At 40.7% G+C, this 144,179-nt stretch overlaps 4 protein-coding genes and 1 long non-coding RNA gene across 9 annotated transcripts; 3 read left to right on the top strand and 2 right to left on the bottom strand.

The window, feature by feature from the left end:
• Nucleotides 1–1,381: 1,381 nt before the first annotated feature.
• LOC124137679 (SH3 domain-binding glutamic acid-rich-like protein 3) lies at nt 1,382–21,264 on the bottom strand. Its single transcript, XM_046504081.2, has 3 exons — nt 21,089–21,264; nt 3,480–3,647; nt 1,382–1,489 (listed from the first exon to the last, which is right to left on the bottom strand). Exons 1-3 carry the CDS (start codon nt 21,146–21,148, stop codon nt 1,403–1,405), a joined length of 315 nt encoding a protein of 104 aa, XP_046360037.1. The 5' UTR covers nt 21,149–21,264; the 3' UTR covers nt 1,382–1,402.
• Nucleotides 9,512–10,060, top strand: LOC125377694. The gene is made up of 2 exons (XR_007219768.1): nt 9,512–9,820; nt 10,030–10,060. It is a non-coding gene; the product is annotated as an uncharacterized LOC125377694 (long non-coding RNA).
• A 23,292-nt stretch (nt 21,265–44,556) lies between the features above and the next one.
• On the top strand, nt 44,557–63,938 carry LOC124137680 (mitochondrial 2-oxoglutarate/malate carrier protein-like). The gene is made up of 9 exons (XM_046504082.1): nt 44,557–44,654; nt 49,906–49,967; nt 50,798–50,972; nt 52,617–52,736; nt 54,296–54,386; nt 57,658–57,748; nt 59,720–59,819; nt 60,593–60,644; nt 63,408–63,938. Exons 1-9 carry the CDS (start codon nt 44,575–44,577, stop codon nt 63,582–63,584), a joined length of 948 nt encoding a protein of 315 aa, XP_046360038.1. The 5' UTR covers nt 44,557–44,574; the 3' UTR covers nt 63,585–63,938.
• Nucleotides 63,939–71,340: 7,402 nt separating this feature from the next.
• LOC124137681 (Parkinson disease protein 7 homolog) lies at nt 71,341–80,559 on the bottom strand. Its single transcript, XM_046504084.2, has 5 exons — nt 80,375–80,559; nt 76,512–76,673; nt 74,713–74,782; nt 74,211–74,294; nt 71,341–72,600 (listed from the first exon to the last, which is right to left on the bottom strand). The coding sequence occupies exons 1-5, from the start codon at nt 80,456–80,458 to the stop codon at nt 72,440–72,442; spliced, it is 561 nt and encodes a 186-aa protein (XP_046360040.2). The 5' UTR covers nt 80,459–80,559; the 3' UTR covers nt 71,341–72,439.
• A 2,954-nt stretch (nt 80,560–83,513) lies between these two features.
• On the top strand, nt 83,514–137,012 carry LOC124137682 (forkhead-associated domain-containing protein 1-like). Of its 5 annotated transcripts, XM_048391638.1 has the most exons (28): nt 83,514–83,887; nt 85,258–85,464; nt 92,925–92,969; nt 97,260–97,572; nt 102,057–102,172; nt 103,716–103,955; nt 108,081–108,251; nt 108,600–108,611; nt 109,206–109,229; nt 111,640–111,732; nt 112,688–112,780; nt 113,947–114,159; nt 115,599–115,838; nt 116,765–116,963; nt 118,388–118,576; nt 119,677–119,804; nt 121,089–121,416; nt 121,590–121,704; nt 122,562–122,828; nt 123,695–123,827; nt 124,905–125,043; nt 126,354–126,583; nt 127,878–128,098; nt 129,212–129,263; nt 130,978–131,091; nt 132,215–132,289; nt 133,219–133,359; nt 134,560–137,012. In XM_048391638.1, the coding sequence occupies exons 1-28, from the start codon at nt 83,792–83,794 to the stop codon at nt 134,599–134,601; spliced, it is 4,236 nt and encodes a 1,411-aa protein (XP_048247595.1). In that variant the 5' UTR covers nt 83,514–83,791; the 3' UTR covers nt 134,602–137,012. The 5 variants fall into 5 exon arrangements, with proteins under 5 accessions (XP_048247595.1, XP_048247596.1, XP_046360041.2 ...); XM_048391639.1 differs by lacking the exon at nt 92,925–92,969; XM_046504085.2 differs by lacking the exon at nt 108,600–108,611.
• The last annotated feature ends 7,167 nt before the right edge of the window (nt 137,013–144,179 follow it).

Genomic DNA, 144,179 nt, shown 5'->3' with positions numbered 1-144,179 from the left:
TCAACATACCTCATTACACAATTATGAACTGGTTTATCACTGGCTTATTGGATACCTTGTACTACCGCTCTTCTTTTTTGATCATGTAAATTCAAAGCTATTCTACAATGTACATCTCTATACATTTTGGCGTGATGAAACTCAGAACATGTACAAATATAAATATATTCTTATGGACAATAAATGACGTTTGAAAGTTGTAACAAAATAGGCTTCACATCTGACAATACAAGATACGACAGAAAATACCCTTTACTGGTAAAGAGGAAAGTATATGTACATGTACAAGCGCGTCGCGTGACATCTCCGTGATGAAGAATGCATGTCCAAGCACTTCCGTTGTGGAGGTCGCCTCTCCGGCCTGTTGTTTCAACTGGATCTGTATTGAATTCAATATTGCATCAAATCCGGATAATAAAAATCTGAAATAAGAAACAAGGATTTAAGTTAGATTTTCAACGTGTCAGCATTTCGCATACGTTAATTGCATTGCCATAGCAGTACGGCGGTCACACCAACACGCCCAGTCGTGGGATACATACGGTGCAAAATTATTTGAAAAGACGCCTATTGCAAGTCTAGATCGACCCACACAGCTCTCGTGCTTAACGCCGCACTCACCAATATTCAAGCTATATGACGGAGGCCTGTAAATAACCGAGTCTGGACCAGACAATCCAGTGATTGACATCATGAGCACCGATCCAAGCAGTTTGGATACGATGACATGCATCAAGCAAGTCAGCGAGCCTGACCATCCGATCCCGTTAGTCGCCTTTTACGACAAGCATGGGTTGCTTAAGACCTAGTCTAACCGGGATCTTCAGGGTCCGATACAGCTCTCATTCACATAGCACTTCCATTTCTCAGATTTTCAAAAAACATAAATCAGTTTTCGCTGGATGACCTGACCGAGTTGGTTGAGTGAGTGAGTGAGTTGGGTTTAACTCCGCTTTTAACATTATTCCAGTTATAACGCTGCGTGTCAGCTTAATGTGAGAGGAAAGCCCGAAGTGATGCAGGTCTTAGACGTTTACCACTTCGGTGAAACCCACGAGCACGGCTATGGTGCTGACAAACCTAGAAACATAATCGGGGTGAACCGGGATTCGAACCCACAATCATAGGTTTCTGGCGTGTCCAGGGGACGCAAATCTGCACAGCGAATCGCGGCGCCTTAGACGACTGGGCCACCCGCGCCCCGCTGACCGAGTTGGACCTGATTTACTCATGTTTTAACAGGCCATTTCGCACCCACAAGAATCGTCACCCACTGAATAAACCATGGATTAGAACCCTGGTCTGACTGTAGCGAGTGGAAGCAGCAACTACTGTGCTACCTGCAAACAGTACCAGTGCCTTTGTAAACAGACAGCGTTACCTCAGTAGCTTGACTTGTTCCTTAGCTTTGTTCTTGGACTGGGCTCGGGAGTTTCAAGAATTCAAACAGCGTGCCTAATTCAATTGCGTCAGCAAACGTTTCATAATTCTGTAACAGAGTGAGTTAGTTAGTTAATGTCCTGTCGAACAACATTTCGGTAACATCATACAGTGTCAGAGTGATGCAGACCTTAGACGTTTACAGACGAGCATGTGTCTGTGTTGTGACAAACATGGAAACAAAATCAGACCGAGGGAATCGAACCGTGTACAGAGAATGCGCCTTAGACGACTGGGCCACCTGTGCCCCCTAATTATTTAACAATTAGATAAACACCCAACGCTGTGACAATCAGATAAATACCCAACGCTGTAACAATCTGACAAACACCCAACACTAACAATCACATAAACATTCAACACTGTAACATAAAGACACACCCAACGCTGTAAAAATCAGACAAACACCCAACGCTGTAAAAATCAAACACCCAACACTGTAACAATCAGATAAACACGCAACACAGTAACATTCAGATAAACACCCAATGCTGGAACAATCAGATAAACACACACCACTGTAACAATCAGATACACACCCAACAATGTAACAATCATACACAACCAACACTGTAACAATCACATAAACATTCAACAGTGTAACAATCACATAAACATTCAACACTGTAACAATCACATTAACACCCAACACTGTAACAATCAGAAGATACACACACAACACTGTAACAATCAGATTAACACCCTAGAAATAAAATATTAAACAAAAAAAAGTTAATTTGGTGTGGCATAATTAAATCCAAATGTTTTCTCATGGTAATGTTTTGCCGCCATTTCCTGGTGTTAAATAAATCGCCTTGCTTGACCTTTAATCTGAAGACAAAATGCCACACCAGGGGCATGGACAACAGATAAGTCTGCAAGATTTGTTTCCCCTACACCACTTTCATAAGGATTCTATATTTCGCCCTAATGGTCACTCGAAAACCACACCACCAATGTCGACGGAAGATTTCTAAGAACTGAATTAATGTAGGTTTAATGATATCAAGAAGTAGCAATTTTGTATGAATGTCAACTTCTTCACTCACACTGTTGTCCTCCATACAAACTGTTGCTACCTAACCCATGTTCTAGGCCAATCATGGAATACTGAGTGTGTATGCCATGGCGTTATTGTAAACAAAAGCCGGCGATTTTAGATGCATACTTATATCAACATTATTCATAACAATGGTCCCATTACAAAATATTAATAAAGCTGAAAACATATGTGTTAAAATAGTTCATACAGCATAAATATTCAAAAAGGTAAGTTTTAAATATTAATTACTATCCAATAAATAATGAAACGTAATTACTTCCACTACTAAAAACTGACTGTTCCCCTGGGATTGTTTTGTTGTTGATCGCACGAAGCATCATTCCTGGGGTATCAGTACATAATCGAGCCTGGACCAGACAATCGAGTGACTCATATTATAAGCAACGATCCACGCCATCGGGGTTCATTGACACACAATCAACCAAGCGCAACCACCCGATCCATTATTTTCTTTAATTTTTAAATGGTTAAACGTCGCACTGAGAAATATTCCAGCTATATAAATCTGGACCTGACAATCAAATGAGCGATATCATGAGCAACGATCCCCACCGTCGGGGTACAAGGACACGCGATCAACCAAGTCACCGAGCCTGGCCTCCCGTTCCATTGAGTAGCCTCTTAATGTAGCCTTCAGCAACCAATGCTTGCGTAAAAGGCGACTATGCTTGTCGTAAGAGACGACTAACGGGATAAGGTGGTCAGGCTCGCTGACTTGGTTGATGCATGTCATCGATCCCAATTGCGTGGATCGATGCTAATGATGTCAATCACTGGATTATCTGGTCCAGACTCGATTAATTTACAGACTGCCGTCATATAGCTGGAATATTGGTGAATGCGGCGTTAAACAGCAAACAATCTTACAAACAGGAAAGGTTGCTAGGGACCTATTCTAACCCGGAACCCCCTAGGGTTGAATCATAAGAATTTAATCAGAGCATGGTGTCACTACACTACTGATTTCAATACTTACTCCACAATACTCGTTTCCGTTACAGATTTGAGGAGCAAGTCCGCGTTCATCCCCCATGATGGCCCTCATCTCGTCCTTGTAATCAGGATTGGAAGCTATGTCGATCTTAATAAAGCTAACTTTCTTCGCCTCGAGCACCTGCTCGATCTTGTTTTGCTGGCATACCGTCTGGAAGGAAACACACACATAGATAAGTAAATGAGTGAGTGAGTGAGAGAGTTTAGGCCGAAGTTTGTATAATTCCAGCTATATCAGGACATGGTACTCCTGTAACGGGCTTCACAAATTATAATTGAAGGAAAATTAAGAACAGAATCAAAGGTCAAGGTCATGTAAAGTGTTAAGGAAAGAGGTCAAAGTCATGTAAAGTGTTAAGGAAAGAGGTCAAAGTCATGTAAAGTGTTCAGGAAAGAGGTCAAAGTCATGTAAGTGTTCAGGAAAGAGGTCAAAGTCATGTAAAGTGTTCAGGAAAGAGGTCAAAGTCATGTAAAGTGTTTAAGGAAAGAGGTCAAAGTCATGTAAGTGTTCAGGAAAGAGGTCAAAGTCATGTAAAGTGTCAAGGAAAGAGGTCAAAGTCATGTAAGTGTTCAGGAAAGAGGTCAAAGTCATGTAAAGTGTTAAGGAAAGAGGTCAAAGTCATGTAAGTGTTCAGGAAAGAGGTCAAAGTCATGTAAAGTGTCAAGGAAAGAGGTCAAAGTCATGTAAAGTGTTCAGGAAAGAGGTCAAAGTCATGTAAGTGTTCAGGAAAGAGGTCAAAGTCATGTAAAGTGTTCAGGAAAGAGGTCAAAGTCATGTAAAGTGTTAAGGAAAGAGGTCAAAGTCATGTAAGTGTTCAGGAAAGAGGTCAAAGTCATGTAAGTGTTCAGGAAAGAGGTCAAAGTCATGTAAGTGTTCAGGAAAGAGGTCAAAGTCATGTAAAGTGTTCAGGAAAGAGGTCAAAGTCATGTAAGTGTTCAGGAAAGAGGTCAAAGTCATGTAAAGTGTTCAGGAAAGAGGTCAAAGTCATGTAAGTGTTCAGGAAAGAAGTCAAAGTCATGTAAAGTGTTCAGGAAAGAGGTCAAAGTCATGTAAAGTGTTAAGGAAAGAGGTCAAAGTCATGTAAGTGTTCAGGAAAGAGGTCAAAGTCATGTAAGTGTTCAGGAAAGAGGTCAAAGTCATGTAAGTGTTCAGGAAAGAGGTCAAAGTCATGTAAAGTGTTCAGGAAAGAGGTCAAAGTCATGTAAGTGTTCAGGAAAGAGGTCAAAGTCATGTAAAGTGTTCAGGAAAGAGGTCAAAGTCATGTAAGTGTTCAGGAAAGAGGTCAAAGTCATATAAAGTGTTAAGGAAAGAGGTCAAAGTCATGTAAAGTGTTAAGGAAAGAGGTCAAAGTCATGTAAGTGTTCAGGAAAGAAGTCAAAGTCATGTAAAGTGTTCAGGAAAGAGGTCAAAGTCATGTAAAGTGTTCAGGAAAGAGGTCAAAGTCATGTAAGTGTTCAGGAAAGAGGTCAAAGTCATGTAAGTGTTCAGGAAAGAGGTCAAAGTCATGTAAAGTGTTCAGGAAAGAGGTCAAAGTCATGTAAAGTGTTAAGGAAAGAGGTCAAAGTCATGTAAAGTGTTCAGGAAAGAGGTCAAAGTCATGTAAGTGTTCAGGAAAGAGGTCAAAGTCATGTAAAGTGTTCAGGAAAGAGGTCAAAGTCATGTAAGTGTTCAGGAAAGAGGTCAAAGTCATGTAAAGTGTTAAGGAAAGAGGTCAAAGTCATGTAAAGTGTTCAGGAAAGAGGTCAAAGTCATGTAAGTGTTAAGGAAAGAGGTCAAAGTCATGTAAGTGTTCAGGAAAGAGGTCAAAGTCATGTAAAGTGTTAAAGGAAAGAGGTCAAAGTCATGAAAATTGTTAAAGGAGAGAGGTCAAAGTCATATAAAGTGTTAAAGGAGAGAGGCCAAAGTCATATAAAGTGTTAAGGAAAGAGGTCAAAGTCATATAAAGGGTTAAGGAAAGAGGTCAAAGTCATATAAAGTGTGAAAGGAGAAAGGTCAAAGTCATATAAAGGGTTAAGGAAAGAGGTCAAAGTCATATAAAGTGTTAAAGGAAAGAGGTCAAAGTCATATAAAGGGTTAAGAATCGGATGAGCTTCCGAATGAGAACATAGTAAAGGAACTGAAACCCATGAAGTGTTCATGTGACATAACTTAAGTCCTCATTCATAAGAGGGTTTGAATCATCCTCGATGATCCAGGAAATTATATTTCTAGTCTATTTAATACATAAAGACATAATACGCCGGATAATCGATGATGGGAATGAGACCGGACTCAGCTTGTAGCCCCTAATGCCCCAAACTCCAAGTAAGACGGCAAACATTTGTTTAGTAAAGATACCAGCCAACGCTAGCACATCCCCCGTACGTGACGCAATGCCAGCAGCAGTGTGACAGGCTCGTGATGTGTTCACACGGAGGCTTAAACAATGTCTATCATTTTTGTCAACAAAAACTAAACATCCGAGCCCAACCTTTGCAGAGATGCGCATCTGACCTGCCATGGGACGTGTGCAAGTGGCCTTAGCCAGAAACGTTCACGCCATAAATGGTTATGTTGTCTTTTACTTTCCGAGATTCATTTGAAGAGAGGATAGGGTTGTCATAAACATTCCCTTCCTTATTTTTTAATATTGTTGCCAACATGATACAGAACCGTGATTAACATCTGTTTTAATACCGAAACTTAACGCAGGTCGGTGTATTGTGATTTTGTATCGAGATCAGATATTTTGTCAGCTTCAGCTACAAAACCAGATAACACCTTGCAATAATGTTATTATTTTTTGCAAGAAGTATCAATAAAAAATGCCCCCGCCCCTCATCCAACGAATATCAAATGATCGATCCCCAACAGCCAGCTGCGTAGGTTGATGGGGACATACTCTCACCAGGACTCCGCACTTTGTGATACCGCGTATTCATATACAGTAAACTACGGTTATAACGAACTCAAAGGGACTACTAATTTTAGTTCGTTATAACCGTAGTTTGTTATATGCATATATACAACATAACTACAGCAAAAAGTCGGGACCAAAAAAGTAAGTTCGTTATATCCGTCGGTTCGTTATAAGTGTGTTCGTTATAACCGTAGTTCGTTATATCCGTCGGTTCGTTATAAGCGTGTTTGTTATAACCGTAGTTCACTCTATGCACTCGAGTAAACATGCAATGAAGGCTACACTGCGTTTCATTCGTAAACACGGCAACAAGGAACAAACATGGAAACTTGGCCAAAAATATTTCTCTGCAAGGAGATGCCTGCATGCGGCAAGTTTGGGTGGCACGGGGCATCAAATCCCTACGGAAGGGCGCTAATCCCCCGCTAATCCTTGCAGTCTTGGCACAGTGACGTGACAGTCTGCAACACACGTCCCTGTCCGTCAACACCGTCCGAGTCCAGAACCCGATCTACAGTTGTCAATGTCCATCGGCGAGGGCGTTACGCTGATTCCGTCATCTAGAAGCTATTCGCAGCGAGAACAGGCATTAGCTTGAATGAATGAATGTAGTTTTACGACGCAGTTAACAGCATTCCAACCATATTACATTTTCCCGAGGCAAGTGCGTTAACTGACTATAAAAGTCCAGTTTCCACCCTTGCCGAACTAGGCTGGTATTATGGAGTTACATTTTGGCTGGACTAACGAGTCTATGCATAGTCCAATCAAAATCGCGCACCGAAATTGAAATCCGGTTCGTAAACTGTCGCGCAGATTTCGGTCGATTGCAGGATTTGCAAAGCATATGCACCACCAAATCGTTGTCAGCAGATATTTTCCAAATCTTTTCATGTTTTTAATCAAGATGCTCACGTGATTTGATGCATTTCGCGATGTAAGACCCGTTTTTTAACACAACAGATTTTGATTATCGATCAGATCGTCCTGACCGGGCGCAACCATTTTGTGTGAAGCAAACGCAAGTGATCCGAGAGGTGGAAGCTGATTGGTCCTTACGGGAGGTTTAGAAGGGACATAATTGGCAATAGCCACTGGTGGCGCTACGATCGAGCCCAGTAATTCCAGCCTAGTTCGGCAAGGGTGGAAACTGGACTTTTAAAGTCAGTTAACTCTCTTGCCTCGGGAAGATGACCATATTAGGGCGACCTGTAAATATTCAAATCGACGTCAGACAAACCGTCGTCTGGGTAAGATGACAAGGTCAAACTTGGTAAAATCCGATGTCATTGGAATCAGCTCTTATGGTGAGGTGAAATGGGGTTTAACGTCGCGTTCAAGATTATTGTACTTTTATAAGGTGTGTGTGTGTGTGTGTGCGTGCGTGCGTGCGTGCGTGCGTGCGTGTGTGCGTGCGTGCGGGTAGCCTAGTGGTTAAAGCGTTTGCTCGTCACGCCGAAGACTCGGGTTCGATTTTCCAGATGGGCAAAATGTGTGAAGCCCATTTCTGGTGTCCCCCGACGTGATATTGCTGGGATATTGCTAAAAGCGGCGTAAAACCATACTCCCACTCTAACCGAAAACGCGTTCGGTTTAATAGAGGGATGAGACACTATATTCCCATATATACTAGTCATTGACAGAAATTCTAGCCGAGGCAACTAGCCGTGCTAAACGCCCTCTGGTGACAAATATACTACTCATAAGAAGTTAAGAATCACTATATTCTTTCGTATTCTATTTATCTGTTACGGAATAACAGATTAACTATAGTAAACTACGGTTATAACGAACACGCTTAAAACGAACTTACGGATATAACGAACTTACTTTTTTGGTCCCGACTATTTGCTGTAGTTGTGCTGTATATATGCTTATAACGAACTACGGTTATAACGAACTAAAAATAGTAGTCCCCTTGAGTTCGTTATAACCGTAGTTTACTGTGATATGAAAGTATCAGGTGGACCTTAACTTCTTTTGAGTGGTATAGCTTCAGCCGATTCAAACGTCTCGCATGCAGAGATACACAGATTGAGGTATCCAATACGCTGGGTCATTACTTTCATATGTCTGGTGTATAATAACGGTATACAATGCCCTACACTGGCAAATATGCCATTGATTATCAAGCTGGTGGCACAGCTGGTAGACTGACACCACCTACAGTCATAGAGGACCTTCGCCATCTGCTGGCACACTGTGTATACCATGAATATATTGCACAATACGAATAAATTTCACAAAAGAAAATTGGTTCCAAGACCAAGCCGCTTATATCTTTAATACTAATACAATATTGATTAAGCGTGGATACAGCTTTTTGATGGAGTTGGGGATAGTATTCCCTCTATTTCACAGATGCCTGTATATAATCGAGTCTGGACCAGATAAACCAGTGGTTGATATTACGAGCAACTCCATCAATCAAGACACCGAGTCTGACCATTCGATCTAATCTCTTCTTACTATGAGCTGGTTAAAGCGTTCGCTCGTCACGCCGAAGACCCGGGTTCGATTCCCGACATGGGTACAATGTGTGAAGCCCATTTGTGGTGTCCCCCGCCGTGATATTGTTGGAATATTGCTAAAAGCGGCGTAAAACCATACTCACTCACTCACTCACTTACTATGAGCATAAGGTTTTGGCGACAGACCGCCTCCGTGGTCTACTGGTAGAGCGTCTGCCCGGAGAGCGGGTGGTTCGAGGTTCAATCCCCGGCTGCGTCATACCAAAAGACGTTAAAAGATGGTACTTGTTGTTACCCTGTCTGGCGCACGGCATTAAGCGGCTATGTTGAGTTATGTTAAATATGTTATACTTATAGTATATACTTTGTACCGGGTCCCTTGGGGATGTTTTGTACAAAAAGAAATCTTGAACATGCTTCCCCACAGGAGTGGAGAGGGCAGAAAACAAGTGCTCAGCATTAAATCAAGTGGGTGAGTGAGTATGGTTTTACGCCGCTTTTAGCAATATTCCAGCAATATCAGGCGTTAACCACAAGGCTCCCCGATCGTCCAGTCTTTAATTAAACGTACAAAGTATAGGCAAAAAACAACACCATTAAGGGTGTAGACGGTCCATGTGAAAAACATTGACCACAGTGCACTGTCAGTACGAGCTTGCCCCTTTAACTGTTCTCTAGATCAACAACGTTGACGTGATTGCATTGAAGTATTTTATCAAGATCAGACCTCAACATTCTGACCTGGCGGTAAGATAGTTGAATTTATCTTAAGTCGTCTGGCATTTCCAGAAACCGGAAGCGACTCATTCAACAATCTGAGTCACCGGAAGCAACACTTCCGCCATTTTGCAGTAATCCTTATCTCAGAAATACAAAGCCATCAACAGTACGAGAGCGCCTCAATGTGGAGTTGTTGGTGTGATCAACAGTACGAGAGCAACTATAAGTGTGAGGTATTTCTGTATGATCAAGACGTCAACGCTATTTGCAGTGAAAATACATGAGAAGAAAAAAAAGCAAATTATGTCTAAGGCCAAACTGTTATTCTCTGGATCACGGATTAGCATACTCGGGTCTGGGCAAGGATCTGTTCGTACAACACTCACATTCTTTACTATTGTTAGTGAGTCGTGTTTAAGTCTGTCTCGGACACTATTTTCAGTTTATCACAGCCGATCAGCTCATGTGGGAGGGAAAACAAACAGTTTGGTGGAACCCACGAGCACACAAATGGTGCAGGCAAACCAATTATCACAATCAGGGAGAATCCAGGATGCGAACCTAAGATCAGCGAATCCTGTCAACGAAAGGATGACACTCAAAACAGCGACCACCCAGCATCATATCGTAAACAGACTTTAAATAGGCAGAATGCTGTAGCGATTTGTAAAACCGAGCCCATGGCCTCGTTAAAATAAATGCAGCTCAACTCAACAAACAAGTCTATGTTACGGTATGGGAGTTTTAGCACTGACGTCCCTCAGTGACCACGGTCTAGGTGCGGCAATATAGCAAACAGTGCATGGCCAACATGGAAGAGTGTATTGTAGTTTGTCTGTGTGTTTGTTTGTTTGTTTGTTTTACGCCGCACTCACCAATATTCCAGCTATATGACGGCGGTCTGTAAATAATCGAGTCTGGACCAGACAATCCAGTGATTGATATCATGAGCATCAATCTACGCAATTTGAACACGATGACATGCTTCAACAAAGTCAGCGAACCTGATCACCCGATCCCGTTAGTTGCCTCTTAAGACAAGCATAGTCGCCTTTTACGGCAAGAATGGGTTGCTGAAGACCTTTTGTAAACAGCTTCTGAGTTTGTTCGCAATGCCTCTTCTCTGGACACTGAGAACAATTTCCTGGTACTTTCTCTTCTGATGTTAAGTTTGTTTGTTGTTTAACGCCACACTCAGCAATATTATTCCGGTGGCATGTACATAATCTAGTCTGGGCCATACGATCCAATGATTGATATTGTGAACAACGATCCTCCCCGCGTCTGGGAGAAGATGACACGTCGTCATCCAAGTCACCTAGCCAGACCACACCTGATTTGATCGCCTTATACGACATGCATAGGTTTCTGGGGACCAATTCGAACCCGGAATCCGCACGGATTAGAGTCTGGGGTACGTGATCCGAATGCAATTAGCACTGGCTTAATGGGAATACGTCATGAGTGAGTGAGTGAGTATGGTTTTACACCGCTTTTAGCAATATTTCAGCAATATCACGGCGGGGGACACAAGAAATGGGCTTCACACAGTGTGCCCATGTCGGGAGTCGAACCCGGGTCTACGGCGTGACGAGCGTACGCCTCAACCACTAGGCTACCCGACCGCCCCGAATAACACATGATACTCAACAGATACCAAACGCTTAGAAGAACCTCGTGGGAAACAGATCCGAATTTAAGAGGTATCCTATTTTCAGGCTTCAGGAGTGACAAGCATCCCCAGTATGCAGACGCAAAAGCTAACACACACAGATCGAAGAATGAGTCATTATTTTGACGGGACACAAAAAACGTTTACACCGGTTCCTCCAAGGCGCAGTGTAATTCAAGGACACAGCTGACGGACCCCTAGGTCACCGTGACCTTCATACATATCTGCAATGAAAGCAGGTCTTAAACCGAATGAACGTCTCTTGAAATAGACTTTGGGAAATTTTACATATCTATTTAACTACATAATATGTTCTCAATGTGTTGCTGCGTTGTATACAAGTGTTGACATTGTTATGGTATGTGCCTGGTTTATGAGCTGTTTAAATACTGTTTGAATATGTTAATTGCTGAAATCATAGCCACCCATAAACACCTAGTATGATTCATCTCGGCCCTGGCTCGGCACATTTGTAGTCGCCGCAGGTTAAAACTGAAATGCAGCATTGCGACATTTAAAGGCCAGTTAGTATCGTGATTTGAAACATATTCATGTAGACCAATCTCTTTGATCTAGTTTTCAATATTATATAATCTTACAAAAAGTCAGTGTGAATTTCAAAATACTAGAGACTATCCGTAAATTGTGTTTATTTTGTCAATAGGTGGCAAGTCTAGATTACTGCAGTATCAGGAAGTCTCCAGGCTCCTTTTTATTACATTGTATAACTATAATTTAACAACTGTATTTTTTCAGCATTATAGTTCCGAGACTAGATCTTAGTCTAAATCGAGACCACAAAACCACGTGGGTACACACAGGCGGACGAGGCCCCCGGGGTGTTAAGCTCGACGTACGAGTCGACTGTGAGTGCGTGAGTTGGGTTTAACGCCGCTTTGAACAATATTCAAGTTATATCACGGCGTGTCAGCTTAATGTTGCTGTTATTTCTTGTTCAACGCCGCAATATTCCAGCTATATGACGAGGTCCGTAAATAATCGAGTCTGGACCAGACAATCGTGATGGACATCATCTACGCAATTGGGATCCGATGACATGTATCAACCAAGTCAGCGAGCCTGACCACCCGATCCCGTTAGTCGCCTTTTACGGCAAGCATAGTCGCCTTTTACGGCAAGCACGGGTCGCTGAAAAAAACCTATTCTAATACAACGACCTTTAGACCGGGGAAGGAGGAAGTGGAAATAAAGACGAACAGGAAACCGTTATAAACTCTGAACTTACAATGCGTTGAAATCATAAAGTCATATCCCTTGGTTCTTTCTAATTCACAAGACCTCCTATGAAATACACATATACGTCTCAAGCTAAAGAAAATAAGTGTGTTTCAATATTTGCTAAGACATTCCTCAACGCCAAGAGTACTTTAATATATATACATAGCATACACGCCTCAAGCAATGTCAACACTTGAACAACACCCACCAGCTTTTTCATGTAGGGCACAGCGAATTTTTAATGTCATACATCTCAGATACTAGTATACGGCCCAAGGCCTACATGTTCCTGTGCGCTTTCAAACAACTGTTCATAGATAATATGTCGTGTGGAAATTATTATCCTTGTCAGAAAGTATTGTTAATGAATGTACAACGCACAGGCCATAAATCAGGACAAGTTAAGCGCTGTTGGTCGTGGAGGGTTGACGGGCAGCTTCAGGCCTGTCCACACACTGAAACACCTGCTACACATTCTACATGTAGGATCACCTGGGGCATTTGAATTTGTTTGAAATATTTTCCTATTCGATAAGCCTTTGGGTCTCCATCGATAAATCGACAAATGTAATCAAACATAAAACAAAATCCACGATGGCACAACACAGAGAGATTACCGAAAACACTAAATAACGGGGGCGGTCGGGTAGCCTAGTGGTTAAAGCGTTCGCTCGTCACGCCGAAGACTCGGGTTCGATTCCCGACGTGGGTACAATGTGTGAAGGCCATTTCCGGGGTCCCCCGCCGTGATATTGCTGGAATATTGCTAAAAGCGGCGTAAAACCATACTCACTCACTCACTACATAACGGAAATGGACACCAGAGAGTAGAGCAGAGTATCCCTTTAAAGTGTTCACGCGTCATTGGGTATTCCCAGTAGAAGGCGTGGTGTGTGATAGACATTAACACATATGGGTCAAGACACATACGAAATTGAAGGGCAGGTATTTTTGCCTGGGGGATATTTATCATAAGACATGGAGGTCTAATGTTTGTTTCGGGGTAAAAGGCGCGACCCACTGTGCTGGGGGCGCAATAAAAGGTCAGTATACATAATCACTGAATCGACTTGTCTGTGACAGGGGTGTTTGGTTCAACGTCGCTTTTACAACCAGTATTTCTGTTACACGTCGGCGGGTCAGATTTATGTTGGAAATGACTTTTTGAAACCTAGAAACATGATCATGATCTTGGATTCGAGTGAGTGAGTGAGTGAGTTTGGTTTTACGCCGTTTTTAGCAATATTCAAGCAATATCACGGCGGGGTACACCAGAATTGGGCTTCACACATGTCGGGAATCGAACCCGGGTCTTCGGCGTGACGAGCGAAAGTTTTAACCACTAGGCTACCCGACCGCCCCTCTCGGATTCGAACCCACGACCATAAACATAAGAGAATTAAATTCCTAAAGCGAATTGCAGCACCTTTGAATCTAAGTTAGTTAGTCGACTGTGTCCGCCATGGCCCGTCATATTAAGGAGGTCTCACGGACAGTGTGTCACTATATTACATCTCGACGAGCCTAGGTGAGGTGAAATTGGGTTTAACGTCGCGTCCAAGATTATTGCACTTATATAGCGACGTGCATTCACGTGTGTGTCTGTGGCTGCTTGTACTAGTCCGGACTGATGCCGATTTATAGTGCTAGCTCACTGACATACCATGCCGCAGTTTAACATGAATACCCCACTCAGACACAGTATACTGACTCCGAGCCGACCAGTCCTTGTTTTAGCCCCTTAATGTCGAGCGCCAGATAGGGTAACAACAAGTACCATCTTTTAACGTCTTTTGGTATGACGCGGCCGGGGATCGAACCCCGGACCTTCCGCTCTCCGGGCGGACGCTCTACCACTAGACCACGGAGGCGGCCGACGAGCCTAGGTATTTCAATCAATAAATATAGACGTGTATCAAACATAAAAAAAATATGATGGCACACAAAGAGGAAATTACCGAAAACAGAAAAAAATGCCACCCGTACATGACGAGGGTTTACACAGATGTTATGTCAACCTAGCAATAGATCTACGGCCCTACTTATCTCGTTGTTACTACGACATGTAGATGAGACTACACTATTCAAGAGCAGGAACGGGTACAAAAGACAGCTGCTTAGCGTGAGGTCAATGTCACGCTAGGTTTGTTGACATTCTTTGCTGGCCTCTCTTCTTTCGCGGCCAACTCGTGTCATTCCGAGCTTACTTGTACATGTAGGTTACGGAAACGTGCGAGTGGTGCCGAATGCTTCCCTCCGTTGTTGGATCACCATTACTCTGCAGTCGACACTCGAGAGAGTGAGTAAATGTTGTCAGCACTTTTCAACCCATACCATGCCACCTTTAAATAATCCATGCCCAGACTTGGCAATCAAGGAAGTAAAGCATGAGCAACGATCCACGCCATTGGGCGATAGTGTGAGTGAGTATGGTTTTACGCCGCTTTTAGCAATATTCCAGCAATTACACGGCGGGGACACCAGAAATGGGCTTCACACATTGTACCCATGTCGGGAATCGAGCCCGGGTTTTCGGCGTGACGAGCGAACGCTTTAACCACTAGGCTACCCGACCGCCCCTTGGGCGATAGTGGCAGAGTAGCTGGTTGATTGGTTTAAATGGAGGTGGACAGTTCTCTTGGAGGAGTTACCAACTTCAATAATAACCAAATATTAATTGTGTTTGGTTCTCTTACACAAAGGAGCGATTGTGTAGGGTTAACGCCGCTTTAGGCATTAGTACAATCCCGGAGAACCAAAAATGGGCTTTACACAGTCACTGTATCCATGTGGGGCTTCGAACTCGGACCTTCGGCGCGACAAGCGAACGTTTTAACCACTAGGCTACCACGACACACCTAAAATAATGAGCGTTGGTGACATTGAGCAAAGACCCTTTCACAGAAACCTATCATTGCCATGGCAAGTGTCAGGGAGAAGTTCTAAACCTCCACCGGGTGAAAAACTTAATTCCTCGGAGTGAGCGAATGAGTGAGTGAGTTTGATGTTTCGCCGCTTTTCAATCAATCTTTATTCATGGTACTTATGAGGCCAAAGGCCTATAGTACAATGCGTGGGGCGTGTTACAAATTCATACATTTTCTTAGTTTCATGGCATGATAAATGAACATTGATAGATTTCTAATAGTTTCTGTACAATCACAAGTCATTAATTTACAAAATTTGTTACCGTTTGGGTTGCGGTAGAAATAGTTATTTAGATATTTTGCTCTTAAATCTTCATACACTGGACATACACATAAAAAGTGATATTCATCTTCAGTACAATCAGTTTTACAAATCCTACAAAGTCTGTGTTCTCTTGCAAAACCTTCATATCTGCCTGTTCAATAAATAGATAATGTGAGCCACAACGGAATCGAGAAAGAGCTGTTCTAAACTTATGTAAATTTACACTTAATAGATAAGGTTCTAGTGTAATAGTAGTCTTAAATGTAGTGTAGTATTTTGCTTTTCTAGAACTGGACAAAGAACAATGCCATTTTTGAATGTACATATCTTTTAAAGTCTGTGTCAAACGGGAGAAGAAATGTTGTGGCATATCTACATGTTTTTACGCCGCTTTTGGCAATATTTCAGCAACATCAACAGAAATGGGCTTCACACATTGTACCCATGTCGGGAATCGAACCTGGGTCTTCAGCGTGACGAGCGATAATGCGTTGTAATCATAGAACAATTGTATTAAACAATTGCCAAAGCATATAGCACATCAATGTATCCGCTCCCAGTAAACATGCTGAAATGGCATAATCTTTCTTGTATTATTTCACACCGTTTTACCTACGACAATGACGTATATTTCTTGTGTAACAATGTCCCCGACATAAAAGGCTCAAGTTGTCGGATAGAAAACTCGCAGACCTGTTTAACCCCCAGATTCCGGGAATTAATATTTTTATCCGACATGTAACTTTTGAACTGATCCCTAGTATAGCGGAAGACCGCACATCGGGCCATCCGTCAACTTCAGATGAAAGAGGAACACTGTCAACAATATCAGAGCACTACGACCTAGTGGATCAATGGAGAACTGGTCTTCCAGACTCCCTCACTCGTATCTTCTTCACCTTATCAAGAAATAGGGCTGCATATATCATATTTGTATATATTACATTACGAATTTGTAAAGCCCACACCACGATAGATAGTATTATTATCCACCACTGGATCAGTGTGCACTCGAATTCCATTCTCAGCTCCCTGGGGAGTATACAACCCAAGGCGCCTCTGAGGCGCTAGTAGGTTGCCACACTACCATCTCATCTTACCGGGTACCCATTCATTGCCGGGTGTACAGAGGTATATGCCTAGCAAAGTCACTTGTCTAAGGGGACACAACATTAATTGTGCTTCCGTGTGGGGTCGGACCGGCAACCAAGAAACTCAGGAGTGGATGTGCGACAGTCGGTCGTGTACTAACTAGTGTTGCTGTTGGTACATCTTCCCGAGGCAAGTGAGTTAACTGACTATAAAAGTCCAGTTTCCACCCTTCTCGAACTAGGCTGGTATTATAGAGCTACATTTTGGCTGGACTAACGAGTCTATGCATAGTCCAACGACAATCACGCAACAAAATTGAAATCCGGTTCGTAAACGTCGTGCAGATTTCGGTCGATTGCAGTATTTACAAAGCATTTGCACCGCCAACTCGTTGTCAACATACATTTTCTAAATCTTTCCATGTTTTTAATCAAGGTGCTCACGTGATTTGATGCACTTCGCGATGTAAGACCCGTTTTATCACAATAATGATCTTGATTATCGATCATATCGTCTTGACTGGGCGCCGGCATTTTGTTTGAAGCAAATGCAAGTGATACGAGAGGTGGACTCTGATTGGTCCATAGGAAAGGCATAGAAGGGACATAACTCGTAATAGCCACTGGTGGCGCTACGGTCGAGCCCAGGAATTCCAGCCTAGTTCGGCAAGGGTGGAAACTGGACTTTTAAAGTCAGTTAACTCTCTTGCCTTGGGTAGATGCTGTTGGTATTACTGGTTCAAAAACACGAGCGCTCTGCGAACTGGAGAATAATAACTACCTGTCTTGAGAGACGTGCGGGTATTAGAGCGTGTTTGAAAAGAGGTGAGGTGAGGTGAAATTGGGTTTAACGTCGCGTCCAAGATTATTGCACTTATATAGCGACGTGCATGCACGTGTATGTGTGTGTGTGGCTGCTTGTACTAGTCCGGACTGATGCCGATTTATAGTGCTAGCTCACTGAGATACCATGCCGCAGTTTAACATGAATACCCCACTCAGACACAGTATACTGACTCCGAGCCGACCAGTCCTTGTTTTAGCCCCTTAATGCCGAGCGCCAGACAGGGTAACAACAAGTACAATCTTTTAACGTCTTTTTGTATGACGCGGCCCGGGATCGAACCCTGGACCTTCCGCTCTCCGGGCGGACGCTCTACCACAAGACCACGGAGGCGGTCTGTGTTTGAAAAGAACATGTCGTACCAGGATAATTATAGTTTGAAACGTTCTACCAACTGGGGCATATACAATCTGAAATATTATGTCCAACTATCTGTAAAGCCTTTATTCCCCAAAATATACTTCAATATTCATGTATCTAAATCTAATAGTCGCTGAAAGCCTTTAGATGTCCCGGCATATATGGCCTCGTAAAAGCTGCGAGGATTTATTCGTCAGTGTCGATCTTCACATATGCTGCAAAATTCATACGTCAAGGTGTTTCTTCACAGGTGAGACAAGTACTCATACGTCAAGGTTTTTCTTCACAGGTGATGCAAGTATTCATACGTAAAGGTGTTTCTCCACATGTTAGACAAGTATTCATATGTCAAGGTCTTTCTTCACAGGTGAGACAAGTATTCATACGGCAAGGTGTTTCTTCACAGATTAGACAAGTATTCATACGTCAAGGTCTTTCTTCACAGGTGAGACAAATATTCATACGTCAAGGTGTTTCTCCACAGGTGATGCAAGTATTCATACGTCAAGGTGTTTCTTCACAGGTGAGACAAGTATTAATACGTCAAGGTGTTTCTTCACAGATGAGACAAGTATTCATACGTCAATGTGTTTCTTCACAGTTGAGACAAGTATTCATACGTCAAGGTGTTTCTTCACAGGTGATGCAAGTATTCATACGTCAAGGTCTTTCTTCACAGGTGAGACAAGTATTCATACGTCAAGGTGTTTCTTCACAGGTGAGACAAGTACTCATACGTCAAGGTTTCTCTTCACAGGTGATGCAAGTATTCATACGTCAAGTTATTTTTTTAATAAATCATCCCATGCCCTGTCACCGCGCATGCTTTCCTCAAGTATTAGCGGATGACCTTGTTTGGCCAAAATGTAAATCATTAAATTCTATAATTTCCCGTGAATGCGGACTAACTATAAACCATTTAATTCAAGTAAACGTGACGACGCTGTTGGTGGGATAGCTTCGGGAGGTAGTATGTATAAAACACGAGTGGAGATAGCTTCCGTTCTCGACACGGAAACCAGTCAAGAGGAAGCCTTATATGAGGAAATATCAGTACGTGGTTGGCGTTTTAAACTGAGTAATATAACAACCTTATCACAAGAAATTACAATAATCGGGCTTCGACTATACATAAACAGGCGCGGTTGGGTATCCTAGTTTTTTTGGGTTTTTTTTGTTGTTTAACGACGCACTCTGCAATATTTCCAGCTATATGAAGGCGGTCTGTAAATAATCGAGTCTGGACCAAACAATCCAGTGATCAACATCATGAGCATCGATCTTCGTAATTGGGATACGACTACATGCATGAACCAAGTCAGCGAGCCTCACCACCCGATCCCGTTAGTCGCCTCTTACGACAAGCATAGTCGCCTCTTACGACAAGCATAGTCGCCTCTTATTTTACCCCAGAGGGTATCCTAGTGGTTCTTACTGGTTAACTTAATACCCGGTTTCGAATCTCCAGACGGGCACAGTTTGTGATGCCTGTACGTCCCCTGTTGTGATTAAGATAGACTGTCTTCAAGATCCTAGAGAATACATTAAAAAGGATTTGGCAAGTCTAGACTGCCTCCGCTCCTGAAATAGGCATTGTTCTGGACTCCATTTGGATTTTATTTTCCTATTTTGTAAATATATTTCTTTAAATAATATTTCTGGGACTAAATATTAGTCTATGATTTTGCTTTAATATTTCTTTAGAAAGTGACGTTAATTTACGAGGTACAGTCGCAATCACCTACGGCCGTCTACTACATTGAAGATTACACAGTTGTATATATCAACGAATTGTTTGAGGGGTATTACTTTGAAGTTGGCGGATGACAAAGTAGACAATTTATTGATAACAAGCAAATCTTGACAACGGCATAAAGATCTATACCGAAACGTCGCCTTTACAATAATTGAAAAATTTGATATCCATAAATTGTGTCTACTTTAGCATATATCACCATCTCAGTAAATTCCGTTCAACCGTGCAGAGGGATTCTGGGTTAAAAGAAGTCCCCAGTAAATTGTCGCTTGTCGTGAGGCAAGTTGCTGCACCGGACGTCAGACTCGGTGACCTGCTTGATTGATTGACGTCTTAACTCGATGTCACTGGATTGTCTGGTCTAGACCCAATCTTATTTACATGTTGCCGTCACATAGCTGAACTATTGCTGAGTTTAACAACTAACAAACAGTCCGTTGTTTCTCGTGACAAGCATGTTGAACGTGGAAATCCTTCTGACAAAGAGACGACCCACAGACGCGTGCAGATGGGTGATATTTCAAAGATATAAAACTGGCAACGAGTCTTTTACGAACTGGGCACATCGAGCTTGTTAATAGCAGTAATAACGCCAATAATAGTAATATATTTATGACAATGATGGTTATTAAAAATCAAAAATTGGTGACATTATCAATTGAAGCTTTCAACTGCGTTTGTTAATGATAGCGTTTATGAACGATCACAGGATAATGACACACACAACCCCTCCTTGAGATAGACGATAAGGAATTGACAGTAGATGAAATTGCAGTTTGTCGGCCTTGTCATGTAAGAAACACAATGTTATCTTTGAGCACACAAAAAATATACATATATATAATAGCTCCCGGTGTAGCTGAGGAAAAGAGACACGCGTCTCCCGTTAGCGTTGATAGCGTCGCGCTATAACGGGGTGCATCTGGCCATAACAGGTTTGGGAGCAGACGAAACTATGCGGTTCAGTCTGTCACGTCGGTGAGAATGTCGGAGACAATACCCCTCCCCGCCCAGCATGTTCCCATGGATAATAATACCACAAGCGTTCACCCTCGGGTCACCAACAGTTAGCACTGACCCCGTTTCTGTCAAACGCCGTCTGTCGATTTAAATTCTATTTCATCGGCGGTGGCACACGTGTGAGTCATTGTTCAACTATTACGATTCGGAAATTAGAATTATGATATAAATTATTAATATAATATGTTGGTGACAAAGAGGAAAAACTCGGGAGGAAACTGCTCCGAATTCACATCCTTGTATATATGGGTGTCGTCCTGTGGCTTGAAACAGAATGGATTTTTACATGTTCAGTTTAGGCTAATTATGATAAACGGATGTACTCACATTCGCATTCGGCGACATGGAACTCACATAAACCTTTATCTGTGCGTCTCCGTTCGACATTTTCAATTTGAGATGGTACAGTTTTATCCACAACGTCCGTCGACAATATTCGCCGTCTATCGATGTCAACAAAGGCCTAGTGTCCCCTCACGCCTGACAGACGACCTAGATAACACCCGCCGTTATAACGTTATCGATCGTAGTGATATCTATTATTAAAAGGGAGACAACTGGTTTGGTGATTTGGGGAAATCTCATTCTATTACCACTGGAAAGGATAAACGGGCCGGTTTATTCTGTTTAGGGGGATGCAGGTTGTGTTTTAATATTAATGCTTGAAGTTTTTACTTTACACTGAAATTGTACCAATTGTTTTCAAACTGGAGGTATTCAAAAGGTATGGCTCTAATTTAGCCATTTAATCAATGACCATTAAATAAGTATGATTAATTAAGATTGACTTACGACGAATACATTGCCCCTTACGTAATACACATGGACGAGCGAGTAAGTCGCGTGTTGCACGTTACTGACACAAAAAAAAGAAACAACTTGTTCGTTTTGATGTCGAAATAAATCACAGTGTATGCTAAGGTCTGGGTTGACATAAGCAAAATAGTCGACTTTCTGACTACAAAACGACATGCTACTGCGTTCAGTTCATGTAAAGAATCGCTGATTTTTAGCAGATTTGGTCAGATTTTCGAGGGTGCCAACCCTCCCTCTCCTGAATCCCGATTATCATCTTATTTTTCACTCTGAGTCTCATTGCTAACCCCCGAATCCCGAATATTACTTTACACAAATCTCAAAAGCATTGCGAAAAGGGTGTTATTTAAAGTTAAATTTAAACCACCTCGGATCAGAAAGTCAGTGATTCGAATCCCATCACGGGACTCGGACATTTTATAGCCGCTATACATCTAAGGTTTGTTTGTTGTTTAACGCCGCACTCAGCAATATTCCAGCTATATGTAGAGGTCTGGAAATAATCGAGTCTTGGCCAGACAATCCAGTGATTGACATCATGAGCACCGAACCTTGTAATTGGCTGCATCTACCAAGTCAGCGAGCCTGACCACCCGATCCCGTTAGTCGCCTCTTACGACAAGCATTGTCGCCTTTTTACGGCAAGCATGGGTTGCTGAAGGCCTATTCTACCCCGGATCTTTATTTCAGTCTCGACGTGACAACTTCATGTGGGAAGACAGCCCGAAATGATGCGGGTTTTAAACGTTTAGCACTTTGGTGGAACTAATAAACACGGTTATGGCCCCGAGAAAGCAAGAAACATAAACAGGTGGGGTCTGGATTCGAACCCAGTATCAAGGGACACCTAAAGCAGTCGCCTAAGAGAGCGCCTTAGACGACAGGGCCAACCGTGCCCCAGAAGAGGAACGTGACAAACAAACAGACAGACAGACAGACAGACAGGCAGACAGACAGACAGACAGACAGACAGTTTATTCAGTATGCAAGGCCATATGGCCCATAGTACAGTTCAGTTTGAACAGATACGGGGCGGTCGGGTAGCCTAGTGGTTAAAGCATTCGCTCGTCACGCCGAAGACCCGGGTTCGATTCCCGACATGGGTACAATGTGTGAAGCCCATTTCTGGTGTCTCCCGCCGTGATATTGCTGGAATATTGCTAAAAGCGGCGTAAAACCACACTCAGTCACTCACTTTAACAGATACATAAAAATCAACGTGATCTTGAACATAGCATAATATATTCACCTGAGTCTAAATACATGTTTCAAATACATTGCTAAAGATTTGATAACTTCTTCATTGGTTGAATTCAATAAATTGATAATTAATTGATTGTCTTTGTGTGTCATATCTAAATTAGGTAGAAACTTTAATCTCAACGTTTTATATTTTTCACACATAAAAAGAACATGAATCTCGCCTTCAATCTCCTGGTTGGTACAGTTAGAACATATATAATTTTCAAAATCACTATCCTTGGTTCTACGATATTTATTGACAAGGACGTTATGGAGAGACATTCTAAATTTTCAAAGAGCTCTCGATAGAGTTTATCTTGTGATATGCTTTAATATTTTTCTGGTTGTAACAATGATTTCATACAAGCATAATGCTTGACAAAGTGTGAAGAGTAAACTTGTTGGCGTCAGTTTTGCTGAAATATATCTAATAACCTTTGTTCAAATGTATGTAAAAATAGTTTTTCATTACCAATGTCTTGTGAGATCCATATAAAGGTAAAAATATTAAATATTAAATAATATACTTCTTACACCAGACACCCAATTCGTTTTCCCTTCACCATCTAATTGTTTTCGCATTTTCTAACATTGAAATGGGTACCTGTGAGCTTCCATTTTTAACAATTACAGTCAACTACGGTTATAACGAACACGCTTATAACGAACTGACGGATATAACGAACTTACCTTTTGGTCCCGACTATTTGCTGTCGTTATGCTGTATATATGCTTATAACGAACTACGGTTATAACGAACTAAAATTAGAAGTCCCTTTGAGTTCGTTATAACCGTAGTTTACTGTATATTTAATATTTAACACCGCGCAGCTGGCTCTGTACGTATATACTACAGCGACCAGTTTCACCAAGTACTGCCTATTTGAAGCATATTTACCCATGCATAAAAACTGCTTAAAATACAAAGTGTGAACTTTCTCAATGGATTCAAAATATTAAATGCCCCATACTGAATAAACTGTCTTTCTGAATATGGCATACCAACATACCTGAGATACCAGCATCTTAGGCTGACCTACATACGTGGTCAGTGATGCCTGGGTATGACTATGTAGATATACAACTAGAATGTATAAGCCGATGATTGATTCAGTCGGCCAGAAGGGAAGGGTGTGTGTGTGTGTGTGTGTCGTGTGTGTGTGTGTGTGTGTGTGTGTATGTGTTTCAATATATATGAAATATATATATACTTGCACGCAAAAGAAATGCAAGTGGTTTTAAGCAAATAGGTAACAAACACGAAGGGGGGGGGGGGGGGGGAGTTTTAGCATGTAGTGAAGCCTGATGGTGTTATCGATATTTATGGTTGCATTTTGGAAGCCCCGAGTAAAAACGCAACATAAAAAACGAATCGCCAAAACGCACCATTTCAATGAATATGTGGGTATCATGCACCCATTTCTCGCGAAATCGAAAATGCACGAACTGTCACGAACTGTAGTGGGTATAAAACTGTGGCCGATTCTTGGACCTACCAATCCTTGGTCAACAATGCCAAGCCTAACTCAAATTCAGAGAAACCAGGCTGTCGGACGTTTGGAAGCTGGAGAGTCTGTCCAAGATGTTGCCCGTCATTTCAACGTTAACATTAACACAATTTACCGTCTCCTGCATCGATACAATGCTACACAGACCACAGATGATCTTCCTCGGAGCGGTCGTCCTAGGGTCACCACACCTCGACAAGATCGGCAGATTACCTGTCAACACCAGCGACATCCGTTCCTAACTGCAAGTGTAAGTGCTCGACAGACCATAGGAACACATTATCGACACATTAGCCGGGACGCTGTGATCCAACGTCTCCGTTCCAACAACCTCAGATGTCGCCAACCAGCACGTCGTCCTGTTCTCCAACCACGGCATCGACAAGCACGACTTCAGTGGACACAGGGTCCACACAATTGGCGTCATCGTGAGTGGAGACGTGTCATCTTCTCTGATGAAAGTCGCTTTTGTGTCTCCCATGCAGACGGAAGAGTCAGAATTTGGCAGCGTCGAGGTGATCGTTTCGCTGACAGAAACGTTGTGGAAAGGGATCCATGGGGTGGACCTAGCGTCATGATATGGGCAGGGATTGGACTTCATGCGAGACTTGGACCCATGTGCCTTCTGAATGTTGGTCAAGGTCGGGGACACGGCGTCACTGCTCAACGGTATATCGACCAAGTGATCAGACCCCACGTTGTTCAATTTTTTGCACAACATCAACAACACATTTTCCAGCAGGACAACGCTCGTCCCCATGTTGCCAGAGCTACCATGGCCTTTCTGCAACAACACAACATCCGTGTTCTACCGTGGCCAGCCCTCAGCCCTGATCTGAACCCCATCGAACACTTATTGTGGGATGAGGTTCAAAGGCGTCTGCACAATGTGCGCCCAGTCCCTACAACTGCCGATGAACTACGCACAGCAGCTCTGGATGTGTGCAGGAGGATCCCTAGGGCCTTCACAAATCGTCTGATCTACTCCATGTACAGGAGATGTGTGGCACTGATCAATGCTAATGGTGGTCACACCAGGTATTGACTGACTTTTGGGTATTGCCCCGAAACTCTGTAAGCCCTTAACATTTGAAACATTTATGTCATCTGCCTTTTAATCCATTTAACTGTCTTCAGTCAATTTTTTGTCAATCTTGCCCTATTAGTATTTCTTGTCTTTACTGTTGAACATAAATAACATGTATACTGCATACTCGACTTGCGTTTCTTTTGCGTGTGAGTATATATAAATATATGTCAACGTGCGCATGTACGAAACAACACCATATATAGACATGAGGATAACAAGTGTCATTAAAGCTAAGTTTATATATCTTAGGGAAGAGTTCTCCTCGCATGTGAACATGAACTCGGGCAAGTTGTTGGCTCCAGCTGATTCTGCAATATTGTTCATACTTAAATATTCTGCAGGCGAACCACGTCATCGATATTTCTACATTTTCACTACTTTAGCAAAGCCCGTGTGCTTGACCACTGTATTTGTCCCCATGGTGGTCAGTCATGAAACACGTCCGATAACTTTCCTAAACATTGCTACCTGTCAAGTGTGATCCTTATCTCAACTTAACTCGTCCTACGTCATTGAATGTTCACTTATGCCACCGCCCCCCAACACACATACTAATTAAAAGAAATATTCCTATAGTTAAGTAATATTCAGATATATTATAAAAGAGAATTTGCGATGTTAAAGTGCAATGGTTTAAGTATACCATGCCCTGCTTTGTTTAAAATCAAATATTAGTCAATTTTTTCTGTAGATTATCATTAACATATAAGTAATGAAATCTCACGTATTACAGTTCATTCATCTCTTCTGTAGCTAGATTTGTTTTCTTTATAATATAGAAGCGCAGTAAAATCATTCTCCAAATCTTCGCAACAAAATGCGCTGTAATCTGGTCAGAGTTACTTCCCTTGGTTCGGCTTTCTGTACAATTTTGGGGGTAAAATTTAACATTTAAATACTGACGCTATTAATTATTTGAACTACAATTAATTGTAAAATAACTTATGACAAAATATGACAGTGTATTAAATCTCGTTTCAATTCACTCTCATTAAAATCAGATTTTTAACTCCGATAGGATTCCTCTCCGTGTGATGTTGGTTTTTTTGTTGTTGTTTTTCTAACGCCGCACTCAGCAATATTCCAGCTATATGAAGGAGGGCTGTAAATAATCGAGTCTGGACCAGACAATCCAGTGATTGACAACATGAGCATCGTTCTACGCAATTTGGATACGATGACATGGATCCTGAGCCTGACAACCCGATCCTGTTAGTCGCATCTTACGACAAACAAAGTCGCATTTTACGGCAAGCAGACTTACTCTCGAACCGGATCTTCCTCTCGGAGTGAAGATCTGAGGACACAGGAGGTCACACCAGGTAAATTTTCTTTGTTTTGTTTGTTTGTTGTTCAACGCCGCACTCAGCAATATTCCAGCTATATGACGGCGGTCTGTAAATAATCGAGTCTGGACCAGACAATCCAGTGATTGATATCATGAGCATCGATCCACGCAATCGGGATCGATGACGTGCATCAACCAAGTCTGCGAGCCTGACCACCCGATCCCGTTAGTCACCTTTTACGGCAAGCATGGGTTGCTGAAGACCTATTCTACCCCGGATCTTCACGGTACGGTAAATTTTCTAATGAGTCGGTCAGTTTGAAAGCTCTATATTCTTGGTGCTGGTGAACCAAGCATTCTAAAAGCATATATGATTTCTGTATCGCGGTTACGAATGTAATCGAGCAATTCCGAATGAAAACTCATATAGCAACTCTATTGTAATGCTGTGGATATGGTATGCACCCTGTCGTTTCTGAGCGCCATGCCCAAAAGGTTGTTTAACGCCGCACTCAGCAATATTCCAGCTACATGACGGCGGACTGTAAATAATCGAGTCTGGACCAGACAATTCAGTAATTAATATCATGAGCATCGATCCACACACTTGGGATCGATAAAGGGATGTACTATCCTGAGTATATTCGTGTTCTGCACTTCCCTTTAGCGAAGTTCGAAATTGGTGGTTAAAAAATGAAGTCGATTCGTATAAAAAAGCTAACATCTGACTGGCTCCATCTTCCCGAGACAAAGGAGTTAACTGACTATAAAAGTCCAGTTTCCACTTTTAAAGTCAGTTAACTCCCTTGCCTCGGGAAGATGGACTGGCTCAAATTTATGTCAAGCATCCTTCATTCAGATTGGGCGTTCAAGGTTTGCCTGACGCGACCTTCTGCAGAGAAATCCTCAGAGAATCAGAGATGTCGTATCGGAATAAAAGATGTCAATGAGAGGGCTTAATAGTATGCTCATACCTTGGACCCATTCGCTACCATAGCCTCGTCACCAACTTCATCTATCGAGTTATTCGATTGGACGACAAGATTTACCGTCACATTTAAAGAGTTCAGTTTTTTCTAAATTTGATATTTACACATCTTTGATTATTCAGCATTTTTCAAACATCGTCAAATAGTAAACTTAATATAAACAAATGCGGTCAGTTGTCACGAGTGCCATTTCTTGTATTTCCATTCAGATCTCTGACAAGAATTCGTAGTAATTGTTCAAAATGGCTGTTGCGGCGTAAAACACTCTTCACTTACTCTCAAAAACAACCTGCTCTTTTTGAGTGTCTCGTGGGAAATAAATAAGTTCATAGCAATACAAAAATGTTAAAGTATTAAATTGTGTAATTTTTAGGAAACGTGTTAACCATATTTTAAAGTCATTTTATCACTGACGCCAGCAAACACTTTTTGGATGCCAAAGTTCATACAGTGGAAATATCCTAGTCTGTCTTACAGACCCTGATACAAATATATATCAAATACAGCCCATGCAAGTCTATAATGTTTGGCAAGTCTAGATCACTGCAGTATCAGAAAATGAAGAGAGTCACTGGGCTCCTTTTTATTATATTTTTATTAAGATAACTGAACAACTGGTTTTTTTATGTAAGATGTGTTCATTTCAGAGACTAGATGTTAGTCTAGAAATAGCCATCAGTGCCAACATACACATTAAAACGAGAACACAGACGCACCTGTAATATAGTTAAAGTTGCAGTATACGCAAGAGGAATGTTGTTTTTTATTTAAACGTAAACATAAACTAAACAGTCAATCAGTCAACATGGCATGGGGTCTTCGTGTGCCTGAGGGCAAGCTAGTACGGAATTCATATATTATCAAAGGATATCTTCGTTGATAAATATGCTATGGAATTGAGTGCACCGTGGGGTACTCACTGGCGTTCTTTGTAATGTCAGGATACTGAAATGGGATCGACATATATTTGTTGCAACGGGATTATATCGTCGCTATAATAAACACCATAAAGGATATGTCGATAGCCTTGTGAATGCGTGTTTACTTACATTGACTGCTCTGACACAAATAACACAATCCATTTTTTTATCAGAGTTGCCATTTTGTTTCCAAAACAACAGCGCGAGTGGTATACACAACTTTGACAGAGCATATGAAACTTGTGGTCGGTTGGGTGAAATACAATTTGAATCAAGTGTTTGTTTGTTGTTTAACGCCGCACTCAGCAATATTCCAGCTATGTGAAGGCGGTCTGTAAATAATCGAGTCTGGACCAGACAATCCAGTGATTGATATCATGAGCATCGATCCACGCAAATGGGATCGATGACATGCATCAACCAAGTCAGCGAGCCTGACCACCCGATCCCGTTAGTCGCATTTTACGACAAGCATAGTCGCCTTTTACGGCAAGCATGGGTTGCTGAAGACCTATTCTACCCCAGAATCTTCACGGGGAGATTGACATCATGAGCATCGATCCACGCATTTGGTGAGTTGCTTGTGTATGATTCGCTTTTATTAATATTCCAACAATATGAAGACAGTGACACACCAGAAATGGCCTCCATCCATTGTATCCACGTGGGAAGTCGAACCCGGACCTCAGGCGTGATGAGGGAGAGCTTTAACCACTAGGCAACGCCGTGCGTGTGATGTGCCGAAGAGTTACTTCCCTTCCCACGTCAACTATTTTTCCCCCTATTACTTAGAGTGACATCTAGTCTCTGATATGAACATATCGTACAGAAAAACACAGTTGTTCAATTATCTTAATATAAATACAATAAAAGGGAGCTCAGAGACTCTCTTCATTTTCAGAAACTCCTGTATTCTAGACTTGCCAAACATTATAGACTTGCATGGGCTGTATATTTGTATCAGGGTCTGTAAGACAGACTACCTATTACTAAGTCATCATATTCTAAAGGAAGATAGAATTGCGTTCTAAGAGTTGTAGTTTATATACATATTTAATTTTGGATCTGCAGAGCGCCAAACCAAATATTAAGGAAAACGCTGAAGCATTTACAGTGATGGAATCCGCATGCTGAGATTTCAAAACCCAATACACATATATCTATGTACATCTAAAACTCGTTAACCCGAACACTGTTATGACAATGTCTCTGTTAAGACGATATAAATTTATGGTCTACAGGCCCAGTTCCACAAAGTCCTACGCTACGACTGCTATATATCTGTGTTATGCTATGGGTTTATACAATCGACTTAATACGATCGCTACACATGCACAGTGGCTTAATAGAGAATCTCACCCTCGTGTCTTTTGATATCAAATATATCAACTCGAGTTGATAAAAGTGGGAAAACTCCGAGGCTTGCCGAGGATTTTTGTCACTTTTATCAACAAGTGTTTATATATTTGATATCAAAAGACACGAGGGTGAGATTTTATTTATCATCCAACATCATTCTTCCAACTTTTTCAATTTGTAGACAATAATTAGCAGTGTCTTCGGTGTAAAAAGTACTGCTAACAGCTTCAGTAGCAGAGCCATTAGTGATGTCATTTGATTGTGATGTCATGGTATCCAGTGACGTCACAATGGTCTGCAAAGCATTGTGATGTAATTTCATTGCAGCCATATCTACAGTGTAGATATCGCTTGATCTCATCCAAGCCACATCTCCTGTGGGAACCAGTTTTGGATGATAATATCGCTTCTCCGCTTGCCTCGAACTGTCGCGAGCTGGAAAAGAGTTCTAGTGTCCCGTACACTTCAAACCAAAAAGGTTTCACTGAACCCTTCAAATACGTATAGGTTTGGGAATGAGTGAGTAAAAAAATTAGATTAGACTAAAAAAAACATACGTTATAAAAACGTTACTAGGCTGAAAACACTGCAAAACACCCCAAACACAACGATGATACCCGTATCAAATACATCACCATCGAATAACCATTTTTTGTTTGTTTCATTTTTAGCCTCCATCAAACATGGGTGTATAGTTTCTTTTCCCCGGCAGTATATTTGAAAGATTGAGTGAGTGAGTGAGTTGGGTTTAACGCCGCTTTTAACAGTATTCCAGTTATATCACGGCGTGTCAGCTTAATGTTGGAGGAAAGCCCGAAGTGATACAGGTCTCAGACGTTTACCACTTCGGTGAAACCCACGAGCACGGGTATGGTGCTGACAAACCTAGAAACATAATCGGGGCGAACCGGGATTCGAACCCACAGTCATAGGTTTCTGGCGTGCCCAAGGGACGCAACTCTGCACAGCAAATCGCGGCGCCTTAGACGACTGGGCCACCCGTGCCCCCCTTAGAAAGTTTGAGTGGTGGGCTATTATTCTTTGAGTATCGTATCTGTGACTGGTGTTATTAACACTGCCATATGATACTTGTCATGTATGTACTATGTATAACATGTCACATGGCCATGTATAAAAGCAAACAAAGCATTGCATATCATAGCCCAACAAGAGGTGTGACATAGGTGAGACATATTGACACACGTGCAGCATATGCAGAGGGCTAAATGCTTCAACAGAAAAAAACTGCCATATAGCTTGACGTGTGCGCATTCGATAACAAATTCAACAGATAGCCTATTTTGTAATGCTTAATCAGGGCACAAAGTTACCAAGTGGGAGCCCCAAACGTGGACGTGTTCTCGTCTCTGCCAAAGTGTGAGTCACGGTTACTCAAATCCTGACTTGATGCGTACAAGCCTCCATATTTATAGGAATGACGTACAGCTATTTTTAGAACGTCTTTGTTTACGTGGATGTTTCTGAACGATACTCCAAAATCACCATCCATTGTCCACGAATCAATATTATCACCACTTTTTTCTATTTTTATTTATTTTTTATTTTTATATTTTTATATTTTTATTTATTTATTTTTATTTTATATATTTTTTTATTTTATTTTATTTTTTTATTTTTTTATTATTATTATTATTTTATTTTTTCGGGGGGGGGGAGGGGGGGGGGGGGGGCTTATTAATAAAGGTATAAAAAGGAAAAACAACCTTTTTTCCACGCCCCTTTTTGATATCGTATCGTCGTTATCTATTTCACGACGGAACCAATGGATGTTTCACTGTGCAATGAACTACATTCGAATAATTTAGAAGGTTTAACAATACCATCTTGTTGAACATCAGATGTGGTGAAAATCTCGTAAATACAGAATTTAGTACATGTCTACATCGTTTCTTGTAATGGTGAGTCATGACATCGAGACTGACCGACCCATCGGAACAGAACTTTGTTTGTTTGTTGTTTAACGGCGCACTCGGCAATATTCCAGCTATATGACGGCGGTCTGTAAATAATCGAGACCAGACAATCCAGTGATGGACATCTTAAGCATCGACCCACGCAACTGGGATACGATGACATGCACGAACCAAGTCAGCGAGCCTGACCACTCGATCCCGTTAGTCGCCTCTTAGGACAAGCATAGTCACCTTTTATGGCAAGCATGGGTTGCTGAAGACCTATTCTACCCTGGATGTTCGACTAACTATCTAATCTCGTGTCCCGACAAAGTTGATATTTCCATGATCACGAAAGACACAGTTACTTGCTGCAATATCACGCTGACTTACGCTGACTCTCTATATGTTATCCTACTGATCTCAGACAGAAATCCATTGTGTGAATCAAGTCTTTAGAAGGTGAGGTGAGGTGAGGTGAGGTGAGGTGAGGTGAGGTGAGGTGAAATTGGGTTTAACGTCACGTCCAAGATTATTGCACTTATATAGCGACGTGCATGTACGTGTGTGTGTTTGTGTGGCTGCTTGTACTAGTCCGGACCATTATGATACAGAAGTTGACATCCATAAATTCTCTTCCTCATAGTGTCAATGATGCAGACTGAAAGTAGTCCCGGCATAAAATGAACAGATAAAACATCTTCTATTATATCTCCACCGCTAGATATACACTAATAATATAGCCGTTACCTAGCAACAGATAACGCCATACAACAGGGAAAACAGCAAAGTAGTAACAGTAAAATAGAAACGGGAAGTCGAATCGCCAAACAACAACAATATCATAGTTACCGAAAACAGAACTCCTTGAAACTGTACATAACCCGGAAGTGATAGGTCTTGTATGGGAACCAGATGTGGTACGTCATATGCCAGATGACCTCAGCGCGTGACCTGGACATATGGTCAGCGTGACCTAACAGTGACCACGAGTGTCGGTGCTTCCCGAAAGTTACAAGATCCACTTTTAGGATGAATCTCTTGTGGTTTTACTCCTTTGTACATAACGAAAAGGTGCTTTGAAATATATATACTAACGAAATTAAAGGAACCAATCCTCTCTCTCTCTCTCTCTCTCTCTCTCTCTCTCTCTCTCTCTCTCTCTCTCTCTCTCTCTCTCGTGTTTCCAACAAAAGGATGTGTTGATTAGGTAACTCCTATATAGTAGTTTATGATGTAAATGTATTTTGTACAATGGGTCAATAGGCCCTTGTACAAAGAAATTTGACTGTCTGTCAGGTATCAAACTTAGCACATATTGAAACGTATGTCATCACACATTTATTTATTTCCTAAAAATAATTCTTCAATACATACCTAATTAATTTCATGTTTTCATTACATTCGGTGACTATTATGTTTACATTTGACTAAGAAGTGTTGGGCGAACAAATGACTAATAAAGAAAGTTATAAATAAGTAGAATGCCAAAGCGAATCAAAATGAAATTGACCCCATGCACGTGAACAAAACGTTTTGAAATCAACAGACATTATACAGACCAAACAAAGTCTGGATCATGACAGGACCCGACTCAAGGCCACGGCCAAAGCAGCTGTCTTGAGACGCCATGTTTTTCTCAGTCTACCCCGTATTCCGATGCTACCAGCAGAACTAGGCCAAATTGTCAGTTTGATCAGAAGAGTTCGAAAGTGATCAAATTCTTACCTTTTTGTTGAATGGACACGATGTGTAATAGAATATGATCGCCATGGTGGAATGTTGTGTCTAAACTAACACGGATGGTACACAAAGTTCCTCCAGTTTACTTATCAGACCCCCCTCGACGGTCACGTGATCTGAGCTTCCACCGACTGGCTTCTGTTGCAGCCACTGTGCAAGGATGCCGTTGCTTCTGTTTGCGGGGGAGGTGGGACGGGAGGTAAAGGGGGGGGGGGGGGACATGGAGCAGATGCGGTGGTCGTTTGGATGAGGCAGAGGAACTGGTGGCGAACTTGTGGTTCATCGCAATAATAACATCGCCACAGAGCTCTGGGTAACCATGCACGGGGATGCTGGAACCGAGTTTGAACTCCCGGTGCTGCCAAACAACGACAATCACGTGGGTGTATGCAAAACACGCCATGTAGATGTACTATAAACATGTTCAAGACATATCTTCGACACCCAGTCCTCAATAAATTCCGTGTAGACTCCACTTAAATAAATTTAGGGGACATCCTCGGCAGTCAGGTCTGTAATTATTCCATGTATCCCACGTCGTTCCACATTGTCGGAACTGGTCTATAAAACGTCGTTACACAAGCTGTAGGTCCATTATATTCGATACACATTCTCGGCACCAAGGTCTATAGTATAGACATGTGTTCAATAGAAACCCACTAGTTCCACTCTCCATATTCACGTAACATTCACTCCCTCCGGCACCCAGGTCTATATATTCAATATATTCCCTCTAGTGTCACTATATATATTCAGAAGACGTCTCCGGCACCCAGGTCTATATATTCAATATATTCCCTCTAGTGTCACTATATATATTCAGAAGATGTCTCCGGCACCTAGGTCTATATATTCAATATATTCCCTCTAGTGTCACTATATATATTCAGAAGACGTCTTCGACACCCAGGTCTATATATTCAATATATTCCCTCTAGTGTCACTATATATATTCAGAAGACGTCTCCCACACCCAGGTCTATATATTCAACATATTCCCTCTAGTGTCACTATATATATTCAGAAGACGTCTCCGGCACCCAGGTCAATATATTCAATATATTCCCTCTAGTGTCACTATATATATTCAGAAGACGTCTCCGGCACCCAGGTCTATATATTCAATATATTCTCTCTAGTGTCACTATATATATTCAGAAGACGTCTCCGACACCCAGGTCTATATATTCACTATATTACCTCTAGTGTCACTATATATATTCAGAAGACGTCTCCGGCACCCAGGTCTATATATTCAATATATTCCCTCTAGTGTCACTATATATATTCAGAAGACGTCTCCCACACCCAGGTCTATATATTCAATATATTCCCTCTAGTGTCACTATATATATTCAGAAGACGTCTCCGACACCCAGGTCTATATATTCAATATATTCCCTCTAGTGTCACTATATATATTCAGAAGACGTCTCCGACACCCAGGTCTATATATTCAATATATTCCCTCTAGTGTCACTATATATATTCAGAAGACGTCTCCGACACCCAGGTCTATATATTCAATATAGTCCCTCTAGTGTCACTGTATATATTCAGAAGACGTCTCCGGCACCCAGGTCTATATATTCAATATATTCCCCTTAGTGTCACTATATATATTCAGAAGACGTCTCCGGCACCTAGGTCTATATATTCAATATATTCCCTCTAGTGTCACTATATATATTCAGAAGACGTCTTCGACACCCAGGTCTATATATTCAATATATTCCCTCTACGGACTATATATATTCAGAAGACGTCTCCGGCACCCAGGTCTATATATTCAATATATTCCCTCTAGTGTCACTATATATATTCAGAAGACGTCTCCGACACCCAGGTCTATATATTCAATATATTCCCTCTAGTGTCACTATATATATTCAGAAGACGTCTCCGACACCCAGGTCTATATATTCAGTATATTCCCTCTAGTGTCACTATATATATTCAGAAGACGTCTCCGGCACCCAGGTCTATATATTCAATATATTCCCTCTAGTGTCACTATATATATTCAGAAGACGTCTCCGACACCCAGGTCTATATATTCAATATATTCCCTCTAGTGTCACTATATATATTCAGAAGACGTCTCCGGCACCCAGGTCTATATATTCAATATATTCCCTCTAGTGTCACTATATATATTCAGAAGACGTCTCCGACACCCAGGTCTATATATTCAATATATTCCCTCTAGTGTCACTATATATATTCAGAAGACGTCTCCGACACCCAGGTCTATATATTCAATATATTCCTTCTAGTGTCACTGTATATATTCAGAAGACGTCTCCGGCACCCAGGTCTATATATTCAATATATTCCCTCTAGTGTCACTATATATATTCAGAAGACGTCTCCGACACCCAGGTCTATATATTCAATATATTCCCTCTAGTGTCACTATATATATTCAGAAGACGTCTCCGGCACCCAGGTCTATATATTCAATATATTCCCTCTAGTGTCACTATATATATTCAGAAGACGTCTCCGGCACCCAGGTCTATATATTCAATATATTCCCTCTAGTGTCACTATATATATTCAGAAGACGTCTCCGGCACCCAGGTCTATATATTCAATATATTCCCTCTAGTGTCACTATATATATTCAGAAGACGTCTCCGACACCCAGGTCTATATATTCAATATATTCCCTCTAGTGTCACTATATATATTCAGAAGACGTCTCCGGCACCCAGGTCTATATATTCAATATATTCTCTCTAGTGTCACTATATATATTCAGAAGACGTCTCCGACACCCAGGTCTATATATTCAATATATTCCCTCTAGTGTCACTATATATATTCAGAAGACGTCTCCGACACCCAGGTCTATATATTCAATATATTCCCCTTAGTGTCACTATATATATTCAGAAGACGTCTCCGACACCCAGGTCTATATATTCAATATATTCCTTCTAGTGTCACTGTATATATTCAGAAGACGTCTCCGGCACCCAGGTCTATATATTCAATATATTCCCTCTAGTGTCACTATATATATTCAGAAGACGTCTCCGACACCCAGGTCTATATATTCAATATATTCCCTCTAGTGTCACTATATATATTCAGAAGACGTCTCCGGCACCCAGGTCTATATATTCAATATATTCCCTCTAGTGTCACTATATATATTCAGAAGACGTCTCCGACACCCAGGTCTATATATTCAATATATTCCCTCTAGTGTCACTATATATATTCAGAAGACGTCTCCGGCACCCAGGTCTATATATTCAATATATTCCCTTAGTGTCACTATATATATTCAGGAGACATCTCCGGCACCCAGGTCTACATATTCAATATATTCCCCCGAGTTTCATTATATATTATTCAGGAGACGTCTCCGGCACCCAGGTCTATATATTCAGTATATTCCCCGGGTTTCACTATATATATTCAGGAGACGTCTCCGGCACCCAGGTCTATATATTCAATATATTCCCCTTAGTGTCACTATATATATTCAGGAGACGTCTCCGGCACCCAGGTCTACATATTCGGTATAATTCACCTAGTATCACTATATATATTATTGGAGACGTCTCCGGCACCCAGGTCTATATATTCAATATATTCCCTCTAGTTTCATTATATATATTCAGGAGACGTCTCCGGAACCCAGGTCTACATATTCAATATATTCCCCCGAGTTTCACTATATATATTCAGATGACGTCTCCGACACCCAGGTCTATATATTCAATATATTCCCCCTAGTTTCATTATATATATATTCAGAAGACGTCTCCGACACCCAGGTCTATATATTCAATATATTCCCTCTAGTTTCATTATATATATATTCAGGAGACGTCTCCGGCACCCAGGTCTATATATTCAATATATTCCCCTTGTTTCACTATACATATTCAGAAGACGTCTCCGACACCCAGGTCTATATATTCAGTATATTCCCCCGAGTTTTATTGTACATATTCGGAAACGTCTCCGGCACCCAGGTCTATACATTCAATATATTCCCCCTAGTTTCACTATATATATTCAGGAGACGTCTCCGACACCCAGGTCTATATATTCAATATATTCCCCCTTGTTTCACTATATACATTCAGGAGACGTCTCCGGCACCCAGGTCTATTTTTAGTATATTCTCATATTATTATTATTTACTCAACCGGTTTCACGCATGTGATTTTCAAGAGCACAGTTATACCGTTACGCCGTTTTGACGTCACAGTGCACTCTAACATAGTATGACGTCATAGTACAATCTAACTTTGTGACGTCACAATAAGACAGGCGTACGGCACATACAGAAATAAGTATTGTAGTGGCAGTAAAATGTACAATACATGTAATTGTATAAAATAATTAAATTATTTCAGGCCATTTAATTTTGGTTTGAAAGTATTAATAAAAAAACGTTCCTCTATCTTTCTCAGTGCATCATTGTCACATTTGTAAAACGGGAATATCACAAAATTTGGTGCATTATTCCCGGCACACTGATCAATGTGTTGACTGAGTGGGATACACCGACAAGAAGGGTCCCTTATTTTTTGTCGGTGGACCCTCACTCTCACTCTTAGGGTGTGCCCTGTCTGTCCAATGTATTCGGCCTTGCATCTAGCACATTGTATGACATTAATCAAGTTTTTTGAAGCACAATTCATATTTTCATGGACATAGAAAGTTTTTCCGTCTTTGAATGTAAAAGAACAACATTGTTGTGGCAAGTACCACAATTTGGTCTGTTACACGTTTGTACTGTTTTACATCCTTGTTTTCCATTTGAAAAAGAAGCCCTAGTAAGAATCTGTTTCAGATTTTGTCTCTCTCTTTTACTTTTAATAAGTTTATTTTGTGATATTTTTTTGTTTTAGTTCTTTACACTTATTTAAAGAATACAGTGTTTCCCGAACACTTCCAAATATTTCCGGGTTTGGGGGATTAAAGGTTGTAACAAAAGGGAGAACACTCTCGTTAGGTTTATCTTTAGGTTTTAAAAGATCACAACGGTTATGTGATTTAGCCTTGTTTATTGCGTGTTCCGGTATTTTTCTAGGGTAGTTTCCTTCTAATATAGACTCACTCAGTTCATCGAGTCTATATTGGGCAGGATCTGAATTAGATACTATCGCGCAGATTATACGTGCTAATGAGTAAGGGACACTGGTTTTAGTATGACGGGGGTGACAGGAATTGTAATTGAGGTATTGTTTGGAATCGGTTGGTTTGTAATATACATCTGTTTTAATGTTATTGTTTGAAATTGTAACCATTACATCTAGAAACGATAGATTGTTATCGCTCATCTCTAAAGTAAAGATTAAACTTGGATGGAGTGTCTGAAAAATATCTATCAAATTAAACACTGTAGATTGTTTTCATTCCGATTTCACAGAACAAAATAATCATCTAAAAATCTTTTCCATTAATCTTGAAATCCCTGTCCAAATTCAATGCCGAATTTTTCTTCAATTTTTGAGTGCAGTTTTTCCTCCAAATAACCAAGTACAAGGGTTGCATAAGTAGGGGCCATTTTGTCCCCATTGCTGTGCCTTTAACTTGTTTGTAATGAGAACCATCAAAATTAAAAGTATTATTGTTTAGAATAAATTAAATACTATCGATAATGAATTCCGAGGTAATGTCTTCTCGGATTTCCGAACGGTGTTTATTTATCCAGTATTCAATAGCTTCCATGCCGAGATCATGGGGAATGTTTGAATATAAACTAACTACATCAAAACTGACCAACTTTGTACCATTTTCGACTGAGGCGGGAAATATATATATATATACCCAGGTCTATATATATTAGGACAAATTATGTTATACTTTTTCTGTCACGGGGTCCCAGAGACACATCTTCACCTTCCAATTCCTGATCTTTAACGGGTTTTGTTTAGCCCCGAGCTGTCACTTTATCTGTCAGTTCCTGTTAAAACTGTTTATATTATGGACTTTTCCTGTCACGTTGTGCCAGCAACACACCTTCACTTGCCAATTCCTGATCATTAACGGGTTTATTTAAGCCCCGGGCTATCTTTTCATCAGTCAGATCCTGTTAAAAAGTGGGTGTGAGTAAAACTGCCTGTCCGTTGTGTAAGATGACTTTTCAGAATCTTAAACCTCTGCTTGGTCGAAGTGGTTAAAGCGTTCGCTCGTCACGCCGAAGACCCGGGTTCGATTCCCGACATGGGTACAATGTGTGAAGCCCATTTGTGGTGTCCCCCGCCGTGATATTGCTGGAATATTGCTAAAAGCGGCGTAAAACCAAACTCACTCACTCACTCACTGCTTGGTCGAAAGAGTTCCTATCTGGTATACATAAACTGACAAAAGCAATTAAAATAAGAAAGGATATTTTATAACTGATATTTGACCACAAAACTTTTCGCTTAGTCTTCAGTTCGTTTTGGAAGAGAGGATATATTTTTACATTTAGTCAGTCTTTGTAAAACATCTTTGAAAACATCGTTAACACATGTTTCTTTAATAAATTTATAGGTTTTGCATTTTTTTATCCCTGACTATTGGGTAATACAGACGAACGGGAAAAGCGGAATGTTTTCACAGGGGACTATCGATAAATATACACCTGAACACTAAGGGGGACCCGTGAAGATCCGGGGTAGAATAGGTCTTCGGCAACCCATGTTTGCTGTAAAAAGGTGACTATGCTTGTCGTAAGAGGCGACTAACGAGATCGGGTAGTCACGCTCGCTGACTTGGTTGATGCATGTCATAGTATCCCAATTTCGTGGATCTATGCTCATGATGTCAATCACTGGATTGTCTGGTCCAGACTCGATTATTTTCCGACCGTCGTCATATAGCTGGAATATTGCTGAGTGTGGCGTTAAACAACAAACAAACAAAGAACCAATGAAGTAACGGGTTACGGGTAAATTTAGAATAAATGTTCCAAAATGATTATGACGTCAGAGAAGCGTTTATTAACCATAGGGTTAGAAATAAGCGAGTTCGTAAACATCGTATATTCGTACAACTTTCTTCGTGCAGTATCACTTCACGCGCACCAGTGTATTGTTCACGTCATCCGCACGGCATTGTTGACGTTATTCGAATCTTAGTCTGACGTCAAGTCTGATGGACGTCACACTACGAACGACGCCATAGCTGAAGATTGTTGACGTCATTGGGCAATGGTAGTTTACTGAGACAGTAGTTGATCAGTGTATTTTTCGAAACCTATTAAAAGGATTAAGAAATAATTAGTGATGAAGAAATTATTTCATTCGCATGTGTCTCACACTGATTTTTTTTACATCCGTGTAAGAATTCACGTATTACCTTCGCTCTCGCTCGGGAAATACAAGAATTCGGACACTCGTTTCGTAAAATCAGTAAATGACACACATGCTCGATAAGTAATCTCTCTGTGTAACGTCCTTGAACAAAAGGTTATCAGTGGTGAAGTCTCTTCAATTGTGTTACTTAATAACATTAGCTGCGTTCGATTGGCTATTTGCAGAAATAACGGCTTTTGGTTTGTGTCATACATCTTGCTATAGGGTATTTAAAAGTTATCAAACCAACGCCGAAAGTCACAATATTGCTTATTATTGCTGACGTGATTTGGAAATCACTCACCTAACGACGTCAGCGACGTCAATGGATCCAGGTTCATGGTCTGAGTGTTGCAGTACGTGATTTTATTTACAACGTTTTTTTTTATATCTTGGGTAACATCTCCGATGGAACTCCCGGCACCCAATACTTGTCTATCAGTCTGTCTGTCTGTCTGTCTTCAGAGCGGACTAATGAGGGGTGGGGTACAGTTGTACAAAAGCCCCGTGAAGATCCGGGTTAGAATAGGCCTTCACCAACCCATGCTTACCGTAAAGTTCGGCTATGCTTGTAAGAGGCGACTAACGGGATCGGCTGGTCAAGCTCGCTGTCTTGGTTGATGAATGTCATCGTATTCCAATTGCGTAGATCGATGCTCATAATGTCAGTCATTGGATTGCCTTGTCCAGGCTCATTTATTTACAAGCCTCCGTCATATAGCTGGAATATTACTGAGTGCGGCGTTAAACAACAAACAAACAAACAGTTGTAAAAAAACAACTACAACTGTCGTATGTTAAGGTAAGGGAGTTACGATCACCTTAGCGCTAAGATCGCTTTGTACAACGAAGGACTGGTAGCTGCAATGTTTGGCTGTCCCAGAACTTGCACGTGCAACCAATACATAATTCAAATTTGGTTGTTTGTTTGCCGTCTAACGGGACCCGTGAAGATTCCGGGGTAGACTATTTGTTGTTATCATTGCCGGATCTCTCCCAAGAATTTCTTAAAACATTAAATAACATGCTCTTTAAGTTTTTTGTGGAACGGAAAGACTGATAAAGTTAAAAGACTAAAAGTCTATTAAGATTACTTGGATATGGCGATTATTATGTGGAGATACCAAAAAGTGGAAAGACATCCACAAGGCTGCATTTCCTTTTGTTAATGAAGTCGAAGAGTTTGGATCTCATTTTATAGAAAAGAAACTGTGTTTGTTTTATAATTTATTTTGGAAAAACTGTTATGAAGCTTTTGTAGATTTTGATAAGAAGATTGTACCAGATACTTTCAGCAGTTTTTTAGCTGAACCTATTTTTTTCATTCGCAACATCAAAGTTAATAAATTACCAATATTCTTGAAAGATTGGGTTGATAAAGGTATCACCCAAATAGCAGACATTGTAAATCATAATCATGAATTCATATCTTTTGAAGAATTCAAAGACATGTACAAGATAAAATCTACTTTCTTGGCTTTTTATGGTATTGTTTGTGGTATTAAGAGATATTTGACCAGTTTGAATTTGACTAAACTCCCTACTGACTCTGTAGAAGAACATCGCTGTGCTATTAAAAAGATCTTCTCTCAAAGGACAGGCTCTAAATATATTTATAATCTTCTTGTATTTGTTGATATGAAAACAAGAGGCCAGGAAAAGTGGGAGTTACAGTTTGGAAAATTGAATTGGAATATTATTTGTGTTAAGCCTTCTAAAGCAACACAAGAGGTGAAATTGCGTTGGTTTCAGTATCGAATCATACATAGAATACTTGCAACTAATTCTTTGTTGTTTAAAATGAATATTTCTGATACCACGCTTTGTTCTTTTTGCAAATGTTATGATGAAACTATTGTACACATTTTTTGGGAAAGTGAACTTGTACAAGTATTTTGGAAAACCTTCTTAGATTGGATAAATAAATGTAGCCATATACATCATATGAAATTAAGTGCTGAACTTGTTTTATTTGGTGTTAAAGAAAATATTGTTACTGACAAAGTTTTTTATCTTCTTATTTTAATAGCTAAATCTTTTATATATTTTTGCAGATTAAAAAAAACAAATCTTTGCTTCGCAATATTTCAAAAAGATGTTAGTCTGAGATACAAAATTGAGAAGAATATAGCCTTTACAAATGGTAATGTAGCTACATTTTATAAATCATGGATGTTTTATCACATATTGTTTGAAGAAGCAGAACAGCAATAACATATGTATCTCTTTCTCATATTTGTTTCTTGCCAGGATCAGTGTTTGAATAATATTTTGAATGCTTGACTGTGTGTATGTTTTGTTATATTTCTTAAAAATCACCTTGGCACCATTTCCAATACTTGTATTTAATTTTCCCCAAATGTATACATACATTGTCTTCAGAATGTGAGGGTGACCATTGCCCTGGATTGCCATCCTCCTCATGTAACGGGGAAAAGGTGAAATAAAATGCTAAAAAAAAAAAAAAAAAAAAAAAAGATTCCGGGGTAGAATAGGTCTTCAGCAACTCATGCTTGCCGTAAAAGGTGACTATGCTTGTCGTAAAAGGCGACAAACGGGATCGGGTGGTCAGGCTTGCTGACTTGGTTGATGCATGTCATCGTATCCCAATTGCGTGGATCGATGCTCATGATATTAATCACTGGATTATCTGGTCCAGGGTCGATTTTTTACAGACCGCCGTCATATAGCTGGAATATTGCGGCGTTAAACAACCAACCAACCAACCAACCGTCTAACGGGACTCAGAAATATTCCTAGCATCTTAACGTTAGGGTTAGGGGACATGGCTGAATGATTGTCACCAGAACCCGACGGCCTGGATATCTGCTATCTGCTATCAATCACTGGTTTAACTGGTCCAGGCTCGATTACTTTCACGACGCCGTGCTGAGTGCCAATGTTACAGACGCAAGCAGCGTTCTGTTTTGGTGTCACATGCAATTTAATTGATATTCTACCATGAATTTGGAATTTACTCGATTCTGATTGGTCAATCAGAGGCTATTAAATCACAATAAACCCCCTCTGATTGAAACAGCTGGTTTGACGGCCGCATCACCGCGGAAGCTAATATTCATAGAATAGCACTTTTTTCAGTCATTGTCGGTAGGCCTATTTAAATAATTATCCCTTTTTTTCACCAAGGCAGGTATAATAGCTGTCTCACTTGTGGAATTGCTAGTTTTGCTTACCAGAAGATAAGCAAACGATCGCTTAAATTGTGACAACAATAAAGCATATATAGATCTTAATTGTAGGTGAAATAATCTATTTTAAGTACACAAAAACAGTTAGTTATACACCAGTTAAAGTATATACACAAAAGCCACAAATATTGTTACGTGTTGTTAAATATATTAATGCACATGTAGATCTATGTGCACTGAAAAAATACGCACACAATAATTTAATGTTCCAAAAATACTGAGCTAGTATCAAAATCAAAGGTCTTGCCATGCAATAAATCCAAATGTTGAATAAATGATATTCGCATATAATATTCTTAATTTATATTCATGCGTGAAAGATTTTTCATTTGAATCAGGACGCAACACCGCACGCACGGGTAGGTTCCGTGTCGACATGAAGTTCAAGGTGGTATAGAGGTCAAGGTCAAAAAGCACATTGACAAGATGTCTGCTTCCAGTGCACAGTCGAAACCAGCGGCTAAAATCCCGAAAGGGATTAAGTTCTTATTCGGGGGCGTGGCAGGGTATGTATAAGTAAAGCGAGAACGAGTCGTCAACACAGCGTCTGTTACTAAAATTATGTATTTTTCAACCGCTCACCTTCATTAGTGCATATTCATTAACTGTTCGCGTGTCGTGCAAGTTCACAGACTGGTAGTCGCATGAACACTTTAGGCCTAACAGATTACTCAATTCATGTGTTTTTCTCCGTGTCAGTAGTGATTTTAAGTTGCTAACCGAACACCCGTCATCCACATTCAGTGCAAAATATAATGAATGAAAATTCTATTTATATATGTTAGATTGAAAATTTATTGTCTGTTGCATTCTCGCTTGTGTGCCGACGTATTGGCTATTAGCGATGCTCTATGTTAGAACGACTTTGGGGCAGATTTAGTCTTTCAAGGAGACTAGGGCTGGGACGAGGCCAAATTTACAACCACGGGTACCCATCCCCCTATTACCCGACCCTACCCGGGTACCCACTGTAGGTCTCAGGAGATGTCTCAAAATGTCCGATTTGGAACATTTTTAGCATAGCCCTGGCAAAATGTATTTAGATACATGTATTTAACAATTTGGTCATTCATACACTGAAGTTGAATTAAGTTATTCAACCATATGAGAAATCAGAAGGAATGGGTGCATAGTAAGAAAGAAATGCGAACATTAGTGACTTGTAGTGTAACCATAGAGTTCCAGATAATTTGTGTCATTAAACAATATATCACATGACTAACCACGGTCCGGTTAGTCCTGTGGGTACATTGTTGATACTGATCTTCTGATCAGTTTTAGGTCATTTGTTCTACATTAATACATGTAGAATTTGCCATTTGAACATTAGAGTGTGACTGAAATGGTTGGTTAGAAACTGAATATGATTGATGTTAGGGACTGGTAATTTATAATAGGGGTAGGGTGTTGGGGCTTAGAACTGCCTCTCATTGTGCTGACTTGGTTGATGCATGTCATCGCATCCCAATTCCGTAAATCGCTGCTCATGTTGCCAATCACTTGATTGGCTGGTCCAGACTTGATTATTTACAGACCGCTATCATATAACTGGAATATTGCTCACTGCAGCGTTAAAAACTATACACACATGGAGAAAATATTTTTAAAATCCACACTGAAACATATCATTTTGCTTCACACTGTTATATATTGTCAGAACAGAATTAATTAGATTCTATATAAAATTCTATAATTTTCGTCAGCTTGTAGGGTATTCTCAAATTCAATCACAACAGTGGAGTTATATTTCTATCAAACATTTAGTTTAACATATTTAAAAACTGGTCATTTAATGTTACCTGTTCAAAATCAAGAATAAAAGGCCCCTCACCATAATCATGAAATGAATTTTTTGGAGTCCTTCGTTAGGTTAAGGACAGAGATGTTTAGCAAAGACAAAGCTCAAGTAGGACCATGATTATTAATTGAGACCACCCAAAAATCCCAACACCATGATTTAAGTTTTTAGAAAATTACCACTTCTAATTTAATACGTCCATGTAGTTAAGTCTGTTTGGGGCTTGTATGATATCAAAATACAGTATTCGACGTATTAAGCGTCCCGCTCTAATAAGCGCCCATGGCGATATTTGCTAATATATTGGCGAGTGAACGGTCCCAATTAGCACCCCTTCCGATTAATAAATGTACACAGGACTTATTTATTCTTGTATAATATGTGTGTTATATGCATCCTTATTTATGAGGAATTAAATTCTGGAAAAATATATCTGTCGTATATAAACATTTCAGGTTGTCAGCATAAACCACGAAATTTACGATCTTCAACTCTGTTGTTTTTCACCAAAATAATATTCTAATAAGAGCCCCCTATTTCTAATTTTGAGAGCGCACTGGGCGCTTAATATGTCGAATACGGTAAACACTTGTATCCTTGATGTAATATTTGAGAGGCCTTTTCAAGGAATGTATAAACTGACATATTTATTCATTTATATCATCAATTCTCTAGTGTTCCTGAATCTATGACAAACATTTCTGAATATATCAAGATATATTGTGCATCAAGGCACTTCTGATGCTGCTTCTAAAAATGTTGGTTTAAAAACCTTTCTGTAAGGTTTTTATTTTCAAGTTTTGAGCCACCTCAGAAACAATGTTGCATCCAACCATTCCTTGTTCAAATACAAGAGTCAAGTGTTGTGTGCAGACCCTGCCTTAGCCCTGCTCCGGGCGTAAGCTCGTCACAGTGTGTGCTACCTGTGGAACAGTGTAATGGGTTTTCGCACCTTGGTATTGACAGGTGTTTGACATGAATGTTTTGTTTGTTTCTATTTTGAATGAAAATATTTTTAAAAAAGATATGTGCTGGCGCCTGGTTATTGGACATTTATATCATAAACTACATAGGTGTAGGTCGGTGTTATTAATTACTTGTGATATTTGGTTTCAGTTATTATAAACATGTCATTTCATCATGAAATAATGGGTCTACCAGGTGGTGTCTATGCTGTGAGCTGACTGTAACTGTAAAATACCGTATTCGACGTAATAAGCGCCCCACTCTAATAAGCGCCACGGCGATAATTGCTAACTTATTGACTAGTGAACAATCCCAATTAGCATTCCTTCCGATTGATCAATGTACACAAGACTTATTTATTCGCGTATAATACGCACTCGTGTGTTATATGCACCCTTAATTATGGGCAATGAAATTCTAGAAAAATATTTATCTGTCGTACATAAACATTTCAGGCTGTCAGCATTAACCACGAAATTTATCTTTGAACTCTGTTTTTTCCCCCAACAAAATATTCTAATAAGAGCCCCCTGATTCTAATTTTGAGAGCGCCCTGGGCGCTTATTGCTTCGAATACGGTATATCACACGTTCTGGACCAGTACATCAACAGAGGATGTGCATTATCCAAGATGGAGTAATGTATCCCTCACCAGAAAATTAATGCCCGTTAAATATGATCCAAACCAGTAGTTTTATTTTCACAAGGATTTATCAAGTCATTGAACCAGGGCTCGATTTTGCCATATAAAACATGCACCAGCGCAACCTATAATTGAAAAATGCAACTTAATATTTTATGTTTACATGCAACAAAAATCAGGTGTTTGTCTAACCAACGGTTATTTGTCCACACAACAACAATCTGTGAACACACTAAATACCTGTCACTGTGTAATTCAAGACACATGACACTGTCATCTGTGATTTTACTTATGGGTATGCCCCGTGAAGATTCCGGGGTAGAATAGGTCTTCAGCAACCCATGCTTGCCGTAAAAGGCGACTATGCTTGTCGTAAGAGGCGACTAACGGGATCGGGTGGTCAGACTCTCTGACTTGGTTGATGCATGTCATCGTATCCAAATTGCGTGGATCGATGCTCATGATGTCAATCACTGGATTGTCTGGTCCAGACTCGATTATTTACATACCGCCATCATACAGCTGGAATATTGCTGAGTGTGGTGTTATTAACAAACCAACCAACCACTTTACCGGTACTTAGACTAGTTAATGCATCCATGTTTCAACTTTGATAAGTTTATGGGACGAGGGTGCAACCTGGTTTTGTCTGATGCAACTGGACTTTAATGGCAATATGCACCTGGTGCAAATTAAATCAAGTTGCTTAAATCGAGCCCTGCATTCTCAATTAGGCCTGATCCAGGGCTTTGGCGCATGTCATTCCCTCGACTAGAACACCTGACAAACATACAAACATGTAACTATACTCGTAACTCGCAATAACCTTGAACACAACGTTAAGCCACATTTCACCTCACATCACTTTAAGAGGCAAGGGAATGGGGGTCAACACTTCTTTATTCTCATTTGCAGAGCTCCAGATAACTTTTTGAGCAATTGAGTTTTTACTCGAAGGTTTCTATTTTTATTGGGTTATTACATTTTCATTTGGGTAACCAATATTTTTCACTCATCTATTCATCACTCTTTTTGGTTTTTCCAAAAATGAGCTAAGATTTTAAGATTTAAAAAAAAAAAAAAATAATGTTTTAGATGTATATGAGAGTTCTAAATATAGGCTTGACTCGGAAAGTAAATTAGCTCGTAATTGTGTTTCGGAAATAAGCTCCATTGTACACTTGCTGATTAAAGCTTTATTGGATATTTTTGCATGCTGTTTTTATACATTTGAGTACTGTAAATCTTAAAATTAAGTACTCTACTCAGCACTAAAAAGCGGTGCTATTTGGTGTGTGATTGGATTAATGTAAGTTTGGATTAAAGTGAGGATTCTCCTGTATTTTCTTTGGATACAGTATCAATCCACTGATGCTTGAGAGGAGGGGGATGTCGCATTCATATTGAGTCGCATTTTTGGCTCGGGGCCAGCGCTCGCATTCTTTTGGAGACAAATTAATTTCACGATTGACAGTATTTCATTTAATGAATGCATTTCTGTACACAGGTTAACTGAAAGTAATTGGGTTTTGAATATTTTTGGGGGTATTTTACGCAAATATGCAGCTTATCTGTAGCTCTGCTTTTGCATATGTTGTTCTAGAGAGTAAATACCAATGGATCTTTCTGACAAACTCAGTTTGCCAGCGGGGCGGTCGGGTAGCCTAGTGGTTAAAGCGTTCACTCGTCACGCCGAAGACCCGGGTTTGATTCCCGACATGGGTACAATGTGTGAAGCCCATTTCTGTGTTCTGGTGATATTGCTGGAATATTGGTAAAAGCGGCGTAAAATCAAACTCACTCACTCACTCAGTTTGCCAGCAACAACATTACTATTGATCCATATTCATGTCATTTCACCATGGGGTGTGTGTGTGTGTGGGGGGTGTATGTGTGTGTGTGTGTGTGTGTGTGTGTGTGTGGAGGGGAGAGACCCGGGTGGCCCAGTCGTCTGAGGTGCCGCAATTCGCTGTGCAGAGTTGCGTCCCTTGGGCACGCCAGAAACCTATGATAGTGGGTTCGAATCCCATTGGTTAGTGGGTTCGCCCTGATTATGTTTCTAGGTTTGTCAGCACCATACCCGTGCTCGTGGGTTCACCGAAGTGGTAAACGTCTGAGACCTGTATCATTTCCGGCTTTCCTCCCACATTAAGCATGTTAAGCTGACACGCCGGGATATAACCGTAATACTGTTAAAAGCAGCTTTAAACCCAATTCACTCACTCACTCACTCATTCCACCATGGACTAGTTTGATCATTTCGTTTTGTTGAAATAACTTTTCAGTTGAATGTCGAGGATTACTTGGTGAATCAGTACATTAAGCATGTCACCCATTTGTCTGTATTCAGGATGGGGGCCACCGTTTTCGTCCAGCCCCTGGACCTGGTCAAGAATCGCATGCAGCTCAGTGGTAGGTTGACTTGCTGTATTATTTACTAAACAATGTCCTCATCTATTTCACAATTAAGCGGGGGCACGGGTGGCCCAGTCGTCTAAGGTGCCGCGATTCGCTGTGCAGAGTTGCGTCCCTTGGGCACGCCAGAAACCTATGATTTTGGGTTCGAATTCCGGTTCGCCCGGTTATGTTTCTAGGTTTGTCAGCACCATACCGTTCTAGTGGGTTTCACCAAAGTGGTAAACGTCTGAGACCTGCATCACTTCGGGCTCACCTCCAACATTAAGCTGACACGACGTGATATAACTGAAATATTGTTAAAAGCAGCGTTAAACCCAACTCACTCACTTATTCACAATTAAGCAACTAAAATGATACACTTGATACAGTATGTCGTGATATTATGTTCTGTATATGATCAGAGTATTTTGTTTAGTAGTTATGGTAATAGATGCACCAAGATATATTTTAACTAATATGTATCAAGCTATTTTGTTCAGTATACAGCATTAGACCCGTGAAGATTCGGGGGTAGAATAGGTCTTCAGGAACCCATGCTTGCCGTAAAAGGTGACTATGCTTGTCGTAAAAGGCGACTAACGGGATCGGGTGGTCAGGCTCGCTGACTTGGTTGATACATGTCATCGATCCCAATTGCGTGGATCGATGCTCATGATATCAATCACTGGATTGTGTGGTCAAGACTCGATTATTTACAGACCGCCGTCCTTTAGCTGGAATATTGCTATATATATATATATATACAATTTATTGTAAAACTATCAATATTATGTTTGTAACAAAATATAACAATGATGTGGGCTGAATGAGGATGTATCTTCCAGGTGAGGGTGGCAAGGCGAGAGAACACAAGACAAGTTTTCACGCTCTGCGTCACATCCTGAAGACAGAAGGGATCAGTGGGATCTACACGGGGCTGTCGGCCGGTCTCCTACGTCAAGCAACCTACACCACAACGAGGCTCGGCATCTACACGACACTGTTTGAGATGGTTTCAAAGTAAGCAGCACCTTACAGTTGTTTTTAAACCAACTTGTCCATCAGTGTTTCTACCATTCTCCCGAGGCAAGTGGGTTAACTGACTATAGAAGTCCAGTTTCCACCCTTCTCAAACTCGGCTGGTATTATGGAGTTACATTTTGCCAGGAATAACGAGTCTGTGCATAGTCCAATCGAAATCGCGCAACGAAATCGAAATCCGGTTCATAAACTGTCATGCAGATGTCAGTCAGTTGCAAGATTTGCAAAGCATTTGCACTGCCACCGTTGTCAACAGATATTCTCCAAATCTTTTCATGCTTTTAATCAAGGTGCTCACATGTTTTGATGCACTTTGCGATGTAAGACCCGTTTTATCACAATATAGATCTTGATTATCGATCAGATCGTCTTGACTGGGCGCTGCCATTTTTTTTTTAAAGCAAATGCATGTGATACGAGAGGTGGAATCTGATTGGTCCATAGGTGAGGCATAGAAGGGACATAACTCGTAAGAGCCCAGAAATTCCATCCTAGATCAGTAAGGGTGGAAACTGGACTTTTAAAGTCAGTTAACTTTCTTGCCTCGGGAGGATGTGTTTCTACTTGCCCAACAATCCAACTGTATATGCCCCTCCACCCACAAGAAACTTTCTAATGTCGGTCATTCATAATTTGACAAGTTAGCATCAGTAGCCAGTTGCTTACATCAACAAAAAAGCTATATAAAATTACCTCCCTTGGTAAGCCTTTTGATTGTAGCGACACACTTATTTTTATAGTTGTTGTTGGCGAGTACACGTTAAGAAAATAATTGATATTTTCACAAATTCCAATAACTAATTAATAATACATATAGATATTATTATATAATATTTTCACTTAGCCCTGACATGTATTAAGGTGTGGCACTCCCTGATTGTTTCTCCGCACGATACTTATTGTTTTGAAATGGCTTTCTGTCATAAATGGGATATAAAAGAAACCCTTTAGTTTTGAAAATTGTACAGGTTTACGTATAGTCGCAGAGCTACAGATAAGCTGCGTATTTGCGTAAAATACCCCCCCAAAAATATTCAAAACCCAATTGCTTTCAATTAACTTGCGTACAGAAACACAGGCATTAAATGAAAAACTCGATTGTATAAAAACAGCATACCTAAATACCCAATGAAGCTTTTTCAGCATGCGTACAAAGGAGCGAATTTACTTTCTAAAACAAGCCTATATATTTAGAACAGTAATATACATCTAAAACATTATTTCATGTTTTTAAATCTTAAAATGTTCACAAATTTTGGGGGGCGGTCGGGTAGCCTAGTGGTTAAAGCGTTCGCTCGTCACGCCGAAGACCCGGTTTCGATTCCTGACATGGGTACAATGCGTGAAGCCCATTTCTGGTGTCCCCCGCCGTGATATTGCTGGAATATTGCGTAAAACCATACTCACTCACTCACTCACAAATTTTTCGAAAATTGATGAGTGAAAAACTATTGGTTTGAGTATAATCTGCAACTATAATGAATTGGGTGTAAAAAGCAGCTTCAATGGATTGGATGGTCAGACTCGGTGACATTGTACCCAGAGGGTGAGGATCGTTTGAGGCAGACATTGTGGACTGCAGCATTAAAAATGATTCACTCACTATGTTGACACTATTTTCAGAGACGGCAAGCCTCCCAACTTTCTAGCAAAGGCTGGTATAGGAATCACGGCCGGTGCTATTGGAGCTTTTGTTGGAACGCCAGCCGAAGTGGCTCTCATCAGGATGACGGCAGATGGCAGGTTGGTGGTGGACCTCTTGCTTCCCTGAACTATTTTTGGGGTGGTGACGTAGCCTTGGGGTGACACTGTGGTCACAAGGCGGCTGTGATAAAACTGCAGCTGAGATGAGATGGTCTTAAGAAAAACTGCAGCTGGGTTCAGATGGTTTTGAGAAAAACTGCAGCTGGGTTCAGATGGTTTTGAGAAAAACTGCAGCTGGGTTCAGATGGTTTTGAGAAAAAACTTCAGCTGGGTTCAGATGGTTTTGAGAAAAACTTCAGCTGGTTTCAGATGGTTTTGAGAAAAACTTCAGCTTGGTTTCAGATAGTTTTGGGAAAAACTGCAGCTGGGTTCAGATGGTTTTGAGAAAAACTGCAGCTGGGGTGAGACGGTCATGTAAAAACTGCAGCTGGGTTCAGATGGTTTTGAGAAAAAAATTCAGCTGGGTTCAGATGGTTTTGAGAAAAACTTCAGCTTGGTTTCAGATAGTTTGGGGAAAAACTGCAGCTGGGTTCAGATGGTTTTGAGAAAAACTGCAGCTGGGGTGAGACGGTCTTGTAAAAACTGCAGCTGGGTTCAGATGGTTTTGAGAAAAAAATTCAGCTGGGTTCAGATGGTTTTGAGAAAAACTTCAGCTGGGTTTCAGATAGTTTGGGGAAAAACTGCAGCTGGGTTCAGATGGTTTTGAGAAAAAACTACAGCTGGGTTCAGATGGTTGTGAGAAAGCTGCAGCTGGGTTCAGATGGTTGTGAGAAAGCTACAGATGGGTTCAGATGGTTTTAAGAAAAACTGCAGCTGGGTTCAGATGGTTTTGAGAACTGCAGCTTGGTTCAGATAGTTTTGAGAAAAACTGCAGCTGGGTTCAGATGGTTTTGAGAAAAACTTCTGCTGGGTTCAGATGGTTTTGAGAAAGCTGCAGCTGGGTTCAGATGTTTTTCAGAAAAACTGCAGCTGGGGTGAGACGGTCTTGTAAAAACTGCAGCTGGGTTCAGATGGTTTTGAGAAAAAAATTCAGCTGGGTTCAGATGGTTATGAGAAAAACTTCAGCTTGGTTCAGATAGTTTTGAGAAAAACTGCAGCTGGGTTCAGATGGTTTTGAGAAAAACTGCAGCTTGGTTCAGATGGTTTTGAGAAAAACTTCAGCTGGATTCAGATGGTTTTGAGAAAAACTGCAGCTGGGTTCAGATGGTTTTGAGAAAAACTGCAGCTTGGTTCAGATAGTTTTGAGAAAAACTGCAGCTGGGTTCTGATGGTTTGAGAAAGCTGCAGCTGGGTTCAGATGTTTTTGAGGAAGCTACAGCTGGGGTGAGATGGTTGTGAGAAAAATTGCAGCTGGGTTCAGATGGTTTTGAGAAAGCTGCAGATCGCCAAATCGGAAATGTCTAAGACCTGCATAACTTTGTGCTGATTAAGATTACTGGTTTGTCAGCTCCATGTGCCTGCTCATGGGATTCACCATATAACTGAAATACTGTTGAAAGCTGTGTTCAACCTGAACACATACACCCACCAGACACCAACCCACCCTCTTTGTCATACCCACCTACTCTCTTACTCACCCACTCACTCTCTCTTTTCAGGCTACCAGCTGACCAGCAGAGGGGTTATAAGAATGTGTTCAATGCGCTGTCCAGGATCATCACAGAAGAGGGCGTGGTCACTCTATGGCGGGTACGTGGAGCATTCATGACTTGACCACAAGGGACATCTACGGAGAGGCTGACAACGTTCACTGACGTATCTGTGCACCACAAATGTACACCTCACAATACGATCGAAGTGCCTACCCTGTATTGATTCATGTATATCATGGTTCATGTCATTTTTCGAAAAGTGATAAGACCACCTCCGTGGTCTAGTGGTAGAGCGTCTGCCCGGAGAGCGGAAGGTCGGGGGTTTGATCCCTGGCCGCGTCATTCCAAAAGACGTTAAAAGATGGTACTTGTTGTTACCCTGTCTGGTGCTCGGCATTAAGGGGCTAAAACAAGGACTGGTCGGCTCGGAGTCAGTATACTGTGTCTGAGTGGGGTATTCATGTTAAACTGCGGCATGGTATCTCAGTGAGCTAGCACTATAAGTTTGCATCAGTCCGGACTAGTACAAGCAGCCACACACACACACATTTGCATGCACATCGGTATATAAGTGCAATAATCTTGGACGTGACTTGAAACTCCATTTCACCTCACCTCAAAAAGTGATATTAACCAACTCTTGCAATAAATTGTTTGTAAGATTGTTTGCTGTTTAACTCCACACTCAGCAATATTCCAGCTATATAACGGCGGTCTGTAAATAATCAAGTCTGGACCAGACAATCCAGTGATTGACATGATGAGCATCGATCCACTCAGTTGGGATACAATGACATGCATCAACCAGGTCAGCAAGCCTGACCACCCGATCTTGTTAGTCCCCCGTTACGACAAGCATAGTCGCCTTTTACGGCAAGCATGGGTTGCTGAAGACCTTTTCTCCCTCGGATCTTTATGGTTCCAATAAATTGGTATAATAATTACTTGCACATGTGTTACCGTCCCTGTCACACAACAAAATGCTAAATCTGCTTGCATGATACTGTTAGATGATTTGAACTCTCTGATATATGCTCACCATGGGGATTCCGGGTTAGAATAGGTCCCATTGACCTATGCTGGTCTCACTGTGGGGATTCTGGGTTAGAATACAGTAAACTACGGTTATAACGAACTCAAAGGGACTACTAATTTTAGTTCGTTATAACCGTAGTTCGTTATAAGCATATATACAGCATAGCTACAGCATATAGTCGGGACTAAAAAGGTAGTTCATTATATCCGTTAGTTCCGTTATAACCGTAGTTTACTGTAGGTCCAATTGACCTATGTTGATCTCACTGTGGGAATTCCAGGTTAGATTAGGTCCCATCAACCTATGCTGGTCTCACTGTGGGGATTCTGGGTTAGAATAGATCCCATTGACCTATGTTGGTCTCACTGTGGGGATTCCAGGTTAGAATAGTTCCCATCGACCTATGCTGGTCTCACTGTGGGGATTCCAGGTTAGAATAGTTCCCATCGACCTATGCTGGTCTCACTGTGGGGATTCCAGGTTAGAATAGTTCCCATCGACCTATGCTGGTCTCACTGTGGGGATTCCTGGTTAGAATAGGTCTCTCTGTGGGGATACTGGGTTAGAATAGTTCCCATCGACCTATGCTGGTCTCACTGTGGGGATACTGGGTTAGAATAGGTCCCATCGACCTATGCTTGTCTCACTGTGGGGATTTCGGGTTAGAATAGGCCACCATCAACCAATGCTGGTCTCACTGTGGGGATTCTGGGTTAGAATAGGTCTCTCCGTGGGGATTCCGGGTTAGAATAGGTCCCATCAACCAATGCTGGTCTCACTGTGGGGATACCGGGTTAGAATAGGTCCCATCGACCTATGCTGGTCTCACTGTGGGGATTCCAGGTTAGAATAGGTCTCTCACTGTGGGGATTCCGGGTTAGAATAGGTCCCATTGACCTATGCTGGTCTCACTGTGGGGATTCCAGGTTAGAATAGGTCTCTCACTGTGGGGATTCCGGGTTAGAATAGGTCCCATTGACTATGCTGGTCTCACTGTGGGGATTCCAGGTTAGAATAGGTCTCTCACTGTGGGGATTCCGGGTTAGAATAGGTCCCATTGACCTATGCTGGTCTCACTGTGGGGATTCCAGGTTAGAATAGGTCTCTCACTGTGCGGATTCCGGGTTAGAATAGGTCCCATTGACCTATGCTGGTCCCACTGTGGGGATTCCGGGTCAGAATAGGTCCCATTGACCTATGCTGGTCTCACTGTGGGGATTCCGGGTTAGAATAGGTCCCATTGACCTATGCTGGTCTCACTGTGGGGATTCCAGGTTAGAATAGGTCTCTCACTGTGGGGATTCCGGGTTAGAATAGGTCCCATTGACCTATGCTGGTCTCACTGTGGGGATTCCGGGTCAGAATAGGTCCCATTGACCTATGTTGGTCTCACTGTGGGGGTTCCAGGTTAGAATAGGTCCCATTGACCTATGCTGGTCTCACTGTGGGGATTCCGGGTCAGAATAGGTCCCATTGACCTATGTTGGTCTCACTGTGGGGATTCCAGGTTAGAATAGGTCCCATTGACCTATGCTGGTCTCACTGTGGGGATTCCGGGTCAGAATAGGTCCCATTGACCTATGTTGGTCTCACTGTGGGGATTCCAGGTTAGAATAGGTCCCATTGACCTATGCTGGTCTCACTGTGGGGATTCCGGGTCAGAATAGGTCCCATTGACCTATTCTGGTCTCACTGTGGGGATTCCGGGTCAGAATAGGTCCCATCAACCTATGCTGGTCTCACTGTGGGGATTCCGGGTCAGAATAGGTCCCATTGACCTATGCTCATGATGCTGGTCAAAGAGGTGACTTTATGAATCGGGTGGTCACCCCAAGTGACTTGATCGATGGCATGTCATCGTACCCTGACGATGTTGGTTGTTGTTCACAATATCAAATACTTGATTATCTGGTCAGGATTTGAAGACTGACAGACTTCCGTCATATGGCTGGAATATTGCATAGTGTGGCATTAAGCAACAACCAACAAACAAAATTGATATTTGCAGGGACTGCCGCTATGAATACATGTGGCCCAGTCGTCTAAGGTGCAGCGCTGTGCAGAGTTGCGTCCCTTGGGCATGCCAGAAACCTATGATAGTGGGTTCGAATCCTGGTTGGCCCCATTTATGTTTCTAGGTTTGTCAGCACCATACCTGTCTTCGTGGGTTTCACCAAAGTGGTAAAACGTCTGAGACCTGCATCACTTCGGGCTTTCCTCCCACATTAAGCTGACACGCCGTGATGTAACTGGAATACTGTTAAAAGTGGCGTTTAACCCATGATTTAGCTGATTTTATGTCATATTATGAATGTAAGTTTTGTATTTCCAGGGTTGTTTACCTACAGTCGGACGTGCTATGGTTGTCAATGCCGCTCAGTTGGCGTCCTACTCACAGGCTAAACAAGGGCTCATGTCCACAGGTGAGTTGGTTACACAAGGGACAGTGGATGAAGGAACCCCTTCATCTTAACCCCACTGTGGACATAAAGTGAGATTACCGTATTCGACGTAATAAGCGCCCAGCTCTAATAAGCGCCCACGGCGATATTTGCTAATATATTGGCTAGTGAACAATCCCAATTAGCACCCCTTCCGATTGATCAATGTACACAAGACTTATTTATTCGCATATGATACGCACTCGTGTGTTATATGCACTTTAATTATGGGCAATTAAATTCTGAAAAAATATATCTGTCGTACATGAACATTCAGGCTGTCAGCATAAACCACGAAACTTTTCTTTAAACTCTGTTTTTTTCACCAAAATAATATTCTAATAAGAGCCCCCTATTTCTAATTTTGAGAGCGCCCCTGGGGCTTATTACGTCGAATACGGTAGGTCCCTAGGAACCTGTGCTGGATGCTAAAGGCAACCAAATGGTTCGGGGGTTCGTAAAGGGCGTGTCATCGTTGTTCACAATATCAATCACTGGATTGTTCGTCCTACTTGATTGTTTCCAGGCAGCTGTCATATAGCTGGAATATTGCTGAGTGCGGCAGTGGATAAGGTCATATAAGGGCTCTTTTAGTTCCACAGGATTGGCATAATTTATGTATCACAACTTTTAGAAATCGTTATGCAAATTCATGTGATTTGTTTATACGAATGAGAATCGATCTCATTAAAATCAGATCTTAGTTCTCGCTACGGCTAAACAAAGATCTGAGGACATCACATTGGGGGTCACGTCAGACCGACTTTGCGCGAACTTTGACCGACCAATAGAATGACCAATCAGAAGGCAGCTTTCTCGTGCTTCATGGCACTAATTTCAAATTGGTGACTACGCTTCGAAACATAATTTGACAAATTCTCAATTACAAATTTGAAACCTGAACAAAAGAACATTCTGGAATGGCTAATAGATGGTCTAGATTGTATGGATTCAGTCGATAAACCCGTAAATATTGTTCAGAGTTAAAGTTTTCGAGGTTGCATGATAAGAAATCACATTCCGACTGTCACTTTCATAATCTGGTAAGTGATGCTCTGATTGGTCGGATGAAAGGTCTTTCTGACGTGACCCCTAATGGGATGTCCTCAGATCTTTGTTTAGCGGTAGCGAGAACTGAGGTCTGATTTTTATGAGATTGAATGAGAATATGACTTTTTTTCAAAAGTTGCATATTTTGGACTAACAGCAACACTAAATGGAATAAATGTAGAGTTGAGGTTTGAATTTGTAGAACTGGATGATTTAGAGGATTTAAGGAAGAGTTTTTTTGTATTTATAATGATAAAGTCTTTGAAGCAATCTGACTGACGCTACTGATACAAACAAATAGTAAAATAATCTTACTTTCCACAAATCAGCCTTGTTCACTCTTTTTAGACCTGCCTATGTACTACACCATATCAGAAGTAAAACCATTCAAATTTGGGAGTGTAAGAAAGAACTAAGGCTTGTTGTCAGCTAACTGGAATGAAAATTTCATAAATATTTCAAAGTTTCCAGTGGTCCTTAAAAAGCCCTTATCCAACACGCCACGATATAACTGGAATACCGACAAAAGTGGCGTTACACCCAACTCACTCACTCACTCGCTCACTATGTTCCCTTGTTTCACTTTGAAAGAGTACAGGTACCATTTTTTGTAGATTGATGCTCATGAGGTCAATCACTGGATTGTCTGGTCCAGACTCGATTATTTTGAGGCTGCCATCATATGGCTGGAATATTGCTGTGCGCGGTGTTAAACTAACAAATCAAAGAGAATAGATATAATGTTATAATTTTGATTGACACTTGCTGTTAAGCATCATTAATGTACTTCTCACGAAATATTCTGTCACCGTGGAAACAAATTTTGGGGAAATGGTTTTGACCACCATGTTGACTATTGTGTTGACGACAACATAAATGTTTTAATGTTTTGTGTATTTCCAGGGTACTTTGGGGACAACTTATTTCTACATTTCTGTGCGAGTATGATCAGTGGCCTGGTAACAACAGCTGCGTCCATGCCAGTAGACATTGCAAAAACCAGGTCAGTGGGCCACCAACACTGAAATCAGATAAGGGACTGGTCATTTATTGTAAAGGTCATGTCATGTCACGTCACGTCACGTCACGTCACGTCACGTCACGTCATATTGTTTTATTACATATATAATTGTGATAAAGTTTTTTTAATATTTTTTCATATTCTTTTAAAATATATAGTAATAAAAATAATATAGTTTTTGCATTAAATTGAAACTCCTTTCATATTCTTTTTAAATATATAAGTTTTTGCATTCAATTGAAACTCCTATTTTACCCAATATTGAACTAAATGTAAACTGCATAATCTCGGTCAACTGGTTACCATGGCAGTGATTTACAAATTGCAGGATTCTTTGATTTATATGTTTGTTTTTTTTATATAATAATACACAACCCTGTTTACCCTATTGTTTTTGTCTTTTACGACATTACATTGATAGTCTTACCTTGTTCTGGGGCAGTGGGGTAGCCTAGTGGTTAAAGCGTTCACTCGTCGCGCCGAAGACTAGGGTTCGATTCCCGACATGGGTACTATGTGTGAAGCCCATTTCTGGTGTCCCCCGCCATGATATTGCTGGAATATTGCTAAAAGCGGCGTAAAACCACACTCACTCACTCACTCACTTACCTTGTTCCTGTCATTCTTCAAAAAAGAGGTGTTTGGATGCGAACATGGACCAGTACTTCAGTTCAAATATTGTCATTAAGCAGACAATTTAAACAGGCAGCCTGTTTCGGAAGAACAAAAAGATGATGACATTTTTCTCATTCCAGAATCCAGAACATGAAGATGATAGATGGCAAGCCTGAGTACAGGGGTGGATTGGTAAGTCCCACGGTGTAGTACCCTTTGTCACATACCACCACACATACCACCACACATCCAGGGTTAAAGCCACACTAGGCTGAGTACAGGGGTGGATTGGCAAGTCCCATGGTGTAGTACCCTTTGTCACATACCACCACACATCCAGGGTTAAAGCCACACTAGGCTGAGTACAGGGGTGGATTGGCTAGTCCCATGGTGTAGTACCCTTTGTCACATACCACCACACATCCAGGGTTAAAGCCACACTAGGCTGAGTACAGGGGTGGATTGGTAAGTCCCATGGTGTAGTACCCTTTGTCACATACCACCACACATCCAGGGTTAAAGCCACACTAGGCTGAGTACAGGGGTGGATTGGTAAGTCCCATGGTGTAGTACCCTTTGTCACATACCACCACACATACCACCACACACACCACCACACATACCACCACACATACCACCACACATACCACCACACATACCACACACGTACCACCACACGTACCACCACACGTACCACACACGTACCACACACGTACCACCACACATACCACCACACATACCACCACACATACCACCACACGTACCACCACACATACCACCACACATACCACCACACGTACCACACACGTACCACCACACATACCACCACACATACCACCACACACACCACCACACGTACCACCACACGTACCACCACACGTACCACCACACACACCACCACACATACCACCACACGTACCACCACACATACCACCACACATCCAGGGTTAAAGCTGCTCTAGGCTTGTCAATTTGGCAGTCCTGGATACTTTGGTTGAAGTTAAAAATCAACTGTGCTTGCCTGCTATCTAAGAGACTAAAAGTTGATAATTATTGTTAATCTGGAAAGTTTTGCGACCAGGAACTGCGAAAACTGCGAGCAACACACACTTGCAATAGTTCCATAACGCAATTAATTTTGCATACAAAAAACCCAAAAAAACCCAGAAGGAGGCATGTTGCTTTTGTTCACTTGCTTCCATTGTCAAACCGGCTGGTACATAATTAAGTAAATAATCCTTGCCTCTATATTACCCTTTTCCTAATCAGGGGGGTTAACCAACCTGCCCCATCTCGTCAGTTCGCGTACATATCACTGAGTAGTCCAGACATTCGCCAGCCAGTCAAAACTTTCAGATGAACACGCTACTCCAACCTTCCTTGTCAACAAAATATTCATGCAACAGCAGCTTTGGTAATCTCATACACTGGGTGTCACAAAACTTACCAAATTTAGTTAATAGTTAAGGCTATTATCAACCACTCGCAATTTCAAAAATTCTAAAAAATTACCAGATTTTCAGTACAACTAGACAACTAAGCTCTTGAACAACGGACGATAGTTCCTCTTAAGACGTGCACAATAGCTACTAATTAATAATGGATGATGTTAAACGTCAAGTGATGTTAAACCGTTTATCCCCTAGCGCTCTTGTCATAAGTGGCGACCAAATTGATCAGTGGCCTCTTGCACGAAGCAATGATCATAACTCCCATTCTTTAACAAAGGCTTACAATAGTCATAGTGCTAAGATTGCTTTGTGCAAGTGGGCCCTGGTGGCCACTCTCAGTGACATGGTTGGTGATACCATCATGACAGACGGAGTGGGATGTTGCTCATGCTGTCAATCACTGGTTTGTCTGGCGCAGTCCTGACTATTTACAGACCACCATCATACTGCTGGATTATGGATTGTGTTGCTTATATTGGCATACTTGTGTGTTTCACCAAACCAATAAATGTTTTAAGAGCTGCGTCACTTTGGGATTTCCACCACATTAAGTTGGCACACTGTGAAAAAAAAAAGATGATAAAAACCAAACTGAAATACTGTTCAAATCGGGGTTAAACCAAACACGCACAGTTTCGTGCAAAAACAATTATTCGACTGTGTTCGTGGCCCGCCCAGAAAGCAGAAAACGTTACCAAAAGACGTTAAAAGATGGTACTTGTTGTTACCCTGCCTGTGTGCCTGGCTCTTGCCATTAACGGGCTGAAACAAGGACTGATCTGCTTGGAGTCAGTATACTGTGTCTAAATGGGGTATTCATGTTTAACTGCGGCATGGGTATCTAAGTGGGCTAGCACTATAAAATCGGCATAAGTCCGGACTAGTACACACACATGCACATCACCATATAAGTGCAATAATCTTGGACGCGACATTAAACCCCATGACATTAAACCCCATTTCGAACTGTGAAGATCCGGGGTAGAATAGGTCTTCAGCAACCCATGCTTGCTGTAAAAGGCGACTATGCTTGTCGAAAAGGCGACTAACGGGATCGGGTGGTCAGGCTCGCTGACTTGGTTGATACATGTCATCGATCCCAATTGCGTTGATCATTGCTCATGATATCAATCACTGGATTGTCTGGTCCAGACTCGATTATTTACAGACCGCCGTCATATAGCTGGAATATTGCTGAGTGCGGCGTTAAACAACAAACCAACCAACCAACCGGGATAGAATAGGTCTTCATCAACCCATGCTTGCCGTAAAAGGCAACTAACGGGATCGGGTGGTCAGGTTCGCTGACTTGGTTGATGCATGTCATCGATCCCAATTGCGTGGATTGATGGTCAAGATGTCAATCACTAGATTGTCTGGTCCAGACTCGATTAGTTACAGACTGCCATAATATAGCTGGAATATTGCTGAGTGGCGTTAAACAACAAACAAAATTAAACCCTGTTTCACCTCACCCTATTACAATTATTATATTTCCTTTCAGGATGTGCTATCCAGAGTAATCCGGAATGAGGGTTTCTTCAGTTTATGGAAGGGCTTCACGCCGTACTACGCACGACTCGGCCCCCACACCGTCCTCACGTTTATATTCTTAGAACAGATGAACAAGTCTTACAGCAAATATGTTCTAGGAGACATGCGGGCTTCAGGAGGATTATAGAAGTGTGTGTGTGTTTAGCCCCTTATATATCACCAACAACCTATGTTGTTACCATGGTTACGTACATGTGATAGGGTAGCAGGATGAGAGCTCAGTTTATGTTTGTTAACAATTTCTGAAGAACACAGTATGTGTTCCATGAAATATTTTTGTTGAAATATTTTAGAGATGGATTAACACAGTACTGACATTTTGGGATATATTATATCCTCCTTGAATTTCAATTGTTTGTTATGTCTTGTGGTATAAATATTCAGGATCAGTTTGAATTATAATGACTGTTAAAAAAAAAAGCACTCTTGAATCGGGTAACCAAAGTACATGTAGATAACAGTCAGTAGGTGTGTCATGTTTGAGGTCTGCGTGTCATTTGGGGCGCACGGGTGGCCGTGTCGTCTAAGGCGCCGCGATTCGCTGTGCAGAGTTGCGTCCCTTGGGCACGCCAGAAACCTATGATAGTGGGTTCCAATCCCGGTTCACCTCGTTTATGTTTCTAGGTTGGCACCATACCCGTGCTTGTGGGTTTCACCGAAGTGGTAAACGTCTGAGACCTGCATCACTTGGGCCTTTCCTCCAACATTAAGCTGACACGCCGTGATATAACTGGAATATTGTTAAAAGCGGCGTTAAACTAAACTTACTCACTCACTCCGTGTCATGATCAGGTTGAAGGGGGACCGGTGGCTTAGTCGCCTAAAGCACCGTAATCAGGATTGTGGGTTTGAATCCTTGCTCTGATTACATTTCTGGGTTTTGTCAGCACCATGCCTGTGCTTGTGGTGTTTGACACAGTGGTAAACGTCTAAGACCTTCATGACATTCAACTTTCCTCGAACATCAAGCAGGCATGCCGTGATATAGTTGAAGTACTGTTGAAGGAGTAGTAAACCCATCTCTCTCACGATTGGGTCGTATCTGATAGCCTTTCGTATCAAGGTGTAGCAGTGGCTATAAATTGCTCAACACGTTCGACCTGGTACAAATATTTTATCAACAAAAGTTTGCATTTAGTTTGGATTCATGGTCAGTAGACAAAGAAGCTTGATCATATTTATGAAAATGTCGGTTTATTTCATGTTTTGTTTCAAATAGGAACACGTTTGAAATTCTTTTGATTTTATCACAAAAAGTGGTTATTTTAGGGATTTTAGAAAAGGGAATATTTGGTATTCTCTTGACTTCTGTGGAATGTGTGAGAATATTGTTAAAACGTTATTTTAGAGGTGAAAGATGATGATCATGAAGAAAACGTTTTTGTTGGTTGTGACATTGTGTTGCCGTGTGGAAGCTTTATATGGACATATTGTGTCATTTTACGAGAAATGTTTCTCTTGACTTTTTCTCAGGATTAAATTCCCATGCATCATGGTTTGAATCCTGGATAATGAACCTTGGTTTGTCGGCACCAACCAGTGCTCTTTCGTATCCCCAAAGTGACACAATTTATGGATTATAACTTCTTTAATCACTGTGAAGGCCACGTTTCGATATAGATGCTTATACCGTTGTCCCCAAAGTGGTAACCTGGTGTCAATTTGAGCTTGCCACCCACAAGCTGAATATAAATAACCATGCAAATTACAAAGGGATTAGATGTTCGAATCAACGAGTCATAATTCACTTTGACGTCCCAGTTTGTTGTGTGTGTTTTGTGTTTGATTGAATGAAGCAGACTGGTGTAGATATATAGTGTTGGAAGTCCCGGAGATTAAGATCCTGGTGATATTGAGTCTTTGATAGGCACTTAGAAGTTGGAAGAACATGAAGACTTGCATCTTCCTGAGGCAAGGGCATTAACTGGATGTAAAAGTCCAGTTTCCACCCTTGCCGAATTGGTCTGGTGTTATTTTTTGGCTGGACTAACGAGTCTATGCATAGTCCAATCAAAATCGCAAATGAAATCGACATCCAGTTAGTAAACAACATGGATTTCAACGTGCAGAATTGGATGACTGCAGGATTTGCAAAGCATGTTTACCGTCAACTGGATTTTGACAGATATTTTCCCAATATTTTCATGCACCATACCCGTGCTCGTGGGTTTCACCGTAGTGGTAAACGTCTGAGAACAACATCACTTCGGGCTTTCCTCCCACATTAAGCTGACATGCCGTGATATAACTGGAATACTGTTAAAAGCGGCGTTGACCCAAACTTGCTCACTCTTCAAGTGATATTGAGGCAACATGTTGAACATGCATTGTACTCGGACAATACATATTTACTTGGGTGGAGATGAGGAACTATGTAATACGAGTCGAAGAGATAAAATCATGATGATATGTACTTCTTGGATCGTTAATGCTTCACACGTTTGTATGCACGACGACGTTCCTCAGTCACCTGTCAATATATACGGTATAGCATCAACGTGTCAGGTTTTTTTGTAAGTTGTTGAATGTGACTGTAAATATGTCACCGAAGTCAAGTGAGTCTTTCTCTATATTGAAGTTTGTATCCCTGTGGTCAGGTAGATAGAGCGTCTGCCCTGAGAGTGGAAGGTGGTGGTTCGATCTCCGGCCGCGTCATACCATAAGACGTTAAAAGATGGTACTTGTTGTTACCCTGCCTGGTGCTCGGCATTAAGGGACTAAAACAAGGACTGGTCAGCTTGGAGTGGGTATTCATGTTAAAATGCGGCATGGTGTTCACAGGTGATGGGGGGGAACATGTTGTATACAAACACGGGAAGTATTGACGATGTTGTTTGTGAAGGATCAACAAATTCTGTTTGTTTGTTTTAAACATCTGAATACATGCTAGAGTGCTGTATGTTTAGCGATGTCTAAAATATTTTGTTTGCTGGCATACTGATGGTGAATTCTGGAATATAGTTATATGTTTGTTTATATGTTTGTTTGTTTAACGCCGCACTCAGCAATATTCCAGCTATATGATGGCAGTCTGTAAAAAATCGAGTCTGGACCAGACAATCCAGTGATTGATATCATGAGCATCTATCCATGCAGTTGGGAAGATAGTTATAAGTATTACTGAGGAGTATCCATTATTTATTGTGTGTAAATGTATTAAGCAGAGTGTTACCGATTAATGGGATCTATCCATATTGTTTCCTGTAAAATGATGCATAATATGACATATGTTTTGTCAGAAAGATATTTAATTTTATTGTAATATTTGTGTTCATCTTTGGATATATTGTTTAAAGGATTGGCATCAGATTCAAGCCCTTACCTGTCACAGCCTTAGCAAATGCTGTAACATTATGTGTTTCATTTGTTCTAATTACAAATACACCTATTGCAGATCTTATATCAGTTACCATGGTTACCAGACTCCATGAAGCCAGCATCATGCTTAAAAAACAAATATTCCTAATGCCAATGTGATGTAGCACATTTCAAGAGCAAACGCTGCCATTAGTCGAAAGCGCTGCAGCTCACTGTGCAGTTGCCTCCCTTAGCTGTTACAGGATCATGAGTTCGAATTATGGCTATCAGCATTATACCATTGTACCAATAAAGTGGTAATGTAATATGCCTCACTTTGGGCTTTTCTCCCACATCAAGCCGACACGCCATGACAGAACTACGTACAATACTGTTCTAGGTGGCATAAAAACCAAGAATCGGGTTTCCAAAATAATCATGAACTCAATATCAGTTATGTAGCACCAAGGCTGGATTTTGAAGTTTTGGGTTGCCATATTCTTTGATTCATTTCCATGCAATAAATACTGTTAAACCCATATCTACAGAAGGTAATATAACCTTAATACATGCTGTTTTAGGTGTATTGTATGTCTGTGTATCCCAGTGTGATATTCACACCTGTGTTCAAAATTAAGGGGGTCCTGGGGTCATTTGGGTGCTCCCAAAGTATACTACTCAACTTTTCTTAGGGACAATCAGATAGGACATTCTATTTATATATACACTGGACATGTTATAGAGTCGTTTTTGTGTATGAAAAATAAAAATATCCTTAGTATCATGGAAAGATAAAATATCCCAATCAAAAGCTGAGTAGTATATTTGAGTGTTGGGATAGCCTACATAGGGTACATGGACCCCCTCACTTCAATGCTTCATTTCGAACACTGTACAGGATATAATACATGTTCTGTCATTATAATTGATGAAATTATGTGTACATCTGATTATGCCTCTTATGTTTGGATCCCATGTGGGTTAGTGTACACTGTGTATACCACTCAACCTTTGACAGGGATAATCGGATAGCAGATAAAACTGCCCCTGTCAACTGTGGAGCAGTATACATCTGATTATGCCTCTTATGTTTGGAGCCCATGTGGGTTAGTATACACTGTATACCACTCAACCTTTGACAGGGATAATCGGATAGCAGGTAAAACTGCCCCTGTCAACTGTGGAGCAGTATACATCTGATGATGCCTCATGTTTGGAGCCCATGTGGGTTAGTGTACACTGTGTATACCACTCAACCTTTGACAGGGATAATCAGACAACTGATAAAACTACCCCTGTCAACTGTGGAGCAGTATACATCTGATTTTGCCTCTTATGTTGGGTAATTGTATAGTGTTCATATACCACTCAACCTTTAACAGGGATAATCAGATACCCCTGTCAACTGTTGAGTAGTATACATCAACAAGTGTCCACTGTAGCTGTAGGGAGTTGTTCAGGTAGTGCCCCGTGTGATGTGATTCTATGGCACAATGACTATTTTCAGATTCAGAACCTTGAGATGCCATACTTATACAATCTGAGATCATGTAGAGATGATGAAATATACATGAGAAACTAGTTCTGTGTTTTGTTCTCTGTGACGGCCATAACCATGTGGATGATGATCATTGTTTGTTGTTTAACGCCACATTCAGCAATATTCCAGCTATATGATGGCTGCTGTAAATAATCGAGTCTGGACCAGACAATCCAGTGATTGATATCATGAGCATCAATCCATGCATTTGGGATACAATCACATGCATCAACCGCGTCAGCGAGCTGGACCACCCGGCAAACATAATTGCCTTTTACGACAAGCATGGGTTGCTGAAGACCTATTCTACCCCGGATCTTCTGGGGTCTTATTGTTATAAACCCTCGACCTTCCGCTCTCTGGGCGGACCCTCTACCACTAGACAAACATGGCGTATGAATACAAAAGAGTTTTTAATTGCAAATGTACACGTCAATGCACCGGGAATTGAAACAGCAACATATAACACATTAGACGACTGAAATAAACTAAAGTAAAACAATCGTAGCACTAATCGCCACTTCTGGCATATATTGCCATACAGAATATGACCACAAATTAAAATGCAAACTGATTCAAATAAAAGCCTTGTGTACCTCAGTTTGACAAAGAACTAAACACTTTGTAAGTTTCCATAGCTACAATAGTAAGTAAGTGAGTTTGGTTTAACGCCGCTTTTAACAGTATTCCAGTTATATCATGGCGTGTCAGCTTAATGTGGGAGGAAAGCCCAAAGTGATGCAGGTCTCAGACGTTTACCACTTCAGTGAAACCCACAAGAACGGATATGGTGCTGACAAACCTAGAAACATAATCGGGGCGAACTGGGATTCGAACCTACGATCATTGGTTTCTGGTGCGCCAAAGGGACGCAACTCTGCACAGCGAATCACGGTGCCTTACATGACATGACTGGCCCCCTCCATCTCTACAATAAGCAGCATGGCCAATAAATAAGTACCAAGGTGTTTATCAACATTTTCATCAACAGAGGAATTTAACACCACTTTTCTTTTGTGCAAAAAAGACCTCTCGTCATGCTTGTTTGTCAGTATTCGGTAAATCATGAAATTAATGCAAAAAATGTGAGTGCCCCTAAGCTTGTCCGTATGAAGTGGAAAAATTATATCTGGATATATTGTCATGTCTCCTCAGATCGTTGTTTGGAACCTCGGTGCCGTTGTATGAAACAACCTTAGCGCTAAGACTGTCGTAAGTCTATGTTATGGTATGAGAGTTACGATCACCTTAGCGCTAAGATCCCTTTGTACAACGGCACCCTGGACAATACTCATTGGTGACCTGAACTATCTCATTTGCATATGCCTTATTTAGAAATGGCTTCTTTTGATTTCATGGGAGTTAGACCACACATCAAGCAGTTGAAATTTATGATGACATTATTCAGTCGAACTGCTATATATCGCCCCGCACTACATCTTGGATTCCAAGTCTTCAGTTTGGTGTTATTGATTGCTCATCAGTTCTCAACTACATCTTGGATTCCAATTTTTTTTTTAAGTCTTCAGTTTACATGGTTTAGTAATTGATTGCTCATCAGTTCTCAACTACATCTTGGATTCCAAGTCTTCAGTTTAGTAATTGATTGCTCATCAGTTCTCAACTACATCTTGGATTCCAAGTCTTCAGTTTAGTAATTGATTGCTCATCAGTTCTCAACTACATCTTGGATTCCAAGTCTTCAGTTTAGTAATTGATTGCTCATCAGTTCTCAACTACATCTTGGATTCCAAGTCTTCAGTTTGGTGTTATTGATTGCTCATCAGTTCTCAACTACATCTTGGATTCCAAGTCTTCAGTTTGGTGTTATTGATTGCTCATCAGTTCTCAACTACATCTTGGATTCCAAGTCTTCAGTTTGGTGTTATTGATTGCTCATCAGTTCTCAACTTCATCTTGGATTCCAAGTCTTCAGTTTGGTGTTATTGATTGCTCATCAGTTCTCAACTACATCTTGGATTCCAAGTCTTCAGTTTGGTGTTATTGATTGCTCATCAGTTCTCAACTACATCTTGGATTCCAAGTCTTCAGTTTGGTGTTATTGATTGCTCATCAGTTCTCAACTACATCTTGGATTCCAAGTCTTCAGTTTGGTGTTATTGATTGCTCATCAGTTCTCAACTACATCTTGGATTCCAAGTCTTCAGTTTGGTGTTATTGATTGCTCATCAGTTCTCAACTTCATCTTGGATTCCAAGTCTTCAGTTTGGTGTTATTGATTGCTCATCAGTTCTCAACTACATCTTGGATTCCAAGTCTTCAGTTTGGTGTTATTGATTGCTCATCAGTTCTCAACTACATCTTGGATTCCAAGTCTTCAGTTTGGTGTTATTGATTGCTCATCAGTTCTCAAAGTTCAAAAGTAGGCAACATGCAATCAGTTCATGACACATTTCAGGCCAGGGATCAATACTCAAATTAATTTCATGATTTACAGTATACAGACTTGTGGCAAAACCTAAGGGTCAGTTTCACCTTGATCTTGCTTATTGTAAATTAAAAAAAACAAATTCAAAACACACACACAGCCTTAACAAAAACAAAAATTGCCCTTATATTAACATAAGCCCTTTTCTTCTAGATTAACAACTAACCATGAAATTCCACTATTTCTAGACACCACCTTTCTCTCATGTTTCAACTCAGAACATTTGTTTTAATGCCATTCCACGCAATTTGATAATCGCTGCAACAAAATGGCTGCCACATTCTCGAGGCATGATTACCAGCTCAACTCAAAGGTAGTTCATTGTCTTTACTTCATGGGCTTGTATAGTCTATGTTCCACCCAATCTCATTAAAATCAGACCTTAGTTCTCGCTACCACTAAACAAAGATCTGAAGACGTCCCATTAGGGGTCACGTCAGAACGACCTTTCATCCGACCAATGAGAGGTTTAACGACTGAATCCATACAATCTAGACCATCTATTAGCCATTCCAGAATGTTCTTTTGTTTAGGTTTCAAATTTGTAATCGACAATTTGAAATTAGTGCCGTAAAGCACGAGAAAGCTGCCATCTGATTGGTCATTCTATTGGTCGGTCAAAGTTCACACAAGGTCGGTCTGACATCACCCGTAATGGGATGTCCTCAGATCTTTGTTTAGCGGTAGCGAGAACTAAGATCTTATTTTAATGAGATTGTGTTCCACCATCCCCTGAGACTTGAGTAGGGCTGGGATGGGTAACTAAGGTACTTTGGTTGGGTGGTTTTGAGTAGAACCCGGGTACCTAGAACTGCCCAGACCCGTGGAAAGTCATATGATATATTGTTTAATGACAATAACAATCACTATTACACTACAAGTCGCGTCATGTTCTGGGCCACTCAACTTCAGTGTATGCATGACCAGGTCATCTTGGGCGTGCATATCTAACTTGAGACCAACAGCGGGTATTCAGGTAGGGTCGGGGAATAGGGGGTTGGGTACCCAGGTAATACATTCGGACTTGTCCCAGCCCTACCATACAGTGTAATCATGATAACCAAAAAACAAGCACAGGCCTGCATGGTGCCATTGTTCAAAGGGATCTTAACGCTAAGGTGATCCCAACTCCCATACTTTAAGGAAGGCTTACGATCATCGTAGCGCCACGGTTGTTTTTTACAATGGCACACCGGTATCTTTACATGCACAAATGGCAATTGTTGTTTAGTTTGTTGTTTAACGTCATGCTCAGCAATATTCCAGCTATATGATGGGGGTCTGTAAAAAATTGAGTCTGGACCAGACAATCCAGTGATTGACTTGACAAGCATCACATTTGGGATACGATGACATGCATCAACCAAGTAAGCGAGCCTGACCACCTGACCCTCGTTAATCGCCTATTACGAGAACCATAGGCGCCTCTTCCGGCAAACATGGTTTCTGTTCCAAGTCTCTATTCCAGACAACCCATGCTGTCAGGGTACGATGAAACGCAATGAACCGTGTCACCGAGGCTGACACCCCCCCGACCCATGGGTTGGCCTCCAGGGGGTCAGGGTCACGAGTACACTGCATGGGGGTCGTATGTAGTCACAGGTGATGGAGGTTGTAGTGGATCCAAACACGCGAAGTATGGACAATGAGGGGAACTGTAAATCTCTGGAAGGTTTGGTAGCGGTTCACATGTGATCTACATCTTGACCAACATTGGGGCGACCAGAGAGCTGGCCTTCTCAGCTCCCTGAATAGCCTCCACAATCTTCAGGGCAAACTCAAAACATGTTCCTGGCCCTCGGCTTGTGATCAGCTTGCCGTCCTGGACAACTCGGTCTTCGGAATACTTGTAGTCACCTGGAGAAGAGGAGAAGAGTAGAAAAGGAGAAGAGATGAGTAGAAGAGGAGAAGAGTAGAAGAAGAGGAGAAGAGAAGAGAAAAGAGTAGATGAGTAGAAGAATAGAAGAGAAGAGGAGGAGAGTAGAAAAGAGGAGAAGAGTCTAAGATGAGAAGTGTAGAAGAGGAGAGGAGAAGAGAAGAAGAATAGAAGAGTGGGGGGGGGAGGAGAGCCAAAAGCTGTAAGGATCAATGCCACAAAAAGGTATAGGCCATGGTGTATATGTTTCATTTGAAGATAAACACAGGAGATGATCTTTGTTTTATATAGAAATACATAGTCAGCTGTGCTTCATTATTTTCAAGGCGTAAACAAGAATATGGTGTATGGGTCAGCTGCTTTGTATGGCAGATACAAATAATTACTTAGAGAACTCACCAACATGAAAAATCAGACATAGGACCTGAGTGAGTGAGTGAGTATGGTTTTAAGCCGCTTTGGTAATATTCCAGCAACATCACGGCGGGGAATATGAGGTGATATGGCACTTTTATAGTGACGTGCATGCACATGTGTGTGTATGGCTGCTTGTACCGGACAGATGCCGATTTATAGTACTATCCCACTGAGATACCATGCTGCAGTTTAACATGAATACCCCACTCTGACACAGTATACCGACTCTGAGCCGACCAGTCCTTGTTTTAGCCCCCTAATGTCGAGCGCCAGACAGGGTAACAACAAGTACCATTTAACGTCTTTAGGTATGATGCGGCCTGGGATCGAACCCTGGACCTTCTGCTCTCTGGGCCGACCCTCTACCACTAGACCACGGAGGCGGTTGGGAACAAGGGAAGCCGGCTCCACACATTGTACCCATGTAGCGTAGTACACAGGGACCTCAACATGAGGAGCAAATGGTTTCACCACGAGGTTGCCCTACCACTCCTGAGACAAGAAGAAGTTGTTCTTTTGTTGAGATCGAAATTTATGAACTGAGGTGGTGAAGAAATTAATTTGATTGGCTCAAGAATCGTACATCCCTCATTTTGGCCACTCATTTGGGCAGCAGGCCCAAGAAACAAAAAATAAAAAATGTGTGGCCTTAGATTGGGTGGTCAAATTGCACTCAAGGGGGACCTGATCGGACCTTCTGCAGAGAGCTTGTCCAAGCTTCATACAGAGGACGTAAGGTGATATGGGCTATAACATCGCATCCAAGATTATTGCACTTATACTGCTAGGTGCGTGCGTGCATGCTTGTACTGGCCGGACTGATGCCGATTTATAGTGCTAGCACACTGAGATACCATGCCGCAGTTTAACATGAATACCCCCACTCAGACACAGTATACTGACTCCGAGCCGACCAGTCCTTGTTTTAGCCCCTTAATGCCGAGCACCAGACAGGGTAACAACAAGTACCATCTTTTAACGTCTTTATGTATGATGCGGCCGGGGATCGAACCCTGGACCTTCCGCTCTCCGGGCAGACGCTTTACCACTAGATCTCATACAGAGGAGAATCATAGCAGAGTAACAGATCTCATTGGCTTCTCAGTTCAGTGTGGGAGTGTTAGTCACTTACAAGTGGTGTATACACCTAAATAAACTCCATGTCTGATTGTACCTTCCTTAATCTTGTCAGCAACTCCAGGATGTGACGTCACAGACTTCCCCTTACCGACGCCATGTGCCAGCAGCGCTGTCGGTGCTGGATGAAAAAGGGAAATAACTCTGCACAAAGGTTATCCTACACATATCATCAAAAACAAATTACACCTGAGATACAAATGTACTTTTACTCAACTCCAAATGCTGATTAAAACAGCATTCTGTCAACCACGTGTACACGAGGCGGACGTTTGGTGTCAAAATTCTGCTTTGCAGGGTTCAGACACAGCCATCAGTCAATTAGTCCTAAGATGAGCGATAATCCAGATGGTCTTCCTTTTACCAGTAACTTTGCATATTCTACCATGAATATGGGAAAATATTCAATTCTGATTGGTCAATGGGAGGTTTCAAACCACAATCACACATCTCTGATTCGAAACAGCTGGTTTGATGGCAACCTCCCCAAATTCAGTTAACATGGTTAAACGTACAGCTCTACATGGTGGAGCCATTACCTGCACACACAGCAGCCACCAGGGCATCCCGTCCTTCCTGTTCCTGCAGCAGCTTGCCCACAGCAGCAGACTGGACAAACATACAGGTGATAAACTTGATACAAAGGTGATATAACTCTCTACATGGGTGATAAACTCTCTACATAGGTGATAAACTTGTTACGTAGATGTTAAACTTGCTACATAGATGATAAACTCTCTACATAGGTGATAAACTTGTTACATAGATGATAAACTTGCTACATAGATGATAAACTCGTTACATAGATTATAAACTCGTTACATAGATGACAAACTTGCTACATAGATGATAAACTTGTTACATAGATGATAAACTTGCTACATAGATGATAAACTCGTTTCATAGATGATAAACTCGTTACATAGATGACAAACTTGTTACATAGATGATAAACTTGCTACATAGATGATAAACTCGTTTCATAGATGACAAACTTGCTACATAGATGACAAACTTGTTACATAGATGATAAACTTGCTACACAGATGATAAACTTGTTTCATAGATGATAAACTCGTTACATTAATGATAAACTTGCTACAAAGATGTTAACTCAATACAGAGTTGTTAAACTCACTTCATAGGTGTTAAACTCACTACGTAGGTGATAAACTCATTATGTAGATAACAAAACCGTTAAGTAGATGATAATCTCACTACATAGCTGTTAAACATAATGATAAACTCCCTACATTGATGTTATGCTCGATACATATATGTTTAAACCTCGCTACAAAGATGACAAGCTTCCTACACAGATGATAAACTCGTAACATAGGTGTTAAACATAATGATAAACTCGCTACATTGATGTTAAGCTTGCTACATATATGTTTAAACCTCGCTACAAAGATGACAGGCTTCCTATATAGATGATAACCTTGCTACATTGATGTTAAACTCACTACAAAGATGATGAGCTTGCTAAATAGGTGATAAACTCGTTACATAGATGATAAACTAGTTACATAGACGATAAACTCGTTACATAGATGATAAACTTGTTACATAGACGATAAACTCGTTACATAGATGATAAACTCGTTACATAGATGATAAACTCATTACGTTAATGATAAACTCGCTACATGGATGTTAAACTCAATACATAGTTGTTAAACTCACTTCATAGGTGTTAAACTCACAGACAATCCAGTGATCGAAATTAAGCGCCATCAACAAGTCACTGAGCTTAACCACCCGATCCATAAGTTTTCTCTTACGACCAGCATTGGTTGCTGGCGACCTATTCCAACCAGGAATTCCCATGGAGGCCCGATCTATTAAGTCACCTCTTACGACCAGCATCGGTTGCTGGGGACCTATTCTAACCAGGAATTCCCATGGAGGCCCGATCTATTGAGTCACCTCTTACGACCAGCATCGGTTGATGGGGACCTATTCTAACAAGGAATTCCCATGGAGGCCCGATCTATTGAGTCACCTCTTACGACCAGCATCGGTTGATGGGGACCTATTCTAACAAGGAATTCCCATAGAGACCTGATCTATAAGTCACCTCTTACGACCAGCATGGGTTGCTGGGGACCTATTCTAACAAGGAATTCCCATGGAGGCCCGATCTATTAAGTCACCTCTTACGACCAGCATCGGTTGATGGGGACCTATTCTAACAAGGAATTCCCATGGAGGCCTGATCTATAAGTCACCTCTTACGACCAGCATGGGTTGCTGGAGACCTATTCTAACCAGGAATTCCCATGGAGGCCTGATCTATTAAGTCACCTCTAACCCTGAATCCCCATCGGGTGCTTACCTCACAGAGATTCTTGGCACCAGTGCCGCCTCCTGGCAAAACAACAACATCATATGGCGCCGACTTCAAGGCGTCATCAAGACTTTTGTCAGGCACGACCTTGACCTGGCGACTACACAATACAGGGTCCGAGCCAGTCAGCCCAGCTACCGTCACGTCAATCTGAAATTGGGGAGTGAATGATTGATGTCTCATGTTGCAGCCAGCTGTATCACAAGCATATTACAGTCGTGCCTCGTTTATACGGACACTTGCGTCATTTCACAATTCGACCGTATAAACTAATTTCCGTATAACTGAAACCAGCTTCTTACTGGAAGAGTTACTTCCCTTCAATTATGCAACTCATGACAAATGACAGAGCAAACAGATACATCCACTCAACCTTTATTCAAGACATACACGTTTAAAAAAATCTGTCATGGAAGTTTGAACTTTACCACGTTTCCAAACTTGCTGACGGGTGTTTTTCCTTAAACAGACAAATTTCCCTTTTTTTGCGTGCTGTAACTGCGTGTCGCTTACGTTTCGCTGGTTGACAGGCCATACTCACAGTTTGAAGACACAACTCAGTGTCACTTCGTTAATTGACTTCTCACGAATTAAAGGAGTGAGTGAGTGAGTGAGTTTGGTTTAACGCCGCTTTTAACAGTATTACAGTTTTATCGCGGCGTGTCAGCTTAATATGGTGCTGACAAACCTAGAAACATAATCGGGGCGAACCGGGATTCGAACCCACAATCATAGGTTTCTGGCGTGCCCAAGGGACGCAACACTGCACAGCAAATCGCAGCAGCTTAGACGACTGGGCCACCCACGCCCCCTGGGTGAGAGAGTGAATGAGTTGTTTTTTTCCGCTTTTCGCAATGTTTCAGCAATATCAGGGCTGGGGACATCAAAATGGGCTTCACACATTGTACCCATGTGGGAAAATGGAAACCAGCCCTTCAGCGTGACAAGCAAACGCTGTAACCACTAGGCTACCCCACCAGCCCTAATCAGAACTTCCAATTCCTGAGATCATTTTGTTTGTATTTCATCTGGAAATACAAATACCGCCCCAAGATCTCTGTAGCTCACCTGTGCAGTCAGGTATTATCAGGGAGGTGACAATTAATAACTTCCCACTGTTTTGTCAAATATGTATTCCAGACTCCAACACGTGAACTGTGGAAACACTCTTAATATTTTTTATTCAAGAGTAACTTCATTTTATACCATTCTTTCATTTTCAAATCTAAAATGTCTGTCAAACATTGTTTACCAATTGATCCAACTATCAAAAAAAACTGTTTATCATATAATGGGTAGGTTTCTCGGCAGGATAAAGCCAACGGATCAAATTGATATCTGTTGGGTCATATGCGGATAGAGATGCAAATATCAAAGGTCAAGTAGGGACTACTTTCAGTGTTTATAAACAAACATGGCGTCGTCCTTGTCATTCGGCAATCGAGTCAGAATTAACCATCAGGAATCTGGATAAACTACAGGGATAACTGCTATCATTATCAAAAGAACAGTCTAATATACTTAAAAGTCAGTGTGGAACTGTGACGTCGCTAAGGCATTTTATAAGTTTTGGCAACTTTGGAGATATATATTTTGAAACAATTTTGTGGGGGCCCTACGCCTAGCCAAGCGGAATCAGTAGCCATATCTGTGCTTGTAGACCCCTAGCTGTGGCTTGAAACCTTTTCCACAAATTAAAATAGTTGGATTGACCGAAATATGTTTGAATTGTTACCTTGTTTCGTTTTGTCGGTGTGTGTACATCTGATTGCACTTCTTAACTTTTTGACAGGACAGGCCGACTGTCAATAACGTCTGAACATGGCCATGACGTCTCATAGATTAGGGTTAGAGTAGCTTCCCTTTGACAAAGGGCAGTTACTCTAGCGGACAGACCGATGTATTGCAGCAAAATGCAAGTAAGACCAATTGTTGTTTTGCGTATATGTTGCTTCGCCACTGTATAAGAAAAAGATTTCAGTTGGGACTATATTGGCTACTGTCACTGTCCAAATGACACATCACTTACCCTACAATGTAATAAATATTAATGCGTGCATTCCAGGAAAACTCGCAATGTTCAGGTAATGTTCGTGAGAGAAGGAAAGCGATTTTCAAGCACAGAATTAAAGAATGGGCCTACCTTTAGAATACAGTACCACAAACTTTTCAAACACGTGACAATACCCTATGACGTAATTTGTAGTATTTTGTTGCCAGTCACACCGGCGAAACAATGCCCTGTGACGTCAGGGGTCATCGAGTGTGCATAAGCTCCTCCCAGTGATCTATCATCTCTACACGAAATGTCATTGAATACGCCAAGCGCTGTGGAGAGTTTTGAATATTTGTTTACTGAATATAGCCTGCGGCGGTGCATTTTATAGCAAGCGCTAGTTTATGAAAGCACTTTTATTTTTTATATATTTTTTATTTCGTTTTTCTCGTAATTCAAGTGGCTAAAAGGGTTATAAATGGGAACTAATATGCATATATTATTTTTTCGGTGCATTAATTTTCATTATTATGCACAAGAATGTAGTTTATTAGGGATATTATATTGGAGCTGAACACATCCACATATAGCTAGTGTTAGGATAGGTTACCCTGAACTCTATCCTTAGCCCTTGGATCCCCTTTACGATCAATCACCCATTTTCTATCATTAGGGTTAGATACCCGTTTAGTGGCTATTAGATTACCCCGAATTCTGTCCTTAGCCCTTGGATCCCCTTTACGATCAATCATCCCTTTACGATCATTAGGGTTCGGTAAATCTACCCGTTTAGTTTCTCCTAATATTCTTCACACAAAAACATCGAGTAAAAAGAATGAAATGGTTTTGTGTCGAATACTTTGGCTACTGGAAACTGTCCTGGAACATTCACACAAGCCACTTTCACCAGCTACATTTTTTCAGTACTGATTCAAAAGCGAACTCACCGTTGTGTCTTCACTAGCCATGCACATGCCTCCCTCGTTCCTTACTATTATCCACATCATCCTTACAGTGTTCCCTACCACACTTTTCTGTCACAAAATCACCCGACGAATTATTAAATAACAAGTCATTCATGCATACTCGCGAGTTCAACGTCTGACGCCTTGAGCCGTTTTCAGTTCACGCCATATCGGCTCATTCCTCGCCACTCGGTATCTTGTAGATTACGGAATGGGACGAGTGTGCCAAATGGCATCGGTATAATTCGTAAGTGTCGATAGACTAAAGTCATGAGACACGATGCCTACCCGTAACCTTCGTATGGGTCCGTCACTTATTCGACCCTTTTCGTTCAGTTCCGTAACGTCGTAGGCATGACTAGGTAAATTTGCACTTTGTTTCACAGTGTGGACGTAGCTCAGTCGGTTAGCTGTTGGGCTAACAATCCGAAGGTCGCAAGTTCGCTTCCGACGGATTCTCACAAAAACTGGTTGCTTGTCTTTGAGACATGTGACCTAAGACAGAGACCGTCCTCACGAGAAGTTGTGGTACTGTATTCTAAAGGTGCTCCAAAGAATGACATTATATGTATATGATAAAGAGGTTATCTCGCTTGTGAGTTTGGGGATGGTAAATATCCTGTATTCCTAATACAGGATATTTACCATCCCCGAACACACTGGCGTGATAACCTATATGCTTCCACCAAACTGCCAGTTTAAAAAATAAAAAAAATATTAAAAAATCAAATCCCAATGTATTGTTTGTTTTTCCATGGAGCCTTATACATATACAGATTTATTAAAATAGAGACCATGTTTGTATTTTTATTGTACTGCAACACTAGGTCTATAATGTTGGAAGTTTTAAAGTTACATTAATGCAAACACAAAGTGACAGCCAATTTTACCCCGCCCCTGCGCAAGACGTCCACCGTGATGACAGTCTCCATCTCCTCTGCTCCTTCGGCTAACAGTACAATTGCTGACGGCATGTTTGTAAGGCTGCAATTGACGTCTATATATGACGTTAATGTTGACTCGTTCACGTTTCTGTATAACGGAAGGGTCGCTGTTGTAGCGTGTGTGGAGCGAATATGATTTCCCCCACAACTATTTCTACGAAAGAATCGGGCGTCTGATGGTGGAAGCAGAAAATAGTAAAGATGTGTGTGCGTGCGTGCGTGCATGCGTGAAGAACTTGGCATCCCTTATGTGTATCACCACTTCGTAATACCATTTTAAGATTTGATTAAAGATGTGATACAAGCAATGACAAAACAAATTCTGTCACGCCATTATCCTGTATCATTTTTGGCAATTCATTCCAAGTAGAAACATACTACGCATATCTGAGTATTTCATCAAAATGGTCACCTTTTTACAAGATGTGCTTTTATGATGAGATAATCTCTCATTGCGACGTCATTCTTGTGGCCACGCCCACTCCACATGTGAGTCAGCTCTTATGAAAAGATCTGTGAGCTGGGGACCTATTCTGACACTGAAACTCCCTGAAGTCTAGGATTATTAAATATAACTGTAACAACTCGTTACTACGTGCACAGCAGCACCAACGACATACAGAGTACAGAATGGTCATGGCTCAAAACATTCATGGGTGTCAGAGCCAAAAAGACAAAACAAATATATGAATGTCCCAAAGAAAGTAGTCTTAGTCACATTTACATATGTGATGTAAATTGTTATAATCATGTCAGAACTAATTTACATCACCATCAATAGAGAACTCAAATAGGCCAAACGATGACCCCCTAAAAATATAATTCATAAATAGTATCATTTTAAATGCAACATTTTTTTAGAGTACAAGTCTCAAAGAAATCTTGAGAAAGATCCCTGCACTATTGAAAGCATTTTCATTTTACAAACTATTATGCAAAAGTATATCACTCGTAAAAAAAATGTGCTTTTATTGATTTTTGAAAGGCATTTGAAAGGATTAATAGGTGTATGTTAATGTATATTTTAGTGCAGCAGGTTCATTTGCATTATCGAGATTATGTATAACGATGTTAAAGCTACGGTAACATACGATTGTGGTACGAATTTGACTGAGTATTTTAATAGTTCATTTGGGGTAAGACAAGGTTGTACTCTTACTCATGCACTTTTTCCTTTGTTTATTAACGAAATAGTTATACCTTTGGAAAATAAATTTAATGATGGTGTTTTTATTTCAGAAGAAATGTTGAATATAATTGCCTTATCGTTTACCGACGAATTGATACTTGTTGCAGATAGTGTTTTAAAATTACGAAAAAACAACAACAACGTCTTGATGAATTACTAGTATATTTATACTCACACAAGTGGGGGATGGATATTAATACTGAGGAGAGTAAACTGATTGTCTTTAAAACGACAGGCCCTTTATCAAAACACGAGAAGGGGTTTTGTAATGGCGAGCGTATGGAAACAGTTAAAGTCTATAAACATTTGTGACTATTTTTCACTCCCACATTAATTAGAACTAAGGCCTGTAAAACGTGAGCAAGCAAGCAAGCAAGCAAGCGAGCAAGCCAGCAAGCAAAGCAAGCGAGCAAGCAAGCGAGCAAAGCAAGCAAAGCAAGCAAAGCAAGCAAAGCAAGCAAAGCGAGCAAGCAAGCGAGCAAGCATGCGAGCAAGCAAGCAAGCGAGCAAAGCAAGCGAGCAAGCAAGCGAGCAAAGCAAGCAAAGCAAGCAAGAGAGCAAAGCAAGCAAGCAAGCAAGCAAGCAAGCAAGCAAGCAACCGAGCAAAGCAAAGCAAAGCAAAGCAAAGCAAGCAAGCAAGCGAGCAAAGCAAGCGAGCAGAGCAAGCAAGCAAAGCAAGCAAAGCGAGCAAGCAAGCGAGCAAAACAAAGCAAAGCAAAGCAAAGCAAAGCAAAGCACTTAGGTCAGTTAAATCGTTGATAAGACGTAATTTAATTGAGGAAGCATTTCTTATATTTGAAAAGAAAATTATTCCGATACTAATGTATGGAGCTAAGATCTGGGAATACCAAAACATAGAATGGTATTGAAATAGAACATCGCAGACTTTGTATATTTTGCACTTCACACAGGCTACAGAACTGTATATGCAGTGGCCAAAGGTGAATGTGGCAGGTATCCATCCACTTCATAACATTTACCATGTGAAATGCATTAAATATTGGCTTACGTGACAATGCAAATGAGTCAAAACAGAAAATAAATAAATAAATATATTTAGATGTGGACAAAATACTCTTGGTCTTCAACTTGACCGTATGGGTGTTGCTAATATTGAGGATAATACTGTCTTATAATTGAGGATGAAAGTTATGTGTTATATTTGTTCTCTTCATGCGGGGAATGTTATTCCCAAAGACAGTTAACCATCATTAATTTTGTATAGAAAGGCTCTGTCACTTATAAAAAAATGATACCATGATAAAGTTTGCAACATTTCATATGCGTACGTGTTGACAACAAAAGAAAGTATTAATTAGGTAACTCCTACATAAATATGTCTGATGCAAATGTAGTACAATTGGTCAATTGGCCTTTGTACAATTGAATCTGACAAACTTAGCACATATTGAAACGTATGTAGGCACACATTTATTTATTCCCTAAAAATAATTATTTTATACATTTTTCTTGTTCTCGTGTTTGAAACCCATTAGAATGTTGAACATTCTTAATATGATAGCAATAAATTGTTTATCGAGGTTAAAATAAATTGTAAATGTGCTCTAATATTATTATTTTTGCGTCTTCTGATTAATAAAAAACGGTAACGGCTTCTCAATAAGCACTTGACTGAATAAGTCGTTTGCCAAATAGTATCCGAATACCGGTCCTGTACCACGCGAGTAAATTTGCTTAAAATAACCTCAAACCATAGTGTTATATTTTTAACCAAATATAAAGAGAATTCGTTTAACATACCTAATTAACAACGCTCCTAACGTTACAACACTAAACATACATAAGTACATAACTTTGTTTTGAGAAAGCTACTTTCTAAGACAAAAAAATACGTCTCTATGTAAAGTTGTTTACAGTTTCTAGGTTCGAGAGTAAAACTGTTTGGTTGTCACGATGGCAATGAATGACATGCGTGTTGATTTCAAGTTGATGGAGGGAGATATATCTTCTAAATAAATGGACGCTGAGAGGCGATGAATTATAGAGGATGGGTCGGACAAAACAATAGATAATTAATCAGCGGAAAAGAAGAAAGTCAGACCGCAACCTTGCACTCTTGGAATCATATCACCGCACGGGCACCTGCTGACTAAACACGCCCTCAGTTTGCAAGGGACCAAATATCGGCATTACTGTGTTGGAAATCGCCGAAAATGAAAGCATTTTTAAAAGGAGGTGAGGGCATGTTATGCCCAATGGGACCTAAAGTGACAACTATAGGAAGAGAAGGATGTGATATTATCATTCAGGTGTGTTCATAATGGATATGAGATCTCACAGCTTGTCAACGTTTCGTGTAATATTGAATATATGCTTGTGTAAACATGTACAACATATCGGACAAATTGATAATTTTGTACAATTCATACAACACTGTGACAATTAGTTATCGTTTAGATTATGTTTATCATAACTCTAATATCGATATTGTGTTGAAATATTATTTCATACCTGTGTGATTATTATCATGATATGGTATTTAACTGGTGTAGGTTCACTGACAAGATATAGCTCAACAGGTTTGATAATGTGAAATTGATCATAGTGACCGGGTAAACAAACATTAACAATCAGGGTGGAGAGAGTTTTCTAGGTTAAAACTAATATGCTATATTTAATATATTTACCTCTTCGAATCCTTGATATCAGTTTAAACAGTGTCATTAATGTAAACCAATTCTTATGCTATAGTAATCAGCTGATAATTTATGTAAACAATGCATTATATGCATAATTGTTATTGAAATTCCCCCATGATTTGAATTCCTTACTCAATAATTTGAATTTATTCCTCATACACAATGCCGATATATCATATCATGTCAATACTGCTAATGTTTAGAGCATTATCTGTCATATGTCAAAATATTTGTTTGGTTTCTGCCACAAAGTGACAATATCTGTTCAAAATCTTATAAATTCTAATGTTATGGTCATCCCTGAATGCAAACAATTGTGATACTTTTTTAATATTTTGTGGTATATATAAATCATTACTTGAATTTATTGTACTGGGTTTAAAGCTGCTTTTAACAGTATTCCACTTATATCACGGTGTGGCAGCATAATGTGGAAGGAAAGCCCCAAGCGATGCAGGTCTTAGACGTTTACCACTTCAGTGAAACCCACGAGCACGGGTATGGTGCTGACAAACCTAGAAACATAATCGGGGCGAACCAGGATTCAAAGCCACAATCATAGGTTTCTGGCATGCCCAAGGGACGCAACTCTGCAGAGCAAATTGCAGTGCCTTAGACGTGCCCCGTTAAACATAGGATACTGCTAGTCTTACACCATTTTCATCTTTTATCCAGCTCTCATTTTTCAAAGATGATGATGACGATTATTATTATAAGATCATAAAGAGTCACCATACAGAGTTGCTTACGTGAAACTGTCATATGTGCTGGTCATGGGTTCGAATCCCCGATTCCCCTTGATAATGATTATTGGTGTGTCTCCACCAAACCCTGATACAAGTTTGGTTTTACAGTATTTAACTTCCACATTAAACTATGTCGTGGTATATCTGAAATACAGTTCAAAGTGGCGTTATAACCTCCTCGCTCCGATTCCAAGCATTTTTCGCTGCTCTGACGCAACATGTTCATATTTCCAGATGCCCGGAGTGGACGCTCAGCATGCTGTTATAGAATTTCACGATCAGGAGGATTGCTGGGTAATCCAGGACTTAAACACGGCACAGGGTACATATGTGAATGACTGTCGGATACAGAACGCCACGGTGCGGGTACAGACCGGCGATATTATCAGATTCGGTTACAATGGCACTCCATATGAATTTCAGCATGAAAACACGAATACAGTAAGTACTTCTGAATATCAGTATCATCATTTTATTAATCATTAACAGCAGCAATATGCTGTTAACTATATTGCAGTCATTTGTTCTTTAAGTCACCTTTAGACTCAAACATCAAATATGTTTGTTTTTTCAGCAGTGACTTGAAAAATATTGAATTATGTATTTTCTGTGTGAACACTCGAATACTAGAATCAGACTTGACTTCTTTTTTGTGTGTGTGTTTGCTAAAACATTAATGAATTATTTCATGGAGAGATTTTATACTGTTGTCATGGTATATGTAAACCACAAATTTATATGTTCTTTACCTCGTAAAAAAATATGATAAATACATCACACAGTCAGTCCTAAAAGATATAGATAAAGATTGAATTAATTTATCTTCCGTTTTATTTTTATTTGTTTATTAGATGCTTTCTTTCTACATATTTTCTTGTTAAATAGATGAAGAATGAGGCTGTAACTGATATATTAAATGAAACATTTGCAAACAGTGGGGTAGATTCTAGAATGGTGAAAAAGATAATGATCTGGTCTGAAATATGTTTTTTGCAAAATCTGAATAATTTACCTGACGGCTTTAGCATGTCTAGCTGAAGAATGCTCATTGTGAAAAGTGATTTAGGAAACCTCAGTGATGTTTCATCTATTTGCTAAACAAAGTATTTCATTCAGCAAACATACTGGATTTAAACAAAAGCTAAACCAAAGTGTACTCTCAACTCAATATGTATTCACTAATGTTACCATGGTTAAGGACACATACATTACAAGTTGACACAGCACAAAGACTGTCATTAACGAGTCTGTATTCATAGGGCTTTGAGACCGCCTCTGTGGACTAGTGGTAGAGTTGTTTGGTTGGTTGGTTTGTCGTTTAACGCCGCACTCAGCAATATTCCAGCTATATGCGATCTGTAAATAATCGAGTCTGGACCAGACAATCCAGTGATTAATATCGTGAGCATCGATCCACACAGTTGGGATCGATGACATGCATCAACCAAGTCAGCGAGCCTGACCACCCTATCCCGTTAGTCGCCTCTTACGACAAGCACAGTCGCCTTCTAATGGTAGAGAGTCTGCCCGGAGAGCGGAAGGTCCGGGGCTGCATACTTGTTGTTACCCTGTCTGGTGCTTAGCATTAAGGGGCTAAAACAAGGACTGGTCGGCTCGGAGTCAGTATACTGTGTCTGAGTGGAGTATTCATGTTAAACTGCAGCATGGTAGCTCGGTGGGCTAGCACTATAAATCGGCATTAGTCCGGAGTAGTACAAGCAGCCACACACACATGTGCATGCAAGTCACTATATAAATGCAATAATCTTGGAGGTGACGTTAAACCCCATTTCACCTCATCTCGTAGGACTTTGTTGCAGTAAATGACACATTTTTCATACCCCTGAGGGAGCAGTCGGGTAGCCTAGTGGTTAAAGCGTTCGCTCGTCAGGCAGAAGACCCGGGTTCGATTCCCGACATGGGTACAATGTGTGAAGCCCATTTCTGGTGTCCCCCCGCCGTGATATTGCTGGAATATTGCATAAAACCGTACTCACTCACTCACTCACTCATACCCCTGAAAGAATGATTGATATATCACTGCAAACATTTAGATTTATGTTGACTAAATATTTTTAGAATATGAAGAAAAATATGGGCTATAATGCTGCATATGCAGGTCATATTTTGCACTTTAAGTAACGGGGGAAAAGACCGTACTCCCTTTTACAATTTTATTCTGTATCCTATTTTCCCAATGTTCTCATTGTATATCTTTAAGTACAGAGTAAACGACCTCGACAAGTTGTATAGGATATCCATGCCAAGCCATTCCAGCACACGGCTGGGTCAGTAACGACCCTGGCACAATGTACACATTGTTAGGGCTGAAATTAAAGACAGTGTTGTATTGACTATGTCAGGTGCAGGACTGGTGATTTATCCTTTATTGTGTGACTGTCATGGAGCTGTTGTGTCATGCCCTTAAAGTTGCCATGGTAATACATATCCTTCTGATTCTTCTCAGTGGAGGGGTAAAAAATATAATTCATTAGCATGTGTACTCTGTTGTCTCACCCAATACCAGGGGTGGTCGGGTAGCCTAGTGGTTAAAGCGTTCGCTCGTCACGCCGAAGACCCGGGTTCGATTCCCGACATGGGTACAATGTGTCAAACCCATTTCTGGTGTCCCCCGCCGTGATATTGCTGGAATATTGCTAAAAGGGGCGTAAAACCATACTCACTCACTCACTCACTCACTTAATACCATTATTTTCCCAAGACTTAAATTTCAAAGTAGGCACACAATTCATCATTTTTGTCTACTTTGTCCTCGGTAAACTTCTAAGAAATGCTTATAAAAAAATTAAAATAAATCATCAATTACAAAGGAAAAAAATTCAAATTTATGTAATTTAAATATTCACAGCACAATTCAGTAAATTTTACTAATTTCATGTATTTATTATTGTCTTTTTGAGTGAAATTTGTAAAAACAAGCAATTAATGAGATTGTTAGCGTTTCAATGCCTAGTGCTTCTATGGCTTTTTGTTATATTTCACCATAATGCTAAATGAGCATTTCATTAAAATGTTAAATAGGATTCGAAGATGCGTATTATTTCAATGGAACAACTTATTACTAGTGATTTAGAAGATTAACAGACTATAACCTGAAGCCACTGATCCTAGCACCATAGCCGTTATCATCAACAGTGTATTGTCCGTATATTATGCCACTAGCATACATTTGTTGTGACCCGTGAAGATCTGGGATAGAATAGGTCTTCAGCAACCCATGCTTGCCGTAAAAGCCGATTTTGCTTGTCTTAAGAGACGAGAAACGGGATCGGTTGGTCAGGCTCGCTGACTTGGTTGATGCATGTCATTGTATCCCAACTGCGTGGATCGATGTTCATGATATCAATCACTGGATTGTCTGGTCCAGGCTTGATTATTCACAGACCACTGTCATAAAACTGGAATATTGCTTATTGCGGCGTAAAAGAACAAGCCACCATTTGTTGCACTTTTCTGTAAATAAACCAGCCATGTAACATGTTAAAAAACAACCCTGTTTAAAACAAACAAACAAACAAACAAAGACTGTACCACTAATACATCGTCAGGGTTACTGTGGAATATTAGAAGAAAATTTGGCCATGCAAACAAACTGGAATGCCTGGCGTAGGAGGCGGAGTACAACCTCCTGGGCCTGCCAGTTTGTCCCGGTGTAGACCCCCTTTAGAAACGCTGTAGTTTTTATAGCTTGGAGGTATTGCTACACTTACAATGGTTTACATTGTAGGCATTTAGACAGTTATGAAAGTATTGATTGTGCTTATCAGGCCTGGACAAAGGCAGACATTGAACACATAACATAGAAGCCGGGTTGTGTCATGTAGCGGGGATTAAGCCGTGTCAAGTGTGTACAGAGGTGTTGTCGGAGAGACAAGCTTGGATACACTAAACTTTCTCTTAACAACAGGGGCAGTGTAGTGGTGAAAGCGTTCGCCCACCATGCCTAAAAGCCGAGTTTGATTTTCCACCTTGGTACAATATATACCCTTGCTATATTATGGCTGGAATACCGTGAAAGGCACAAAAGCCAACACACTTAACAACAGTCTCCATGGCAACACTACATTCAGGCCTCAAAGCTGCGACTGTTTTAATTGACATTTAAATAATATTTTTTTAAGCAGTCACCACTTTCCATTATGGTGAAGGAAAGTAAATAGACACTTCACCAAAGCTTTTTTTTAACTTATTTTGTCTTGACACTGCTATAAACATACATCAAAATGACGTTGTGCTATAAAGACGTAGAAGAAAAGGACAATGATGGAGTGTGGTTACAGTCGCGGTTGCTAAGCGACACTCACACCAAGACTGCCTGAAAGTGTGGTACCAGCTGGCATTGATTTTTTCTTTGAAATACGATACAATAGATGCGAGTTGGCTGCATACTTTTTTGTGGTCGTACCACTCCTGGTATTTTTATGCTTATGGTGTGGGGTGTGTGGAATTAAAAAGACGCAAACTTCCATAATTATAATCATAACTTTTGGAGTCCCGTGATAATTTCATCTCACCTTTGATAGCATTCAAAATAGCATTAGGCTAGACTTTTTTTTAAAAAACTTTTTTAGATTTATTTTCTTTTCTTTTGTAGTACACAAACAATAAGTTTACAGAATATAGTTCACATACAATCTTAAATACATGCAAGTTACAAAGTACATCTATTGATGATAACAAACAAACCTTTATATAAAACTTGGTTTACAAGTCTGCTGACAAAAAAATTGGAATGTGGGCTAGATCAGAACTATGTAAAATGTTTTAAAAAATTCATATACTGTCGCTATCAATAAAAAGAAATGATTTAAGACACTATAATTAAAACCTGTTGAACATAAAACTTAAAATGTTCAAAACACAGTGAATGATAATTCATTGCGACAGATCGGAAAGTATAGATTCAATGATCTATTGCATGAAAAAGCCGATTCAGCCTAAACATTTGTTGTTTCTCTACGCCTTCTATCTACTTAACATTTTGTAGTAATAAAATGTAATATTTGAAAACAGAATTATTATTTTTTATTTTTTAACCTACCAAATTTATTTTTGGGTCAAAAATCTATATCCCCCTCCAAAAAAGGCCTGGTGTTAAACCCCAGCTGCCATTCGCAGTACTAGGGAATAAAGGATAATATCATGTCAGATTTAAACTGAGAAACCAAATAAAGACAATGAGGCGCTACAGAGCTACAGATAAGCTGTGTATTTGAGTAAAATACTCCCCAAAAATATTCAAAACCCAATTTCTTTCAATTATCTTACGTACTGAAACGCATGTATTAAATGAAAAACTCAAAAAACAGCACACGTAAACACCCAATGAAGCTTTTTCAGCATGCGTACAACGGAGGTAATTTCTAAAATACAATTATAAACTAATTTACTTTCTGAGTCAAGCCTATATATTTAGAACAGTTTTATACATTTAAAACATTATTTCATTTTTTTTAAGTCTTAGAAATTTCACTTATTTTGTTAAAAATCCAATAGAGTGATGAATGGATGGGTGAAAAAATATTGGTTACCCAATGAAAAATGTAATAACCCAATTAAAATAGAAATCCTAGAGTAAAAACTCAATTGCTCAAAAAGTTATCGGGAGCTCTGGCTTTCCCTGTCAATATTTGCACATTCTATATTACAACTGAGAATGTTCATGATAGAGATCTATTGCAATCCATTGTAAATGTTGTTCTGTAGGATTTGATGCCAGGCTTTGTGTTATCGTTTAAACTTTACCAGGTTTACCCAGGTGCAGGAATTTATCACCAAACATACCCGAGGACACCGAGGTTATAAAATCTTGGTGCAAGTTGTATGACATGTTTGAACAAGTATCGTAGAAAGTGTAAGAAATATGACATTGATGATAAACTTGACGATGACAACAGTGATGCAAATGGGATAATTATTTCACTTACCGTATTCAACGTAATAAGCGCCCCGCTCCAATAAGCGCCCATGGCGATATTTGCTAATATATTTGCTAGTGAACAATCCCAATTAGCACCCTTCCGATTGACAATGTACAAAAGACTTATTTATTTGCTTATAATATGCACTCGTGTGTTATATGCACCCTTATTATGGGCAATTAAAATCTGGAAAAATATGTCTGTCGTATATAAACATTTCAGGCTGTGTGCATAAACCACAAAATTTTTCTTTCAACTGTTTTTTTCACAAAATAATATTCTAATTAGAGCCCCCTATTTCTAATTTTAAGAGCGCCCTGGGCGCTTATTACGATGAATATGGTATGTTTGTTCATGTTGTTTGTTTGTTTGTTTGTTTAACTCTGCACTCAGCAGTGTTTCACTTATGTGAATGATTGAAATAGGTTGAGAATGACATCATTGGTAGTTTATATTTCTTTCACTTATGTAAATAATGTTGATTTGAATTGACTTATATGAATTAAAACTTAAAGTTTTACATGTTTTCATTTTTCATTTTTCATTTTGCTTTGTTTTAGTTGCTTTATCGAATGAGAGGCCCTTTGGTATGATTATGAATATAGTCAAACTTTTACTGCGTAAATCTCTTAGCTTCTCCTTTAGATGTTATATACCCTTTTCAGTGTCATTAAACTTTGCATGGAATCTTAAAAGTTTCTCATCTGAAATCTTTCTATTTCGACAATATTCCTCATAGTTATCAATATGTCAGTGTCCTCAATCATTCATTTGTAGAATGATATATTTTGGCTCAGATTTTTGTTTTGCTGATTATATTTATCACACTGGAAGAAACTGAAGTTGATATTACAATATAAAATTGAGTTAGTTTCTATTTGTGTTTGTTTGTTTGTTGTTTAACGCCGCTCTCAGCATTATTCCAGCTATATGACAGCAGTCTGTAACAAATAAAGTCTGGGCCAGATAATCCTGTGTTTGACATCATGGACGTCAGTCCACACAATTGGGATACGATGACATGCATCAACCAAGTCACTGAGCCTGACCACCCGATCAATATACTGACCTCTTACAACAATTGACCCGTGAAGATCGGGGGTAAAATAGGTCTCAGTAACCCATGCTTGCCGTAAAAGGCGACTATGCTTGTCGTAAGAGGCGACTAACAGCTCGCTGACTTGACTGATTCATGTCATCGTATCCCAATTGCATGGATCAATGTTCATGATGTCAATCGCTGGATTGTCTGGTCCAGACTCGATTATTTACAGACCACCGTCATATAGCTGGAATATTGCTGAGTGCGGCATTAAACAACAAACCAACAAACAAATCTGACAACAATTGGGGATTGCTGGGGATGTATATTCCTAAACGGAATCACCAACCATCTATGGTGTCATGGGTGGCCAAGTATGTTGCGTCTCTAAGGTTTGCCAGGAATGTATTATTGTGTGTTCGATTCCTGGTCCACCAGGATTGCTTTATCAGTATTATACTTGTACTCGTGGGTTTCAACAAAGTTCTAAGACGTTGTCAACTCACATAGCTGAAATACTGTTCAAAGCAATGTAAAACTTAACTCACTGTTTTATTTTAATCTGCTATGTCTCTAATGGTGAATGATATACCGACATTTTGTATTAACCAGTGTAAAGTCATCAAAAGATCACTCACATTGCTTGGCAGTTTTAATGAAAGTAAGAATCATTAGAGATGCTATGGCGGCAACTTCTATACAAGTGCATTTTAAATCTCCAAACGTAATTTAGTAAGGAGTTTTGATTTATGAGCTGTAGACAGGGTAAATAGGAACATATATGATCAAAGTTAATTTTGTTATTTTGTTCCAGGCAGATCAGAAGATAGAGCCATGCTCCTTAAGATACATATTTCTTTCAGAATTCGGCTAATTAACATTTCTCTCAAAATGACCCTTTTGTTCACAATTTGCAGGAATGTCCAGATTTAAAATCTGATCCAGTGCAACATTTTGCTGGGGTGAGATTGTGTGAGGTCACATGACATGCTGTGTGATATATAACATATAACATCATATACACCTGTATTATACACTGAGGTCTCTCATCTGTGGCATATTGAAGAGTTACTTGCAGAAAGGATGAATCAAGTCTCCAATGACATTACACATGACGTTATTATACATCATGATGAAAATGACATGCACATGACGTTATTATACATCACGATGAGAATCACATACACATGATGTTATTATATATCACGATGAGAATCACATACACATGACGTTATTATACATCACGATGAGAATGACAGACACATGACGTTATTATACATCACGATGAGAATGACATACACATGATGTTATTATACATCACGATGAGAATCACATGCACATGACATTATTATACATCACGATGAGAATCACATACACATGACGTTATTATACATCACAATGAGAATGACATACACATGACGTTATTATACATCACGATGAGAATCACGTACACATGACGTTATTAAACATCACGAGAATCGCATACACATGACGTTATTATGTCACCTTTGTGTATGACACATGATGTTATCCATATCTTGGAGGAAAATAGTGTATCCAAAATTGTGAAGTACTGACGACCCCTTTAGGAAATTTTATTTTTATTGTTAATGAGGTAATACTAATACAAGATCTAACATCTTTATTCCTTAAATTTGTGAACTTGCTAGTGTAAGATTTACATGGGATATATACAACATATAGGAGAATACAACATGGATATGAGACCGACCCAGGATCTGACATATATCTGATATATAGTTCTACCTCTGTTTTGATATGCCATCTTCCAGTATATCATGATATATCTACTTCTGATATATATGATATATCTACCTCTGATATGAGACATCTTCTGATATATCATGATTTAACTACTTCTGATTTATATATTTCCTCTCATGTTGATAATCATGTATTTACCTCTGATATTTTGATATATCTACCTCTTGTATATCATGATATATCCCTATCTGATATAATGATATATCCCCTTTTGATATAACCTCTGATATAACATTTAACACTACATGTGTATCATTCTCTCTATAATCCCATTATGACGTTATATTCAACTATAAACAGTTATATGTAGCATAGAGGAATATGCATGTCGTATCGTATGGTCTCAACTAACAGCCTTTCCACACACTTTTCTGTAACAGCGTTTGATGTCTTTTGTTTTCGCAATATGATATTCATTTTTTAACTTATTTAATGTTAACTGTTATCTGTCGTCTTTAAAATGTTTGATCGGTGGTCTAAATGAAAAAACAAAGATTACATCCAGTTTATTTTTAGTCTGTTGTATTTGCATTTGTAGAGGTGATAGGGATGTTTATGAATCTATGCTTCATTAAAAATAAGACCCATGAAGATCCGGGTAGAATAGATCTTCAGCAACCCATGCTTGCCGTAAAAGGCGACTATGCTTGTCGTAAGAGGCGACTAACGGGATCGGGTGGTCAGACTTGCTGAATTGGTTGATGCATGTCATCGTATCCCAATTGCGTAGATCAGTGCTCATGATGTCAATCACTGGATTGTCTGGTCCAGACTCGATTATCTACAGACCGCCGTCATATAGCTGGAATATTGCTGAGTGCGGCGATAAACAACCAACAAACAAACAAACATTAAAAATAAATCACACGATGAAGTAGTCGTCAGTTGTAATGGTCATGATGATGTAGAATACAGAAGATATTTTTTGTAATAACTGCAATCAGTGAAGTTGTGTGTTGTGCCTCATCATGGCTATTGTACAATCGTTGTGTTGGCTGCAGCTGTTGTCGACAGACATGCAATAGAGTACTGGCCAGTGACATGAACATGAACTAATTACTCACCTGTCTGTTTGACGAGGGAGCGACGTGATACACCTGACAGATCCCATGAAAAAAACATAGGGGCTATATCTAATTAGCCTGTAGGTCTCAGACTGACATGGTCTCCCTGGCATGGTTTAATGCTGGATGTTGTTTGTTATTCATGGACTCGTGTTTAATGGCGAAAGGTAAAGACAGATACTTTCTGTTGATGTTTTCATTGTTTGAAATTTAAAATATTTTTATATTATTTAGATGAAATTCATTTGAGTATTTAATTGAGTATTTAATTTGTATTAAATCTGTATTAAATCTGAAACAATTTGTATCCTTTTGAATGTTAAGTTTATGAACAGTGGGCACAATAACGTTGGAAATTCCAGCCTAGTTTGGCAAGGGTGGAAACTGGACTTTCATAGTCAGTTAACGCCTTTGCCCAATCTCATTAAAATCAGATCTTAGTTCTTGCTACCGCTAAACAAAGGTCTGAGGACATCCCATTAGGGGTCACGTCAGACCAACCTTGTGCGAACTTTGACCGACCAATGGAATGACCAATCAGAAGGCAGCTTTCTCGTGCTTTATGGCACTAATTTCAAAATGGCGACTACGCTTCGAAACATATTTTGACAAATTCTCGATTACAAATTTGAAACCTAAACAAAAGAACATTCTTTCGTGGTTGCATGATTAGAAATCACATTCTGACTGTCACTTTCATAATCTGGTAAGCGATGCTTTGATTGGTCGGATGAAAGGTCGTTCTGACATGACGCCTAATGGGATGTCCTCAGATCTTTGTTTAGCGGTAGCAAGAACTGAGGTCTGATTTTAATGAGATTGCTCCTGTGCCTTGGGAAGATGGGTATATTGAAGTAGATATCGTAACATATTGCAATACAATTGTTTTGAAACTTGTGAAGTTCTACAATGTAGATATCACTTGATCTCACCCAAGCCATATCCTGTGGGAGCCAGTTTTGGAAGATAACGTGTGTTATGAAATTTGAGGTAGTCTCACTGCAGATTAGATATCTCTTATTTTTCAATATATATTCAACATAAAACTGCCCTGTACAACAGCCGGTAGACTGAAGCATACTTGTAACTCTAAGAGAATCTTTTGCTTTTAATTTGAAGGAGATTAACAAATGATGCATTGGGAGCGTTTTATCTGAAGCTGAGATACAAATCTCCGTTATCCTTTATTCAGGGATTCTGTCTAGCACCTGATACAAGGCTTTGAAAGATTGAAATACTCCTTGGGCTGGCATGTTGTTTACTGTAGAGTCCTCTCGCTCAGAAGATATTTTGATTTTGAGCTGTGGTACTGGAAAATAGCTATACATGTACAATGTTTTAAAATAAGCTTGAATGTCAATGTACCCTTGGCATTACCCTAATAATACAATTAAAGATTTAGGAGTCTTTCGATTGTAGTCCTTCAGCAAAAAACCTCTCAACTCATCTCATCTCTTAAAATCAGATCTTAGTTCTCACTATGCTAAACAAAGATCTGAGGACATCCCATTAAGGGTCACGTCAGAACGACCTTTCATCCAACCAATCAGAGCGTCGCTTACCAGAGCATGAAAGTGACAGTTGGAATGTGTTTTCTAATCATGCAACCATGAAATACTTAACATGGGGTATTCCGAACGACAGTTACGGGTTTTACGATTATATCCATACACTCTAGGCCATCTAGAAGTCATTCCAGAATGTTCTTGTCAGTTTTAATTTTTTTAATCGAGAATACGTCAAAATATGTTTCGAAGCATATTCGCCAGTTTGGCAGATTTTTAAAGAAATGTTCCTTTTTTTTGGCCTGTTTGTTAATTAGATCATGTTTTTCGCTTTTAGATCCACCATCCGCAGTCAGAAACTTCCATATATCAGCCTTTCCCTCACAAATCAATCATCAGCTGTTCGCTTTCGCTTTGACATTTGAGCGTCAGTAACGAGTCACAAAAAAAAATAATTCAAAACTAATTATCTCCCTTTAAAAACTAGTTTCGCTACCTGTTGCGCTAACACACTTCTTCCTGTTTCTGTAACAGGCAGTTGTCAAGTGTGTCATCTATTTGTGATATGTTCCTGACATTGGTACAATGCGAGAAGCCCATTTCTGGTGTCCCCCGCCGTGATATTGCTGGAATATTGCTATAAGTGGCGTAAAACCATACTCACTCACTCTTTGTGATATGAGTGACAAGTATTTAGTTGTTATTTAACTTAGATTATGTGAGAGATGAAAACAAAATTTACGTTCAAATAGATCTTAAAACAATAAGAGATTAATTGATACGATTGAAATATTTGTATTCACGCTGCACATTGACGAGCGGACGAGTGGAGTTTTGGGGCCCTGGAGTAGTATATTGTTTCCTGGTCAACCTCATGTCCTTGTCTCCCCCCTTCCAGGTGCTGTATCCCCCCGTGCAGCCCCGCCCAGGGTCGGCCTGGCCCCAGCCAATCACCATCTACGACCAGCAGCAGCAACATCAGCAACAGCTGCACAGCACCACCAACCTGCCGTACCTTGCAACATCCACAGCACCTCCAGCCTCGGTCACCTGGACAGGGACGACCCAGGTGCCACTGCCCCGCCCCCCACTCAGGTCACGCCCACTGTCAGCGGGGGCGTCGGCTGTAAGACGAGGACCATGTGACATGAGGTTCGCGGGCGTGACCGGGCCACCTGTTGGGGGTCCGTTGCCAAGGAGCACTTCAGGGGGTAAGATTTGATTGGTTAATTGTTGAAGACACATAAAAGACACACATTTCACAATTTATTTCTTAAGTGTTCCTACTCTCATACTGAACTGTCATAATCAGATCTAACTGCCCAGGATCTAACTGCCTCAGGGTCTAACTGCCTCAGGGTCTAACTGCCTCAGGATCTAACTGCCTCAGGGTCTAACTGCCACAGGATCTAACTGCCTCAGGGTCTAACTGCCTCAGGGTCCAACTGCCTCAGGTTCTAACTGCCTCAGGATCTAACTGCCTCAGGGTCTAACTGACACAGGATCTAACTGCCTCATGACCCAACTGCCCAGGATCTAATTGCCTCAGGGTCTAAATGCCTCAGGATCCAACTGCCCAGGATCTGACTGCCTCAGGGTCTAACTGCCTCAGGATCTAACTGCCTCAGGGTCTAAATGCCTCAGGATCCAACTGCCCAGGATCTGACTGCCCAGGGTTTAAAAGGGTACAATGAAAAGGAAGGCAGCTGACTCTATCTCAATTTTACAAGTGCCTTATTATTTTCTGGCCCATGGTGTCAAGTTTGAAGATGGATCAAACATATTGTCTTCTTGGCACACAATTCCAAAGGCAATGTTTATGAGTCTTAAGTACCCTGTGGTACATATGATGAAAAAAGTCACTGTTGTTTCCTAAAAAAATGAATCTTGGCAGACAACATTGTAATTTCCTTCTCTGTCAGGTCTTCAGCAACCCATACTTGCCGTAAAAGGTGACTATGCTTGCCGTGAAAGGCGATAAACGGGATCGGGTGGTCAGGCTCGCTGACTTTATTGATGCATGTCATCGTATCCCAATTGCGTGGATCGATGCTCATGATGTTAATCACTGGATTGTCTGGTCCAGACTGGATTATTTACAGATCGCCATCATATAGCTGGAATATTGCTAAGTGCGGCGGTAAACAACAAACAAACAAACAATCATCTGTCAGACAGCTAGACAGGAAGTGGCTGTACAAACACGTGGCTAATTGCGGCCCTCCGGCCTCGACTGCTGTACAGCCAGGGTTAGATACGACCACTGGTCAGTTAGTCTGAGACTAGTGAAAATCCAGAGGGACTGGTTGTTTGTAACAAAATCTAGCTATTTTGCATTATCCACTGGTCTGAAATGAGCTCCAAACAAGTAGATACGACCTCTGTGTGTACCTCTGACAGCTGAGCCACACACTGTAAACTATAGGATATGTCCAGGATAAAACATGCCTCCATGGTTTGGGTTGAAACTGTAAAACTGCGTGCGAGGGAAAAGGCCCTCGGGCGTGTTTTATTATAAGTTCATGAATAGTGCTTTTTATTTCAAAAGTAATTGCAATTATTACGTCTTTTAAGTCTTTCATGATTTTGAATGTGATGTGTCTTGTGAGGATGTTTCTCTGTTAGGATGTTTCTCTGTGAGGGTGTTTCTCTGTGAGGATGTTTCTCTGTGAGGGTGTTTCTCTGTGAGGAGGTTTCTCTGTTAGGATGTTTCTCTGTGAGGGTGTTTCTCTGTGAGGATGTTTCTCTGTGAGGGTGTTTCTCTGTGAGGATGTTTCTCTGTTAGGATGTTTCTCTGTGAGGATGTTTCTCTGTTAGGATGTTTCTCTGTGAGGGTGTTTCTCTGTGAGGATGTTTCTCTGTTAGGATGTTTCTCTGTGAGGATGTTTCTCTTTGAGGGTGTTTCTCTGTGAGGATGTTTCTCTGTGAGGGTGTTTCTCTGTTAGGATGTTTCTCTGTTAGGATGTTTCTCTGTGAGGATGTTTCTCTGTTAGGATGTTTCTCTGTTAGGAGGTTTCTCTGTGAGGATGTTTCTCTGTGAGGGTGTTTCTCTGTTAGGATGTTTCTCTGTTAGGAGGTTTCTCTGTGAGGATGTTTCTCTGTTAGGATGTTTCTCTGTTAGGATGTTTCTCTGTGAGGATGTTTCTCTGTGAGGGTGTTTCTCTGTTAGGATGTTTCTCTGTGAGGATGTTTCTCTGTTAGGATGTTTCTCTGTGAGGATGTTTCTCTGTGAGGGTGTTTCTCTGTTAGGATGTTTCTCTGTTAGGATGTTTCTCTGTGAGGATGTTTCTCTGTGAGGGTGTTTCTCTGTTAGGATGTTTCTCTGTGAGGGTGTTTCTCTGTGAGGATGTTTCTCTGTGAGGGTGTTTCTCTGTGAGGGTGTTTCTCTGTTAGGATGTTTCTCTGTGAGGATGTTTCTCTGTGAGGGTGTTTCTCTGTTAGGATGTTTCTCTGTTAGGATGTTTCTCTGTGAGGATGTTTCTCTGTGAGGGTGTTTCTCTGTTAGGATGTTTCTCTGTTAGGAGGTTTCTCTGTGAGGATGTTTCTCTGTGAGGGTGTTTCTCTGTTAGGAGGTTTCTCTGTGAGGATGTTTCTCTGTGAGGATGTTTCTCTGTTAGGATGTTTCTCTGTTAGGATGTTTCTCTGTGAGGAGGTTTCTCTGTGAGGATGTTTCTCTGTGAGGATGTTTCTCTGTTAGGATGTTTCTCTGTGAGGATGTTTCTCTTTGAGGGTGTTTCTCTGTGAGGATGTTTCTCTGTGAGGGTGTTTCTCTGTTAGGATGTTTCTCTGTTAGGATGTTTCTCTGTGAGGATGTTTCTCTGTTAGGATGTTTCTCTGTTAGGAGGTTTCTCTGTGAGGATGTTTCTCTGTGAGGGTGTTTCTCTGTTAGGATGTTTCTCTGTTAGGAGGTTTCTCTGTGAGGATGTTTCTCTGTTAGGATGTTTCTCTGTTAGGATGTTTCTCTGTGAGGATGTTTCTCTGTGAGGGTGTTTCTCTGTTAGGATGTTTCTCTGTGAGGATGTTTCTCTGTTAGGATGTTTCTCTGTGAGGATGTTTCTCTGTGAGGGTGTTTCTCTGTTAGGATGTTTCTCTGTTAGGATGTTTCTCTGTGAGGATGTTTCTCTGTGAGGGTGTTTCTCTGTTAGGATGTTTCTCTGTGAGGGTGTTTCTCTGTGAGGATGTTTCTCTGTGAGGGTGTTTCTCTGTGAGGGTGTTTCTCTGTTAGGATGTTTCTCTGTGAGGATGTTTCTCTGTGAGGGTGTTTCTCTGTTAGGATGTTTCTCTGTTAGGATGTTTCTCTGTGAGGATGTTTCTCTGTGAGGGTGTTTCTCTGTTAGGATGTTTCTCTGTTAGGAGGTTTCTCTGTGAGGATGTTTCTCTGTGAGGGTGTTTCTCTGTTAGGAGGTTTCTCTGTGAGGATGTTTCTCTGTGAGGATGTTTCTCTGTTAGGATGTTTCTCTGTTAGGATGTTTCTCTGTGAGGAGGTTTCTCTGTGAGGATGTTTCTCCGGGAGGATGTTTCTCCGTGAGGATGTTTCTCTGTGAGGATGTTTCTCTGTTAGGATGTTTCTCTGTGAGGAGGTTTCTCTGTGAGGATGTTTCTCCGGGAGGATGTTTCTCCGTGAGGATGTTTCTCTGTGAGGGTGTTTCTCTGTGAGGAGGTTTCTCTGTGAGGAGGTTTCTCTGTGAGGATGTTTCTCTGTTAGGATGTTTCTCTGTGAGGAGGTTTCTCTGTGAGGATGTTTCTCTGTGAGGATGTTTCTCTGTGAGGATGTTTCTCTGTGAGGATGTTTCTCTGTTAGGATGTTTCTCTGTGAGGAGGTTTCTCTGTGAGGATGTTTCTCCGGGAGGATGTTTCTCCGTGAGGATGTTTCTCTGTGAGGAGGTTTCTCTGTGAGGATGTTTCTCCGGGAGGATGTTTCTCTGTGAGGATGTTTCTCCGGGAGGATGTTTCTCTGTTAGGATGTTTCTCTGTGAGGAGGTTTCTCTGTGAGGATGTTTCTCCGGGAGGATGTTTCTCCGTGAGGATGTTTCTCTGTGAGGAGGTTTCTCTGTGAGGATGTTTCTCCGGGAGGATGTTTCTCTGTGAGGATGTTTCTCTGTGAGGATGTTTCTCTGTTAGGATGTTTCTCTGTTAGGATGTTTCTCTGTGAGGAGGTTTCTCTGTGAGGATGTTTCTCTGTTAGGATGTTTCTCTGTTAGGATGTTTCTCTGTGAGGAGGTTTCTCTGTGAGGATGTTTCTCCGGGAGGATGTTTCTCTGTTAGGATGTTTCTCTGTGAGGAGGTTTCTCTGTGAGGATGTTTCTCTGTGAGGATGTTTCTCTGTGAGGATGTTTCTCTGTGAGGATGTTTCTCCGGGAGGATGTTTCTCCGTGAGGATGTTTCTCTGTGAGGGTGTTTCTCTGTGAGGAGGTTTCTCTGTGAGGAGGTTTCTCCAGGAGGAGGTTTCTCCGGGAGGAGGTTTCTCTGTGAGGAGGTTTCTCCGGGAGGAGGTTTCTCTGTGAGGAGGTTTCTCTGTGAGGAGGTTTCTCCGGGAGGTGGTTTCTCTGTGAGGAGGTTTCTCCGGGAGGAGGTTTCTCTGTGAGGGTGTTTCTCTGTGAGGGTGTTTCTCTGGGAAGAGGTTTCTCCATGAGGAGATTTCTCTGTGCGCCATGCTGGCCAGTGTTCAGTGTTAGTGTTTTTATCTGTGACACAGTGGGATGGATGGGGTCCACACAGTCATCTATCAACACACAGAGGATGCAGCAAGCGCCGCCACCAACACCGCAGCAAGCACCCTGTCCTGATCTGCTACAGCTGATGCAGGAGAAGGTAGGTCACATGACACTTAGGTTCCAGGTTCTATTGGTTCGAGGGGCGGTCGGGTAGCCTAGTGGTTAAAGTGTTCGCTCGACACGTCAAAGACCCGGGTTCGAATCCCGACATGGGTTCAATGTGTGAAGCCCATTTCTGGTGTCCCCCGCCGTGATATTGCTGGAATATTGCTAAAAGCAGCGTAAAACCAAACTCACTCACTCACTCACTCACTATTGGTTCGCCATGGTTACAAGCATCCTTGATGAGCCAGTATTTTGTTACTAGGGCTGTGATAGCTCACTCGGCTACTGGGGTCGGGTGGGTACTGAGTAGGACCAGGGTACCCACAGGACTACCCGGACCCGTGGTTAGTCACTTGATATATTATTTAATGACTAAAATTAATTAGAACTCTATGGTTACACTACAAGTCACTAATGTTCGCATTTCTTTCAGACTATGCACCCATTCCTTCTGACTTTCATATGTTTGAATAAAGATAAAGCTTCAGTCAATTTCAGTGTATGCATGACCAGATCATTTCAAATGTGTATGTAAATACGTTTTGCTAAGTCTACGGTCAAACTATTCCCCATCTGACATTTTGTACCCATCTCTTGAGGCCAGTAGTGGGGTAGGGAATTAAGTGGTAGGGTACCCGGGTAGTAAATTTAGACTCATCCCAGCCCTAATAAATACGCTTGACCCTTTCGAAACCATAGCCTCATTTTGAGTATTGTTTGAATGGCATAATGCTAATGATAGCTAATCTCTCACGATTAAAAAAATTACGATAACACCAGTATTTGAGCCCGCCTCTGTAGCCCAGTGGATGGAGCGAGAGCCTCTGCCTTGATAGAGGATGGTCGGTTGTTCGATCCCTGGCCTCATCGTACCAAAAAATGTTAAAAGCTGGTACTTGTTGTTTCCCTGCCTGGCGTTCAGCATTAGGGGATGAACCAAGGACTGGTCGGCTGAGAGTCACTGCATTGTATCTGAGTGGGGTATCCACGTTAAAAATTAGGCTTGGTATCTCAGTGGGTAAGCACCGTAAGAACAGCAGTAGTATGGACTAAAACAAGCACTGGCACACACACAAAGACACACACGTGCATGCACATCGCTATAAAAGCGATATGAGCTGAACGTCTAGGTTTGATTCCCAACATTGATACACTATTACAAACTTTATGGTTGTTCGTGTCTACCAGGGGCGGTAGGGTAGCATTGTTGTTAAAGCGTTCACTCGTCACGCTGAAGACCTGGGTTAGATTCCCGACATGGGTACAATGTGTGAAGCCCATTTCTGGTGTCCCCTGCTGTGATATTGCTCGAATATTGCTCAAAGCGGCGTAAAACCTCACTCACTCACTCATTCACTCACTCGTGTCTACTAAGTGGACACATCCTATGTTTGGTGGTCCAGTTGGTTAGTGTGTTCACTTGTCATGGAGGAGGTCTGGGTTTGATTCCCAAGCTTGATGTCCCCAAACCATGACACATATCCTATCAACTGTCCACTAACTCTAACCAAATTCTGTTTCATACTTTCTTCCAGGAGCAAAAAATTCTACAGTTGACAGAAGAAAACAGCCGACTGCGTGTAGGTGAATTTGACGCCTACCGTAAAGAACAGCTGATTCAACAGCTGCAACAGGAGAATGGACAGCTGCAGAATAAACTTCATCAAGAGCCGTCCGTCATCATGGGCGGAGACGTAGATGTCACTTCGAAGCTACTGGTGCTAGAGGCGGAGGTGAACGCCCGGAAGGACGAGGTCGCGTCACTCAAGGAACAGGTAGGTGTCACGGGTGTTCTTTCATATTATGTTCAGTATATACCCCTGGAAAATTATTAAGCACCGCCCCTTCATATTTCCATATTTTTCAAACTTCCGTGTATATGGGTAACTATAGCAACTAAAAGGGTAGCACTTGCTTGATAACGGTGCTAGAACCTACACTGAAACGTCGCTCTTAATTGTAATAAAGAAGTTGTTCATCCATAAATTCTTATTCTTACCTAAAAGGTTAGCAACTGAAAGCATTTACAAAACATATCATTAGATAATCAATTCGGTTTCTGTATTTCAATATGAGTATGAAACTTTGTAAACGAGGTTTTGTTTTGTCATTTAATAAGAAAAGGGTTCAATTAAAAAACTGATTATTTTTTATGGAGATATACAGTAGTTGGTGCTTAGCTGTTGTCCAGGTTCCATATGTGTGTTTCATATATCTTACTACATATTTGTCTGTGGTTTGGGTATTAATTTGCAAGAAATACAAAGTAGAAAGGGTATTATGGTTAGTTTGTATATTGTCGAAGAGGTTTTTAAGTTAATAAAGTTAAAAATAAATGTTATTGATGCCAGTCCAGTATATTTTTTTGTTTTTCATACAAGTTTTCCTTAAACATGTTAAACAGTAAGAAAAAAATGATTGAAAATTTGCTCGTCTATTTTTGTAAATACTATTTTTTTGTGACTGGAATATGAAAATGATTGAGGCTAATTATCATCTACTGTAACCTATTTGGCATATTTCATCAATAAAATCCATTAAACAAGAAAATGATTTGCCTGGCCTAACATGGATAGCATGTGGTTATTTAATGTATAATTTGTTATGAGCACAGCGACAACTGATTGTTTAGCATGTACTAATGATTTGTAGAGGGTATTATTTAGTGTGGTGTGGTGGAATGTGTCGGATACTAATTTTGTTGTTTTGTTTCTACATCACTAAATTGTCATGGAAACAGGCTGTCACAGTTCACTTACCTCATAAAATGACATATATTTTGATGGTAGCAGGACAACATAATACATACCCAGGCATCATCGATATCCATCATCGCTATTGATCGTAAACAACATGCAACTTTTTGCTTTGTAGTACTCAGAAATCCATGTGTAGCTTGTTTTCTTCATGGTTGGGTATAAGGGATTTATTGTCCCACTCAGAAATCCATGTGCAGCTTGTTTTCTTCATGGTGGGGTATAAGGGATTTATTGTCCTGCTCAGAAATCCATGTGTAGCTTGTTTTCTTCATGGTGGGGTATAAGGGATTTATTGTCCCGATTAGAAAAATATTGGGGACACTTTTAAGAAATTTTGGAGGTAAATAAAGTAACACAAAATTCCTTTATTCTGTGTACTTATTCCTTAAATAATTTCCGGTTTCTATTATGAATATTGGGAAATATCTTGCCTTGATTTCTGACCACTAATATCGCAATGCATCAATTCTATGATATATTGTGACGCCCGCAATAAAATCGTAATATTTGAATTGGTCTTCAGGGAAACATGTTGCCTTTACCATGTCCTGTTTGGAGAGATTGGTGTTTTAATCAACCACATGTTGGGGTGTAAGAGATATGATCCAAAGAGTTTAGAATCAGAAGTGTGTTTGTGCTGCATATATAGCATGTGTTTTGGCAGATAGTTGTAGATGCATATATCATGTATGAATTAATATATGTGAGTTATACACCACAAGACAGTCTATAGTTACATTATTTTTTCTAAGGAAGAGAATTAATGGATGTCAACTTCTATATTATGAGGAAACACAACGTTTCGGAGTAAACGCTTACTCCATCATCAGCTGATGAAACGTTGTGTTCTTCATAATAAAGAAGTTGACGTCCATAAATTTGCTTCCTTATGTGCGTGCATCACTTCTAAATGCCATTCAAAGACTTGATTAGTTTTTCTGAGATGGAGATGAACTACATTAACAGTAGTAGTCTATTGTTCCAATAAATATGAGGGGGCACGGGTGGCCCAGTCGTCTAAGGCGCCGCGATTCGCTGTGTAGAGTTGCGTCCCTTGGGCATGCCAGAAACCTATGATTGTGGGTTCGAATCCCGGTTCGCCCCGATTATGTTTCTAGGTTTGTCAGCACCATACCCGTGCTCATGGGTTTCACCGAAGTGGTAAACGTCTAAGACCTGCATCACTTCGGGCTTTCCTCCCACACTAAGCTGACACGCCGCGATATAACTGGAATACTGTTAAAAGCGGCGTTAAACCCAACTCACTCACTCACTCCAATGAATATGTCCCATATATTTGAAACCATTCTTGTCATTACTTTCAAACGTTCCATCAAGAATACATACTGTATATGACATGCAAGTCCAGACAGACATAGTGTCTTTGTTCTTGGCCGACACGAGCCAGCACGCATGTATTGTTTTAGCGGAAGTACTCTACTCAGCGCTAATAAGCGGTGCTATTTGGCATGTTATTGGATTAATGTAAGGTTGGATTAAGGTGAGGATTCTGACAGAAGACATTTCCTTTATATAAATCCACTGATGCTTGAGAGGAGGGGGTGTCGCATTCATATTGAGTTGCATTTTTGGCTAGGGGCCAGCGGTAGCATTCTTATGGAGACGCATTACTTTCACGATTTACAGTATACAGTCAAGCTTTTAGACTCCTGGGCCCTGTTGCACAAAGCGATCTTAGTGCTAAGACTATCGTAAGCCTATGTTTAAGTATGGGAGTTATGATCATCTTAGCGCTAAGATCACTTTCTGCAAGTGGTCCCTGGCCTTCATCAGACACTCTGTTGGTTTTAAACTACAACTCTCGAGATCCTTTTTCAACCATTGCTGTAACTGACTTGAGCTAGGACATTATTACTAATTGTGCATGACGTTGTAGCCCAAGTCAGTTACAGCAATGGTTAAAAAAGGATCTCTAGTAATATGGTTACAAAACCAACAAAGTGTGTCTGTTGAAGGCCGGGAGGCCGAAAACTTGACTGGGTATATTTATGTATTTATTTGAATTCCCCTAAGGGAATGAACACAAAAGAAAACATAGTTTATTTCTAAAAGAAATAAGAATATAGAAGAAATAGTGCACCTCTCTTCTCACATTTTTGATAAATTTGATCTAACATCCAACAATATATTTATTGTTGCCTAATCAAATTTTGGAAGTCAGTGATCTGCGTCTAGTTGTCTATACTTTTGGAAAGACACTAGTGTGATCAGTTAGGATATTTCACAAGGATAAATCATTCCTAATTTCATGGCAACAAATCTTTATCCGTGAACCTCTTTCGGATAACGGCGTGTTGGGTAGCCCAGTGGTTAAAGTGTTTGCTTGTTGGCTGAAGGTCTGGGTTTGATTTCCAACATGGTTACAATGTGTGAGGCTAATTTCTGGTGTCCTTTTCCATGTGTTCCTGGAATATTGCTAAGATGGTGTAAAACCATACTCACTTTTCTAACACCAAAAAGCATCAATCTCTCCAATCTCATTAAAATCAGATCTTAGTTCTCGCTATCGCTAAATAAAGATCTAAGGACATCCAAATAGGGGTCACGTCAGAACGACCTTTCATCCGACCAATCAGAGCGTTACTTACCAGATCATGAAAATGACAGTCGGAATGTGTTTTCTAATCATGCAACCTTGAAAACGTTAATACGCTGTATTCCGAACGACAGTTATGGCCTATACGACTAATTTCGGCAAAATAATCTTCTATCCCTCGCTTCCGTTGGATAAACATTTAAATGGAGGAGCCGTTGCACAGTACGTGGGAAACACTGCCATACAATCGCAACCATATATTAGACATTCTGGAATGTTCGTATGTTCAGTTTTATAAATTTTAATAGAGAACTGTGTCAACATATTTTTCAAGCGTCTGATATGGAAGTCGCCAGGTTGAAACGAGTGCAGTAAAGCTGGTGTCGATATCTTGTTAGTTGTTTCAGTGATCGGTCAAAGCTCGCGAAAGGTTGTCTGACGAGACTCGTAATGAGATGTCCTCCGATCTTTGTTAAGCGGCAGCGAGAACTTAGATCTGATTTTAATGAGATAGCAATCTCTCTGAAGGATATGTCCAAAATGAAATTGAAATCCACTGACAAGGCGACTGTTTGCATTTGTAGCTAAATAACATGAAAGGCGATTCCGGTGATAGTCACTACCATCTTAGACAAGAGCTCAACGAGAAGGTGCGGGAACTGAACAATGTCCGCAATGAGTTGGAGAGGGTTAAGAAAGACAAAAACATCACTTCGGGTTTAGTTACACAGATGCAACGCGACATGTCGAGTAAAGTAAGTGAAGTCACAATGTTACCCTAACAACCATGTTTATTACACTAACAGAATAGCATGTTCCTGTCTATGACTAACCCGTCATTGTCTGTCATTCGAACATCCCATTTATTATTTACCCACCTACTGCTTAATGATTTTTGTCGTTTTGATTTTTTAATTGTTTTTCGTTTGTTACCTACCTACTGCTTCATTACTTTTTGTAAAAAGATTTTTAACTGTTTGTTGCTGTGGTTACATGTGCGCATAAGTTTTCAGTTGTGTTATTCTGTCGGAGTTAAGTCTGTTCAGAATACCAGTAAACATTTAATACATTTGTTGTTAATTTGTTTTCTTTATTCACTACAGAGAGTCTTTTGTGTAAGTTCTTGTTAACTTCTAATTACTCTTTCTGAGAAAAAGCCTGCTGACGACAAAACTGAGAACTTGAACCAAAAAATAATTGACTTAAAATCATAGATTAAAGACTAAGACAGGTCTCGTGATTATTCTTTAGAAATATAGACATATACTCGAAGTGTAACGTAAGAGTGACGTCAGACTACACAGCTTGCATTAATGAATCTCCTCACAGCTTCAGCCATTTCTCCATTCTGTACAAGCACATTTGAATATGCATATCTGATAGGCCATTATATTTTTCTCTTTTTTTTTTCAAATAATATTTTTCATCATTCTCACAGCCTATGCTTTATGGCAAATGCATGCTCGCTTGTAGTATTATAATGTAAAAAAGATGAATATAAGTAATTTGTTCCAAATATAATTTTTTAATATAAATTCCTCACCTTTTCTGCATGATAGATTAATAATGAGTTACCTAGACAATTTGTGCAATATTTCAGTTTTTAATGGTCCGAGTTGTCTTGTAATCCCCCAAGTAGTGTAGACCCCCCTGTGATTAGCCTGCGTGCTGTGGTGGTAGGGCTAATGTGTTTCTGTTCTATTGTAAAGCAAGAGGAGGATGAGGAGGAGGAGGTAAGTGTGAGAGTCTGTGCGGCACATGCAATGGTTTTCACATCTAATTCTTTCATACATTCCTGGTTATATGTCTTGCTATACTTCCAACATTTTTGTTTGTCCTGGAAATAGGCTAAAAAAAATGTAAAAAATATTTGGTTAAAATTTCAATTTATTTGGAATAGAATTAGAAAATAGTAACATGGAAGGATTTTTTGTGTTATGAGTTCAGACACATAGGTATGTGAATTAATTGTGAAGGTAAAATGGCATTAAAAGGGTGGTTGGTTTTCTAACATTTAATCATCTTTCAAATTGAGCGAAATTATTTACATGAATATTATAAAGGGGCGGTCTGGTAGCCTAGTGGTTAAAGCGTTCGCTTGTCACGCCGAAGACCCGGGTTCGATTCCCGACATGGGTACAATGCGTGAAGCCCATTTCTGGTGTCCCCCGCCGTGATATTGCTGGAATATTGCTAAAAAGCGGCGTAAAACCATACTCACTCACTCAATTTAAAAAAAATAATGCTTGATGTTAAAATATGAAGAAACATCCATATGATTTTATTATATTCAAAAGTATTGTTACCCAGAATTATATTTGAAGGGAAAAGTCTTTTTTAACATGTTTACCTTAAACATTTTATGTCCACAGTTTATTATTATTTTTTCGATTTCACTTTGATAAAAATATGAAGAGTTGTTTCAAATGCTAACAATATTTCATGAGCGGGAATTTTTAGATGTGTTGGAAGGAATTAAATATTGGTGGACAAGCTTCTTTTTATTCTTTGGATTTGTTTTTTTTAACTTTTTATCACATATAACCTGGTGCTAGCTTCTTATCTTTGTCACGTCACCTGTATATGTGATAGTTAACATGCAATTTTCACAACGCAATCAGTATGACAATGTATTAATTAACCCACAAATTTAACTTGGTGCAATATAAGATATACTGTCATTGGCATGTGTGTTTATATAACTGATGTATAGAGTTAGTTTGAAGAAATAATTTCACATGAGATTTGGTGTGCTACACTCTGAATGCGTATTCAAGATATCTACCTGCTTGAGAACTCTTGTCAATTTCATGCACATTTCACTATCTGTCACTTGCCTATTTCACTGTCAGCTGATTTGTCTCACTGACTGACTGGGTGTGTCCGTGTGCTATGAATAGCTTACAGCTCTTCAAGCAAGTCGGTGCAACAATTTGCTGTGCAGAGTTGTGTCCCTTAAGTTTACATACCACGTATGATCGTGGGTTCAAATCCTGTGTCGCCGAGATTATGTTTCTAGGTTTGTCAGCAACGTAGTTGTGCTCAGGGGTTTCGCCAAAGTGGTAAACGTCTCAGAGCTGCATCACTTGGGGATTTCCTCCCACATCCAGCGTGATGTTCAAAGCGGTGTTAGAACCAACTCACTCACTGAGTTGGACTGCCGGTATGGTCTAGTGGATAGAGCGTCTGCCCACAGAGAGGAAGGTCGTGGGTTTGATACCCGGCCGCGTCATACCAAAAGACATTAAAAGATGGTACTTGTTGTTACCCTGCCATGCACTCAGGCATTAAAGGTCCAAGGACGGGAGGGACCGTTGCTTATGCTTTCAACCACTGGATTTCCAAGCCAAGACTTGATTATGTACAGGCCTATATGATATACATATAACTGGAATATCGCTGACTGCAGGGTAACAGAACATTCACTCACTCACTCACTCACTCACTCAAACTTTTGTCAAATTGATTAAAAAACAGGAAAAAGATAAACATCAATTTTTCATTCTCCTGAAAGAAAATGACAAAAATGTCATGATCATGAAAAAAACCTTTTATGTATATTAAGTTATATTTAGGTATATTTTTCTAATTATTATTACAAATACGGTATGTTAGAAGAAAAGTAAGATTAGGAGAAAAAGCATGTTTTACGAAAATTTGAATATCATTACCTTATCAGTGTTTCTAGTTATTGATAAAAATATGATAAAGTTTGCATATTGTTTCTGTTCATAAAACATGAGTGAACACAATCATTAAGTCCACTGACATAGTGTGAAATTATACCCTAAAAGGATGCTAAGGTTTTACGTTCTAATTGTGAAAATATTTTTAAAAGGTAAAAAAATATCTAAGGAAGAGAATTCACCTGATGAAGGAGTAAGTATATACTCCGAAACGTTGTGTTCCTCAGTTGACATCCATAAATTATCTTCCTTAAAAAAAAATCTTTTACAAAATGAAAGATTTTTTTAAAAAATTTGTTTCTTGAAAATCAGTATGATCATAGAACAAGGATGGCTGATCTTACTGAAATGTGTGTTGATGTTCCATGATGTCTGTTGATGTTTCGTAATATTTGACACACTCTCTGGTATTACTGATATGTTCGTGATGAGTTATCATAATGTCATCATATTGCAGGATTCATCGATCAGCAAACTCACCCGAGAAATTGAGATGCTGAAAAAGGAGCTCCGCGACCGAGACGTCCAAGTGACCACGCTGAACAACAGGGTAGGCGGCAGCACACAAACACACACTATGCACTTCCGACTCACTTGCGTTTTGATCAACTTGTTCTCGACGCTATATGACTGATTTAATGCTGATGCAACATTAAATTTCAACTTACCCACTAGGGCTGGGACGAGTCCAAATTTACTACCCGTGGGCCCACCCCACTACTACCCAACCCTACCCGGGTACCCACTGTAGGTCTCAGGAGATGTCTCAAAATGTCCGATTGGGAACATTTTTAGGATAGACCAGGCAAAACGTATTTAGACACATGTATTAAACAATCTGGTCATTCATACACTGAAGTTGACTTAAGTTATATCTTCATTCAACCATATGGAAGAAAATCAGAAAGAATTGGTGCATAGTCAGAGAGAAATGCGCGCATTAGTGACTTGTAGTGTAACCATAGAGTTCTAGATAATTTTTGTCAATAAACAATATATCACGTGACTAACCACGGGTCCGGGTAGTCCTGTGGGTACCCGGGTCCTACTCAGTACCCACCTGACCCGGGTACCCGAGTTACCTGTCCCAGCCCTATTACCCACCCATTCTTCTTTCGATCCTAAGTGTAAACATCCTAAGTGTAAATAGCCTAAACAAAGTTGTTCAGATTACCTCAATCTCATTAAAATCAGATACAAGTTCTCGCTACCACCGAGGACATCCCATTACAGGTCAAGTCAGAATGACCTTTCGCGAACTATGACAGACCAATGAAATGACTAACAGGAAGTCGACATTAGCCACTAAGAAAGCTGCTTTCTTGAGCTTTGCCGTACCCATTTCAAACTGGTGACTTCCATTTCAGACTATGCTTTTTAAAGTATTTTGAATAAGTCATACAGTCGTAACAGTTGTTTTGTGTCAAGCTTTGGAGGTTGCATGATTAGAAAACATATTCCGCTAACAATGTAGCATATCAATTTGAATATTTCATTTGTTGTAGGTGTCCAAGTTGAAGGACACATCGACGCCGGTCAGCCGGCCAGGTGAGGACAGATCAGATGTCAGGGAGAAGGAGCTGGTCAGCCTCAGACAGGTCAGTGTTGTTACCACTGTGTCATCTCCTCCTCAATAATAATAATAATAATAAAAATAATAATAATTTGTTTATGGAAATTTATTGTCCAAACCATTGTCTCTTTTCAAAATGATAATTACTATAACAGGTGCTTGGGTAATTCCAGAATGACATTATGAAATTCAGCCTGGAATTTATATTTGAATGACAAGTCCAAGAGTAACTTCCCTTATAACAGAGCTCTCCATTAGGGAAAAACTAAATCTTACGAACAGTGATTGACTTTGGGAGGAATAAAAAATGTTAATTTCATTTGACTTGTGTGAAAACTTTTATCAGTAGATCTTTTGAGCAAATAATAAAAGATACACCTGAACCTCCTCCTGTTACTGATTAGTGATGTAACGATACAGCGATACGGTATTGTATCGTGATACGAGGCCCACGATACAATATATCGATTTACAACCCGTGATACATATGAAACATCACAATACAAGTTATTTTGTTTGATAGGCATTACTTAGAAGTTGACGGATTACAAGGTAGACACAATTTTATGGATAACAACTTCTTTAATACTGTAAAAAGCGACGTTTCAGTATAGATCCTTATACCGTTGTCAAGCAAGGCTTTTTACAGTATTAAAGAAGTTGTTATCCATAAAATTGTGTCTACCTTGTCATTACAAGTTATATTGGTGTGAAAACCAATGATAACAGAAACTGTTCAACCAGCAGCTATGGCAGATTCTGTCGTTTTTCATGGTTGGACACAAATGACATAACGTTCACAATGTCCTCTAGAAATATGTTTCTGTATCTTTGATCTTTGAAATTTAATAACAAATGATTCAGGGATGTTAATCACCAGCTTTGAGAAAGAATATCAGCTTGTGACATAAAAGTACTGTAATGCGATAGGGATCGTATTGCACCAATAGTATCGGGATATGTCTCGTATCGCCACCCCACCGTATCGTAACACCTCTGCTACTGATGCTGTAAGTCAATAATGGCTTCGTCATACTGGTTCCCTGACAACTGGATTTATGTAGGAAATTAATTTCATAACATTCAAAGTACAAAAAAAGGACCTTCAAGGATACAAGTTGGGATCGAGCTGGAAAAAAACAACTGAAATGACAACACATTAAATGTACAAATAATGTATTATTCCTCCAGAAATTCAAGGCTTCTGAGAACAAGGTGTCAGAACAACTCAACCTGATTGGTTCTCTCCGAGAGGAGCTGGACAAGACGAAACAGATGCTGTTTGAGTCCAAGGACGTCCATCGTAAACTTCAAGGGGAAGTGGACGCGGCTAAATCCCAGTTTGTTGACATGCAGCGGACGGAGAGAGTGGTCAGGGTGGACATGGAACAGTCTTCCAAGAGGGTCAGTCCCACAGTAACATCAATTAAGATATAATAATAATATTAATAATAATAATAATAAGGGCATAACTCCATACACAGAGCTACATAAATTGGTGTGGTCTGAACAGGAATGTCTTGAGAAGGGACGGGAAAATTGTTAGAGTTTCTGCTTCTTTCACATATACAGGATTGTAAAGTCACTGGTGATTTGTTTCTGCCATCACATGTCTTCTCTGGGTACTTGGTACCCAGCCTTCTAAGTGCTGCAACTGGCTATGAAGACGTGCATCCCTTGGGCACACCAGAAACCTATGATTGTGGGTTCAAATCCCAGTTCGGCCCGTTTCTAGGTTTGTCAGCACCATACCCATGCTCGTGTGTTTCACCAAAGTGGTAAACGTTAGAGACCTGCATCACTTTCGGGCTTTCCTCCCCCAAAAGTTGACACGCCATGATATAACTGGAATATTTTTAAAAGCATGTTAACCCCAACTTACTCACTCACTCACTGTCAGAAGGATAGATTGTGTGTTGAACAGAACAGGTATACACAAGTCCAAGTGTCCTGCAGGAGCAGTACAAGGGACTGGTCATGTATTAAAGGGGGTGTTGGTGGGGAATGGTCCCAGGACTGTATCATACTGTGCCTACCCTCCCCCTTCCCCAATTTCATCTTGCACTTTTTCATGCTCCCACTTTGGAAAATTGGTCACTTGTCAGAATGGACTTTGCAAATAATATATTCTGTCTTATCCTGACTCATGCTTATTGCTCATGTGTGTGATTCAGGATAAGAGTAAATGATATTTTTACTCTAAAATAGCTGCCCCCTGATCCTAACACTAATGCGATAAAACCTGTAATAACAAATAATATTCAAAATATGTATAGCCGTACAGTGCAAAGTCCACACAATGCTCTTTGCAATACAATTAATCAGTGCAGGGGGCACGGGTGGCCCAGTTGTCTAAGGCGCAGCGATTCGCTGTGCAGAGTTGCGTCCCTTGGGCACGCCAGAAACCTATGATTGTGGGTTCGAATCCCGGTTCGCCCCGATTATGTTTCTGGCTTTGTCAGCACCATACCCATGCTCGTGGGTTTCACCCAAGTGGTAAACGTCTGAGACCTGCATCACTTCGGGCTTTCCTCCCACATTAAGCTGACACGCCGCGATATAACTGGAATATTGTTAAAAGCTGTTTTAACCCCAACTCACTCACTTACTCACTGACTGTCAGAAGGATAGATTGTCTGTTGAACAGAATAGGCATACACATGTCATAGTCCACACAATGCTCTTTGCAATACAGTTAAGTCTTTCAGATCAGCGCACATTCTGTTCAAATTCTCAGCTCCCTGGGGAGTATACAAGCTTCCCAATAAGAAACGTCTTCTGCGACTGGGTTATGTGACTGAACATGATAATTATATCGCCTACATGTGGGTTTCCGCTTTTAGTTGGAGAGGTTCCGGAACCGTGTGATACAGGTCACGTTCTCCACACCTGGAATCAAGGCGCCAGAAACTGAGATCACTGACGATGAGCTGATCGAGACGATGAAGAAACTCATTGATGAACGCACAAGTCTGACCAATAAGATTAAAGATCTCAAGGAGCAGGTTCGAGTGGCGAGGATTGGTTCAAGTGAACTGATCGCCAATGGCAACAAGCTTAAGGAAAAGTTGATGGCTTCAGTGGTATGTGTTGTTGTATTTGTAGAAATGTTTCGCCCCACACAGGCAAACACACACTCACACACACACATACACACCAGAAGCCCCACACAAACACACATTCACACACACACACACTAACACACCAACACACTAACACACACACACTAATGCATACACACTAACACGCACAGGGTGAGATTTTAAAATAGTGTTTTTATATGCACATTAATATCTGGAGCAACTTTCATTTGTATGATGTGACCGCCTCCATGGCCTAGTGGTAGAACATCCGCCCGGAGAGCGGAAGGTCCGGGGTTCGATCCCCCGCAACGTCATACCAAAACACGTTAAAAGATGGTACTTGTTGTTACCCTGTCTGGCGCTTGGCATTAAGGGGAATAAACAAGGACTGGTCAGCTCGGAGTCAGTATACTGTGTTTGAGTGGGGTATTCATGTTAAACTGCGGCATGGTATCTCAGTGTGCTAGCACTTCAAATCGGCATCAGTCCGGTCTAGTACAAGCAGCCACACACACACGTGCATGAACGTCGCTATATAAGTGCAATAATCTTGGATGCGACGTTAAAAACCAATTTCACCTCACTTCACCTTTTAGTATGATGTCGCACTTAATTCTGACAATAATACTGAAAGATCAGGTTTGATTCCCACATGTGTTCAATATGTGAAACCCATTACTGGTTCTCCCTGCCTTGAGGGGCGGTCGGGTAGCCTAGTGGTTAAAGCATTCGCTCGTCGCGCCGAAGACACAGGTTCGATTCCCGACATGGGTACAATGTGTGAAGCCCATTTCTGGTGTCCCTCGCCGTGATATTGCTGGAATATTGCTAAAAGCGGCGTAAAACCATACTCACCCACTCTCCCTGCCTTGACATAGCTGACATAGCCTCACTGCTTCTGAAATTAACTGACTCCTGTCTTTCAGGATCGCCTGAAGACAGATGGCCGCCTGTCCGTGTCGTTACGGCAGGAGCTGACGGTGATCCAGTCTCTGTCGACCGAGGAGGCACTTCTCTGGGTCCGTGATCTGCTTGTCCGTGTCATGACGGACGAACAGACGTGGGCGACAGACATAGAGGAGGCGCTGGAGAAGTGTGGAGCCAACGTCAAACTGACTAATGATGGTAAGATTATGTAACACTGAGGGAGCCTGAATTGGGTGGGGACAGAGTTTGTTCCTGTGTCAGAGTAGCCTGTCTGGATCGGTTGTTTCCGTGGATGACAATGAATGGTGCATGTTATTATAACTCGATTAGGTGGTTTGTGCTCTTGCTATCAACCACTTGTTTGTCATATCCAGATGGTGGCAGTTGCAGCCCTTAGCCATGACTTGGGCTCTTGGGTTCGAATCCAAGGATGTCTATCATTATGATCCTATGTGAAGATCTATGACTTGCATGAAGTTGACACACTGTGATATGACAGAAACACTGTTCAAAGGCCGCCTTCATTTTGCTGGAAAAATTACTGAGTGCGGCGTTAAACAGCAATCTCATTAAAATCAGATCTAAGTTCACGCTATCGCTAAACAAGGATCTGAGGACATCCCATTATGGGTCACGTCAGAACGACCTTTCATCCAACCAATCAGAGCGTCGCTTACCAGATCATGAAAGTGACAGTCGAAATGTGTTTTCTAATCATGCAACCACACTATATTTAACACGGGGTATTCCGAACGACAGTTACGGGTTTTATGATTATATCCCTACAATCTAGGCCATCTAAAGCCATTCCAGCATGTTCCTCTTATCAGTTTTAAACTTTTTAATCGAGAATATGTCAAAATATGTTTTGAAGCTTGTCGCCAGTTTGAAACTAGTGTCGTAAAGTTCGAGAAAGCTGCCATCTGATTGGCCAATGTTGATTTCTTGTCAGTCATTTCATTGGTCGGTCAAAATTCGCGAAAGGTCGTTCTGACGTGACGATGGGATGTCCTCAGATTATTTTTTTTAGCGGTAGCGAAAACTAAGATCTGATTTTAATGAGATTGCGTTAAACAGCAAACTGTCACAGCGACTGATTTACGACAACCATTGTCTGAATGAACATTAAATTCCTAAGGATAATTATCCTTGAGCCAACAAACAATAGCAAAAAAATGTTCAAAGCAGTGATAAACCAAACTCACAGAATACATCAAGTTTGGTATTTGGCACCAACTGACATGCCATGATATAACTGAAATACTGTTTGATGCCATGATATAACTGAAATACTGTTTGATGCTGTGATATACCTGAAATACTGTTTGATGCTGTGATATACCTGAAATACTGTTCGATGCTGTGATATAACTGAAATACTGTTTTATGCCATGACACTACTGAAAAACTGTTTGATGCCGTGATATAACTGAAATACTGTTTGATGCCGTGATATAACTGAAATACTGTTTGATGCTGTGATATAACTGAAATACTGTTTGAAGCCGTGATATAACTGAGATCCTGTTTGATGCCATGATATAACTGAAATACTGTTCAGTAATTAACCAAACTCACGGAATACATCAATTTGGTTATTTGACGCGTACATGTCTGTCCAGCCCCGGGATCACACATCCAGATGCTGTTTGCCAAGTGGGAGTCGGCCATTGATGAGAAGGAGCGCCTTGGGACGCAGCTGGCCGAGATGGAGCAGAGCCACAAGGAGGAGATGAAGCAGAAGCTAGACGCCCTCAAGGAGGAGATGGGCAACAGGCTGGTGGATGCCGTGGAGAAGGCGAGACTCGAGGGTGAGGAGGGGAAGAATGGTGATACATCAGTCGTGAAGTTTAAAATGAAACCTGGTGCACAGGTAGACCAGTTGTCTGAGCAACATCAAACAATCTATTCATTTTTACTATTTACACACCATGTTTTCCACAAAACAAACTATTAAGATTTTTCAGCACTGCCAAGAAACAGTTCATTTTGAGCATATTTCTGTAAAAACTGTTCATTTACAAATCACCCAAATTTGTGTGCTTGTTTTGGCGTTGCAAATATTGTCAATGAAAACATGAAATTTACGATGAAACATCACATTGCATGATGATTTACAAATTCAATGGTATTTGTGTACTGTATGCAGGACAGTGTTTCATACGCAGAGGTTAAGATTTACATGTGTATTTGTCCCGGGAAAAGCAATCAGCTCTTTACCCATTTTTTCCCCAATCGATGGGTGAGTTAGTTTAAAAAAACTTAATGTTATGACCAATATCATAACTGAAAAGAAATTTCATAGGAATTGATAGGACGACCGAGACTTTGTATCTCTAATGACTAATGTTCATTTCAAGGCACGTTCATGGTAAATTAATGCGATTTGCCAAATAGGTCACACGATTTCTCTGAAATTAATGTGAACAAAATTGAATGAAATTTTGGAGAAAAGTAATAAAATAGCTTACAAACAGTTCGGATTTGTTGACATGCTTCTTCCGGTGTTGTGTGCCCACGATAACGTTTTCGCAGTGTCAAATAAAACCAAAGCTCATTGTATGTGAGTGTTATGCAAACACTGGTAGTCCAACAGTAGTTGAATACTGTATTCCAGTATTTTACTCATCAAGAAATACATTTATGTAGGGAGGCCCTTTCCCAGGTTAATTGTACACAACTGTTTATTATGTTGATAATAGTTTGAACAACTGAGAAAAAAAAAGGCTCCCCGTCTGCTTAATTTTCGAAAGTAGTTGCATGAGAACCAATACTTTTATTTTTTTAAGTCTTAAATCAATTTCAATACTACACCCCCCATAATCTTTAAATGATCATATTTGATCTGACGGGACTGCAACTTTTCTCAAGACATCCATGAATAATTTGGCAAATTTTCATCGTTTTGCAGAGGAAGAGAAATTGAACCGTGCAATCGATAGTATCACTGCCGTGGAAACCGAGAAAAGAGAAATTGCTACTGACATGGAGAAGAAGAAGGTGGAGGAGCTGGAGGCCAGCCTGGAGTCCATGAGACAGGTGAGAGGCGGTCTGATGAGGTAATAACTGGTATGCTTGTAAAGTACCAAGACATTTCTAGTCGGGACTTTTGGTGTCATTGAGTTATTTGAATACTCTGTCAGCTATTTGTAACACTACTGTGATTTAATGATAAATAGTATGATGAAAACATTTACCTTACAAAATTCTGGGGGCGGTCTGGTAGCCTAGTGGTTAAAGCGTTCGCTCGTCATGCTGAAGACCCGGGTTCGGTTCCCGACATGGGTAAAATGTGTGAAGCCCATTTCTGGTGTCCCCTGCCGTGATATTGCTGGAATATTGCTAAAAGTGGCGTAAAACCGTACTTACTCATACTCACTACAAAATTTTGATTTCCTAGCTTTATTCGACAAAATCAATGCAAAATGTCAGAGCTGAACAAATAGTTCATTTCCTTGGTTCAATTGTTGGAGAGTTAATTAAGGGAGATAACTCTCGTCATCAACCTGTATATAGTAGGAACAGCTCCTGCATGTGGACCCACTATGTCATGTCTTTTCAAACAAGGTCTGTTTCTATAAAACTGAATGTTATAGTAAAAGATTCAGGCTTTACTCACACATTAAGCTGACAGCAGCTAGACCATGGTATTTTGGCATTGAAAACATTTAAGATCTTTCCTAGTAGATGGGTGGGCCCAGTCGGCCGAGTTGTCTTAGGCGCCACAATTCGTCCCTTGATGGGTTCAAATCCCAGTTCACCCTGATTATGTTTGTCAGCACCATACCCGTGCTTGCGGGTTTCATTGAAGTGGTAGATGTCTAAGACTTGATTCACTTCGGGCTTACCTGCCACATTAAGCTCACAGTGTGATATAACTGGAATACTGTTAAAAGTGGCAGTAAACCCAACTCACTCACTCACTCACTCACTACTAGTAGTTGCTGTTCATTTGTCTTAAATCTGTTATCGGACTCAAAAATATAATTTGTTTTAGAATTTTTATTCCACATTCTCATTATATGGCAACACTTTCCTAGAAGTTTTTGGAGCAGCATTTAGTTGTTGTCCATTTTTATCTTGGTGCATATCATCAATCCCAATTGCATGGATCGATGCTCATGATATTAACCACTGGATTGTCTGGTCCAGACTCGATTACTTACAGACCGCCGTCATATAGCTGGAATATTGCTGAGTGCGGCGTTAAACAACAAACCAACCAACCTGAAATATTTCAACAGACTCCTCAAGAAGAAAAGTAAATTGTTTTAGAATTCAATTTATTCCACATTTTGATTCCACAACAACTCTTGTTCCCAGTCTTTGACCTCGAAACAGGAAGAGGACAAGGATAAACTGGAACAGGCGGCACAGGCGCTGGCCGAGATGGCCTCCCTCAGGGCGCTGGAGTCCGAGCTCCGGGAACAGATCGCCAAGCTGGACCAGGAGAAGACGGAGCAGGCTGCCAGGTTGGAGGAGGAGAAGGAGGAGACGAGGCAGAGAGGGCACGATGAGGCGGAATCGTTCAAGGAACAAGTTAAACAGCATGCGGTCACCATATGCACGATGGAGGAGAGGATCGTGAAGCTGACCAAGAAGAATAAAGATTACCAGGACGAGGTAGAACAACTCAAGAAAGTAATAACAGGTAGGCAGCATGGGTTGTATACTCCCAAAGGGGGTTGAGAATGTTAACTGGAATGCAAACGGAGCCACTGATTGGATAACAAATGCTCGACATTTATGATGCACTGCTCGGTGCCACTGAGTGAAAACTTGTGTGAGGAATATTTTTGTAAAGTCAGCAATATTATTTTCCAGAAATTGAACACAGGATCTCTCAGCACAAACCAAGTCTTCCTCCAAAGCCTAAGGTTGTTATCCAGAGAAACACGGAAGAACTTGCAGCAATGGAACACCTTATATCTGTCCTCAGGTACTGGGCGATACCATGTCTTGGGAGGGGTGACATAAATGATGAAGATTAGCCTCCTTGCAAACTTGCCGCCATTTGAATGTTTTACCCAGCATCCAATTTACAGGGGAGCGCTTATTAACTTTGTGTGTAATAAAACCATGTACACACAACTATTTAGGTATTAGGAAACGACTATTTGATTTTAATTTCGTTTGGGATTTGGAGGTTTTTTCAGGCGTGGAGTTCCAATTTTTTTTACAAAATAAATTGATGCTAAGTTACATCCTTTTCACTCACTCATTCAAGATAGCTTACCATGGGTAAGGTGCAATGTGCAAAGGTCTTTCTCGGTGCTGTGAGGTGGGTTAGGGCTGGGATGGGTAACTCGGGTACCCGGGTCGGATGGATACTGAATAGGACCCGGGTCGGATGGGTACAAAGTAAGACCTGGGTACCCACAGGACTACCTGGACCCGTGGTTAGTCATGTGATATATTGTTTAATGACTAAAATTATCAAGAACTCTATGGTTACACTACAAGTCACTAATGTTCGCATTTCTTTCTGACTATGCACCCTTTCCTTCTGACTTTTCATTTGGTTGAATAAAGATATAACTTAAGTCAAGTTCAGTGTATGAATGACCAGATTGTTTAATACATGTATTTAAATACTTTTTGCCAGGGCTATGCTAAAAAAGTTCTCAATCGGACATTTTGAGACATCTCCTGAGACCTACAGTGGATACCCGAGTAGGGTCGGGTAATAGGGGGGGTGGGTCCCCGGGTAGTAAATTTTGACTCATCCCAGCCCTAATGAGGTTGAATATTGTTAAAAGTTCACTTACCACTCATTAAATTCTTTTCGCTGTCCAGGAGGGAAAACGGTGATCTCAAGAAGCAGTTCACAGAATCTCAGGACGTGATCATGGGTCTTCGGCGCGACCTGGCGGGGGCGTCGGCCCGCCTGTCAGACATCACCGGGGAGCTGAGTGAGACGCAGAAACAGGAGATGGAGTACAAGAAGGAGCTGCTGGTGAAGAAGGAGAAGGACCTGACGGAGTCGCGGCAGCAGCTCGCCAAACTGTCGCAGATTGTCGACAAACAGAAGGAGGAAATTAAAAAGATTGAAGAGGAGTTGAGGTGAGATGAATGTTTGTACATAGGTGGATCCAGACTGGGTGGATCCAGACTGGGGTCCAGGGAGTACGGACCACCACCCACCCCTTCCTTTTGAAAACAAAATGTAGTATGTTGTAGGCAGTAAAATTATCTGAGAGTGGATTTTGATATTTTGAAACTCCTTTAAAAATTCTGAATCCACCCTTGTGATATTCTGTGGATCTTTGTTATATATTTAGAAGTTTTCTAGATGAATGGCTGTTCAAGTGTCGATGTATAACACCAATCTAACGTGATAATATTTTTGCAACATGAATAACATGACTACAAATGCAAAATGGTCGCAGATACATGCTTTCATCAGGATACATGTATGGCATCTTAGTTTATCTTAGAGACACACTATAACCATCCAGTTTCCACCCTTGTCGAACTAGTCTGGAATTTGTGAGTTATACTTTGGCTGGATTTCGATCTATTGCAGGATTTGTGTGTTCAGTCCACTGATCGTCGACAGATATTTTCTGAATCTCAAGTGTTATGTTTTGGGTGTCCGTGAGGCAGGGATTGTGAAAGTTTTCTTCATTTAACTTGATCAGATTGTCTTGACTGGGCCCCACCATTTTGTTTGAAGCAAATGCATGTGATATGATGGGTGGAATCTGATTGGTCGATAGGTCAGACATAGAAGGGGCATAACTAATAAAATCCTCTGGTGGCGCTACGAAAATTCCAGCTTAGTTCGGCAAGGGTGGAAACTGGACTTTTATAGTCAGTTGTCTCCCTTGCTTGGGGAAGATGTCTTCATACAGACATGACACCCTGACTCACCCTCATGCCATAACCTGCTGACATCACAGGTGTAATGCTTGTCCATGTGTCTGCAGCAAGGAGCAGTCGGTGTCCTCCAAGTTGCGGGCGGGGCTGGAGGAGAGGACGGAGAGGCTGAGGCAGCTTGAGACCCGGCTGAGCGAGGAGAAGGAGGAACAGAAGAAGCAGCTGGAGCTCCTCGACCAGGAGGTAATACTGGGGTCGATACTGGGTACTGAGTACTGGGGTCGATACTGAGTACTGGGGTCGATACTGGGTACTGGTATTGAAACTGGATACTGGGTATTGAGTACTGGGTACTGGGGTCAATACTGGGTACTGAGTACTGGGTACTGGGGTCGATAGTGGGTACTGGGGTCGATACTGGGTACTGGGGACTGGGGTCGATACTGAGTACTGGGGTTGATACTGGATACTGGGTACTGGGGTTGAAACTGGATACAGGGTATTGAGTACTGGGTACTGGGTTCAATACTGGATACTGAGTACTGGGGTGGATACTGGGTATTGAGTACTGGGTATTGAGTACTCGGTTCAATACTGGATACTGAGTACTGGGGTCGATACTGGATACTGACTACTGGGGTCGATACTGGGTACTGGCTATTAGACACTGGGGGGGACACTGTATATTGGCTACTGGATACTTGGGGACACTGTATGGATACTGCGATACTGGGGTCGATATTTGGTATTGGAAACTGCAATACTGGGTCGATACTGAGTATTGGATACCTGAGGACACTTTGTGGATACTGCAATACTGGGGTCGATAATGTGTTCTGGATACTACGTATTGGATACTGGGTACTGGGTCAATAATGTGTACTGGATACTAAGTATTGGATACTGGGTACTGGGGTCAATAATGTGTTCTGGATACTAAGTATTGGATACTGGGTACTGGGTCGATAATGTGTTCTGGATACTACGTATTGGATACTGGGTACTGGGTCAATAATGTGTACTGGATACTAAGTATTGGATACTGGGTACTGGGGTCAATAATGTGTTCTGGATACTAAGTATTGGATACTGGGTACTGGGTCGATAATGTGTTCTGGATACTAAGTATTGGATACTGGGTACTGGGGTCAATAATGTGTTCTGGATACTAAGTATTGGATACTGGATACTGGGTCAATAATGTGTACTGGATACTAAGTATTGGATACTGGGTACTGGGTATTGGATAGTGGATACTGGGATTGAGATACTGGATACTGAATATTTGATACTTACTGTGTTCAAATGTCTTTTCTTCAGGGTCGCATCACTTCAGAGTTGTCTGCTCTTGGTTCCCAATGCCGCGGAGAGCGACACGAGCAGGTCATCACGAGGCAGAGGGAAGCTCTGGCGGAACTCAGGCAAAGAGTCAAGGTCCTTGAGAGCGTCCGACCACCATGTGAGTTCCATCAATCTGAGAATATTAGATTACATGTCAGATTGGGTGGCCAGCATCTTATTCTTGTCGCAACAGTTGACTCAAATTGGGATGAAGCTATTGATTGTGTGTCAGTGTACCCCAACTACATGGAAGCTGTTCACGCTATCAACCACTTGTTTGCCTGACATAGGCCTGAATTAGGTTTTCAATACAAAATTTGGGCCAGACTATTGACATCGATCGGTGAAATAAATAAAAATTCCTCTTTCTCTTTTTCCTCAAAGTATTAAGTAAAGGGAAAGCAGGAGGAATAGGGAAAGGCACAAGTTACAGTGTTTCCTCCCTATTGCGCGTTTCAGTATAGTGCTACCTCGGCTATGGCGTGCGGTAAAGCATGGCTCCCAATATGATATAACTGGAATATTGCTAATAGCGGTGTAAAATCAAACTCACTCACTCACTCACTCACTCACTCACTCACTCACTGGGCTTCTTTATATTATTTTAATAGACAATTTGACCAAACAAATCTTGAAAAAAATATTTTATTTCAGAGACTCAATGTTAGTTTAACAGGAACATCAATCTCATTAAAATCAGATCTAAGTTCTCGCTGACGCTAAACAAAGATCTGAGGACATCCCGTTACGGTAAACGTCAGAACGACCCTTCGTGAACTTTGACCGACCACTGATATGACTAACAAGTAGTCGACAATTAGAAAGCAGCTTTCTCGACTTTTACGGCATTCGTTTCAACCTGGCGATTTCCATTTCAGACTATGCTTGAAAGATATGTAGACACAGTTCTCGATAAAAAATTTGAAATCTGAACAAACGAACATTCTGGGATGTCTAATATATGGTTGAGATTGTATGACAGTGCTTCCCACGTACTGTGCAACGCCTCCTCCGTTCAAATGTTTTTCCAACGGGAGCGAGAGATAGACGATAATTTTGACGGATTCAGCCGTACAGGCCGTAACTGTCGGTCGGAATACCCCATGTTAACATTTTCGAGGTTGCATGATTAGAAAACACATTCCGTCTGTCACTTTCATGATCTGGTAAACGACGCTTTCATTGGTCGGATGAAAGGTCGTTCTGACATGACCCGTAATGGGATGTCCTCAGATCTTTGTTTAGTGATAGCAAGAACTATGATCTGATTTTAATGAGATTGACAGGAACATTCAAATGAGATTTAATTCATACAAAAAATAGCATCCATGTAAATTCAGTTATGAATTAAAAATGAAGATGTCTAAATTTTGTTCCTCACTCCTTGAACTGGACAAGCGTAAGAGCTGGTGTTGTGTGTTTGTCCAGTGCCTTCCCAGGACCAGGCTCTCCAACAAGTGATCTCACTCAAGAAGGAGTTGGCCGAGATGAGGGTCAACCAGGCAATATCCGAGGACCGTGTCTTGCAGGGCGTGACCTCACTGGACCGCGAGATCGGCAAGGCTCGGGGCCTCATCACCCCTGCCAACGTGGAGGCAGACATGGAGAGAAGTGCCCACAGGGAGACAATGGATGCCCTGGAGTGCAGTGAGACGACAGTAAGTTGTTAGATCTGTAGCTTCTTTAGTGTGAGGGCGGTCGGGTAGCCTAGTGGTTAAAGCGTTCGCTCGTCACGCCGAAGACCCAGGTTCGATTCCCGACATGGGTACAATGTGTGAAGCCCATTTCTGGTGTCCCCCGCCGTGATATTGCTGGAATATTGCTAAAAGGGCGTAAAACTGTACTCACTCACTCACTCACTCTTTAGAGTGAGGCTCATGGCTCAGTGGTTAAAATGATGGCTTAAATTGGCATAAGTTTGAATCCCGACGTTGGTGGGTTGTTTCCCAATTTGGGTGTTCCCCAATTCAGGTGTTCCCCAGTATGATATGCCTTGAATGAGGGCCCTGATAGGATATACAGTTTAGCGTATAACAACCAAAAACAGTATCATAAACGTAAATGGGTGAAATTGGACCGGAAAAGATTTATGTAAAATGACCATTACAAAAATGCTTAGCATAATTACAAGTTTATTGTTTATCGTAATCATGCTAAAATCTTGAAAATGTCATATATGACTAGATCTTGTGACAACGAAAAGAGTCAGTGTTTGGTATTTGCAAAACACGATTGCAGTTATGAAACAAAAGCAGAACTAGCTGTTCCCATTTTTCCCCTACAGATGGGGCGGTCGGGTAGCCTAGTGGTTAAAGCGTTCGCTCGTCACGCCGAAGACCCGGGTTCGATTCCCGACATGGGTACAATGTGTGAAGCCCATTTCTGGTGTCCCCCGCCGTGATATTGCTGGAATATTGCTAAAAGCGGCGTAAAACCATACACACACACTCACTCCCCTACAGACTGACGATCCATATTTGCATCAGTGCATACTGATGATTTCGCATTTTAGATTCGAACTGACAGCTTGCCCTCTTTTTGCATAATGTTTTAGTGACTTACCTGAAAATAAATCCCTTCTGACTAAAAACCCCAAATTTTACCGACTACTGACTTAGTTGTGGCCCACCCTTCTGGGCCCTTTGCACAAAGTGATCTTAGTGTTAAGATGATCGTAACTCCCATACCTTAACATAGGCTTAAGATAATCTTAACACTAAGATGGCTTTGTGCAAGTGGGCCCAGGACCCATGATCGTAACTCCCATACTTTAACATAGGCTTAAGATAATCTTAACACTAAGATGGCTTTGTGCAAGTGGGCCCAGGACCCATGATCGTAACTCCCATACTTTAACATAGGCTTAAGATAATCTTAACACTAAGATGGCTTTGTGCAAGTGGGCCCAGGACTCTCTTGGATATTACAACAGTGTTGACTCCACTGTTGCAGTACATGACGTTGCTGAGGGCGATGGCGAGCTGTCTGGAGATGGAGGCTATCGACGGCCTCCGGCCGATGGCGCACATCCCGAGGGATGAACGCGAACGTCTGACGATGCAGCGGGAGTCGTCCTGTGAGATCCTGGCACAGAAAATAAATATCTTGAAGGAAAGGACAGCTCGGAAGGACGACCTCCTGCAAGGTTACGAGCGAGACCTCGCCAAACTCAGGTGGGTGGGATTGTCGACATTCACAGATGTCGTTCATAACTTCACATTGATTTCTTTACGCTGAAAGAAACTACATATATGGCATGTGCAGTGCGTGTTTGTGCTGTTCCTCCTTTGTTTTTGAAGACATGTTAAGCTGGAACAGATAGCTGGAAAGCATCTTGCTTCGCAGAGAAAACAAAAGTATGACATGGCATGTGCTGTCTGAGCATGTGCAAAACGAGTTAATCTGACTTGAGTTAAGTTCCCTTTGGTTTTGAGATGTCGTCGCGTTAGGACGTACTTTCCTGACTTCGGTTTGATAGTTCGGCTCGATAGGACGCATATTCATCAGTTTGGTTTGAGATGTCGTCGCGATAGGACGTACATTGAACAATTACGTTTTATAGCTCGTCAAGAAAGGACGTAGTAGAACGTGTTAGTTACGATAGGATGTCGCAATAGGACACAGCAATGCTAGCCAAAATAGGGCTAAACTGATAGATTGATAGCAACAGATTTTGAGAATCATATTTAGTTAATTTTGTCACATTTACATTTCTTCATCTTTTTTAAGAAGAGATTCATGTTTAGTTCCCCGAATTTATTATCTGAATTATTTCATCATATCAAGATAGTCACGTTTAGTTCCCACATACAGTGAGGGAATTCACATTTTTGTTAATAGTTAATATTCCACTGCGCAACACTCCTACCATTGTGCCCCCCTGTTAAAGATGTCAACGTGTACACTTAACAACACAGTAGTTCCTAAACATCGTTTTCCAATGATGCAAATAAAAATACATGTATCTAGCAGCAGATATGTACATGGTATTCATTGCCGTGACACTGTATTGACTATTCTTGATTTTGAGTTATTTTGCAATTCATCATTCTCATTTGGAGCAGCAGATTGCAGGAAAATGTCTTGCCTGTCTGTTTGTATTCAGGTTTGTCCCATCAAGTAATCAACTTCCGTCTTGGAATATGGTGTATCATTAAATGAATACACTTTCATCTCTGCCATGTTGTCAGGAATAATATTACTGTTACAATGGATCTCAACAATATTGACAGAACTAAATGAATGGAGTAACAAGAATTCTTGAAGCATTTTGTTATTTTTTCCAGGCAAGCTCAGGAAACAGCCTCCAGCAAGACCCAGCAAGTACATGCAATGGAGGTGAGTGGTTTGTTTGATATTTAATTTTGCTGTCATGTGTGGTGTACTAATGATTGCTCCCTTCCGAGCTGCTTCCTGTGCAGGGGTTGCTGGGTAGTAACTGAAGGGTAAGCCGCGGCTGTATAAGCCATACCTACACATTCGGGTACCTGAGGGCGGTCAGGTAGCCTAGTGGTTGAAGCGTTCACTCGTCACGCCCAAGACCCGGGTTCAATTCTTGACATGGGTACAATGTGTGAAGCCCATTTCTTGTGTCCTCCGCCGTGATATTGCTGGAATATTGCTAAAAGCGGCGTTAAACCAAACTCACTCACTCACTATGGTACCTCATAGTAGGGCTGGGACGGGTAACTCGGGTACTCGGGTCGGATGGGTACTGAGTAGGACCCGGGCCTACCCGGACCCGTGGTTAGTCACGTGATATATTTTTAAAAGACAAAAATGATCTAAAACTCTATGGTTACACTTGTCACTAATTTTTTTCTGACTACTACACCCATTCCTTCTGACTTTTATATGTTTGAATAAAAATAGAACCAGTAAACTTCAGTGTATACACCAGATGGCTTCATACATGTATCTAAACACATTTTACCAGAGCTACGGTCAAACTTTTCTCAATCGGACAGTTTGTACCTACCATTGAGACCTACAGCGGGTATCCGGGTAGGGTCGGGTAATAGGGGGGTGGGTACCGGGTAGTAAAGCTGGACTCGTCCCAGCCCTACCTCACGGTTGCATGTTAGATGTACACCGTTATCATCCCGAACAGCACTCTTGTAATAGAGAGTCTGTGGTTTTGTTTTCGGGAAATTGCTTGAAAAACTATTTTGTCACAGGATGCCCCCCTCCTTCTAATCCACAACAGGCAAGCAGGTGGTCAGACTTGGTTGATTGTGTGTCATTGTACCGTGATGTCCTGGATTCTTGCTCGTAATGTCAATCACTGGTTTGTCTCAATCTCATTATAATCAGATCTAAGTTCTCGCTTCTGCTAAACAAAGATCTGAGGACATCCCATTATGGGTCACGTCAGAATGACCTTTCACGAACTTTGACCGACCAATGAAATGACCAACAAGAAGTCGACATCAGCCAATTAGAGAGCAGCTTTCTCGAGTTTTACGGCACTCGTTTCAACCTGGCGACTTCAGACTACGCTTGAGAAATATGTTGTTACAGTTCTGTATTAAAATTTTGAAAACTGAAAAAATGAACGTTCCGGAATGTCTAATATATGGTTGATATTGTATAGCAGTGCTTCCCACATACTGCGTAACGCCTCCTCCGTTCAAATTTTATCCCACGGAAGAGAGAGATAGATGATAATTTTGACGGAATCAGTCGTACGGACCGTTACTGTCGTTCGGAATACAGCGTGTTAACGTTTTCGAGGTTGCATGATTGGAAAACACCTTTCAACTGTCACTTTCATGATCTGGTAAGCGACACTTTGCTTGGTCGGATGAAAGGTCGTTCTGACGTGACGCATAATGGGATGTCCTCAGATCTTTGTTTAGCGATAGCAAGAACTGAGATTTCATTTTAATGAGATTGTGGTTTGTCTGGTCCAGAATAATTTATTTAAAAGACTCTAATATATAGGTGAGTATGGTGTAAACAACATAACACACACTTAAAACATGCTGAGTCATGCTTCTATTTAAACTCCACTATGTAATTAATGTTTTTCAAATGCGTTGTCATTTTTCAGAACGATATGCGAATGCACTCCCAGGAATCCGAGCTACTACGTGAGTCTCTCAATCGAACACGAGACAGACTCAACCAAGAAAAACGACTGAATACAGCTATAAAACAGAAAAAGGTATTTTCACAAAAAACACCAACGTTGAAACCTGTTCATATTATTGAAAACTATCCCTTTTTGAATAGAAACATGTGACGTTAAATTGGCAGAATGGGTCCCATTACCCCTGCATGGCCTTAGTACTTAGTCTGTGGTCGAGGAGAGACAGAATGTGCATAGATAACAGCAGGTCTGGGTTCGATCCCCAAAAGACGTCATACCAAAAGACGTCAATAGATGTACTTGTTGTTACCCTGCCTGGTGTTCAGCTGTAAGGGAATACAACAAGGACTGGTCAAACTTATGTGTCTGAGTGGGGTTTTGATGTTAAACTGTGACTAATACAAGCACACACAGACACACGGACAGACACACACACACACAAACAGAAAGACACAGAGACACACAGACATGCATGCGCGCACACACACACGCACACGCACAGACACAGAAACAGACATACACACAGAAACAGACACAGACACACACAAACACACAGAAACAGACACACACAGACACAGACTATTGCTGGTATACATTGAACTTGCTGGAACCAGGCTGTGGCCTGAGTTGTTGGTTACAAATAGCAGCGATACTGCAGAGTGGCCATATATCTTCACAGGTGATGGAGGAACAAAACTGAAAGTATTGATGATGATTGAGGTTGCATAACAATGAATGTGCTAGGAAAGGTAGATCAGTTGATTTAAAAAAAAATATAAGTTTGACTTGAAGCACCGTTTTCGACGTAATAAGCGCCCTTCTCTAAAAGCGCCCACAGTGATATTTGCTGGTATATTGGCTTGTGAACAATCCCAATTAGCACCCCTTCTGATTGATCAGTGTACACAAGACTTATTTATTCGCGTATAATATGCACTCGTGTATTATATGCCCCCTTAATTATGGGCAATTAAATTCTGGAAAAATATATCTGTCATGTATGATACGCACATACCTTTCTTTTGTATCATTTCAGGCTGTCAGCATAAACCACAAAGTTTATGATCTTTCAACTCTGTTTTTTTCACCAAAATTATATTCTAATAAGAGCCCCTTGTTTCTAATTTTGAGAGCTCCTCGGGCACTTATTATGTCAAATAAGGTATTTCACTAAAGTGAAAACTGATTAATGTTCCAGACATTCCATCTGGAGAATGAGAGGGCCCACCTCATGCCTCGACCCGGTTCAGCCAGGAAGACGGAGGATCACAAGGTAAATATTTACCCTTGAAACTGATTGTCAGCTTCTGGTTTTGTGGAGGCCCTGGTAAATGTTTACCGTTTGATACTGACTCAGGTGGTAGGGATTCAGTGGAAGACCCCAAGGGCCTGATGCTTGTATTAAGTTGCAACGGGTGAGCATCCCTTCCTAGCTATTCTTTGCTCGTCACGCCAAAGACCCGGGTTCGATTCCCGACATAGGTACAATGTGTGAAGCCCATTTCTGGTGTCCCCCGCTGGATATTGCTGGAATATTGCTAAAAGTGGCGTAAAACCATACTCACTCACTCACTCCTAGCTATTCAAATATCGGGATTGAAATCACAGGTTCCTGGCATACCCAAGGGAGGCAACTCTGCTCAGCCTTAGACGACTGGGCCACTCATGACCCTCTTGTTATAACATGCAGTATTGCTAAGTATTGTCATGTGGGAGTTGCATCCCCTGACAGTATCAGGATCCGCTTTTTGTGTGTTTTATTCCCCCAGATGTGCTGCTAGTATTTTCCTTGGTCTGTGTGGGGTTTATGAAGTTATACTTGTCTGTGACCTGCGTGACTTTAGTCTTTCCTACGATATTAAAAGTCACATACTGGATATAACAGTATTAGTGTTCAAATACATTCACTTCTTGTCGACCTGTGAAGGTCTTGGGTAGAATAGGTCTTCAGCAACCCATGCTTGTCGTAAGAGGCGATCGGGCTTGCTTTGTTGATGCATATCATCGTATCCCAATTGCGTGAATCGATGCTCATGATGTCAATCACTAGATTGTCTGGTCCAGACTTGATTATTTACAGACCGCCGTCAAATAGCTGGAACATGCTGAGTGAGGCGTTGAACAACAAACAAACAAACAAACAAACAAACAAACAAACAAACACTTCTTGTCATGTGGAGGTACATCCTTATATTTTTTCAGACTCAGGTTCGAAAACGAGCCCAGAAAGATCTCCTTCATCGCAAGAACTACGAGATCTCCATGTTAAAGCAAGAATTGAACCACAAGGACCGAGAGATGGTGGAGAAGGACAGGCGGATGTACTCTATAGAATCAAGTCTGGTGGGTTGTGGCTTAACCTTGAGCATGTGTCTTCACACTTCCTACCCAACCATCTGGATTAATTCTAGCACTCACTGACTCACTGACCCACTCACTGACCAAATCACTCACTCACTCACTCACTCACTCACCCGACCACCCACCCACTCACTCACTCACTCACTCACTCACTCACTCACTCACACACTCACTCACTCACTCACTCACTCACTCACTCACTGACCACTCACTGACCCACTCACTGACCCACTCACTCACTCACTCGTTCACTCACTCACCCACCCACCCACCCACCCACCCACTCACCCACCCACTCACTCACTCACTCACTCACTCACTCACCCACCCACCAACTCACTCACTCACTCACCCACCCACCCACCCACCCACCCACCCACTCACTCACTCACTCACTCACTCACTCACTCACCCACCCACCCACCCGTCCACCCACTCACTCACTCACTCACTCACTCACTCACTCACTCACTCACTCACTCACCCACCCACCCACCCGTCCACCCACTCACTCACTCACTCACTCACTCACTCACTCACTCACTCACTCACTCACTCACTCACTCACTCACTCACTCACTCACCCACCCACTCACTCATAAGGGTGGGCACGCCGAAGACCCGGGTTCGATTTCCGACATGGGTACAATGTGTGAAGCCCATTTCTGGTGTCCCCCCGCCGTGATATTGCTCGAATATTCCCAAAAGCGGCGTAAAGCCATACTCACTCACTAATTCTAGCATAAGGCGCTTTAAAGAGGATGGGTGCTTTCAAACAGTTGAAGCCTCGTTATACATGGACGAATGAACCAAATTTCCCACATTTATTACTGACATTTTCAAACAACAAGAGGATGAGCATCTTGTCTTAAAACAGACAACTGAAATAGGCATCTACACCGTCTTGCTGAGAAAAGAGGAACTTTAGTAGTTACTGTTAGAAGCTTGGAGTGAGTGAAGCCATGGATTTGATTTACTAACTTAGATCTGTTTTGTTTATGCATTTTCATTGAACACGACACAGCATAACTGATGAAGCTGTAGTTTTTACACTTGACTCACAATTTAGTTAAGTTGCAGTCTGTTGTAATAGTAAAAGTTTCTTGAAAAAAACAACCATTTTTTGTTCACTAAACATGCTAAATATAACATTTATTATAACATTGTATGTTTCTTTCACAGGGAATTGAGAGTCCAGTTGAAGTGACAGATTGCATCCACTGATTGATGTCATCCTAAACCTGTCATTACTTCGTCAGTCTGAATGGGATGTTAATTGTATGATGTTAACAACATGGAATCAACAGCTGTTGATAAGGGTACTCCACAGTCAATGACCTGTAACTGACATCACTGAAAATATTATCATAAATTATATATCAATAGAAATATCACTTCTAGATGTTCTATGAAAATGGAATTATTTTTTTATTTCTTTTAAGTCCTTTTTAAGTATTTAAATTAACCTGAAAAGGGATTGTAATGAAATTAGATCCAGATTAAAATAAGTCTGGTGAAATAAAAGAACTGTGGGGGGGTGTTTCAACACAGAGTTGCCTCCCTTCCCATACTGATCCACTTTGAAATCAGTCTATGGATTCAGTTGCATAAAATAAGATTATTGTGGCATATTTCCAATCAGTGTTAGACTGGAAGCAAGGATGAACTATGAAACAAAACAGACAGCATGTCTTGATGACATCACATCAACATGACGTCGTAGCGGGAACGATGTCATGTTGATATGATGACATCATTTCTGCAACAATTGATAGGCAGAACCCAATGATGTCATGTCAGCATGATGTCGTAGCGGGAACGATGTCATGTTGATGTGATGACATCATTTCTGCACCAATTGATGGGCAGAACCCAATGATGTCATGTCAGCATGATGTCGTAGCGGGAACGATGTCATGTTGATATGATGACATCATTTCTGCAACAATTGATGGGCAGAACCCCATGATGTCATGTCAGCATGACGTCAAAGCGGGCATGACGCCATGTGTACATGACATCCTGGGAATGACATCATGAGACAAGTCATGATAGATCTTTGTCCTGAATCTCATGAATATAGAACAAGCTGTCATACAGAGTTGTGTCCCTTAGATGGGCCAGGATCTGCTGTTCTGAGTCCAATTAAGGTTCAAACAGATTGTAACGGTCAGTGCACTACAATTTGTTACACAGAGTTGTGTCCCTTGCATATGCCAGGAAGTGCTGATCTGAGTACGAAAACAAAGTTGTCACAAAGTAAAAAGATGGATCATCAATATTTGAGATCTTTAGAACCCTTTAATATCAAACTTTGATGGCCATATTTTGTCTCTTGTGTTCTGGTTTTACAAACATAAAGTACATATATGGACAATATTTTCAGACATTTGTTTCATATTACGTATTCATGTGATGTAACATTTCAAATAGTCATTAGTTTGATATTCTTAATCTGTGATATTAGACTGCAAAAAGAGTTCAGATATAAGCTAGAATTGCTTTGTGTGTTTATTCAGTTGCAAAAATAGTTTTAAGCTCAAGAGTTTAGTCCACAAATAAAATGACTACAAAGAGCCTGTCGCTTACAGTAGATGACACGCCAATACTGCTCCACTGCAGAAAATCTCTCTCATGGCATCAAATAATATTATCTCTTTGTGTTTTATTTTCATTTAATAATTGTTATAGATCTGAGGTAAACATCTCAAGTGCATTCTAGGTAACAAGTGCCTTTATAATATAGTGTATAAATTGTACAATAACTTGACCATGTTATAGTATGTATACCGTTAATTTATTCGTTGTAATTATGGTGATTAGTTACTATATTCGTATGTAGTACATAGTGAGAGTTGTAAATAGAATATACTTTATTTGTTACTTTTAATTTCAGCTTTTTCCCCTGTACAGCAATTCCTTTTTAACAATATTTCTATGAATATTTATTCTAATATTACTGTTTCAATTTTGAGACACAATCTAACATTTATTGAAACATTTTCATGTGAAATGATGCAATAAAATAAGTTCAATATTCTTCAAATTTAATTATTTCTACTTACTATTTAAATTCAGGAGTGTTTAATTATCATTCCTGAAACAAGAGGGACAGAGGAATCTTATGTCTGAATGACATTTTTAGATTATTATTTTTTGAATTTCGTAGCAAACAAGTGTGTGGAATAGAAAATAGGACCCTGAGAAGTCAACTTAGATGCTTTTATTCTACAGCAATATCTATTTTACTCATAAAAGCATGGTTTTATTAAAATGCTATCCATTGCACATTAATTAAAAAATTATGCACAATATAATATTGATTTTATATTTAATGACATGGGCTGTAAGTAATTGTTATGCAGCAATAATTGGCCATATTGCCACATATTATTCGACACTGATTCAATCTTGATTGTGTCCTCAAGTTGGTCCATGGAAGCACATGTACCATGTACCATGTACCATGTACCATGAATGTCCTTTCCACTGGTTTGTGGAAAGTCTGTCGCTTGGTAGCAAAGATCTCAACATTTAACCAGTGCATGTAGATAGGACGAGAAAATATATCTATCTATCTATTGAAGAACATGTTTCTATTGTTATAGGATAAGGAATAAACAAGATGAAATAAACATCTGGCTTTGTTTTTGTGGAGCATGAGAACTCTTCTCGGAGTGAGAGATTGAATGTTGTTTAATGCTGATGTCAGCAATATTCCAGCTACCATGGCCGTGTTTGTTGATTGTTTAACAGGGCAGTCGAGTAGCCTAGTGGTTTAAGCGTTCGTTCGTCACGCCGAAGACCCGGGTTCGATTCCCAACATGGGTACAATGTGTGAAGCCCATTTCTGGTGTTCCCCCCGTGATATTGCTGGAATACTGCTAAACGTGGCGTAAAACCATACTCACTCTCTCATTGTGTAACGCTGGACTCAACAATATTCCAGCTAAATGACGGTGGTCTGTAAATAGTCGAGTCTGGACAAGAAAATCCAGTGATTGACATCATGAGCATTGGTATACGCAATTGGGATATGATGACATGATTCAACCAAATTAGCGAGCTTGACCAACTGATCCCGTTAGTCGCCTCTTACAACAAGCAGGGGTGGCTGATGACCAGTTTTAACCAAAATCTTCACGTGGGCATGACTATGTAAATAATCAGCTTGTTTGTTTGTTTGTTTGTTTGTTGTTTAATGCTGCCCTCAGCAATATTGAAGCTATCCAACGGCAATCTGTAAATAAGTTGAGTCTGGACCAGACAATCCATTGATTGACATCACGAGCATTGATACACGCAATTGGGATATGATGACATGCATCAACCAAGTCAGCGAGTCTGACCACCCGATCCCATAAGTATAGTACAGTCGCCTTTTACAGCAAGCATGGGTTGATGAAGACCTATTCTACCCTGGATCTTCATGAGTGCCAATTACTTTACGACAATCAGGTCTGATCCAGGCAAAAAATCCAGTGGTTGACAGCATGAGCAATGATCCTCAGAATTAGTGAACACAAAACAATCAGATCACATACTGGTACTGGTAAAACAATTTTCTTGTACTTGTATTTTCATGTACTTGTAAAACAATTGTCTTTGACACTGTTGTTCATAATATCAATCACTAGATTGTCTAGTCCAGACTTTATTATTTACAGGCCGCTGTCAAACAGCTGGAATATTGCTGAGTGTGAAGTTAAACAACAAACACATTGACATCCAGCATATGCCGTGAAATCGATGACCCAGACTGACACTGGTTCTGATGCTTGGTTTTTCAGCAACATGCCCATTGGTGGTAAACGTCTACAAGCCGCCCATCTTCCTGAAGCAAGGGCATTAAGAGACTAAGTCCAGTTTCCACCCGTGCCGAACTAGGCTGGACAAATGAGTTTATGCATAGTCCTGTCAAAATCGTGTAACAAACTAGACATCATGTTTGTAAACAACATGGATTTCAACGTGCAGATTTCAGTCGATTGAAGGATTTGCAAAGCATGTGTTCCGCCATCTTGGCATTGACAGATATTTTTCAAAACCTTTTTTTATATTTTTTATCAAGGTGCTCAAGTGAGGCCCATTTTATTACAATATAGATATTGATTATCGATCAGATCGTCTTGACTGGGTGCTGCCATTTTGTTTGAAGCAATTGCAAGTGATATGAAAGGTGGAATCTGGTTGGTCAATAGAAGGGACATAATTCGTAATAACCACTGGTGGCGCTACGATCGAGCCTGGACATTCTAGCCTAGTTCGGCAAGGGTGGAAACTGGACTTTCATAGTCAGTTAACCCCTTTGCCTCAGGAAGATGGGTATATTGCAGTATGTATCGTAACATATTGCAATACGATTGTTTTGACAATACACAAACCATAGAGGCTGGCAATCCCAAATTTGACAGCTTTTTTTTACATGTACTTAATATTCTCTTCACTTCACTTAAATGCCAACTCTTTTATATAGAAAAATATGTAAAATATGTTTATAACGAACATGCTTATAATGAACTGACGGATATAACTTATTTTGGGTCATGTATATTGGCTGGATATATGCTGTTAATATGCTTATAACGAACTAAAATTAGTGACTCTTTGAGGTTGTTGTAACCATAGTTTACTGTAATTCTAATTTTTTTCAATTCAGAACTGCCCCTTTATATTCACTGAATGTTTTGCCCGCTTGTACCAAAAATTTAGAAGCCTCCACGGTGATTGGTTGATTAAGAAGTCCACTTGATGCCATCATCTACGGAGGGTTTGACAGGTCTTCAAGTGGGGATGTCAGAGTGAAACATCTGATTTGAGTGCCATTGGATATTCTGTTATATCATGGCATTACAGCTCAATAAAGTAGGAAGCCTATATTATTATTATTATAATTATTATACATTTATATACTGCAGGTATCCGTGTACTAGTATCTGCTCAAATGCAGTGTTATTTGTTCCCAATCAGTGGATCCATTTGCATTCCAGCTATCATTCTCAACTCCCAGGGGAGTATACAACCCATGCTGCCTTTGGGTGCTAGAGGTGTTTACATCCATCTTACATATCGGGTACCTATTCCCTGGTTTGTGAACAGAGGCACATTTGGACTAAGTCACTTGCCCAGGGTGACAAGTATTGACACTTGTGTTTCGGGTGTATGTACATATTCATGTTTCCACCATCTGGTCATCTGCCATCGGGCAAGTGGGTTCTTTTGAGTGCACAGGGCGTATGTAGGTGAGGTGAAATTGGGTTTAACGTCGCGTCCAAGATTATTGCACTTATATAGCGGCGTGAATGCACGTGTATGTGTGTGTGTGGCTGCTTGTACTAGTCCGGACTGATGCCGATTTATAGTGCTAGCTCACTGAGATACCATGCCGCAGTTTAACATGAATACCCCTCTCAGACACAGTATACTGACTCCGAGCCGACCAGTCCTTGTTTTAGCCCCTTAATGCCGAGCGCCAGACAGGGTAACAACAAGTACAATCTTTTAACGTCTTTTTGTATGACGCGGCCCGGGATCGAACCCTGGACCTTCCGCTCTCCGGGCGGACGCTCTACCACAAGACCACGGAGGCGGTCTAGGGCGTATGTAACATACACTAAGGGTAGTGACAACATTGTAAGGACCGGTAAACATTGTTGGTCCGAATGTGTATAACAACCCAAACACTAGTGGGATACGATCTCAGCACCTGGTGCCTGCTACCTTGGCGCTTTTGACTGCTTGCCCACGCTGCCCTATAGTTACCATGGGGACGCAGGTGGTGGTGAAAAAAGGACACCAACACAAACACATGTCTTCGTAATCCAATAAACCTGTGAAGATCTGGGGTAGAATAGGTCTTGAGCAACCCATGCTTACCGTAAAAGGCAACTATGCTTGTCGTAAGAGGCGACAAACGGGATCGGGTGGTCAGCCTTGCTGAATTGGTTGATGCATGTCATCGATCCCAATTGCGTAGATCGATGCTCATGCTGTCTTTCACTGGATTGTCTGGTCCAGACTTGATTATTTACAGATGCCATCATATAGCTGGAATATTGCTGAGTGCGGCGTTAAACAACAAACAAACAAACACACATCCAGTAAAACCAAACAAAAACAAATCTGAAAACATTTATTCAAACCAGATGATAAAATATTTTGGTTTGGTTCAATCCAACACTGGATGGTATTCATACATAATCACAGGATAGGTTGAAGTTAAAAACACGGAGATCGTATACATGAAACTGTTAAAAAATTCAAAAAATAACTCTGTGGCATCCTGAAATAAGGCAATGATAACGTAGTTTTTAAATTTTCATCCACAATCGCCTCAATACCAGACACCCCGCCTCACAAATATTTATTGCCCCTAAGGATCTAAGAAAAAAATATATCCGCGTTCCCTTGTCTCTCTGTCACTTAGTAGCAGGATCAGTTGCCAGAGTCCGTCAACAGAATCGTGTTTATAGTGAAGGGACTATTGGACAAAAGATTATCAAACAGACACGAAAACAAAAAAATGGTGCATCATGTAAAAACATGACAGTATTAGGAACCTAAGTACATGCATGTCTTTTTTATGTAAAATTCCTGTTGTATTTATTTTGATTGATTTATTTAATAAATGTATATCAGAAAGTGAAATTTCTAAACGAAACCTTTTTGACCTTCTGTACCTGATTTTAAACTTTTTACAAGAAATAGACCGATATTTTCAAAGATTCATGATTTCTAGTGATAGTTGCAAAAGCCAAAACTGGAAAACATTGTAAAATGAGGTCACTTTTGAGGATATAATTAAAATTTGAAATTCACATGGATTTAGCAAAATTAAAATTACACAGGCGATCAGATGAATTATACAATTCAGAAACTACAAAAATATTCAATAAAACTTCATTTAGTGATAATTGTGAGGAGAGAACTTCATTATATCAAAAAGTGCATATATTTGATTGGAAGAGATGGAGATTTATTAGAAGAATAGCTTCATCACAAATATGTCCAAACTGAATAGTTTGTTGTCTACCTGTGTCTGGTGTCCCCCGCAGTGATATTGCTTAATATTGCTAGAAACGGCGTAAAACCATACTCACTCACTCACACATCCGTTTGATTACCGTGTCCACAAATTATGCCTTAACAGGACAACAACGACAATGTCTTCAGATTTCTAGTCAGGGGATTAATCCCTGACAAGGCATTCGTTGTGGGCTGGTCTAGGGTACCCAAACAGGATGTTAGTCCTAAAAGGTAGTTACTGACGTTTTCATGTTATTTTAGATCTACTATTGATTGACTGCCTCCAGGTGTATTTGTATAGCTGCTAAGCATCGCAAGATAGATATTGTCGATAGCGACTGCAACCAAGTCTATATATCAGCCAAGGGAAACATCTGTCAAGCACTGATTCAACGCCATTTAGGCCATGTCCCCAAATAACTATGTTAATCCTGTTACCATGGTTACAGTGATTTCAGCATTTCCACTTGGACACTTAAATACTTTCAGTGAATATTATGAATTATTTTTTATCGACAAATGAGTTAATCATGTTAATGTGAAATTTGATATTATAAAATATTCTACATCATGCACATGAAACAAGCAAACAAAAGGAATAAGAAAACAAACAAGGCAACAACGAACACTTGCATAATCCCAGTAAATAATGGTTATAAATAATTATATAATGATAACAGTTACCATGGTAACGCATCAGGGATACATGGTATTAGGAAAGGAGGGAACTTTCCTCAGTTCTGGATCAAACCAGCATCCACGCACGTTGACATTGCGTTGACATTGCTTAAATGCATTCATCAAGTTGATTTGCTGCCTTTTGTTAATATGATGACTGAACAGAAAACTCTCCACTTCATGTTGAGGATGTCCGCTGGTTTGAAATGAGAGAATAAGTATTTTTAAAATCTAGATGTAGTAATTTAATTTTCCAATTAAAAAAGGCTGATCCGTGTGCATTCTATTGAGCTCATGGCTATTAACTACTGCGACATATTTATACTTTACTATTAGGGCTGGGACGAGTCCAAATTTACTACGGGGTACCCGACCCACTGCAGGTCTCAAGCGTTGGGAACAAGATGACTGATTCGGTATTGTTTTACCGTAGCCCTGGCAAAAAGTATTTAGATACATGTATTAAATGATCAGATCAGGCGCACACTGAAGCTGACTGAAGCTTTATCTTTGTTCAAACATATACAAGTAAACAAATGTGTGCATTTTCAAAAAGAATTGCGAACATTAGCAACTTGTAGTGTAACCACTGAGCTATAGTGAGTTTTTGTCATTAAACAATATATCACGTGACTAACCATGGGCCTGGGTAGTCCTGTGGGTACCCGGGTCCTACTCAGTACCCACCCGACCCAAGTACCGAGTACCTGAGTACCCGAGTTGCCCATCCCAGCCCTATTCACTATGGAGACACTCACTGTCTTGCATAAAAGTTAACTTAATGGTACTGTATTCGACGTAATAAGCGCCCAGGGTGCTCTAAAAATTAGAAATAGGGGGCTCTTATTAGAATAATATTTTGGTGAAAAAAAACAGAGTTAAAAGATAAATTTTGTGGTTTATGCTGACAGCCTGAAATGTTTATATACGACATATATATATTTCCAGAATTTAATTGCCCATAATTAAGGATGCATATAACACACGAGTGCGTATTATACGCGAATATACAAGTCTTTTGTACATTGATCAATCAGAAGGGGTGCTGATTGGGATTGTTCACTAGCCAATATATTAAGAAATATGGCCGTGGGTGCTTATTAGAGTCGGGCGCTTATTACGTCGAATACAGTATTTAACTTTTAAACCATACTCAAAGACAAAAGGTCTTGTGACATACAAAACACAACGAGGATCGGTCAAACAATTGTACTGCTGTGTATGGAATTATATAACATGTCTGAGGGTAACGAACAACAGTCCATATAAGGAGTGCTCCTACCATATGCAAATGAGGCACAACTGCAGCAGACATCCTTAAGGTAGAGTAATATTCGATAAGTGAAAACTAGCAATCCTTATCACTAATAAAACAACAAACATGACAAACTTAATCAACAAAAGAAAACAATAAAACACAACATATGTCTTCACCAAGCTAAACTCTACAAGAAACATTTACTTGTTTTAAAAAACAAACAAACTACGGAACCTGAAAAACTGACACTGATAATATGTATAAATAAACATTCCTTTCCTTTCTTCAATTACTTTTGGCATGCCAGGAACGTATTATTATGGATTCGAATCCTGATTCGCCCCGATTATGTTTCTGAATGAATGAATGAGTTGGGTTTAACGCCGCTTTTAACAGTATTCCAGTTATATCACGGCGTGTCAGTTTAATGTGTGAGGAAAGCCCGAAGTGATGCAGGTCTTAGACGTTAACCACTTCGGTGAAACCCACGAGCACGGGTATGGTGCTGACAAACCTAGAAACATAATTGGGGCGAACCGGGATTTGAACCCACAATCATGGGTTTCTGGTGTGTCCAAGGGACGCAACACTGCACAGCAAATCGTGGCGCCTTAGACGACTGGGCCACCCGTGCTCCCCGATTATGTTTCTAGGTTTGTCATCACGTGTGCTCGTGGGTTCCACCAAAGTGGTAAACGTCTGAGACCTGCATCACTTCGAGCTTTCCTCCCACATTAAGCTGACATGTAACTGGAATACCGTTCAAAGTGGCGATAAACTCACTTACTCTGGCCATTCCATTTCTAAAGAAAATGTTAATAAAACTAGTAGACCTGGTGAA

Source organism: Haliotis rufescens, unplaced genomic scaffold, assembly GCF_023055435.1.
Source record: "Haliotis rufescens isolate VD_foot unplaced genomic scaffold, xgHalRufe1.0.p SCAF_94, whole genome shotgun sequence".
Classification (NCBI taxonomy): Eukaryota; Metazoa; Mollusca; class Gastropoda; order Lepetellida; family Haliotidae; genus Haliotis; species Haliotis rufescens.
The sequence above is the reverse complement of the archived record's forward strand: the minus strand, read 5'-3'. Positions and strand labels throughout refer to the sequence as shown.

Bases quoted from the DNA above. Each gene is read 5' to 3' on its own strand.
- LOC124137679 (XM_046504081.2), bottom strand. From the start codon at position 21,148: ATGTCGAACGGAGACGCACAGATAAAGGTTTATGTGAGTTCCATGTCG. The intron at 3,648-21,088 runs GTGAGTACATCC...GTTTCCTTCCAG, and splicing joins CCATGTCGCCGAATGCGAAT to ACGGTATGCCAGCAAAACAA. The intron at 1,490-3,479 runs GTAAGTATTGAA...ACTCTGTTACAG, and splicing joins ACGGAAACGAGTATTGTGGA to AATTATGAAACGTTTGCTGA.
- LOC124137680 (XM_046504082.1), top strand. From the start codon at position 44,575: ATGTCTGCTTCCAGTGCACAGTCGAAACCAGCGGCTAAAATCCCGAAA. The intron at 44,655-49,905 runs GTATGTATAAGT...GTCTGTATTCAG, and splicing joins TTATTCGGGGGCGTGGCAGG to GATGGGGGCCACCGTTTTCG. The intron at 50,973-52,616 runs GTAAGCAGCACC...CACTATTTTCAG, and splicing joins CTGTTTGAGATGGTTTCAAA to AGACGGCAAGCCTCCCAACT.
- LOC124137681 (XM_046504084.2), bottom strand. From the start codon at position 80,458: ATGCCGTCAGCAATTGTACTGTTAGCCGAAGGAGCAGAGGAGATGGAG. The intron at 74,295-74,712 runs GTAATGGCTCCA...TTTTTCATCCAG, and splicing joins GGTGGCTGCTGTGTGTGCAG to CACCGACAGCGCTGCTGGCA. The intron at 72,601-74,210 runs GTACAATCAGAC...CCTCTTCTCCAG, and splicing joins TGCTGACAAGATTAAGGAAG to GTGACTACAAGTATTCCGAA.
- LOC124137682 (XM_048391638.1), top strand. From the start codon at position 83,792: ATGAAAGCATTTTTAAAAGGAGGTGAGGGCATGTTATGCCCAATGGGA. The intron at 121,417-121,589 runs GTAGGCAGCATG...ATTATTTTCCAG, and splicing joins ACTCAAGAAAGTAATAACAG to AAATTGAACACAGGATCTCT. The intron at 125,044-126,353 runs GTGAGTTCCATC...GTGTTTGTCCAG, and splicing joins TGAGAGCGTCCGACCACCAT to TGCCTTCCCAGGACCAGGCT.